Source organism: Netta rufina (genome assembly GCF_964035555.1).
Source record: "Netta rufina genome assembly, chromosome: 1".
NCBI lineage: Eukaryota > Metazoa > Chordata > Aves > Anseriformes > Anatidae > Netta > Netta rufina.
In genome coordinates, this window is record NC_140123.1 from 45303731 (window position 1) to 45447909 (window position 144179).

Below are 144179 nucleotides of genomic sequence, written 5' to 3' on the forward strand. Positions count from 1 at the left end.
TTCAGAGTGTTGGTATAATATGTAGTAGTAGTCAAATAATTCTTTGTAGTAGTATCAAATAATTATTGAATTTATTAATAAAGGCATGTTATTTTGAAGTTGCATATGAAATTTTAGAATGGCAGAATGGAATTTATGGAGACTCCAAGGTTAACATCCCTCATCTTGAAATAAACAGATGATATTGCATATTTATTTAATAGCCCTTTCATCACTTTAGTGGTGACACTGTAAAACAAAAAGGCTGGAGGAGACGTCACAGTGCAAAAATAATTATAATTAGGAATTGAGGGATAGTAAATAAATCATCTTCAATATTGTTTTCTTCTTTTTTTCTTTCATTTTGGGTATATTTTCACACACTGGTTCCAAGATTCATTTGCATTCCAACTGTTCTTATTAAAGCAGCACCATTTATTCTACAATATATACAAAAGTTTCTATTTTTAAAATTCTATTTCAAACCATGAGCTTGGCATACAAAGTCAAATCCCAGGAGTGAGTCCTTTCTTTTTCCTTTAAAAAATAATATATATATATATATATGAACAGTTTTAGGTTACATGAGGGGAAAAACAGAAGTTGGTACTTTCATCCACTTCCTCCCTTTTTCTTTCCAACTGTAAAACTGCATCTGCATAAATGAAAATGAAAATGAAAATGAAAATGAAAATGAAAAAAGAAGATGATGAAAATGAATGCTTCCTTTTTTTTTTTTTTCCCTATAATTTTAGACATCTTAAATATTTTTAAATATATCTATGAACATAGAGAATATTCAGTCCATCCACCATAAACATTTCACTGGGTAGACTTCATGCACATATGCAACATGACACTGACCTGATGCATCACAATGGTGCCAGTTATACCACGATAGTCTATCTTGTGAAAGATCATCACACTAAAAAGAAGTTTTACCTTCCAACAGATTGCTTTTTTTTTTTTTTTTTTTTTTTCTTTTTTCAGCAGTAAGGTATGTAGCAACATAAATACAGTTCTACTGAATGTAAACTTCATTTTAAGAAACTAACCAGCCAACCACCACCACCAAAACCCCACACAGGTTTAGTGTGGGGTTTTGAAATATGACTTCATTGCAAGTGGAGTTCCACTCACAGTTAAAAACTTGTATTATTTTCAAGTATTTAAGTAAATGTTAACCCTTTTTACAGTATGAAATAATTTCACTACAAATATACTACATTAATTTTCTTGGAAGATAGCAATTTAATCAGGCATATAATCTTCCACACAATCATCAAAGGAGGAACAGATGAGCAGAAGTTGTCATTGTTTGTGCTATGAGAAGTAAGAGAGATTCCCTGAGTGCTCATACAGATTCATCCATCTCTGATAGTTGCTACAATTATTCCACCTTTGTAGACAGATAAATCCACATGCAAGAGCTAAGTTCATTAGCAACTGCAGAACAAAAATATATTTAGGTGTTCATTACTGCAATATGCAAGTACTTCAGAAATAAGAATGAACACATTTTCCAGAAAACTGTAAATCTGGGAAGTATAAATTTCTCTTAAAAATAAAAATAATAAAAATAAAGTAAAAAAAAAAAAAAAAAAAAAGGAGAAAAGAAATGGGCAACTGGAGTTCAAATAGTTTAACTGCTTGCATTTCTGAGATGCTAAGTATCTTCTATTAACATCATCTTCATCCTGAAGTTTTGGTTCTTGACAGCTCTTCAGGTTAGATCCCATCAAATGAGTTGTCCCAGATTGTTGTGAAAGCCTGTAGCAAAGTTTGAACTATAAGCTTGATTTTACACAGTTCTAATTGAATGACTTAGTAGAAGTGCATTTGTCACTATGAAGAGGATGAAAAGAGGCATTGTTTTCAGAAAGAATCTCATAAAATTGTATTTCAACATGGGTAACTGTTTTGCCTGGTACATGGGTAACCTGTTTTTGTCATACAGGTTCCTGAAAACAAAACAAAAAAACTAATTTACACTTCTTATATTTTGTTTTTATACTTTAAAGAGAAGGAAAAAGACTGAGTTCCGCTCTCAAAAATTTAATTGTAGAAAGTATGTACCAAGGCTGGAGTTTGACTGTATGACAATTTTCCACCATCAACGTGAATGTATTTACATCTATGAAATATTGTTTTCATATTTTAAAGATTTTCTTCATGAAAAAAATGGAAATCTCCTGTTTTAGTTCATATTCAGGTGATAATCTGCCTCTAATTTTATTACACTTAAAATAAACCTGAGAAATTGTCCTTGAAAGCATAAGCGTGGATGAAAATTAAATGCAAATAACAGTCTATATTGATTTATGATGTGAACAATTTTCCTGGGGTTTTAGTAATATTTTTATTCATTCATAATTAAGCATAAATTATTTTATTTTAAAAGGCTATGTGTTCCAAATCAGTTTGTCACATTTAGAAGGCAACTATAATTTTTCTGTCTTTGGCATTATATTTTTCTTAAAAAAATATTTCTTTTGCACAAGAAAGATGTAACTACAGGAAAAACCTATCTAGCAATTAATGATTACATTTATATTCACTTTGAGTTCTGTGTAGGTCACCTACTGTATGTGTTTAACAGAGGTGTCATAATTACTGTGACTTTTAAATCCAAGAGAGCAGTGCCTGGTTCAGATCGCAGACAGTCCAGGATGGCTGGGTTTTGTATGTACAATCAAAAGAAAGAAGTGATACATAATGCAACTTTTTTTTTTTTTTTTTTTTTTTTTTTTTGATAGAACACAACTGAAGGATTGGTCTGACCTACCTACAGAGTTGGTATATGCCACTATGCTGGTCACCACAGGCTACCTTCAGAATTAATGACAGAAATAGGCATTTTGTGAGAGGAACTCATTCAGTTGGATATAAGCATGTACATCAGAATGGCCATATCATGACCCATATCTACTGCGTGTGTTGAGTAGATCTCTGACAACTTTCAGTCAGAGAAATGTTCCTTTGTAGGAGCATATGTCATATGTTATGATGAAGATCACAAGAAGGTCTGGTAATCCTGGTCAGAAAGGCTCCCTCAAAATTGGCATGAACCTGAAAGTGAAAATTACAGCATTTTCTTTAACCTTGTTTAGCAGGCAGTAGTTGTGACCAGTATCCACAATGCTAGGTATGCTCCTGGGGGTGGTCCTCCAGCTGCCTGGAGCAGGCACTTCTGGAGTACATAGGGCCATGCAACCTGGCTGGTTCCCTCTTGGGACAACTGGAGGAGCACCAAGAGACATGGACAGGGCAACCTTATATAGCATGATCTGGCCTCGTGATGCAGGCAACTGCAAATGTAGTCCCCTGATGTAGCTGTCCAAGTTTGTAAGTTATGGAGGACTCTGGGTACTTTTAGCACAACTCAGGCTCAAACAAAATGAACAGACAAGATTTTTGCTAATACTACTTCTTCCATCTGTGAACTTGTGAGCAATTAGATGACCTTATTGTTCTGTAATTGATTGAATCCCAAGTATTGAAAAGACTGAATGCTCACTATTTCCCCTTGTTTTTCCTTGCTTTCCAATAAACATGGATAAAAACCGAATACTGAATGTTACGTTTGTAGGTCTGTCAATTTGAGTGGCTTAGGTTTTTGTTTGTTTTGCTTTATTTTTGTTGGTGTGCCCAACAACAAAGTTCTGCTGAGCAGTTAGTCTGTTAAATTGGATTGAAGGATATTGCTAATTTTAATTTTAACTATGTGTCATGGGCTAGTTATAAGATAGCATTGCAGTACTCACTTTAGATATAAAAAATACAAAAAGCTGTTTCAACAAACCACTTCAGAACTGTGGTACAAGGTTGAATGGCAGTAGAAATAAAAGTGATAAGCTTCTTGCACTCCACACCATGTTCATACCCCTGAATTCAGACAGCTTCTCTTACAGTGGATATAGTAACCTGCTCTTTCAGGAGCTATTTGAAAGTAAGTATGTAGTTCGAAGCCATAAGTGAGTTCTATACATCCTATGCAGTCAGTAGAGATGGAAAACATAAGTGTATCTATATTTAACACACATCCTGGGAAGGGAAGGGAAGGGAAGGGAAGGGAAGGGAAGGAAGGGAAGGGAAGGGAAGGGAAGGGAAGGGAAGGGAATGGGAAAGGGAAGGGAAGGGAAGGAAGGGAAGGAAGAGGAAGGGAAGGGAAGGGAAGGGAAGGGAAGGGAAGGGAAGGGAAGGGAAGGGAAGGGAAAGGAAGGGAAGGAAGGGAAGGGAAGGGAAGGGAAGGAAGGGGAAGGGAAGGGAAGGGAAGGGGAAGGAAGGGAAGTGGAAGGGAAGGGAAGGGAAGGGAGGAGGGGAAGGGGAATGGGGAAGGGAGGGAAGGGAAGGGAAGGAAGGGAAGAGGAAGGGAAGGGAAGGGAAGGGAAGGGAAGGGAAGGAAGGAAGGGAAGGGAAGGGAAGGGAAGGGAAGGGGAAGGGAAGGGAAGGGAAGGGAAGGGAAGGGAAGGGAAGGGGAAGGAGGGAAGGGAAGGGAAGGGAAGGGAAGGGAAGAGGGAAGGGAAGGAAGGGAAGGGAAGGGAAGGAAGGGAAGGGAAGGGAAGGGAAGGGAAGGAAGGGAAGGGAAGGGAAGGGAAGGGAAGGGAAGGGAGGGAAGGGAAGGGAAGGAAGGGAAGGGAAGGGAAGGGAAGGAGAAGGAAGGGAAGGGAAGGGAAGGGGAAGGAAGGGGAAGGAAGGGAGAGGGAAGGGAAGGGAAGGAAGGGAAGGGAAGGGAAGGGAAGGAAGGGAAGGGAAGGGAAGGGAAGGGAAGGAGGGAAGGGAAGGGAAGGGAAGGGAAGGGAAGGAAGGGAAGGAGAAGAGAGAGAAGAGAAGAGAAGAGAAGAGAAGAGAAGAGAAGAGAAGAGAAGAAGAAGAGAAGAGAAGAGAAGAGAAGAGAAGAGAAGAGAAGAGAAGAGAAGAGAAGAGAAGAAAGAAAAGAAAAGAAAAGAAAAGAAAAGAAAGAAAAGAAAAGAAAAGAAAAGAAAAGAAAAGAAAAGAAAAGAAAAGAAAAGAAAAGAAAAGAAAAGAAAGAAAAGAAAAGAAAAGAAAAGAAAAGAAAAGAAAAGAGAATGGCAGCTGTAATGTAGGCAGGATCAAGTCTACATCCTATGAAATTAATATTCAGGTGCAGCTAGGATAGAAAATATTTTTGGAGCACTTCAGATGATTTTTATTAATTCTGTACTTATTACTGGAAGTCTGAATCAGCTTTACATTATTAAGAGTGCAAAGCTGATTGTAATAGCCATGAAGCTGAGAGCCACGGAATCATTTTTCTCTCAAGGCACCCAACAATTTTTTGTTACTTTAACTCCATTCACTTTACTAACATCAAAATATCCAAGCCAATCTGTTTTTCACCAGCTTCAGAGTGAAGGCTAAAAAAATGGGAACATCATTCTCCAAAAAAACAGCCATAAATCATGAAGTGCAAGAATTATTGATGCTAACTTTAGGGAGACCACTTTGTTTCTTTCTTTTGCCTTCAAATACATATTTTTTTCCTATAGCTTGCAATAATGTTTTTTTTTCCCTACCTTACTAAGCTATATATCCTCCATTTCCTTTAGATCCTTTCATAAAGACCACAAGTCCACTGTAAAGCTGAGAATGAGTTTGCTCTCTGGTGTTCTCCTCCCCTTTGCCTTTCCCTCCTCTTTTCTTCCTATTGTATTTGCCTGACTTAAACTGTAACCTTTTGGGAGCAGTAAGTGTCTTGTTATGCCTTTGCAAAGCATGTGTGGATTATACAAACACCACAACCCTACATTCTGAGCTTAAGAATATGTTGTCGAGAGCATGTTTTTTTAATGAAGCATAAAGCATTAGATTTTAGAAATGTCATTCAGGAAATAAAGACAAAATTGCCATTGAATTTATTTGGGACTAGAACTGAAGTCTTCATGAAAAAATATTACCTTTGATTACCTATAAGAAGTGGAAATAGTTGGGGTCATAGGAGCAAAACAGGACCCAAACACTCTCTTGCCCCCTTCTCAGTCTCCTGGGATTTTGGCAGTAAGACTTGAAAGGGGAATAAGTGGCTTGTATAATCAAAGACAGCACTAAAGAAGGATTATGAAATATCCAGTCTTCTCTTTAAGAATGCACTATGATAAAGTGAAATTGAAGAAGAAAATTAGAAGGAATAAATAGAGTGGACAAAAAAACTTAGATAAATAATAATAATGCAGTTAGAAGAAAAGAATTAGACATAATTGCTGTACTACTGCATTGCTAATGAAGCTGGAATGAAACCAGGTGGAAGAGATCTATTTGTTGCCCATTGGCTCCTGCAGGCTGGAGACGGTAATTTGGAAAAACACTGAAGGCAGAAGAAAATTTAATGAAAGTGGACTGTCCTGACAAATCAGAAGTAATATTATATTATTTTTCATATAAGGAAATATAAATAATGTGATTAACTATCATTAATGTGAGTTTTACAGTGGTCATCTTATAAGAGCACGCTTCTGCATATTTAAGTGCCAGTTTTTGTTGTTGTTTTGTTTTGTGTGTATGTTTTTTTTTGTTTTGTTTTGTTATTTTGTTTTTTGTTTGTTTGTTTATTTGTTTTGGGAGGGAATACGGGGTTTTGTGTTTTTTTGGGGGAGGAGGAGGGGGGTAAGACTGTTTTCCTGGATAACAGCTATGATCAAAAATAATGATAATGAATATTCTGATAAATGTCAAAATTTTCTGGTAATGTCAAAATTATGATTTTGCTGCTTCAACATATAAACCCCACGATCATTCTGTTCATAGATCCATATGTAAAGCTTCATTAATAGCTAAGAATGTACTAAGGAATTTGACATAAAATCTTGTAGGGTAGGCTGTTTTATTTTTTTGTTATCATTCAAACTAGCTTTTTTTCCCCTCTCTCCCTCTTTTTTCCCCAACTGATCCTTCCTTTTCTTCCCCCTGCCTCTTCTCTCTTTTCTTTTTTTTTTTTTTAAAAAAAAAAGAAAGAAAGAATTAAAAAAAAAAAAGGCTTTTTCTCATGACTGCTAAGCATTCAGGTTAAAGGGGAGAAATATCATATTCACTAACTGATTTTCATTTAGTGCATCAGAAGCCTTAAGCCACTTTGTGTGCAGATTTCCAGTTTCAATTAGAATGGATTTTCAGACATCAGATGATATGAAGAATTATCTCATTTGAATCACAGGAAACCTAACCACTAAGACATTGCTGATCAGGGAAACAGTGGTCTCATCTTTCCTGTGGTGTGCCATCTCTATTAGACTTTGTAAACTGCGGCAGTTTGAAATCTTTAACCAGCCATTACTAATAAGCATATGTTAATTGTAGCAGAGATCATAAGCAGGTCAATTAGGAGGCAAAGACTGGAACAGAATGAAACATTCAGCTGGAGGGAGAATTCGGGGCAGGTGTCGGCCAGCATGCGCTGCCCTGGCAGGAGCTCTAAGCATCTTGGGTAGAGCTCATTTAACGTTTTGATTTGCTGAATTTGCATTTCAGATTTCCATTCCTAATAGACAATATAGTCAGTCTTTGTTAATGAGGACTCTGATTACATGTGCCATTATAATTGGGAATTAGCAGGCCAGCCTTGTTTTGGAGATTAAATCCAAAGTAAATTGGATTAAAGACAATGCTGCTGAAATCCCTTCCTTTTTGTTTTCTCAAGCCAAAGGTGAGGAAGACTCCGTTTGTTTTGTACATATGGCTCTTACCTTGATTAGTGTGTCTTGTGGTTTGTTTATACTTTTTGAACATAGCATCTATTAGCAGTTCCAATATTAAAAGCAAGTAAGAGATTGCTGTGTTTGCTTAAATGATCCTGACAAGGTGCCTACCTTTGTTGTTGTGCACTGAAGAACAGAGTGCCAGCAGAGAATTAAGAGCGCTCTGAAACATTATTTCTTATTATAAAGTAGATACCTTTAAGTGTTCATCTGACCAGGGAATATTCTTGTGCTAAACATTGTCTTTAACTCTTAGTATATAAGATTATCCTACTTTCATTTACAGTTGACTACATTGACTTCAGAGGAGTTACTGTGGTCTTGAAGACACTAGATTACTTTGTTATGTAGTTCTGCAGAATAGTATTTAGATACATTTTCAGTGAATTCAGAAACAGAAAAAATGGGGATTTCTCTCTTTTCTCTCAATTTCTGTCATTGACTAGATTGTCTGGAGAATACATGTAGCTTTTTGTTGCTCTCGTAGTATCCAGTTGCAGCTCTCCTTCCATTCTTGTTCACTTTAGTCAAATATAGTTCAGACTCCTTTAAAATCCCATGGCTAATTCAGTTGTATAAACCAGTTATACTCAACACATTTTTCATTAATAAATTTGAAGAGCAAACTAGTTTTCCTGCAATTGAAAATTGACATTAAATTTGTTCTGCAACTGTAGGAAGAACATTCCAGCAAATAAATGTCCATGTCATTATGCCTTACATCTTACAAGAAGAACTAGCACCTTATGTACAGGTCATCGAAAGCAGAAAGCAGAGAAACAGAAAAAGATCTACTAAAGTAAATCAAGTGAATCAACAATGTTCTTGGTGTTTCAGGAAACTTATGAATATTAACTCAAAGATTTAGGGTTTTGTAGTAGAAGACTATATTTATTTGCTGATTTCAAGAATCTCTTAAAATATCCCCCTTTCTGGCTGTTACTTCCAAGCTCCTAATTGGAGTGGGTCAGGTGTGCTCCTTGCCCTAGTAACATAATTATTTGGACATATATACTATAGGTATCAAAGTTGCATTAGTCCATGAGGAATCTTTCAGCATTATTGTTGCCTTCCTGCTACTTCTCAGTAATCAGACTGAAAAAAAAAAAAAAAAAAAAGTATGATAAAACAAAATATGAAGAACTATCTTATGTTTTTTGATAACTTTCAGCCTTACAGATGAGTGTGTCACATTAGTTATGCAAGAAAACAGATATGCTGAAGTCTGAGTATAGAAGGCATTCCTAGGCAGCTGCTTGTGAAAGAAGTTGCTTGTTGGCAAATCAAGTTTTAGGGCAAAGTGAAATAATGCAGTTTATATAGCTCCTATCTTCATGATTTGAGTTGTTTAGATTAAAAAAAGATATAAAAATGTTGTTTATCCCAGGAATAGGTGTAGTGAAACACAGAGACATGCAAATAATCAGTGGCAGACACTCTGAACATATTCATTTAGCACTTACTTCATCTTGTACATCAGGTAAGTATTCTTCTTACAATCTTGTCTGATTTTTATGCTGAGTATTACAGGTTATAAAAACAGGTTTCTTTCTCCATCATGTCTGTTTATTTGAAGGTGAAGCTGCACAAGAAAATTAATCCAAGGAAATATCACTGATCACTATGCTGTGATGGTTATGTTCAGTGCTACCATCACAGTCTTACTACCCCTGCATTGTCAGTGCCAGTCTCCCACCATGTGTTTCGAATACTAAGTTCTACTCTCTTGGTATTACCATGAAAATAGATTTAGCTATTACATTGATGACAGGTAAAAGATTGGAGAAATTAAAGCCATTTGTTTATGTTTGGCCATGCATATCATATGCACAAGTTCATGTTTGAATGTGACTGTGTGTGCACATGTTTCCATGTCTAGAAACAAACATACAGTGAAAAGAGTCAGGATTTTTAAAGAAAGATTTGAAATACGAGGTGAAGAGATGTGTAATATTCACAACAGCTTCCCTGGCATTTGTAACACATCACTTCTTGGAAATAAAAATGTTAGCATTGTGGCAAAAGGAGCCTATGAAGCAGTTCTTGAAAATGAGTGAGTATATAGGACAAGTATGTGAAAAACAAAGGAATTTTGATTGTGACAGGACAAAAAAAAAAAAAAAAAAAAAAAAAAAAAAAAAAGCTTTGCATATAGTAGAAAGCTAAGACTGCAGCAAAACCTACGGCAAGAGCTAAGTATGTATTAATTATTATTGCACAGCAACTTAAAAAAGGCTTGTGTAATTAACCTCAAAGTCTCCCTCAACTGATTTTCTTCCTCCAGGCAGGAGCTTTGTCAGGAAGTTCAGCAAATGGTAGATGATTCAACATCATTTTTACAATGGAAGAGCCTTTGAACCTTAACCATAAGAGGCCTACTGTCACAAGATTGTTATTATTTAAGATCCCTGTTATCTTCTGTCTTTTGTTTCCAAGGGCCTTTTTAGCTAAATAGTACTCAAAAATGTCGGGTAACACGGGTCTTACCCCAAATTATTTGCAAGTTAAGGTAGAAATGTTCCTCAAAGCATGACATTAATCATTCTGCTGTGAAAAGGACCTTCATTATTATCCATGTAAGTCCTAATGTGTTTTAATGTGAGCACTTTCTAACATTTATGTGAGATACAGCTCTTTGACAAAGATCTCAACATTTAAATGTTACATTTAATTAATTATGGACAAATCTTAAAACAGACAGATACTTGGAAAGCTAGACGTTAGAACATAAGGCTTGCTTTTGTGCTGTTCCAGCTTCCGAGACACACTCTGCTGTACCAGCAGATTCTTCTTCAGAGCTTCTTATATTTTTTATTGCTTGGGTTAGATGTGCATGGATGTGATAAGAATATATGACCTGGTGCTAGGCTCTAAGGTCTACAAGCAAATAGGAAAAATAAATAAGGAAAGGTGAACTAAGGGAAACAGACCAAATAAACAAGGGAGACTAGGAGAAAGTAACAAGAAGGTTGATATAACAGATGGCTTGGAATGCCAGTGTGTACAAGGAAACTTACTAGAGCACTTTTCCTTTTTGGTGTTACGACCTGTCCTGGTTTTGGCTGGGACAGAGTTAATCCTGCCATAAGACAAGAGGGCAGGGTAGCAGAGAAAGAAATCTGGAGATGCTGTTATACTTCACAGTTCTCCTGGGTTCTGCATTGACACTAGAGACTTCCAGGGGTGAATGTGATCCAGTTCCTTTTAAAAAATCTGAAATGTCAATACTGGTAAGACAATGTCCCACAGTGATTTTGTTTCTGCTTGGAGAGTGAGAGAGCTGCACTCAGGATTTCCTCCTCTCAGGGCATTGCATTGACCCATGAAATCTGATTAGTAGGACAAGTGGCCTTGCTGGGATGACTGGTAGAAAGCTGAATGTCTGGTCATGATTGAGATGCTTGGAAGTCCTAAAAATGGGAACATCTGCCTGTTTGCCTGTCTCATAGTACTAAAACTAATAAGAAGGATCTTGGAATTCATAATTAGAAGAATAAAGCGTCTTCCTTTCTGGGCACTCTACTGTGCACTGTATATTGCTGTAGTATTTAAAGAAGACACATTTGTTTTTAATGTGTTTGTTATTTATTTCACCAAGAGAGAGTTTGGTCATGGTGACCAAGCCCTTTCTGAGCAAACTGCCAAAAGGCTCTTGATATTCTGGAATCAGTGGGACCAGTTGAGGCCTGAAGCATGCAGTACACTGCTGGTGTTACTGCTGCTGCTGCCATCCCTATCAGGGATGAAGTCAAGCTGACAAAAGCATGAATATTACTGGGTAAGATCTCTTTTTTTTTTTTCAGAGTACCCGAGGCTGTAGATAATTTGGAGAGAGGAGGAACAAAAGAATTAAAAAGGAGGTTATCAGTACAGAAAATTGAACCTCAGTCAGATTCAATCAACCAAGCAATAGGTTTCCTTACCTCTTTTGATACAGATTGGCTACCCTAGTCCATGAGTCTCTTGAGGCCCCATAATTTAAATTTGTAGCTTAGTCTGGAAGGAAATATGCGTCCAATGACCAAGATTTTCAGAAGGGAATTTGGATTTGCAGTCCCATCACTCTGGATAAACTCTGTTGGATTTCCAGGTTGCTCTTTGACACCATTAGTCCCATCAATATGTCACTTCACTGGAAGTTGGCTCAACAGGTTTGACAGCTTCTTCAGTTCCGGAGTGGTGGATTGACATAACTCTATATTATGATGCTGGGAGATGTGAGTAATATGAGATATTTGTTGGTACGTGGATAATTGTTTGTATACTGTTTCACACAGGGAAAACATATGCTTCTGATCTCAGGGGATTGTCTTGCATTTGTACAATGCCCCGACCTCTACTTTTTCCCTTAGACCAATTCATCTAAACATAAAAATCACTGTAAGGACAGTTAATTAGATATTCATACAGACTATGTGATTTTTTTATTTTTTTTTTTTTATTTTTTTGTGTGTAAACTAAGTCAAGTTTCCACAGATTGCAATGCTAGACTGATATGGTTGTTATTATGCCTTTATACATACACTTGCGTTTTTGCCTTATAAGTCTCTTTAGCAATAGTTTATCACTTTGCTCTGGTGGGTAAATGTATTTCTTTCCCATACGATTGTATTTAATTCCTTTCACCCGCTTAAACTATATGGTCCTTGGTCCATGATAGGTATTTGTACAGAGCAAATGATGCATCCAAATACACATCACATATAAACCTATATATTCATGTTGATATTCATATACCTCAAAGAATGATCTTGGTATTTATGTTTACACTCAGAATATTGAAATAAACGTTTTAATGTTTCAATATTCCCTTTTATCCCACTGTCACTCCCCTCAACAATAAAATAAAAGATTTCTCAGCAAACACCTGCAGGCGGGGACTGACAAGCTGCAGCACCAAAGGGCTTTCCAGAGCTGCCTCCTGTTACTGAAACTCACTCACAGAGTTACAGGCTGAGTGCTGCTAGCACTTACTTTGGGTCTTTGCTGTTATTATCCTGCAGGAGAGCCCAGAAATCCCAGGCTGAAACACTGGGCACAGGTAACTGAGGTTGCTGGATCAGGATCCAAATCTTCCCATACAGAGCAGATTTCATGTGTTACCTGTCTAGATAACTCAGCTTGCCAGATCATTTGCAAAGAAATTTAGACACAACAATGATGTTTTGGACCTGCTGGACAAAAAAGTAAAACAAGGAAAAGCTTGGAGAACATCAGCATAGTAAGAACTAGGCACATTGCCCCACACTTTCTGCTAAGTCTCATGTGAAAAGAGCAGACACATTTCTGCATGGACACACAATATATTGCACTCTATTCGAAGCTGATGTCAGGTTTCTTATTTAAGTGTTTTCATCAAAAAACATGGAGCTGGCACTAGCATCTGAGGGATAAATGCCATTTTTTTCCACATGAAAATGAAAGAATAGCTTTAACTGAGAAAAATAGTTTCAGAACGTGTGTGTGTGTGAGTGTGTAGGGGGTAGCAGAGGCTATGACATAGCATATGAAGTCAATAGTGTAGTTGTTATTATTTATACATGAGTAAAGATTACAAATGCAGGCAATAGCTCAGATCTCTCACCCCCTGGATCTGTGAAACCTGTCACTCAGTCTCCTGCGGTGTGTCTTCCTGTCTCCGAGCCATTGGACCACCTGCTGCCATGACTCTCATCTATTGCATCGCCCGAAGGCCTCGATGATAACAGCATTGATTCCAATGTACATCTAATTACTTCTCATAATCTATTCATTTCACAATAGTGTAGTGAAACATCTGTCACATCATAAACTCTTTAGTATCCTTATCAAACCACCAAAACATACTCTGCTGCCAATTGGCAGCTACCTTGCTTTCTCCTCTTATTAATACGATGCAAACATATCTATGTTTTTTTGGTTGCTTTAGATGAATTTCCCAGATGACCAGTGAAAAAGAATTGGGCAAACTGCAATTGTAATGTCTATTCACTACTTAGTGAGGTACCGTTATTGATGTCATACAAATATCAGTGAAAATTGCTTTGTTTCTTCTAGAGATAAAGGCTCTAAATAGGGTCTTTAACATTTATAGCACGGTAATAGATGTCTCCCTTCCTTGGCTCAGTGTGACTGATTCATTTGCTAAAATAAGCATCTCAGGGATTATTACATTTGAGTGGTATATTGCATGGGAAAGGCTTTTACCTTTATAGTTTTTACTTTACCTGTGGGTAAATAATGCCCACTCTTTCTCTTTTTTTGTGTAAGAAATCAAGAGCAAGGAGACCCATTAGCACATATTTTTATTATCAAACTATAGAGAATCTATCTATCCCAATAGGATCATGAATATACAGTCATATCTAATAAAGAGGGCTGATTAGTCCACTGGAAGAACTTCAGATATTCAGGCAACAACATGGAAAATAAACTCTGAATAGTTAGGTGTTGGTTTACCATTACATACTAATTTATGGTGAGCAACACATCCTGAATGAAAGGAGTGATATATTAATTGCACACTCACTTTCAGTGTTTGCACAAACTGAGTTTTGTTCTTGTTGTTTTAAATCTGCAATGGAAATGAGTTTAGTGTTGATTTGATAGCTTTAGAAATGGGAGCCATTTGTTCATCTGCAGAACAGATACATGATGAGCAGCCGTTTTGGGATCTTCTTCACAACATGCTTCAGCCTGGCTTTTGGAGGACCCACTTTTCCGTGGCCTTGGAATAGCCAGTGAGGAAGCTAATTTGGATTCTCTGATGAGGCTGTAGTATGATGCCAGTCACTGTAGTTATTTTTATTATCTGAACATCTGGCAGTAAAAAACTGGATTGCAATCACCAATTCAGGCCACATTTTGTTCCTGACCTTGCTGAGAATCACATGGGTGACCTAATGGTAAAAGAGTCCATATCTCATTACCAACCCCCAAGACAGCCAGTCCTCTTTTATCCATTTGTCAATATATAATGCAGCCCAATATATAATGCAACCTGAATATTTATTAGCTTCTATTTTCATCTCTTTTGTATTTTCTGGTTTGGAATAGGTATCATTTCTACCTTTTTCCTTAAATATATGTTTTTACATTTAAAATACACTGACTACTCCAGCACAGTGGGACACATACAGAGATTTTTGTGTTATTGGAATATCTTTCAGTATGAATACAGCCAATACGTAAGTTACTTAAAAGTTAATTTTTGACCTGTTCAGTCCTTTGTGCTACTTTGTAGCATTTGTGAGCATTCTTCTTCATTTGTAGAGAATGAAGGAAAGGAAAGGAAAGTTTTGATATAAAGAAAAAACTTCCATAAAATCTCAGAGCTCACAGAACAGCTCAATACTGTGTGAAGACTGATCTCCTGACACTTCATTCTTGGAACTTCATTCCAAATACCAAAACTTGCTTTATTTTTTTTTTTTTAATTTTATTTTATGAATTATCATAAATCATGAATCATGAGTTATCATAATTCAATTCCTTTCCATTTCACTTACATGAAGCTACTATACATTTTGCTACTTTGCTTTTAGCAAAGTGAAGTCTTACCTGGCCAAAAGAGGGAGTTATGTATCCAGCGTTGTAGAGTTCATCCACTGAGACTGATGATATCTTTGGATTAACTTGTTCTATGTGTCTCCTTCACGGGTCATATATGGCCTTGATGTTTATGCTTCTCCCACTGTACCATGGGCCAAGCCTGCCATGTGGACTGATCATAGGTCAGCCCAAGAAGTCTGTATCACCACTTTCTCAGTTATATTACAACCATGTCAGGGAACTTCCCTGGCTGATTTGGTACCTAGGCATTTACATGACAGAGTATCAATACCATGATATAAAAACAAACAAACAAACAAACAAACAAAAACAGAAAGCAATGATAGATCATATTTTTCCATAAGCATATTATTCTCCTGGAATTTTCATAGATCCATGGCAAGATAATACTAGTTATACCAACAACAGAAAGAATAAAATGTGATTGATTTAAGGTTTTGAAATTTTAAAGAGTAATTTGAAGAATGTAGAGTTTGTTTTTGTTTTTGTTTTTGTTTTTGTTTTTGTTTTTTGAGATTTTCTTCATAGGATTGATAGCTAAATCTGATTTTTTTTTCTTTTGAAATGAAAACTGACTTTCTTATGTAGTCACATGGTTCTAGGACTTAAGGAATTTTAAAAGTATCATAGAATAGCAGTCAAATCATGAAAGACATAATGTCAGGTTTATCACAAATATTTTTCCTGTGACGTCACCTAAGATATGGATTACAGTTAACATTCAAAGACTGTAGTGCCAAAGTAGTACATATTATCACTAACAATTACTGGAAATTTGAAATAGGAAGTCTAAAAATGATCTATTTATTCAAAAATTTAAAAATTTGAAATGTACAAGGAGATAAGAATAACATCTATAGGCAAGAGTCTACAACCAGTGTTGCACTTAAGAAACAGACCAAAACTAAGTGGATAAAAGATATTTTCTTTGATGGTTGTATTGAAAGGATTTTTGGTGAGAAAACAAACAAATGAACAACAAGCCAATACTCTGGACTGAAACAATGTAAAATTTTCTAGTTTTAATTAAGAAAAAAAATTGTAAATTATTTGGGAGTAAACTAAAATGACTTTTCTCAGCATAAAACAAACAAACAAAAACAGATTTTTTTTTGGATATTCAGCAGTACTGGAGAGAAAATACATATTTATATATGTTTGTTTGTCTTAAACTGAAGGTCAGTTCTTAGGCAAAGTGAAAATTTTCAAGAGCAAGCATTTGTTTCCAAAGTCTCAAAACAGTATTTTCAGACATTATCCAAACGTGATCCCTATTTCTTTTCTGAAACCATAAACTTGACCCAGATTTTTTAAGACTTCAATTTCTTCCCTAAGGGACTTTTTCAATAATTTGTCTATCAAACGTAAGTAGATAAATACATGAATAGAATTGTCTCTGTGTTATTTCAGTATAAATCTTTGGATTAAGGAAATATAGAGACAAGATATCAGAACAGCAGTAAGTCAGAAACTCCATCTTAGAGCAGAATCTACCATCTTAGAGTCAGAGGTTGGACTCGATGATCTTGAGGTCTCTTCCAACCTAGAAATTCTGTGATTCTGTAATACCATGGCAGGTTGACTTTGGCCACTGTCACACACCCAGCCAGTTGTTCTCTTGCTCCACCTCCTCAACAGGATGGGTCAAGATAGAGACACTAATGAGTCATCCCCATATGCAACACAGGCTTGACTTGGGGAAAACTGATCATGGTTCAAATTGGTGTGGGTCGTCCCCATGGACTGCAGTCATTCAAGAACTGCTCCAGAGGGGGCTTTTCACAGGCTGCCATCATTCCAGATAAACCTGCTCCAGTGTGGGCTTTTCTACAGGTTGCAGTTCCTTGAAGAAATATACATCTGCTCTGCCATGGGGTCCTCTAGGTACTGCAGTGTTGATGTCTGCTCCAGCACGGTCTCCATGGGTTTGCAGGGAAATTTCTGCTTTGGCAGCTCGACCACCTCCACCCCCTCCTTCTTCGCTGACTTTGATGTTGCACTACTTCTCACTTTTATTCTCTCCTCCTCTGCCTGTTTGGCTTTTTCTGCCTATTAAATCCACTTTTACTGAGGTGCTGTCATCTTGGCTGCTGGGCCCGTCTGGGCCCTGTGGTGGGGTCATTGGAGCTGTCGGGAACTGGCTGTGTCCGGCATGGGGCAGCCCCGGCCTCTCCTCACAGAGGAGTCCCCACTGTCAGCAGCTGGGCACCTGCACCTAGTACAAAAAGGATGCTGCTTCTGAGTGCTAAGTATTTTATATCCTTTTATTTTGGATAAAAGTTTCACAGAATTTAACATTGTTTATATGACTACAGACTTACTATAGTAAGAGCACTTACAACTATTAAAAAAAATAAAATTCACTACAGGTTGAATCTTTTTCTAAATCAGTGAAGATGGACAGAAAAAAGGGATAGTTTTTATAGTTTTTGTTTGTTTGTTTGTTTGTTTTCCAAATATTTCCAGCACACACTAAGTGCATACAGAATGGGATTTTATGCAGCCAGATTATCTGCTGATTTAAAGCAATAGAGCTAAGAGTCCTCTGTTAAAGCCATATAAGCTATGTTGATCTACCACAGCTAAGGAGCTGAGTCACTCAGTGAACAAAAATACCTACGTCTCTTTGAGAAACCTTATTGGTATGACACCATTGACAATAAAGTTTGTAAATGAAATCTCTGGAAATTACAAGGGATGAAGGCTGGGAGACAAGAAACTGAAATAAGCATTCAATGATTTTCAGTTGTTTGGGATATAAGTACTCAGAATCAACTCCTTAATACCAATAGTCATAATTCATCACATGTCAATAGGTATCTTGTATCTGTCTATGCTCTTATTAATTAGCTGCCACACCTGTGTTCCTGGTCATGTATTGTCACAGCTGTCCTACCGCTTGAACTATACAAATTTGGTCCATGGGGGAACCCCAGACATCAAGGAAAAAAGAGCCTGTCTGCAGCAGAATGCCTTCATATCCTCTGCTGCAGGGAATTTTTGTGTGGGAAGTGTTGTCCTGGTTATTTGTGATCACCTCTATTTGGTGATTTCAAGGGAATGATACAATAATTCCCCTCTCCAGACTACTGGTCTCAGTCTAGCTCTTCTGCCTCTCCTTGTCTGCTCCACTAGTTAATTTTTTTCCTGACACAAAAGGCATGTATAAGTGGCTTACACTTTTATGCCCTTTTAACACAACTTCATTAGTGGTGCTCTTTATACCTGTCATGTTTCTTTGGTGTTAAGTAGGAAAGAAACTTTATTCAAAGATAGAAGAAAGGAAGGAAGATCTTGGCAGATGTAGTAAAAAGGGATCTCAGACTCCATATTCTGGATCTAGTAGATCCAGATCTAGTATGGATATAGTAGATCTAGTATGGATCTAGTAGAAATAACCATTTTATTTTTTATTTTATTTTTTATTTTATTTTATTTTATTTTTCTAATGCACCCCCCAAAAAAAAAAAAAAAACAAAACAAAACAAAACAAAAAAAACTTAGGTTCAAACTAGAGTGAATCATAAAATCATAGAATGGTTTGTGTTGGAAAGGACCTTCAAAATCACCTATTTCCAACCTCCCTGCCATGGGCACGGACACCACCCACTAAATCAGGTTGCTCAAAGCCCCATCCAGCCTGACCTTGAACAGGGATGGGGCATCCACAGCTTCTCTGGGCAGCCTGTTCCAGTGCCTCACCACCTTCTGAGTGAAGAATTTCTTCCTCATACCTAATCTAAACCCACCCGCTTGTTTTCTAAAACCATTACCCCTTGTGCTATCACTGCACTCTCTGACAAAGAGTCTCCCTAGCTTTCCTGTAGGACCCCTTTAGGTCCTGGAAGGCCACTATAAGGTGGCCTGTAGCCTTCTCTGGGACAAACAACCGCAAGTCCCTCAGCCTGTCTTCACAGGAGAGGTGCTCCAGACCTTTGATCATTTTTGTGGCCCTCCTCTGGACTCATTCTAATACTTCCATGTCCTTCTTCTGCTGAGGGCCCCAGAGCTGAATGCAGTGCTCCAGGTAGGGTCTCATGAGAGCAGAGCAGAGGGGGAATCACCTCCCTCGCCCTGCTGGCCACGGCTGCAGGGCTCTGCCGGCTCATGTTGAGTTTCATGGATAGAAATAAGCCCCTTCAGAGATCAGTCCAACTTGTTGCACCAAATTACCCTCTGAACTGTGTTAGCATTATTTTCTAAAAACTAGACTGGGTGCCTATGGTCACTTAAATCAGGCTTATCAGGTAAGTGCAGAACTTTAAGTTGGAAGAATCTGTTCCCGTGTAGATTTAATTCAAGTGGTTTGTTAAGTTTCCTCACTTTCTCTCTCTCTCTCTTTCTTTCTTCCTTTCTTTCTTTTTCTTTCTTTCTTTCTTTCTTTCTTTCTTTCTTTCTTTCTTTCTTTCTTTCTTTCTTTCTTTCTTTCTTTCTTTCTTTCTTTCTTTTTTGTTCATTCATTTGTTCATTTGTTTGTTTTTATTTTTTCATTTGTTTGTCACATTTTTGGCCCAGTTGTCTTTTTAGTTGCAGTGGTTTTTAGCCTTAATCACACTAACTAAAATGAAATAGTTTCAAATTAGACTGCAGTCTTGGCAGGGCTTTACTGCTGCTATATGTTTCTGTGGTGATTAGGGAAATGGAATATGAATATGGAAAAATCCTTTACAATCACAAAAACTTGACACTACTAAAGTTTTCTTATGAAGTTGAATTCAAGAAGGCAAGAGTCATATGCTGGTATGACACTGAAATTATTATCAATTCGGTTTACTTAAAATGTCAGAAGATTTTGTCAAAACCTGTGGTTTCCTTGCCTTCTGACACAGTACAAAGAAAGGATAACAATCGAGAAAATATTCTGATGCCAGTAACTATGTGTATATATATGTTGATTTTATATATATAAATAATATATATATATATATTATGTTGATTCTTAGACAAGTTTTTTTTTTATGGTCACATTTAAAATACCAGATGGTGTGTTAATGCTGCCTTTAGGTGTTTAGCTTGAGGCTTCAGTGACCTATATAGTCAGAATTAGTTGCTCTGAGGCATCTCCTGGAAGAATTTAGTTCTTTTCCAAGCAAGAAACCTAGGTTGCTAATTTAGCACCCTAAACATGATGTGGTTTGTTGTGAATATCCCTCAAGCCCTTCTTTTCTTAATACTGTATAGATTCAATCTTTGGCAGAAGCATCTCTATGATACTTTAAGATATTTAGACCTTTCCAGCCTGCATAAAACCCTGCAGAAGTATTAGTCCTGCATAATCCAGGAGGATTATGTGTTCCATCTGAGGTTTATGCTCCTTGTGTATTATTAATAAATTGTATATGCTGCACAGTAGTAGATCAGCCTTGACAGGACTGGGGACTTGTTCAGCTGAGTGCAGTTGGAGACTACAAGTTGAATGCCCAAGCATTTAAATCTATTTGCATGAAGAAAACAATCTCCAAAATTCAGCAAAAGCCCCTCAACCTTCAATACTCTTCATAAATATTCACTGCTGCTGTGTCTCACAAGGACCCATGCTTGGGTCCTGTGTAGGGTATGCCTTTACAGTTTTTGCAAGCAGGTTTGAACTCACTTTCTTCCAAACTTATACTCCAGGCCTAGGACAGTTAGGAACCAGCAGAAATACACTTTAGCGTACCTGTGCAACCAAATGAATAACCTTGGACTTTCAGTTAGTGGTGGGAGTGCTGCTTTTACTAAGAATAAAGCTTTCCAAAAAAATAAATAAATAAAAATAAAAATCTAGTACAAATCTCTTCATTTCTAGCAGCTTAGTTCAAATGACAGCTGATATATGAAAATTAGTTAAATAGATTAGCATAATGCCTTTTAAGAAATATATTCAGCACTTTTCATTGACTTGTGCTAAAGCTCTTTCCTTGGATGTTTTGAAGCAGTCACTAAGTAGTACACTTAGTAGTGAGATTTTCCGTGAGGGTATCTTATATTATATGGTTTCCAGCACAAATGTTAAATTGTAATGATAGTGGAAGGCTAGAAAATAGTGAAAATCAGATTTTGTCAAGGTTTATGGACTTTTCAAAGACAACCTGATATAACCTCTTGTAATTCCCCTTTAGCTTTTCTGATTAATGCTTTTAGTTGCTTTTTTTTTTTTTTTTTTTTCCTGTGGGAGAATCTAAGCTAATGCCATGAAGCATTTGTGTGTTCAGGGATAGAATCCTCTATTACAGTTGAGTCCAGAAAAGATCACAAAACCACAAAATTACACAATTACTGAGGTAAGAAGGAACTTCTGGAGATCTTCTACTCCAAACCACCTTGTCAAGATAGAATTGCTAGAGCAGATTCTCCAGGAGCATGTTTTGGTTTTCAATATCTCAAAGGAAGGAGACTCCACAACCTTGCTCAAGCTGTCCCAGTGTTTGACCTCCCTCACAGTAAGAAAGTCTTAAGTCTAAATAAAAGTTTATGATTTTTTTTTTGTGCCTATTGCCTCTTGTCCTGTCACTGCACACTGCTGAAACAATTCTGGCTCCATCTTTATCCCTCCTCACCGCATCCCTCCAAGCCTTCCGTTGTCCAGGCTGAACAGTCCCAGCTCTCTCAGCCTCACTCACCATGTCAGAAACTTTGGTCCTTTGGTCACCTTCCTGGAGCATAACTGGATTCAGTATGTCTGGGGGAGCCCAGAACTAGACCCAACACTGGTGAGATGTGTCTCACCAGTACTGAGTAAAGGTGAAGAAACATCTCCCTCACCCTGTTGGCTACATCCTACCTAATACAGCCAGCGAGGCTGTTGGTCCTCTTTCCTGCAAGATCACATTGCTGGCTCATAGTCAATGTACTGTCTACCTGAACACCTTTTTACAGCCCTTCTCTGCAAAGCTGCTTTCCAGCCAATTACCTCCTTGACTGTACTGGAGCACATGCAGACTCTCGAAGACTGCTCCCAAAAGCATGCAATGTTCTTCACCTGCTCACTGTCTGCATGCTGAGATGCACTTTCTCACACACTCCCTGAACTCTCCAGCTTGTCAGCACTCATGGTCAGCAAACTATGGATCTGATGACTGGTAGGCTGTCCCTGTGGAGATATTTGTGCAGTATGTTAATTTAGGTAGTAAAAGGTTTTAGTGTTTCATGCACACATTCAATAATGCTTACACTTTATCCAAATAAAGGTCTTACATTAGCATACACTTCTGAAACTATCAAAGCTTCACAGAGTTTTAGACTAAACTTTTGTGACCTATTATTTTCAAAGATGCTTAACAGCACTGAGTTAACAGGAAAATATCATCCTGATGTTTAAAATCATTTTTCTCTTCAGTTATATTTTTTCTGCAATAGATTATATTCACTGTGCAATACAAATCAGATTTTCAAAGGGATAAGCAGCTATGCATCCTAACAAATTTGTTAGAGTAGAATTTCACTTCCAAAGGGTAACAAAGAAATGAGTTCAAAATATATACATGTGCATGTGCTTCTGACCTAGCATTCATATTTTAATAAGCATATTTGAATTAATTCAAGGTTATATGTGCTTTAGTGTTGGAAACATACATAGTACTTTGCAGGCTACTTCCCTCCCTTTGTAATACACACACTTTGTAATACCACAGAGGGGAATTACTAGCTTGGTGCTAACAATTCCTTTCAGAGAATTGCACTGTCTTGTGTGCCACAGTGGAAAATACATCAAGATAATTCCCTCATCACTGCCTACCCACCCACCCGCTCCCTGTAGTCTGAGATGAACTGTCTAGTCACATATTCTAATGCTGCTTCTGGAAAAATGTTTGATTCTTTTTTTTCTTCTCAGAGCAGAGCTCTTCTGGAGCCTGTATTTATTCTGACATTTCTTTTTTTGGTGCATACACATCACCTGTAAGAGGTTCTTTGTATATTGTCATTACTGATATCATAAGAAATTCTAGAAGTAAAGAGTATTTAAAGTGGATTCATGTGTGAGAGATTTTGTAGGTTTTTTTTTTAGAAGTTCCTTGCTACTTTCTACTTAACTCAGCATTGTAATGATTTAAGAAAAACATACTCACATGTAGGGTGTGTGCTGTGGGATAGGAACCAAGAAAAAAAAATAACCAACAAATGAAAATCTTTTGTTCTTAATGACAGAATATAATGGAAATCTAATCTCCTACTGTATATTATCATCAGGCAAATTAGTTACACATATAATAAGGTTTTGCTGTATAAATTATAAATGAAATAAACAATTCTGTCACCATGGAGTGCAATGAATACACTACATGTTATATGTAAATATATTAGTCATTTGCCTTTTGTTTATGTGTCACAGGAATCCATTTCCTTCCTGGTGTATTTCCTATTCCCTATGGGTTCTTACTAAAGTCATCTCAGCCCTTCATGTACAAGCCTTTTAAAGCAGAATTACTTTTTTTTTTTTTTTTTTTCGTTTTTCAGTCCAGTTTTAATAATGGCTGCTTTTGTGCCAGTTTCATTTAGTGTTTCAAACTGTAATTTTATTTGAGAGAGGGAGAAAGAAATAATAAGGAAAGCAGAAAGGGTCTACATGATATATCAGTACAATACAAAAAACATATTGAAACCATTTTTTTATTTTCGTTTTTTTCTTCAAAAATTAAAATATGTCCCATAAAGCAGTTATGCATATTTTTTCTCTCACCAAACCTTTCCTTCTTTAATGAGATAATTTGTTTTTAAGGAATGCATTGTTCAGTCTTTCTTTCCATTGGGTGACATTTTTATTTTCCATGCAGTACAGTATATGCAAGAATTATATAAATTTGGCTTTTTTCACAGGGTACCTACCATACAGGAGCCTGGAAGCCCTTTGAAACCAACATGAGAGAAGCAGTTAGTTTCAGTGAATTATGGCTTTAACATACGGATTCCAATCAATAATCCAGAATTTTATATTCAATCACATTCAGTTCATACTCATCAAGGATTATCTTTTGTGCTCCCATAGGCTTTTCCTGCCCTCCACAGGGATACAGAGTTGAATTGAATATACCTCATTATTTTGGGGATGGCTGTGGACCCTAATGGAAAAGGCAACACTTAGCACATAAGCAGACTAAAGTTTCATGCTCAAGACCAACTAAAAAGGGTATTTGTCACTGCTATTTTCATTTCTCCCAGTGTCAGCCAACCCTTTCTGCAGGGTGAATGATTGTACCTTGACATTGTTTACAAGACCAATTATATCTTTATTTTGAGAGCTATTCCAAAGGCTATTAGAAGAGGTTTTTTTCCCCTCCTGTTGTATTTTTATAGGGAGCAGAGGCAAGCAAAGATGTTTCTTTTACAGTTTACTTGCAGCTCTATCTCCATGGAGGCCGTTTTCTCTCTCACTCTTTTTTTTTTTTTTTTTTTTTTAACTGGAGCAGACAGTGGTTAGCAATGGAATACAAAAAGGCAATTCTACTGCCTCATAAGCCACAAAGTGGACTATGGAATTAACGTCTGAGATGTTATTTCTAATTTATTTATCTGCTCTCTCTCTGTACTACAAGTACTCTCGAAAGCACTTATGTATTTGAAGTCTGGTAGAGATACCAGTTAATGGGAAATGGTTTGCTGTGAGAAGTGATCTACTTGAGTGCATAGAAGAGGCCTCTTTCTATCAAATATTTCACGGGTAATGTTTTACTGTTTCTTAGATGGCATGCCATAGAGTGTAATAAATTTTAGTTTGTTTATATTCTTTGTCTGTATTTGCACTTTGGTGATTATATTTGAATTCATGCAAGATCCTTGTTTTCAAAAAAGAACTTTAGCATAATCTTCTCATTAATCCTGTCCTGTTTGTCTGTTATTAATAGGCCACTGTACAATGTATTCTGCTGCAAAACTCCACCAGGCATGACTAATTCAGATAATTAATTTGCTAGAACATTAACACCATCAAATGAGCCTGCTAAACCGGTAAATTTAAAGTAAATTAAACTTAATTTGCAGGTTATTGCAATTAAGTCTGCCTTGTCTTTCTGAGGGATTTCAACATCCTCAGTATTTAAGAGGCAATCATAATGCATGCAAGTGGGCGGGCTTTTTGGCTAATTAACACGAGTCTAATCTGCTTTTCAATTAGGGTGGATGTTTATAATGTGCTGGTGACAGTGTTGCAATTCAGTACAGCATAACAGGAGTGCATGGCATAATTATAGCTGAAAAGAAAAGCTCATGCAGGGCCTGTTTAGGGGTTAATGAGACATTGGCAGCTTCCAGCTGAGGAGATTGAGCCAGTTTAGTGCAGCTTCAAGAGGAAACCACCCATAGGGGTTTCCTTTGAAGTGTCAAAAGGTCCCCTTGTTCTGGGTGGCTTATGTTTCATTTGTCTGAGTGGCATATCAAAAATTGATGAGCTGCCAGCAGCAGTCCTCATGACATTAATTCACCAATTGTGTTTCTAATAGTTTCATCCTTAAATACATTTGGATGATGATAATGCTAAGAAAAATCAAGGTTCTGAAAACAATGAGAAGGTCTGTGCAGTTCCAAGAAGTGTATACAGACTACGCAAATGCATCAGCTGCAAATGTTAATGATGCAGATGACCTACACTGCTCGTTATGAGCAGAAAGAAGACAAAGATATACTGTGCATCCCTTTGTTGAACAGCATTCGAGCTGTGGCAGAGTTGTGGTATTTGTTGTTACTTAGGTTCTTGAAAAGCTTAAAATGGGTCAAATTCATCCCTGAAGTAACTTCACTGGCTTCAGAGTAGCTGTACCAGAAATGGATTGGGTATGTTGTCCTAACAGTAACAGAAAGAAACACCAGAGCTATAAAGAGTACTGGGCATCTCAAATACCAATAGGTGATTTCTTCAGTCCACTAAAGTGTATGTGCATTACAGTCCCATACACAGGTAACAGGGGTTCTCAAACTTTTGTGAAAAATTGAATGTTCATGGACAGAGTGTACTGTGTGCCCACACCAATGATAATGTGAATTTCAGGGAATACTAATTACATGGAAAAATAAAGTTATTAATATACTGAAAGACACTTAAAACCCTAAAAAAAAGAGAAGGGGCCAGCAGCATAAAACTGACTACGTAGATCAGTCAGAGAATTCCTGATTTATAGGATTTTCTATGGCATTAACAACCACAACATGTGAGCGTAGGGTACTGGAGGATAATGCTTTAGTTGCTGTTTGAGATGCAATGTTCAGTACACCGTGAATCAAGTGCCATGCTCCTTTTCTTTTTAAACCTGGGAGTGGTAAAATATAGAACTTCATTTTTTTCATGTATTGAACATACACACACACACACACACACAAAACAAAAAACAACACTGTTTTAGCACTCCAAAACTTTTACTTGAACCTTTTGCAACTTTTAAAAATTTTTGCATGGAGATTGATGCTCACAAGGCAAATTCAGCCCACGTCACCTGAGGAAATTAGATCTGCATCTACCCTGTTTAATTTTAGGCAATATGAGATAGCTAAGGTGGAAGCACAGTTGCCATAAACTCCCACAGGACTATTGTAGAGGCTATTCAACTCACCAAAGATGATATCATGAGCTGGAAATGCCCTCTCTCCCTTGACCATAAAAAAGAAGTTTAAGTTGATTAGGTATCTAAATTAAAGTACCTGCATTTAGGCAGGCAGCATATTAAAGCTGTGTGATCTCTTTTTGGGTGTCCTCTGTGGAAGGTCAAGATTCATTGGTATCTCTTCGGACTAAATGGGATGCATGAGTGCTTGTGTTAGTGTATGAGAGATTTTTGATTAATGCAGAGAGGAAAGATCTTCCTTTTTTTAACCTTTGATAATTCAAAATGTTGAACAAGCTGAGGAGTAAATGAATAGTGCCTCCACAGGCAGGTGATGTTGTATATTAATTAGGCACCATACCATATACCTATGGATTTTGCATAGGTCAGTAAGACTAAATTCTTGTTGATTTTTGTTGTTTTGCTTCTCTGCCTGGACTTCTGACCATGACTTATGCTGTCATCAGTAAATGAGGCTTGGCTTACTAAGATAAAAATACTACTACTGGTGGCAGAAGTGGCCTCTAAATGACTAAAACACTCTTATCTGAGAAGCACTTTAACAACTCAGCACATGAACATACAGTTCAAGAGTACCTGACAGATTTTTATGCTTAAGTTCTGTGATTGATGGATCAAATGAGAAAGCAGGAAGTACGTTTGTTGGGAAGGCAAACTGTCTTGTTTTAGAGAAACTTTCTGTCAATCTTCCCTGACCACCAAATGCAAGATGACACAGGTATAGTTGATCCTGCTGTTGTTATTCACCAGCAGAGAAAGGAGTGCAGGTCCATCAAGGAGTATGGAAGGATTCCTGTACAAACATTAACACAAAAAAAGATTTAAATGTCTTACACTGCAATATTTTAACTTTTATTGCTGAAGGAAAATAGCTGAATAAATGTGTGGATTAAATTATGTAGACGTTATTGGCAACAAAAGCATAGAATGGTATTGACTTTAATATGTCATTTACTAACTCCTTTTTCCCAGACTGATTTCACATTACCAGCTGTAACAATAGAATGAAAGACTAATAAGCAAATAGCTAAAGTACATAAATGGGTATATCTTTCTATACCTGCATGCAGGTGTAAGATCGATGTTTATTCGTTTGTCCAGACATCAGAGTACTTTCAACCATTTACAAACAAACATCATGAGAAATATGAGTGTAAAACCAAAAAGGAAGAACAGGAGCTAAACTGGATGTTGATGACAGAGGGACAATCCCTTTCAGATCAATTAATAAAGACCATATAAAAAGTGGATTGTCACCTGTTCTTCACTTACAAGAGATACAAAAAAAAAAAGAAAGGGAACATCACACTTGGGTACAATATGAAGTCTGTAATACCTGCAGTCTGCAGATCACTCAGGTCTGAAGGAGAAGGGACATTTCTAATAGAAACTTTCATTAGGAATTCTTAACCAACTACCCTTAGAAACATCACAGTATTTGCAACTGCTGCTGAACTCAGGACATTTCTAAACACAGAATTTTGAAAGGCCATGGCATCTGGGTGCAAATTTGACGCAAGCACACTGGCAAGTAATGATTAATGCAGTATCTGCCAATTAATTAAGTAACAGTGGTAACATTTTCATCCTTTTTTTTTAACAGCATAACAATAGCATTTAAGGGACTATGAAGCAGCCAAAGTTTTAAATAGCGTGTGGGATACAACATAGCATGTTCACAGAAGGAAAGATGCATTAGAAAGATTAAAGCACATTATTTCTCTTCCAGTTCTCTACCTGCCTCTCCTCTGGGATCAGAGCACTGATGGTGCTGGGTCTTGTGTTGATTCTCAGTTTGTTCTCAGTGGGAGTCTTCCAGCACTCTTATTTTATAATCTAGGCAAAGGAGTAGAAACTCTGAAAAGCTTCAAAACCCTAATACCAGTCAAAGACATTATGTTTTTTTGTTTGTTTGTTTGGTGTTCTGTTTTTAGCTGTCTGGGTTTTTCAGAGATTTTGGCTCTTGGAAAATATCAATTATACAAGAATTAACATTTTAAGATTATGTCTTTCAAAGAGAGGATGATACCTGTCTTGCTAAACTTGATGTAATGATCCATTTATAAAGTAACCAGTGTACTTCATACCACCTAGGTTCAAAAGTTTATTAGTTCTTTTGCTTTCTTTTGGGGTACAGAGACATTTGGTCAAAACTTTGACATGAGCGTAGAATTGCTAAGAAACAATATATAAACATCAGATGATATTATTTGTTAAGCATAATAAACATGCTTGAAAGTAACAGTATACATAAAACTTTATTAGTGACATGACAGTAGGGCAAGATCTTTAGAGAAAGACCTTTAGAGAAAATATTGTTGCACATGAAATCCTTTTCATGGTGTCTCAGGATAGCATATACCTGCAGTAAGATTAACTTAAGTTAGAGGTGGTAAAAAGATGAAGTGGTCCTGAAGGATAGTTTGCAGGAGTGTCCAGGATAAAACTAGTTAGTAAAACAATGTAGGATGATAAACTAGTCGGTAATCAAAAGACCAGGACTATCCCCATGACTAGATACTTTTTAAAGAAGTTTGGATCCAAAGGCTCAATAGATACCTTTACAGTGGAGGATATGTAAACATTTAAATCAGTTAGAGGGACAACAAAATTAGTAAGAATGTCTCTGCACAGTGCCATAATATTCACAAGTCATAACAAAGATCTGGTTAAGTGTTGGAGTATATTGTTGTGAAATCAGGGAGTATCATAGTAAAATAACTGCCATATCAGAATATCAGCTGTAGCTGGGCAGGAAAACAGATGATTAAGCCTTTGAAAATGCCAGATGGAACCTCACAGAGCTCTGTAGTTACGTGCTGATTAGAGAAAACAAGCTCTGTAAGGGAAAACCATGGTTGTTACTCTCTTACGTAACTTGCATTTTATGCAATATTATAAGGGTAATATCAAATGATTTAAGGGGTAGATATCTTTGCAAAGAAGAGGTAAAAGAAGCTCTACCAAAATGTTTCTGATGCGCTATGTATTCAGTAACTGATTTTTTAAAAAAACTCACTACTTTTTTCAGATCCTCTTTCTCCAAGCCATTCTATAAAATCTCTCATGCTGGTTCCACATTTTACGCTTGGGAGAATTCAGAAACTGAGTGGTCTTCCATCTGTATTTCTTAAGACGTCCCATCTAGGAAGTGTTTCAAGAGTGTGCCAGTTAGATTGTTTTTGACAGGAATTGTAAGTGGAAATAGAAAAAGCTGGTGTTTTCTATTATCCACAAGAAGAATTGCTGTTCTTAGGGTAAAGATTCAGCATATTTGCCTTAAAAGTTAAACTTCACTGTGCTTAGGATATCTGTTCCTGTGTCCATCAACAAGCTCAAATCTGGCTGTTTTATTCTTCTAAAAATATACAAACTCAATCATTCTATTAGTTCAGGAGTCATTAGTTTATGTAATTGTTAGATGTGAAGGAGAGGTAGATAGTGACCATAAGAACTAGGCAGGTGAGAGAGTTCCTTGTTACCTCAGATATTATCAAAGCATTGGATGGTAACAAATGAGGAAGACCCTGCAGACCCAAAATCAGCTCAGTGTATTTTTTAGAACAAATTATTCCTCAAGTAGTTCATGTAATTTAAAAGAGATTAACCATGTCTTTTCTGAAACTGAAGAAGGTTGAGTTGATAATACTAATAATACTAAGTACTCCCAGTGAAACCTTCCCCTGAGGTTATACAGCATTTCTAGAGCTTTGTAATTTCAGAAATCATCCCCTGGTGTTACAGTAAGACTAAGTAGTATGTAACTGATTGATCCATATACCCTGAATTTACAGGTACAATGCAAAGCATTACAAATGTAAAAGCTGATACTATGGCTAATTTCTTTGATGATTCTCACTTCTCTATTATTGTTACTTGTATTCCAGTCCTTCTTAGAGGTACCAGTCAGTATAAAAAATAGTTGAGCCATGTAGTATACATAACTGTAAAATGCAAAGCCTCTTCCTTTCACTCATCTGCATTTGAAGGGTGCTGTTCTAGCCCAGTTTAAGTCAGTTAATGAACTGCCAGTAATTTCAATAGGTGCCAGATTTCCTTCTAATATTGAGTTTATAAAACATCTATACCTAAACATGGATATAGGCTCCCTTCCTGCATACGTAGCTGCTACTTAGGCTTGAAGTACTCTAAATGCACTGAGATCTGCATGTGCTCAATCTGTTACATGAAATCATATCCCCCAACTATAAACATCTAAAACAGGGTCATTGCTCCTGGAAAATATATGACAAATGCAGGAGGAATGCTTCCTCTTTCTAATTGAGAGTGGTACCATGCTTTTAAAGAATGCTCAGACTCTCCTGTCTTTGTGATTCCTATTGTTGCTATTATTCTGCTATTATTCTGACAGAGAAGTGTTGGACTAGATGACCTTAGAGGACTTTTTCAACCTAAATGATTCTATGATTCTGTAAGTGGACTTGACTTCCACATGTGAGGGGGAACCTCACAGCTCCCAGTATTTGTAAACTATAAATAAAAGGAAGATTGTCAATTCATTTCCATTTATTCAAGTGGATATAATTTTCATATAGCTTAAACTGTCCCAGACCTGTGACTATATTGATACAAAGGTATCAATATATCAGAGGAACTTCCAAATAATCTGTTTTCTTATTCAATTTCAAATATCAACTTTCATATTAAATACTTTTCACCTTTTTTTATTTTTTAAATTATTTAAAAATAGGTATTTCTTTTTTTTTCAAAAAGGAGATAAAATATTACAGGAAGGAGAAAACTTGGACCTTGGAGTCACTGCAGGGTAGGTGTTTGTGTGCAAATTGCTTTCGAGGAGGTTTTTTTTTTTCCTAGCAGTAAATTGATGGGGACTGATATTCTTGTTGAAGAATGTGCACAGATTCAAGCCCTCAGTTACATGATTAATCTAATTGTAGGCTGAAGAGGGGCATTTTGTAATGCTCCCATTGGAGTTCTGTACAAAATAATTTTCTTAAAAAGCAATTGATGTCTTCTGGAAAACTTTGAAAAATGTTCTAGTTAAAAACACTTTGTCTGTGTGTCAAGTAGGTTCTGTTTTTTCTTCTATCATTTTTATCATTAGGGACATGACAATATTACAGCTGCATGAGAATATACTTGCTTGTTAAGAATTTATCTATCTTTCACCCTAAATCATTTCATGGCATCATAGTAATTCCCATAGCAACCAGTTATGATGTCACAAGTGGAAAATTTGATTTTTTTAGGAAAGTTAGTCTGACAGCATACATTAATGCATAAAATTAATAAATAAGTAAATAAAAAAAAATATCTTTCTATTATCATGCACAGAAGGTGGTGTAAAGAAACAGTCACTTAGGTAACAAACACAAGTTTGGTGCTCTCTGCTATTTCCTGCAAGTCAGGTAGCAATGCATTTGTTATTTGTACAATAGGTAAAACAACATTTTTTCCTCATCCAATTGTTGTGGGAATGTATGATGTTAAATACTGAGGCAAATTACATTAGTACATTTGATGGTGCTGGTATAATTAGAATTATAAGATATAATTAGAAATATTCGAAAATTAAAAATTGCCTTGTGCAAGTCATCAGTTGGTCTGTCAATACAGTTTACTTAAAAATGTACAAGAATTTGTAATCTAGGAGTATACTTTAGTCTGGTTAACCTCAACTGTATTATGAGTAGAAAACACTTGCACAGATTATGTACATTTATGCAATGTTAAAAAGACCATTTACTGATACCTGCTAAAATTAGAAACATAATCATACTTTACTCCCTGTAGTTGACAGCCCCCTCTGGCAGTGAAGAGGCAATCCACGGGTACCATTTCTTCACCATAGACATAGCAATGAACTCATCTTAGACACCTCAGGTATCTGCATTTCAACAGAATGAATTCATGTCTGAGTATTTTTGCATAAGGATGCTCACGTGCTGCATGAGAATAGACCCAAATTTGATTAGAACAGTAGGCTTCAAGTTTGGTCCTACATTCTGTGAAATATTTCATGCTTTATTTGAGCTAGTTATACTTTTTATTAGTAGTAGTACTAGTAGTAGAAGTAGTAATAGTAACATATGTCCTTATCAAGGTACAAATAGATTCAGTTACCCTTAAATTGAATTACAAGTCCTTTAGTTGCAGTGGGAACTGGAATACACATATATTAATATACTTAATGTATGTAGGTACAGAAAAGTACATAGATAAATGAAAAATACAGAGATGTTTGTACCCCCATGTGTGCTAGCATATATAGGCTATAATATTTAAAATTATCTCTTAGAATTTGTAATGATTATTAACTTAGGAACTAATTCATTTTGTTGATACTAGTTATGTCTTTGAAATCACATACGAATATATCCCAGAGCATGCTTTTAAATGAAAACCTATACTGTGAAATACAGTCTAAAGATGCACTTATCTTAATATCTCTTAATAAAATGCACAACATTATGGATTTTAATTTTGAGCACGTTTTCTCCATGTAAGTATTTTTTAATGATGTATAAGGAGTCAGTTAACCTTTCCTAGCCCCAAAAGCCAGGAGTCACATAGACCTAAAAGTAACAGGTCTCTTTCACATGATGAGATGTCAGTTTTCTTTCACAAGTGTTGTCACTTCTTGACCTGCTCAGTCTTTTACAGTTAAAAAAGAGTGAAATATGTAGATCAACTCATAGAATCAAAGAAAAGCTTTGGAAGGGAAGGGGTATCTAGTTTGATCTACCACTCAAAAAAATAAAAATAAAAACAAAGAACAGTAGGGGTGGTACCACAACAAGCTTAAAGAAAGTTTATCAGAGTCTTTCTTCAAAAAAAAAAAAAAAAAAAAGGAAGAAAAAAAAGGGGAAAAAAAAGCTATATATATAGAAGTCTCTTAATTGATAAATATCAATCAAGCTGTCTTATTTGTATCAGTCTTCATCAACAGACAGAAGTCTGCTGTTCAGAAGTCTCTGCTGTTCAGTTTTGAGTCAACAGTTACAGTAATTTTGTTTGCTTCTGATGAGAAAGACGTATAAAGGGTGAAAAAATCAGATGCATTGCATTAGGAATTAGAGCTTTTGGTTTATATTTTAAGGCTACAAGACAACTGATTACCTGTATAGATGAATGGTGCTGGAGACTGTCCATAGCCACTCTTGTTCTGGAGTCTGGCATTCATTCCTTAGTTGGCGTTTTTTCTGAACTTCTTCCGACATGATGCTGTCCACTTCTCAGGCTGGATATCTGACACATGATATTTGATTCAGCCATTTCGAGCCCTGTTAGCAGAAACAATCCTTAGGTGGTAGCAGCAGAATTTCTCATATACACTAACACTTATGAAAATGCTCTTTACTCATAAATATTAATTGCTAGAGATGGGAATAGCCAAGCTCTCAATCCTCAAGATTTCTAGTTCTGTTAACTTCAAATGTTCATGTGATCACTACTCTCACCTTTCTTTCTTCCCTTTCCACCTCCTACTGTCCTCAAACCATGACCCCAACAGCATGTTCCAAATTTCCTCTTACCTTGTGCTTCCTTAACACTACAATGCCTTCATTACAAGTTTATGCCTTTCTCAAATCCCTCAGAAGTGGGTTACACCTACTTCCAAGATGCCAGGTTCTCTGTAACTGACCCCTGTGTGCTTTTCCATCTGTGCCTTCCTGACTACTCTGAACACCATTGTAACCTCTAGCTCTGAGCTCCTCTGAGCTCCTGTTCTCCTGCTGGCTTGCAGACCTGTGAGATCTCCCTGTCTTCATTGGTGGACAAAAGCAGGTTAGGCACTGACTCTAGGCTTTCGGACAAACTGGCATCAGATTGGCTTATTGTCTGAATACTTAAGACTAGTGTCTCCTTGGAGAATATCTGTCTTGAAGAAAGCTGCTGGGGTAATCTAAAACAGACAGGAAGCAAACTAAAACTAAGTAGTGGCAGAGGTCCTGTCCTTAAACTTGCTCTCCAGTCCTCTTCTGCACAGACATAATCCCTGTATCCTATTGTCTGCATTTGACACCCAGCTCCAGTTTAACACAGGTTGCCAAGCCCCCACCCTCCATCTAGTAAGGTGTGCTGGAGGACAAGTTGGCCCCCTCCTGCAGAAACCAAGGCATGGAGGGGCAGGAGAAGGAGAAAAGAGAGTGCATGCCATGATATTATCCTGACATATGGTCAGGGCACAGCAGGAACGAACACCAGCTGGGAGCTGGAGAGCACTCACAGCATGGTGGTGTTGGATCTGCACGCCAGTCTGAATCAGTGATATGTCTTATTCTACATACCCATAAACACATGCATGTATTTGAGTGTGTGTACAAATATGTATATATAATGTGTAATGCATACATATATATCTGTACTACATATATATACTGTGTATATACAGATATATATACACACATATATATGTACCATATGCATATCTCAGTTGTCCACAAGCTACCAGAGAGATAAATAGCAAAACGTTAACAGAGTAGATTCAAGTTGCTTGAATCTATATTGTAGATTCAATAATCACCTAAAAGTGATTATTTTTGCAAAAACTGTGAATATGGCCGGTGATATTTAAGTAGTGTATATATTCCCAAAGATGACATAGATGCATTCAGGTCCCCCTCAGACAGGCTATCCTTTGTGCATGCTAAATGTTTTAGTCCTTTAATAAAAAGATGGTATTGTTCTAAACTTTTGTATATATCTAATTTAATCTAATTGAAACAATCTACTAAGTTATGATGCAGGGAAAGCTTCTAAAAAGCTAGTTTTCAGTACAGTTTTATATTTGCCCTTTTATACTTTCTTTCCTCTCTCTCTCTCTCTGCAATAAATAAATAAAATAATATATTAACATTTCCTTTGGAAACTAAGGATAAGCTTGGAAACAAGAACAAGAAAGAGGCTGGATAAAAATTACATTTCTGCTATAGTGAAAACTCCCAGAATCAGGGAAATTGTAAATCCAATTAAGAAACAGATGAATGTTTTATCACTGAAACCTTACAACAAAAATACATTTCAGCTGGGATCAGTAAATTGGTACAACTGTACAGAAAAGAAGTGGTATGATTTAAAACTGAAATTCGGCAAATTAGAGATTCTGAATGTCTTACATAACTCTATTATGAAGAAGTCTTCATTTCTGCTAAAAACCTTTGAGTAGTAATACCTTGTTAACACTGTTCACTGTTAGCAGATCCTCTTTTAATGGTTTAAATAAATATTACATAAATTACAAAGGCATTCTTCTGCTTTTGGTAATCAGAATTTGAAATTAATGTTGGCTGTAAAGAGTGGCTTTATACATGACTGTTTGTAAGGAGAAAAATATGGATTCAGAAAGCTGTAGAATTTATAGCACTCATCTGATAACTGTGGGCATAATTCCATAATGAATTAAAGCATGTGCCTAGCTTTATGTCCATGGCCAGCCCCACTGTTCCCAGCTGGTGTGGCCACATGTTTAAACTCATCAATTTATGGGTGAACCAGAGCCCAAGAAGCATGTCAGACATGAGCCCCATTATCTAATGGGATAAACTGAGTATCAAAAGCTTTATAAGCATTTTCATAAATCTGTACAACACGTCCTCTTTCTGAACACTTATGTTTACAGCAATAATCATCAAAATGCAAGCTAGAAAGAAAGTGTGGGGAAAAAATAACATGTACCTTTATATTAGCCAGAACTCATTTACTACAACACAATGCACAGATTTTTTTTTTTTTTCTAGGCCAAATAAATATGTCCTCAGGCATATAATCTGTCCACTTAATAATTCAGTTACTGTACATATGGAGTCCCATTTTCTGTGACCAAATGGAACAGGTTCCTGTTAAAATTAATATTCTTTTCTATCTCTTTGAATTAGCAGACTGACTCTGCATTCTCTATCTGGCAATATTTCCACTGTCAAAACTAGGAGCTAAGCTTAAGAACTACCAGCTACATACAACTTATGAGACTGTAGTCAGGTGGCTGGGGAGGACTGGTATTTTAAGGTAACTAAATGTCTCAGATTAGCAAGACCTCACTCAAAGAAAAACTTGAGGTCAAAATTTCAGCCCAAAAATCCCACTGCCACCTAAACTTTCAGATTCCTTACTTTTTTACTGATCATTTTCCCTGTCTTCTTGGAGACTCTTTATCCTGTGACAGCTACCATGTTCAAACAAAGGTTCACATGTTCAGCCAAATTCAAAATAAATAAAAAATTCAAAGTGAATTAAAAATTGAAACAGTTCCTATCAGTTATGACCCAAGCAGGGAGCCAGATATCTAAATCCAGTGGACACGCTCAGAATATATTGTCAGTAGACCTAAACAATTATTCTCTCATTCTTGTTCTTTTTTTGTTTTTTTAAAAACTGAAGCTTGTTGAGGAAGCTAACAGAGAAGTTGGCAGTTCCCACACAGCTTTCCTTTCTCTGATATGTCCCCTCCCAATTATTCTGGAAATACATTTCTGTCTTAGAATCATGGAATCATCTCTGTTGGAAAAGGCCTTCAAGATCATCGAGTCCAACCATCAACCTGATCTATCAAGTCCCATCACTAAACCATGTTCCTTAGTGCCACGTCCATATGTATCTGAAATACATCCAGGGATGGTGACTCCACTGCTTCCCTGGGCAGTCTGTTCCAGTGCTTGAGCACATTCTCCATAAAATAAAATCAAGCTAATGTCCAATTTAAAGCTCCCCCGGTGCAGCTTGTGACTTGAGATTCGACTTCTAATTCTAGGATGCAGTCATTTATCTGAAATTTCCAAATCTCAAGGAAAGACATTTGGAAGAAGAAGAGGAAATGATGCCCATCTAACTAGAGAGACTGCAGGTTTGAGCAGTCCTGATGCTGCAGTCCAGAGAAGCAGAGGGAACAGTTTCCTGTGAGTTCTGTTAGCCTGATGTGAGTGGTTTTCTGGGCACTAGCACCTACGAATGCAAATGCTATTAAAGTGAGGAATAGCTCAACGTCAGGGCTTTCCTTCCTCAGTAACTGCTCTAGTAGCTGAGCTGTCATTTGGAGGGCATGGCTGCTACTGCTCACTTGTCTTCTGGCTGAGCTCTCAATTAAATGATTCTTGAAGTGTGCTTGGAGCTGAATTAAGTGTGATCAGTACATGTTCTGAGTCCTCTGAGATCACCTTAAGGGTTTATATCTGTAGGAAGTGGCAGGGTTCCTAAGCTGCAAAGCAGGGCAAAAGGATCAGGACATGTATTTTAATTGATGTGTTGATATGTTTGGGAGCTAAGCAGCAGAAATTGAGGTTCTTATGTAAATCGGATGTATCAGTTTATCTGTGTAGATAAGTTAGGCACAGTCTTTTGGATATTTTTTTGCATTGAGGCACTTCAAACTCACTTTTGGAATGTAAGCAACATTGTTGACCCAGTTTTAAATCCTGGCAATTGCTGGATAGTTTTGCCTGAGCTCTGACAAACCAGCACATAGGAGAACACCCAGGAGGTGTTTTAAACCAGCAGGAATCAAAGCTCTGCACCAGCACCAGCAGTCTCAAACAAAAGGAACTGGTCGTACAAAACCTTGCCAGCATTCAAACTAGTCATTCCTTGCTCATATAGTTTTCATGCAATTACATTGTTATTGTGACTACACATTCACATACGAGAAATGAAAGCAGTTGGTATTAAGGATTTCACATTTTTCTCAGTCACCAGAATTACAGTAACAGCATTTTAAAAAGCCTAAAAAATTAGCAAAACCTAAGGGTCAAACCTTTGATCTTATTTCTGCAGGCATGTTAGTTTCTATTGGAAGTGCAACCCCTCAACCAATTTATTGTAGTCTGTACTACAGATCTGTAAAAGGCATCCTTGTGTGGGAAAACTTACTATTTTGATGTTTGAGATGTGTGGGACTGGACATGGCAGGTGTCCAGATTATGTCAAATCTCCTGATATCAGCTGGCTCTGTGGAGCTTTTAGATTTTCTTCTGTTCTGGTTGTATGATGCTTTCTTGCCCCCTCTGCAATTGCATATGGGCAAGAGCTTCTACTAAAAGACTGTTCCCTTATTCAAAATCGGGACAATTCTGTATTTCCTGCCCTTTTATCCATGTATATTTTATGAAAATTCACAAAATATTCAATAGCTCTTACAATCATTCTTTGTTATCTCTGCTGGGTTGGGAAAGTGATTGAACATTGGGGTACATTATAAACATGTAGGGAAAAGGGTTTGAGACCCCTTTAGAGGGCACTTTGCTTTTTATTCTGCCTGCAAGGTACACCTATGCATCTTTGGTTAGAAATGTTAAAAAGAAAAAGCAGATGAAAGCAACAGACTTTTTTGTCAAGCTGTGACAGAAATCAAATGCAAATAGAGCTCAGTTCAAGACTGTTTGTTAAGTGTCACGTCAGTGAGTATTAAATGCAGCACATGTCGTTTTACAATGAGCATACTGTATATGAATTTTATTGATTTTTTTTCAAAGAGGATACATCGAATAATGTACTCTTCCTTCCCAGTGCCAGCTTACAAGTGTGTCTTCATACTTGTGTATGCACATTCATTAGACTCCTAAATGCTGCCTTACTTAGCACATCTTGTTTTGTGGAGGCTGGGATTCAAGCTGCAGAAAGACCTACAGGAATGACTCTCTCCCTCTGAGGAAAGTAGGACAGAGTCATTTAGACTTCCCGGCATGAAAGTTGTCAATGAACAGCCTCTCAAAATGATTCACAATTAATGTGAATTAATTCACATTAATTACACTAGAATCTCAACTGATTTCCATTCCACCAAGAAGTGAGTTTGGGGCTTCATTTTGCTGTTAAGAATGCTGTTAAGAATGTACACAAAATGTTAAGAATATTGACAAAGCCTTGTCCTGGGATAAAAATGCATATAAAAACAATTAGAAGGGAGTCCCATGCTCATCTACATGCAGTAGAAGACAGACATTAACAATTCAGCCATGGGTTTGCTACTTCATGGGAGATGCTATATATATGTCTGTCCACCCACATACAGTTGCATCAGTATTTGCAATGTCTTTGCTTTTGTGTGTTTTGTGTGTTTTTTGTATCTTTTCATTCTTGGTGTAGGATCTCTGACTCTGCAGCCATCTTCTTACAACAATGATCATCAGTATGCTTAGAGAAACACATTAAAACCTGTGGCAGCTAGACAACTGGATGGTCTTATAAGTTCTATATTGTAATGGTTAATCGTAGACATTTAAATGCCAGGCTAGGGCATGTTAAAATTGGCCATATACCTAAGGTATTTAATCCATTTAGTATTATTGGTTTCTTACTGCAGGTTATAATAACAGGACATGGAGTCCTTTGGAAGCTGCAAAGCAGACAGTGCATTTGGAGTCCAGGCTCTTGTCTCCTGACATGTCTTACTTCTGGAAACACATGAAACAAAATAGACACCAGAAATTTGGACAATGCCCTGAAATGCTGGGCAACAAAAGACTCATGCTGAGAAAACTCTTCCTCACACATTGAGTACTCTAGATTTCTTCTGGTAATTTGACATTTTTCTACCTTTGTCCCCCACACAGATGTTACACCTTCTTATTAATACATTTAATCACTGTTTATTATCTTAAAGAAAGGAACTGGAAATAGCTTTGTGTTTATTTATAGTCTCAAGGTTTGTATATTTTTTGTTTATGAAAAAAGTGGGTTACTGAAGCATCATCTGAGTGATACCCCAAAAAAAAAAAAAAAAAAGTTTCTGTGCTATCCTCTTGAAACCACAACTAGTGTTAGGTTACCCCAGCTGAGGTCTGATAAGGGTGCAGAAGTTAAGGATTCAGCTCCTGGAGTCATATGATGGTTCCAAGTCTGATTATTTATCCATTAATTATCCATCTATCCAATCTATATCTTAGAGGAAATTGATAGTCCATTATACAGGAGCTCCTTCTACTTTGTAGATATTTCCTCCCTTCCATGAATGAAGGTGAATGGCAGTTTTGTCTCTAATGTAATAGAAAACATGGGATGGTAGCTATTTAAGGGCCACTATTTCTGGGAGCTGGCAAGGGAATACTAGATAGGCTATACAATGCATACATGTACATTTTGGAAAGAAAAGAGTCCCCCCCCCAAAAAAAAGAGAGAGAGAGAGAGAGAGAAAGAGAAAATAACTGTCATGTTCAAATATTTATTTCATTTTATCATAAAATTAAAGTGGAAATCAGTTTTGGAAACTAAATTTTAAGTCAGTCAGATACATTTTTAATGCCAGATGACGTGATTTGAAACACATGCCTATGTCATTTAAACACAGCTTTCATTCACGTTTCATGTTTTGAGGAAACAAAACTAAAAATCATGCCTAGAATGCTGAAAAAAAGTTTTTGTGTGTGAAATGCAACAACCATCTCTACTCAAATAATGAGCAGTATTTCATATAAATGCATTTTTCTTCTTCCTCCTACTGAAACTCCCCTCAGAGGATTTTTTTTATCCCCTCTGCATCTTCTCAGTCTTTTGCAGTCTTGTCTCTTCAGTGTTTCTCTTTACATTTCTTCCAAAACATTTTCCCCATATTTGCCTTCTTTAGGGAATGCTGTTATATTTCTGTTCTTTTGCTTTTTTACCTCTTTTATGATTTTCTTCTAGCTCCTTTCTTACCTATCCCAAAGCTTAATTCTTGCAATCTGACATGCTCACTCTCTGAAATCTTTCTTGGATTGTTTGCCTTACCCTTTCTTGTAGTTCTTCCCCATAGACCAAGCTCATTCTTATGTGTTCTCAGTAATGTGCTCTGACTGTAATGAATGAAAAGGAGTGCTTGGGAATCTACGTAAAGAAAATGCATGTACTGTATAATAACTAGATTTTTTTTTTAATTGCAGGTCAAAAGCAACATTTAGGATAGTGGTAGAAGGCAGAAGCCCCATGTCACAGCTCAGTAGAACCTGTAACTTATTTAATGATATTGAACTGAATCACTTTAAAGTTTATGAGTAAGGGCAAGGAGTCTACATGTGTGTTCTTGTTGTGTCCAGATATTTTGGGGACTTCATACAGATATTTGTTCTCAAATGCTAAATAGAGAGCCCAAGACAAAAAGATAACAGTTTATTTTATCCACAAACTTCCACCAGGAATAGAAGTACTCTTACTGATTTTTAAAGTTAATATAGTTCAAGTAATAATCATTTAATCTGCAAGGAAAATTATTTTTTTAACCAGTGTTTTTGTGTTCACTTCTTGATAAGAACTATATTAAACCAGTCAATTGTTTATCCTGACTTATACTAGTATATATCGAAAAGACATTTTACCCTGCAAATATTTTACAGTAAAAATCCCATTTAAAAGAGAGAATTACTCTAATAGACACTGTAGTCTTCCTTAGAGAGTGATTAGACAATATTTCCATTGTGCATATAGGGCTGCATCAATTGTTTAAACATACAGCAACAAAAAAATGACAATGAATCTTGTCTAACAAGTGTTAGAGCACTTGGGGAAATGAACCTGCCAACCAAAGCTGACATTTCAAGTCCAGGGAATAAAATAATAATAATAATAATAATAATAATAATAATAATAATAATAATAATAATAATAATAATAATAATAATAATAATAATAATAATAATAATAATAAATCAGTTTCCCACACTTAATTATTGTATGGCTTTTGCTATGGTATGATGATGTCCAAGACTTCTGCATGAAACTGGCAGATCTTCCACAGAGCAATATCAATCCCAAACTGTTGAGGTCCAGATTCAAGCATATAAATTTGGACATCTGTATGTAGTTCTCAGTGTGCAAGCCAGGTTTTCACTCCATCATAGTCAGCTGATCTACAGCTGCTATTCAAGAAAGGTAAAGATCTCTTATACGTCTTATCTGATAGCTGTCAGACCAACAGGGCATCTAGAACTCCTTCAGGTGTCTCCAGTGGCACTAGACAGAATCAGTGTAGTCTGGGAAGTTTTTTTGTTAAGACACCTACCTCCAGTCTCTCTAGAAACTACTGTATCTAACTTTGATCTGAGCACATATAAAGCAATATAAATAATAAATATAAAGCAATTTTTATTTTTTCTCTAAAGAATAGCTATCTAAGCAAACCTAGCAAGCAAAAGTGGGAGACAGGAATAGCTACTCTGTCCTCGGCAGAGGAGGAGTAGAGGGGAAATTGTAGAGATCCAAGTGATGTAACTCGTTGAGTTTCACAGTGGCAGTGCTTGGCAGAAGGAACTTACTGCAGAGACTTTTCTGCCAGACCTTATCTATTTCTCCTGTGGTGGCTGACAACATTACACAAGATTGATAGGAATTTGCAGCCAGAAGGTCACTTTTTTTTTTTTTTTCCAAGTCTAGTGCTACTTCTGTTGAAAACCATAGGAGTCTTGCCATTACTCTCCACAGCTTTGAACAGGTTCTGGGAGATTACCCAAAAATTTCTGTGTGTCTAGTAAAATGTCTTTGCTCAGATAAAACAAATAATGGTCTGATCCCCTTCCTGCAGACAAGTTTAGAGGCAGAGGAGAACCAGTCAAAGTACATGACTCATGCAACACACCATGTGTCCTGCTCAATTTGTGGACTTCCTATGTCTGCAGTCCTTACTCATAATGTCCTTACTCATACACAAACTCAAAAACTTACTCATACTCAAAGTCCTTACTCATACACAATATGCTGCTCAGTCCAAGTGTCCCCTCTAATCACTTCAGGTTAGAAGAGATTAGAGATACTTTTGGTCACACATGGGGAGGATTTCCCTATCTTGCCTGAATGTCAAAAACTAATGGCTGCTTTCATTGTGGCAGGATAGAAAGATGGTATTGGTAAATCTGGTGTAATCCTCTTGAATGTTCTCCTAAAAATGCCAGAGGACCACAAATATATACAGCTGATTTATTTTATTTTATTTTATTTTATTTTATTTTATTTTATTTTATTTTATTTTATTTTATTTTATTTTATTTTATTTTATTTTATTTTATTTTATTTTTATGACTACATGAAGTCTCCTTTCTATTTCTGCCTCTAGAGACTCCCTGTCATGAATATCTTTTAAAATGATTTTGTTGAGCAGTACAGGTATGGCTTTTCACTTTGAGCTTGACTAAAAGCATTATGACTACTTGTATAGTCATTAGAGAAAGCAAGGACTCAGACTAAAAGCTAGGGTGGGGCTTTCTTGGGATTAGAGAGAGAATTCAAGTATCATGATTTTTCATGATCTTTCAGTTGCTAAAATTGAAGTCAATCCCTTAACAATGCATAATGGTAAGGGAATGATTAAATTTACATTGGCCATCTGAATGGGCACTAAATAAAGACTTTTCCAATAACCTTTGAGGTAAGCTGAAGCAAAACATGAGCTGCATGAGCTACCTAGAGCTACGTGGTGTCACCACAGCTCTAACCCATCCCTTCCTGGATGATTCAGCAACATAACATGTTGTGTGAGCATTCTTTCATGTTTTAAACATCTGAATGTTGTAAGTTTAACAATCCAAATTCCCATCAACATTGATCATGTTAGGTACTCAGAGGTTCTGAACTTTCTAAAAATGTGGTCAGTGAAGACATGGGACATTCTAACACCTCAAAGAGTAAGCTAGGATGGAGCAGCGGAATTGCTTTATATTACTGAAACTGTGTATGTGCAGCAATCTTCTGCTGAATACAGCCTTAATTGAAGTAAAGCCTGCCATAATCAAGTCTACATGTTACAGAATCACAGCTCAAGGTCACCACAGTGTGTCTGCTATATATTTATATAGATTTGTATTCATACAACATACCTTGCTTGCAGAAAAAGAATATACATAATACAGCAACACAATTGCAACACTAAGGGAAGAAAGAACTTGCTAGGAAACATGACGTTTATACAGCATGGGCCTAGGCCTAGTGGGAAAAAAATATATAAAATAAAAAATAAATAAATAAATAAAAATTGCACTTTCTTATACTAATGGAAAAAGTCAAAAGTCTTAGATACAGCTGTTGTTCAATATGCAGTTACAGATACAATCAGCAATTTTAACAAGCTAATATTGAGTCACTTTGTGTTATCTTACAATCAGTCAAAGCCTTGCTCACAAAATCATACATTCATAGAATGGCCTGGGTTGAAAAGGACCTTAAAGATCACCTAGTTTCAACCTCCCTGCTCTGGGCAGGGTTTGCCAACTACTAGAGCAGGCTGCCCAGAGCCGCATCCAGACTGGTCTTCAGTGCCTCCAGGGATGGGGCATCCACAACCTCACTTGGCAACCTGTTCCAGTGCTTCACCGCTCTCTGAGTGAAATACTTTCTCCTAATTTCTACCTTAAACCTCCCCTGTCTTAGTTTAAAACAATTCCCCCTGGTCCTATCACTATCAACACATATAAACGGGTGTTCCCCCTCCACCGTTTATATGCTCTCTTCAAGTACTGGAAGGTTGCATCAAACAACCTTATCAATTGTCTTCAAATAAAGAGCTACCAGTTGTGAATGAAGTTTGGTTTATTCAGGCCTAGTGCTCTTGTTTCACTTTTTAAAACGTTTTATCATTACACCAGTATTTTATGATTTCAAAGGAAAAAATTAACTAGTGTATTTAGAGCAGAAATCGTCTTCAAGATATGTAGGCAGCTCTTGCTCTTAGCTTAAGCCTGCAGCCAAAAATCAGTTCCAACAGAACTTACATTGTATATATGCTGTCAAGGAAGCTGGTAGTCTAAAGAGTAAAAATCATTATGGCTTCTTAAAACAACTATATAGCATTTAAATTAGTTTATTATCTAAAGATCTACTTTCCTTCTGTTCTGTAGAGAGTAGCAGTTCCATTTGATGAGGTTCTGAAAAATCCCATGTTTTCAATGGGATCAGACTCTAAGAGCTCTATGGGCAGCTTGTATTTGGACATTTTCTGGGTGTAAAACCTTAATCTCAACAGTAAGATGGGTAAGGTTTATCTTTTAAGGGGATGATTTACTGACATGTCATCAGTGGAAGCCAGCAGAAACAATGTGATTTCAGGATGCTCTTTTCTAGGGTGAAAAAACTTTCCTAGATATTTTTGGCAAAGCCATACAGTATTTCACTTTTACAAAGGACATAATTTTCATTGTTGATATAAAATGTCCTTCCCTTAATTTTATGATCTTAAAACAAAACAATATATTTATATATATATATAATATATATATATATATATATAACTATATATATATATACAGTTATATATATATATAACTGCACATATATTTAGGGCTGGGTTTTCAAGAGATTCCCCAAACTTCTCTTTGAGGACAATATAAATAATAGGAATTTTTGACTATTGAATACATATAATTTCTTCACCATCCAGCCTGCCTAGAAAACAATTACTGTTACTATAATTTTGATTTTGGTATAGAAATAATGTAGTCCCCAGACAGGAAAAACTAACTTTTAAGCTGGACCAGATTCCACCATCCTGATTCATTTTTATTAGTTCCTCTGTAAATTGTTTTATTCACATGACTGTTGCTATGCAGTATGAAAAAGTCACCAGAAAGCCCATTAAAAGGATTTACTCAGATTTAAAATGTGTGGTTAATTTCCATTCACAGTTTTATTTTAATTTTATTTGCATATTAGCAAGTCATTTTTAAATGATGGCATTCTACCCATCAAATAATTTCCAAAAACCACAGTCAGATTCACATGCCCACAATACTTCATACTTCAGCATAATAATGTCTGAAACATTCCGCTTTTTAAGCTTCTTACCCAAGAAATGAGAATCTGAAGAAAAGCTATTCTTCTGAACATTGCTATCACCTGGATATGATGCAGTCATCTACAAGGAAAAATATTTTCTGAGAAATCAAATAACATTAAGACTAAAAGGAATAAAGCCATTAAAATTAGGACCAATTAAGATTTACGTGAGTGACATAAGGATTCAAGGAAAATAGCCTATTAGGGTGTTTTTTGTTGTTGTTGTTTTGTTTTGTTGTTTTGTTTTGTTGTTTTTTTGTTTGTTTGTTGTTTGTTTGTTTTTTTTTTTCCAAATACATTCTATTTGAAACACTATATTGTCAAAATCAAACAGGGTAATGGCAGTATGATGTACTATTCCATTTCAAATGCTTTTGGGCTCTTGCCTGAAAATCATGACCACACTGTTAAATTCCTGGGAATTGCCTGGGACATAGCAATTTATATTATGGCATTTTTATATTTGTATAAAATTTCCTAAGTATTCTAAATTTCCTAAATTATCCTGATGCATTCTAATAAATAATAACAAAGCAAAATAGAAAAATACTGCAAATACAATTCTGCTTTTAAAAACATTAATCTGCATTTATATATAAAAAAAAGAAATCACTGTGATCTGGAAAAAAAAAAAAACAAATATGGACTATTAGTCACTACAGTCACAAAATCCTTTCCTTTTAAACCAAAACTGCTTGAAACTATACCTTTTGTTTCTAAGCCATCTCTGTTCTATGTATTAAATTACCCATATATGAAAAAGTCATTTTGTAAATGTATGTTCTTATAAATAACCAGTGGAACTAAAAATGTTATGATTGATTTGAAATAATTGATTACAGTGTGACAGTGTCTTTCCCTTAATTATAAAATACAATTACATTTTTGTGCTTTCATACCTGAACATTACAAAAGCTGAGAGAACTATTTCTGTTCTACTTCTGATTAGATCAGCAATGCCACTTCTTCAGGTCTTATCAGATTGGTTTTGATAATAATTACTTGGGAAGTGTTTGATCTCAATGATGAATACTTGATTAGTTTTTCATGAAATCAGTCAACCACACCACTCAACACTACTCATGTGAGACCTTGTTGATTTAGCTGTTCGAAAGAATGCATTCTTTTTCACTGCAGTTATGGGATGTCAGTCTTTGGGGAAAAGAGGGTGGAAAAAGGGCAAGTTTATGGGTAATGATATTGCAGCAGCAGATATTTAAGGTTTGCTAATTCTCTTCTCAATTATGTTCATTCCCTGTCTTGTCACACTGCCTGCTACATGGCTACAGAATCAATCTTAGCAGTGGAATACATTTTTCCTGTTTCAAAAAAAGGTTTCATGACACCATTGTCATCTTTGAAACCCTTGGAGGGTTTTGCCCTGATGAATAATATTTCATATGTGGAATGTTTATGTGATTTTCACGGAGTGATAACCCCGCTACCACCTAACTTTGATGCATTGAGATTGCTGCTTTTCCCTACTAAAAGTGCTTTTACACACCACCTCCTACAAATTGACTTAAGAGTTAGAAATAGAAGATTCAACAAAACTTCAACTCTCCATGGAAAAAAAAAAAAAAAAAAGGTCTTAGAGAGAAATTTATACATTGGGCACAATCTGCTTTAATTATTTAAAAAGGAGCTTTTGCTGAATAAGACTTCTAGGCATTTTTTTTCCTTCATCTTTTTTTCTTTTGCTTTATGCAGTTAGAATCAGTTATTCTAAACTGAACATATATCCATATTTTAAAATGACTGCATTTTTTAACCAAGCTTTGTTTTAAGGATTGGTCTGCAGACCTGTACTCAGTGAAGTCAATAGCATTGTCTGCATAAGTAAAATCTGCTCACATAACGAGACACTCAATGGATTAGTCTCCAAGCTATGGGGAGAAAAATCCTATAGCTCAAGTACTTATGATTAAGTATCTGTGCAAGAAGAGATTTTCAGGACAATATCCTTGCTTGTCAGTCATAAAATAGCAAGGCAGAGCCTTTTATCAAAAGAGGAGTTAATGCTGTGCTAATTAAGGGAGAAGAAGAAAATTTCCAGGGAGGAGATATTTTACCTAATGCTTTTCTTTTTAAAGTTACTAATAGAATTATGACAGTTTTAACAGTCAGAAAATACAATGCATTCCAAATATTTCCTTTGTTAATTATAAGATCTCTGGAAATCATCTAGATCTTTAAAACATAATGTTTCACTAATAAGCTTAGATCTCCTTCTTTTTTGTTTGTTTATTTGTTTGTTTATATTCTATATATCAACTGTGTTTGTTTTGATTTTTTTTTTTGAGGGTGGCAATACAATTCTCTTTGAAGACCCAATTTAAGCAGGCTCTTCTCTTGGATAATCAGACTGTTTAAAAAGAAAATAAGGTTCCAGGACTGTAATTATTTTGGTTCTTTTGTCATCATATTAATGTTGTGTTGTAAGAAACACTCAGCTGATCATTTTATAGTTCTGATACAAGTCTAAAAAGAAAGGGCGAGTGATCGGGCTGCTGAGTGGAAAAATGGAACACCTCTTTAAATGCTGAGAAGCAGTTTGAATGCAGTTACCTCCAAATATTACATGAATTCAGCAATTTTTACTTAACTGTTGTGCACTGTCGAAGTACCTGTCATCCTAAGACATTATCTTTATGTAATAGTTGGCCAGCATTTCTGAAAAACTCAGTTCACTGTTAGAAGCTGAAATGAGTGGAAAGGTTTACAGGCTTACAATTTGCATCCCCCATTGAAAACAAAGGAAACTACTAGGTGCCAGCTCCTTTGAAAATTCGTCTTCTTTGTTATGACTCTAAGGAAAAACCACATCTGAGGTTTTCAAAGTAACCTAGAGGATTAAGGTGCCCAATGCCCATTGAATGGCTACAGGAGGGGGAACATCATTGAGAAGCCTGTCTCAGAACTTTCAAAATTCATAACACATAAAAACTGATCAAATATCCACAATTGAGAAAATGCCTACACCTGGAAGACATCAGAACTAAAAAGTATCTATCTCACGGACCTTGAACTCCAGATAAAACAGAACATCCATGAGCAAAAGAAGGAATATAGAAAAGCAGATAGTCATCGTATTTTCACTGATGTCAACTAATTTCAAATTTTGATCTGCAGGCTATTGTTAAAAGCATATGCACCAATTACCCATAGATGCTACTAATACTCCTGTTGCCTTTAAATCATCATAAATATCAAAAAAATGGGGAAAATGAGATAAAACCCTGCAACGGCATAGTGATTGCTTCCACACTGATCTCCTTATTGGTAAGATCCTTACTGACTTCTCATTTAATTCTTTTCTCATTATTCCTTTCAAAAGGAAGCATGCATTCTGGACAACAATAAAAAAATCTATAGAGTAGTACCATTTCTGTCATTTGCAGCTAATGAATGCTTTTTAGTATTGACTAGCAACTAGTCTAATAATGACGATGACTCCACTGATTTAGAGCAATAAATCCAAAGACTTGGCAGGCCTCTATTAGTATAATAAGCTCAAACATTCATTCAGGAACATTAAGAAAATGGGCAGCAGACACTTGAATATTAGAGATTCACATGTTTCTTTCCTTTCAGTAACACCATCTGGCTGAAAAAAAACATGATTCCACAGTGTTTAATGTGTAAATTTAAGTGACAGCTAAGGTAACTGTGAGGATTTTTTCCTTTGCTGTTGCTAAGAGAGTGGGTCAATTATGATGAATATTATAACTGTAGGGCTATGAGAGCCTACACTAACAGCATCTATTAGGAAAGACTGTGTGTGTGTGGGGGGGAGGCAACTAAATGCCGGTGTTCAACATCTACTGTGGAAAACTGATATTACTAGTGTTTCCAGATATTATCAGAATCAGATGTTTGATACTTCTCATAACAAACAAACCTCTCAGTGTTTTATCACTAGATAACAGGCTTAAAAGACTTCAGATAAACAACAGGGATGTGCTTGTCTTCATCAGTGATACAGAAGTAAGGATAATGGCTTTCCTAGTCTGTTTTCTGCACATTTATTTTTTCTCTATTAATGAGGATATAATATATTTTTATTATTTTTTGTCATTATTACATGTAGATGAAATAAAGAAAACAGATGTATTACATTGGTTTCATTAGATCACCATGCATATAGGGTTCCAAAAAATAAATTCTGAATAAAATAAGAAATAATCTTGACAGATAAAGTCAAACAAAAAAAATAGTCAGGAATATTATGAGAGAAATCTGCCCAGTTGGTACCTCAGTCCAAGTTGTAAATCCTTCTCAGAAGCAAAGTTACTAACTAACCTTCAAAGTGGTCCTCTTGTACACATGCGTGTGTTTTTTTTTGTTTGTTTGTTTTTGTTTGTTTGTTTTACTTTTTTTTTTTTTTTTTTCTATAGGCTTGTATTAAACTGCAGAAAAATATTTTCAGCTTGAGGGAAGACAAAAGCACTGTCATGCCTTGAAGCTTGTGAGAGCTAAGATGGTCAATGCTGGCAGAGCTGATGAGATCCACCAAACAAGGCAAAGGGCTTGCCTCCCCTATCCCTATGGTCGTGTGCCATAAAATCCAGGGAACATCCAGTACTGAACTGCAACAAACTATGTGGGTGAAATAGCTTCCTGATGAAGCTATTGACCAAGACTTCACTGTTGCATTTATTTTGTACAGCTTGTATTTGCAACTGATTTTCAGCAAATAGAGGCTCATTCAAAGCTGCATGGAAACAACAGAGGCTTGCAGCTCAAGCACTGCAGTGTCTGTGTGGCAGATGCTTCCACAAAGCAGTATTTTCCTTCAGGTATTGTAGATAGCAGCTGTAGACCATAACTGTACAAGGAACAGGAAAATGTGGCTAATGCCAGAGTTCCCATGACAGTTTGCATACAAATTTGTGGCTGGAGGTGGATTCATTAATAAAGTCAATACAGAGTTTATGTCAGCTCTACCAAAGCAGATAGCCATAGGAGAATCTAACTTAGTAATTCATCTAATATATTTAATTTGCTGATTTATTTAGTAATAATGAATAGATTTATTGTGTTTGAAAATAGAAAGTTCTCTGTAGTGTGAAACATTCTGCTGGAAGAGATTTGGAAGCATATTGCAAGGACAATGGCAAGGACAGAGAAGCAGCTGGAAGTTCACAGGTCACTATATCACAACAATAAAAGTAAAGATCTCTTATTGCTATTTATTAGTTTATTATTATTTCTGTTATCTTGCTGCTGTACTTGGTCCTGGAGAGATGCTTATTACACTCAGTGTAATGAATTTCAATCATATTTTCTCCTGAATCTTCTCAGTGGACCTGTGAGGAGGGATGACAGAGCTGGGTGTAAGGAACTAATGGTTTCTCATCCCCTCACTCTCCTCACTTCACTAAAACTCCCTCACTGCTGCTTTAGTTTAGTAAAGTATCAAGGTAAGTGGATGCTTGTGGACTGAGGTAACAGTAAGTAAAGGAATATTCAATGGATAGCATTCAATTCCTCTAAAACTAATTTAAGTGGCAAAACAGTGTAAGAAAAGCCAATTAAGGGTTCAGTCCACCTACAGGGAATGGAATTTTTCTCCACTGGCTGTAGGGAGCTTCAGATATGGATGTCCCCAGTGTCCATTAAGTGAGATACATTTCACTCCAAGCACCCAGTAGAAACTGATGGCATGAAGCAGGAATACTCCTGTGCATCTTATGTGAGGCAACTAGTAAAACAGGCTCTAAGTTCAGCACAGCAGCTGCACCTTCAGCATGTTCAGCATAACAACTTCAGGATTATGGTTTAAGTTCCAGGGTTTGGTTACAGTCTTAATGCTGCATATTAGAAAGTGCCTAAGTGGGGTTTGTATTTCCTTTTTGATGTGAAGCTGGAAATTACTTCAGCCAGCAGTGTTACTGGCACACTGTCAGAGGACTGCAGATGGCACAGTGTTACTGTGTCTTGAGCAGGGAAATCAAAAAGCCTTGAAATAATAAGCCATTGAACAGAAGCTGTTTCTGTGCCACTTGCTATTGCACATACAGATGATTCAAGTGTAAGAGACATCAGGTTCCACACATCTGGTCTTCACAAGAGGACTACAACTCCAGAATGACACTAGCATGCTACAACTAAAAAATGAACCAGAAACAGAAGCTTTATGATTCATAGCCACATTTCCAGTTCCAAAGCAATTTTTAGCATTTTGATCATAGTCTGCACCCACAAAAAAAAAGGCAGTCTGGTTTTCTGTTATTTGTAAGGATGAAAACAAGAGCACAGTGAAAATGTAAGAAATCTCATTAAAAGAAAAGAAAAAAAAAAAAAGGAATTTTGAGTCTTGACAAGGAATTATGTGGAGTCCAATGCCAAACTGAAAGCTAAACAGGAGATCAGTTTGGATTTAAAGAAAATGCTTGTCCCATTTGGAAAAAATTATGTGTTTATCAAACTGAGTTTTGATTCACAGGATACAAACAAAGACAGTTATGAATTCATTCTGGCATATGCATGCTATATTTCTGGGAGGAGAGGGTGACTTATACACTGTCTGTGACAAGGGAAGTCATCCTAGTTCTGTTGATCAAAGCCCTCCTTAGAAGTGGGGCTGCAAAGGTTTCTTCAACCAAAGAAAAGAGGCTTTTAAGAAAAAGGGTGATGCAAAGAAGGAACAAAATCCTGAAGTAAATGAGATAATTACCACCTGGTCGTAGTGTTTTACACTTTGTAGGAAACTTAGTGGAGAGACAGTAAGCAGATTGCATAGGTAGACACCATCACAGACACACAAGCCTGCTGCAGAAAGCAGCTGTACAAAGAGAAGCAAAGCACTGTGGAATTACACGTAATAAGCCCTCATGCAAACAAGGTGTTACAAATACAGCTGCAAACAGGGTATTTCAAAACAAAAACTATGGGTCATATCATAAGACAGCAAAATCCTTTGAAGCAGTAACTCTGGAAAAAGGTTTAGATATCAAAGTAAGAGAATCCGTTTTCAATGCCACTCTTTACCAAAAGGGCAACTGTTGTTTGTATAAACAAGCTCTCAAACAGCAGTTGGAGAGCTTAAATGACTTCTGCTTGCACTTACTTGGCAGCATTGTTATTGATATTGAAATCCTTTGTACATCTCAAAAAGAATTTTAGGGGAATTAAAAAGGTTTAGAAAGGAGCAACAAGAGTGCTGTAAAGCACACAATGTAATAAAAGAGTTATGGAGCTAAAGCTATTTAAAAATGCTCCATCTACTGTGATCTCAGCCAGTGAGAACCTGTATGAAGAACAGAATTCTGATAATGAGGGTTCTGCCCATTAACCAAGGACTAATAAAATCCTGGGGAAAAAAAAATAAATCAGATTCAGAATACAAATTTTCAGTACTGAGGAAACTAACCACTGGAACAACTCATAAAAGTTGGTGGTAGCATTTATGATTTTTTTCATTGCCATCAATTTTTAATTCATATGGGCTTTGGTTTTTGGGAGATTTTTTGTCTAATTTAAACTGGAATATTTTAAAGGAACTCTATAGTGCACATTAAACAGGAGACCAGGTGGGATTATCACAATGGTCTCTCCTTGCATACAAATCCATAAGTTTATGAAATGAACAAAGAGCAACACAAACAATGAGCTCTAACAGTAGTATAAATATCAGTTTGGGGACAATGCAATGCTTTTGAGAATGGGAGTGTTAATGCATTGTGGCTATGGCATTTTCACCCTGTATGTGTGCATTATGAGAAAATGTATTGGGTTCACGTGGCAAGGTTTTGGTTGCAGGGGGCTGCAGGGGTGGCCTCCGTGAGCAGAGCCCAGCAGCTGCTCCATGTCAGATCAGAGCCAGCTCTGGCCAGCTCCAAAAGGGACCAACTGCATATGTGACTTTGCTGTGAGTGACGTTGGTTGGGCCTCCAGGAGAGCAGATTTCAGAAAGGGGAAAAAACCTGCTGTGCAACAACAGTGGGGACAGAGAACAGTGAGAACCAGCCCTGCAGACACCACGGCTGGTGCAGAAGGAGGGCAGGAGGCACTCCAGGCATACAGCAGCAGTTCCCCTGCAGCCTGTGCAGAGGCCCCTGGTGGAGCAGGCTGTCCCCGTGCAGCCCATGGGTCCCACATGGAGCAGATCTCAATGCTGCAGCCCATGGACGAGCCCCGAGTGGAGCAGGTGGATGTGGCCTGGAGGAGGCTGTGGCCCATGGAGAGCCCCCACAGGAGCACTCCATTCCTAACAGACGGACCCCATGGTACGGAGCCATGTGGGAACAGTTCTTGAAGAGCTGCTGCCTGTAGGAAGCCCCTGCAGGCTCAGTTTGGAAAGGACAGCATCCTGTGGGAGGGACCCCATGTGGAGCAGGGGCAGAGAGTGACCGTAAAGGACTGACAGAGACGAAATGTTAGGAGCCATAGCCCCCATTCCCCTGCACCATTTGGGGGAGGACATAGAAGAGGGTGGATGGGGGAAGAAGTTTTTAGTTTGGTCTTAGTTCTCACTGCTCTAGTCTGATACTGATAGGCAATAAATTTTGTTAATGTCCCTATGCTGAGTATGTTTTGCCCATCATGAAAATTTTTGGGTGATCTCCCTATCCTTATCTCACCCCTTGAGCCCTTTCCATCATATTTTTTCCCCTTTTTTCTTTGAGGAAGGGGAGCAAGAGTGGTTGTGATGGAGCTCAGATACTCATTGGGATAAAATCACCACAGAACACTCAATAAAGTCAAAGAAATGCAAGTCCAACATAGAGTCAGGAGATTGCCAAGATCAGTATGTTCAATAAGAGTAGATAAAATGTTGTGTTTGCTGGTAGCCCATACAGCAGCATGACAAATCGCGCCATTTTTAGGTTTTAAGTCTTGCACCAAAATTTGAATGTTACAATCTGTCAATATGGAAAGAAGTGGTATTAAAATTATAGCCATTTCTAGAAACCAACCATTTAATGGAATACTATTTGGAAGATGTTTTTTTAAAGGCATTACTTGCATCTATGACTATCAGCCCAGATAAAAGTTAGTTCCTTCGCAAAGAGACTGTGATAGTATTATCCCAAAGAAAGGTATGAAGAAAGTTATGCTACGTGTCACACTGAAAAGGTAAGGAATTGTTTGTGTCCCTCTATTGTTTTGCTGACGTTCATATGCATCATCAGAAAATCGATTAACATCATCAGAAAATCGATCAACATTGCTAACTCTGGTGGAACAAGACACATTTGTGTATGTTGATGAGACACCTGTTCCCTCCTGAAACTCTGCAGATGTGCATGTATGACTGTCTGCACTATTTCTTAGTGCTTAGATGCACTAAGAAATAGTGCAGACAGTCATACATGCACATCCAGAGCTGCAATAGACCGTGTGCTCATCCAACCACTTTGACAGTGATTCCTTTCTTGATTTACAGTGGCACATCTGTCATGGGAATTATGTCATAAGCATCCATGTACCCCAAGTTCCCTAACAAACACCCTACATAATAATTAGATAGCAATCAGCCATCACATTTTTTTTCCCCTAACCTGTTTATGTTAAGCCATAAAACCAAGAGCAAGTTTAAGTGATTTCTAGTAGATTACCTCAAGGACAATAAATGGCATAGAAGTCATCATAACATTTGATATACTTTCATCCTGATCAGTTGTATTATCTGTGACTGGGCATTAAAGTAATTTTATTCAAGGTTTGAAAAAAAAGGAAGATGTTTAAGTACTCCTTAAGGTGAAAATCTAACACCTATAACACCTATAAGCAAGAGCTCACAGTAAGACTGTATTTATTCTAAGCTTCTGTTAGAGTTCTGCATTTATCCTCCTGTTAAGATTTTTTTTTTTTTAATTATTATTTATCCTCCTGTTCTTATTGCTGTTTCTGGTCTGGGCCTGTCAGATGCTGAGCTCTGATGGCACTTAGACCTCCAGTGTGAGTCAGTCTCTGGCAGGGCCAGCTCCTTGATTCTGTCATACTGTGTGAAGGGACCACCTGCTCTTCCAAACTGTGCGGTTGCCTATGGGGATTAGGCAAGTATGCACCAAAAGTATTTCCACTTGTGACCTGAGTCAAATTTAGATATCAGCGTTGAAAAACAATTGCAAAGAACTGCAGTGCCACTCAGCTCCATTAAATATTAACTATCTTACAGAAGTTCTAGCAAGTGTTTAGAAGAATTGTTTGTCCCTTTTTGGCTAGTCTATTTGAATTAGATTTGTTCTTTCTTTCTCTCTTCCACCCCCCCCCCCTCTTTTTCTGGTTAATAGGTCTAACCATTTAGTTGTGTCTTCCAAGAGCCTGAGGATAGACTTTACCATCTGCTGTATAACTCTGTATATCTGTTTTTCTGTAGCCTATTACCTGATCAGTAGCACAGATTTATTTATTTATTTATTTATTTATTTATTTATTTATTTATTTATTTATACATTCACTCCTCTCATTTCACAAGATGCAGGGAGAAAGTGTTCTTACCAGCTGAGGTTATTTAGGGACAGGTTAAGAAGAGGCAATCATTTTTTCCTGTGCTATAAAGTCTGGTGGTCCTTACTAGTGACACCTATGTAGAATATAAATTTGCATATTAATGTATAGCTGAATTTGATGCTTCTGGAGAATTTCAGACCTGCCTCTCTCAGGTTTTGTTTCATGCTTTGGGTGTGTTTTTCATTTAGTTTTGGAATTCGATTTATTTGGTGCTACCATGAGGCTTCCATTAGCCATTTCACAAGCAGTACCTACATATTTTCTGAATTCTAATGCATGGGGAAAGGAGAACAAGGAAGGCAGAAAGTCAGTTCAAGGACGGAGTGGAAAATTAATGTGATCTAATTGGCTGAGCCATATAGGATCTTCTGGAAGCTCTCTAGGTCCACACACTCCAACTCCTACACTCCTTCATCCAAGAGCTGGAAATACTGCCAAGGGATGCCCAAAACATACATTTCTATGCCTGGACTGTGAACCTGGATGTGTCACTTTGCCTGTTTGTGCCTGCATTCCCTCCCTCTTGTTTTTATAAACTGTAAGTTCTTTAAGGCAGTCTCTTACCCCAGTTTTTCAAAGCACTTTGTAAAGCAGGAGCCTCTGGGATTACTGTAATGCAAATAAATAACACTAAACCTATAACAGGTATTATGTGAAATGAGCAGAGATTTTGTATATGAGCCATTAGATGTGTGAGATAAGCTGAATTCATTAAATTTGAAAATATAAACAAGTAAGGTGTGCATAACCTCTCAGTCTACTATATCATACTGAGTGTGCATAGACATATATATGCTTATCCTATTATATAAAATGGATTTAAAATGCATTATATTAAATAAAGTGTGTCCTCCAGTACCATGCACATTATAGGCACTCAGCAAATAATAACTGCAATTGAAATGACATAAAAATTAAAATGGACTGTATTCATTACTTCTTAACCACAGTCTTTGATGGAGCTAGCAAAAAAAAGGGCAAAAGTATGTCAGCCTAGCCTTCCTGAAGTATGCATAACTGGAGTCCATCTAGACATATCTGAAAAGCTTTGAAGTACCTAACATAGCAGTTGCACCAGCACAGCCTTGAGTTCAGCTGGCAGAAAACTTCCTACAATCCCAGGCCCAGCAACTGAGCCTCATATTGCCTCAACTACAATATTGTTACTATAGCAAACCTTTAAACAAGTTCGTTTAAAGGTAGCATACATACACTGCCTGTTGGCAGTGCAGCTGGGCCTGTTCATTACTGTGCAAACAATGTCCAAATATGATCCTCAATGCTTTTTTTCTCAGAAAAAAAAAAAAAAAAGAACATTCAGTCATTCAGTCTTGTGACTTAACATTATATACTACTGCAGTATTGCAGCTGTGTCTGGTTTTGTTGCCTCTGCTATTTCTACTTCATGGGCAAAATGAACAAAACCAGATTTTGGCCCAGTATGCTACACAGAACCTTTTATTTAGTTCTGCATATTTTGCCTTGGCACCTGTATTGCCCCTGCCCTTGAGTATTTGTCCCCTTTTGCCTTCCTACCAGCCATGACAACAGGATGCACAATGAAAACTTGTGTTTACAAATCTTGCATGCAAATGATTACGGAACAGCCATGATATGCAGTAATTTAAATTTGTTGACAGAGTTGCTAAGGAACAAACCTTTTGATTCTGTGAAACCTTTTTTGATACAGCTCCATGCTCTGACAGTTGAAGTTATTGAACAAGAGTGAGGACTCCTTAAAAGAGGAATTTCTGACATTTGCCTGTTTTCAGCCACTGTAACATAACATTGAATATTCCTTCAGTGTCAGTTTTATTCAGTAGTGGAATGTCTGATTCCATATATATTTAAGCTATCCTATATTTTAAAAAAAAAAAAAATTAAAAAAAATTGCTTCAGCACTTCACTACTGCCTTCTCCCACTCACATGCACAATTGTTTTGCAAAAATTGTGATCTTTCGTTCTCCCCTGCCAAATACCTTGTAAGTTTCTATACTTTTTCCAATCTGTTTTTTAAACATCCTTTCTCCAGGGCATTTTCACAAAGGACCTCATAGTGTGCTACTCAGATATCAACTGTAAAATACACCATTATTTTGACACTCCAGTATTTTTGAGACAGCTGATACTTTAAGAACATATATTCACACTGTAGATACTTAACCATTAAATAGTGAAGCAGCCCTGGGAAAAACAAGACTCAGATTAATCCCAAGCCAGATTACCTATATCATTTAGCTGACAAAATTTGAAGCATTGTCATGTAAAGTCTTGTCAGGAAAGGAGAGGATGATTTAGCCCTCAGGTTGTCTCAAACACATTTGGAGACATCTAACCTTCACTTGATTCCTTAGGCAGCCTAGAGCAATTATAGTCCTAATTTAAGCACCTCAGTTAGGTGTTTAAAGTTAGGCAGAATTAAACCTTGCCTAATTGATCGTAACCTTAGTTTTTCTTAGCAGGCTCAGCAGTTGTATTTGCAACCTGCCTACATCAACACTACCTTTTGTGCACATCTGTCACTCTGTAGCATTCAATGTGCAATAGGGAAAAGGCAAATCAGCAATTTTGTGGGGATGTTTGTTTGATGATCAGCAAATTCAATATTCTGTGGTGATGGGGCATAGGCAAAGACAATTATGGGACAGAGGTAGAAATGAGATGCACAAGGGAAAAATATGATGGATTACCCGTTTAAAGGGTTGCTTTCTATTGCAGAATAACAGAACAGTTGAGGTTGGAAGGGACCTCCACAGATCATCAGACGCAAACTCCCTTCTCAAGCAGGGTCACCTAGAGCATGTTGTGCAGGATGGCATCCAGGCAGCTTTTGAGTATCTCCAGAGAAGGAGACTCCACAACTTCTCTGGGCAACCTGTCCTAGTGCTCTGTCATCTAAAGAAGTTCTTCCTCATGACAATGAACCCTCCTGTTGTTCAATTTATACCCATTACCTCTTGTTTATCACTGGCCACCAATGAGGAGAGTTTGGCCCCATCCTCTTTACACCGTCCCCTCAGGTATTTGTATAGGTTGATAAGTTCCCCTCTTAGTCTTCTCTGTTCTCAACTAAACAGGCCCAGCTCACTTAGTCTTTCCTCAAATCCCTTAATTGCCTTTGTGGCTCTACCCTCTCCAGTAGCTCCATGTCCCTCTTGTACTGGGAAGCCTAGAACTGGACACAGCACTCCAGATGTGGCCTCACTGGGGCTGAGTAGAGGGGGAGGATCACCTCCCTTTACCTGCTGTCCACACTGCTCTTGATGCAGGCTTGTGGCCTTCTTGGCCACAAGGGAACAGTGCTGGCTCATGATCAGCCTGCTGTCCACCACAACCCCCAGGTCCCTCTCCACAGAGCTGCTCTGCAGCAGGTCAGCCCCAGCCTGTGCTGGTGTCTGGGGTTGTTCCTCCCCAAGTCCACAACACTGCACTTGCCCTTGTTGAACTTCATAAGGTTCCTCTCAGCCCAACTCTCCAGGTCTCTCTGAATGGTCACACAGCCACAGTTCTAGGATCAATGTATGACTTCATGGACAATTTGCATTTTTCTGGTGTGAAAAGCAGAAGAACGTAATGTCATGTGTCTGCCAAAGTGCTATTTTTAATCAAACACAATGGCTGCAGTCAGAAACTGAGGATGCAAAGGCAGAAGGAAGACTCTGGGAGGAGATGTATCAGTCTATCACAGTCAAAAAGAAAAACAGCAAAAATAAAGTGGTATAAAAAAGAACCAGTCACTTTCAGATTTACTCAGAAGCACTAAAGATTATCTCTGCCTACCATATTCTTTTCACATTTTATTCATAAGGAGCGAACATTTTTTTTTCCTTGTGAAAAAAAACACATCTCCTGAAATTGTGCAAAAGTGTTTTGAAAAGGATTTTTAAAAATGTGAAATAAATGTAAAAATAATGAGTCATACTCTTTAATGGCCATTGTAGAATGTGCATTAGAAGGCAACCAGAGCACTCTCAGCATGCACTAATAGCTTGCTAATGCACAGTCTTCAGTGCCTTATTGCTATAGTCGACATTTACCACAACGAATACTTTGCAGCAAGAAATATTTTGGGCTCCATTATGCTTTCACAACCTTGAGCTGCACTGGGAAGGGCTGGAAGTAGAGTGCTGTGAGCACTGCAGGCTGAAAGCCTGGAGAAATAGCTCACACCTTTGCCATTTGTTGGAATACAGGTGGAAAACACCTTCATATACTGGAAGGAGGAGAGCCATTTCATCCAACCCCGCTCTGTGCTCACCCACTGGGAGGCAATAGTGCAGATCAGCTTCGAGCAGGGCCTTGATGTGAATGCCTGGCAGGTTTCTCACCCTGGGACCACTGCAAGGTCTTCAAGCTCCTGCCCCTGTGCATTGAACGCCACGAACCACATTGTGACTGCTTGCATTTTAAAGCTCCCTGTTGCCCCAGACTTTCATAACAGCAGTCTGTTTCCTCTCCTCCCCTCGCTCCTCTGTCATGTGTGTGCATTTGTTGGTGAACATATCTGCCAGGGATGGTGCAGCTGTGACTGTAGCTATCAAAAAATGCTCTGTTAGCTGGGAATGCCAGCAGTGACTTTTGCAGCTCAGAGCCTGAGCCAGGAGCAACCTCATAACCATTATGGTTTGGATCGACTAATTTTATTTTATTTTTTTTTGCCATTGTTTGGTTTCTGTTCTTTCTTATCACTGACAAGCTTGATAGGGGACTGCTCTGTGCCCTGAACAGCACTGTCACTCCCACACAACACCCCTGTCAATACAATGACACGTTGAAAACCTCAGGCAGTCTGTATGCCAGTGGTAAGGGTGCTCCTTTGAGGGTGAGGATGGTATTATAAAACCCTGTTGGCACAGAAAGGGATGGAGCTCTAATCCCACTCCACTTGGGTGAGACCTCTTGGAGACATGACTCATGCCAGATGAAGAGGAGAGTTTTCATGACAGCATCTAAGAGTCTGAACCTGAGCAACCATTCCCACAGAAAATACTAATTTAATTTATTCTACATGTGGCAGCTCTTTATGAGAGACCAGGACTCCATTTTGTGCCCAGCTCTTCAGATGAGGGTTGTATTTTTATTTACAGGCCACTGCTGGTTTATCTGCTACATGCTTGGCATTGTGCCACTGGTGGGTAAAGACGCTCCACTTCATCTCTCTGTAAGTGGGTTTGGCTTTGCCTTCTCATAGTGGCACTTGCATGAGGTGCTGCAAAAAAGCATCAGTATCAACCCAAGTCATGATAAAAAAAATATTAATTCTTGACTTACCTCTCTCTCCAGAAACACTTTTTTTTTTTTTTTTTTTTTTTCCTGGATGATATATAGCATGTCTTGTTCCTCAGAAGCAAGACATGTTGTAAATATCATAAATGATAGTTCAAATATAACACATCATTTATGTCAATGTCACTGTAAACACCAATTTCACTAATGCAGTATGCTGTCTAATTGACTCAAAAATATATAAGAATGGTTAATTCAACATTTTGGTCAAGTTTGGAAAGTAAAAACTTTGGTCTTTTTTCGTTCCATTTCCAAAGATCTCTGACATCTCCCGTGCTGTATGAATGGGATCTTGTTACCTCCAGCAAGTCCCAGAGTCCGTCATCACCACACAGCTACTGCTCTGCCCTGGGGTTCAGACCAGGAACTACAGAAGACAAAACAAAGTGTGGAGTTGATTATAATAATGCCCAGAGATATTATTACCAAGATATATCATTTCTGTTGGACTAAACCCTTGGCTTGTAAATTCTTCATGTGAACAGTCCTCAGAAAATAAACCTCTTTTCTCTCTTGAGTTTTTGAGAGAAATCAGCCACTGCTCATGAGGGATGGGACTACATTGGACTAGTAGACTGGCACTGTTCAAAAGGATCTTGCTCATGGCAAGTGAAGGTTCCTCATTACTAAGTTTTTCAGTGGAAGGAAAGCTAAGTTCCAGAAAAAAGCAAAATGTATTAAAATGAATCTCTCAATTTTCTCTGCTGCTTTATTGTTGTTTTAAATAGACCATCAGTAAGTTTTGCTTCATACAGGAACTGGATAAACCGTTCCTACCAAATAACGCAATGCAATGAATTGTATTGAGCTGTTTAAGTCCTAGCAGTCAGAAAACCAATACATTTCATGGCTGACTATGTTTTGTTTTCCTTTAATGCAGACAATTTAATGTACAGACTGAATCAGTGAATTTTCCAGTGAAAATGACAAGGCAGTCAACATGAAACATAGCATTATTAGCAGTCGTCTTTTCTGGTTTTGTGTGCATGTTGAGTGATCTGGGATGAAAAACTAACAAGCACTTGTCAAATCTGAGACATCAGGTTTTTTGACAGAGGGCCCACTGGACATTCCTATCAAGAGAGCCTTTATGAGTAAACCGTGGAAATCTCTCTCAGACAAAAAGGAAACAGAGCTCATCAGATTCTGCAGACCCTTGACTTCGAGGGCATGCTGTCTCCAATGAAAGGCTTTTGATCACAATGCTTTTTTATTCAGATTTGACTTCACATTATGGCTAATCAATACCTTGCAACATTCTAAGTCCCCAGTTAGATGCACATCTCACAGTCAGGCAGGGAGACCTACTAATTGAGAAAAAGTCAGAGACCCAGGTACCATCGCCCTCAGGCCATAGTCTTGCCTCAGCTCAATCCTTTTTCCTATCCCTGCCTCTCTTATCATAGTACCCTAGAAATGGTGGAAATAAAATTTAGAGACATGACAGGCACAGAAAAGCAGGATCAATTCCTGTCACTTGCCACCAGTGTTTACTGCCTTCCCAGGTCTTCAGAGGGTGTTTTTCTTTCATAGCTTAGGGGAACTTAACCTTTTATAAATAGGAAGATGGTACCTTCATGAATTTTAAATTGTTTGATTTTTCTAGGCCTAAGATTATCTCGACTTTCCCAAAATGACTCCATCTTCAAAATCTCATTTGTTTATATACAGTCAGAAATAGAAACTGGAAGGTTTTTTGTTTGTTTATATATATATATACATATATATATATATGTATGTATTTATATATTTTTTCCATGTGCCTATTTCAAAGATTGCCCTTCTCTCCCTTCTGAATCATTTTTTTACCAGCCAGCAAGTGCAAGCAAATGATACAAATTCCCTTTTGTAGAAATAAAAGACAAGTTAACTGCAAAAATAGGACATGTGATGTAATCATGCAGGGCAACTGAAAAAGATTTTGGCAGCAGTAGGATTTCAGTGTGGTCTGTGCCCCATAATACCTGACTGAGGAGCTGTGCTCAGTGGAGCATGATGAGTGAAGTGCTCGATCCTGTGACAACAGATATAAAAAATGATGTTCTTGGGTTCTCTTGTCTCCTGCCTCCATTTGATGATTTCCTGCCAGTTCCTACCACAGCCAAAAAAAAATAAAAAATAAAAAGAGGGCACATAAACTGTTGTAAACTCTGGTAAATCTGGTAAATCGACCACTGGAGGGAGTCACAGATTAGGGAGCTGCTGGAGCTACCAGATGCTGCTGGGTAAACTGGCTTTGCCTTGGGAACCACATTATGTCTGTCCTGCGTGAAATGGGTATTCCAAGATGTCTCTCTGTAAACATTAGTATGTGGACATTGATGTGATAGAGATTGATGTGATAGAAAGACTAGGTGTAGGTTGAGAACAGGTAGCAAGGCTGGTAGAGGGGTGAGAAAAGAAAACACTAACAAAAAAAAAAAAAAAAGTAAAGAGAAACAGAAAATGAGGTGAAGAAGACAAAGACCAAAGAAAAGAACCAACAAAAAGGAGAAATACTTCATTTTCACTCTGTTTTTCATTTTTCCCTATAACTTCAGTCAGAAGGTCCTGCTCATTGCTTCCTATTCTTCATGACATTCTCCACTTATATACATAAGCTGTTTTTCCTAGAACAAATGTCTTAGAAGGTCGGCTTGGACAGCTGCTTTGCAAATAAAACAGTGTAAAAAAGTATACACTCCCAGTAACTAACAAGCAATGTGCTGTGTATATGAATTTAACTGGAAGTTCAATCAAGTATAGGCATTATAAAACATGGCTTAAAACTTGGTTAAATGGAAATATCTCAGTAAATATTCATACATATAGGTACATCCCTGAAATAACCCTCTTTACATAAACCTCTTTCTTGTTTTCTTGAGTTCACATTCTCATTTCTTTTTGGATGTTAAAATATTGCTTCCTTGTTTTTTATATCTTTTGGGGAGAATAGGGAGAAATAAGTTGCCTATGAGGATTAACAGTTATTCAAAATCATTAAAAATATCACAAAAAGCACTTAAAAATAAATGAAAGAAAAAAACAACAAAACAGTTTCAGGTTGAAAGAAAAGGTCTGCTGCTTTTAAAAATTAAGATTTTTTTTGTTTGTTTTTGCATACACTGAAGATTTTACATAAAAATGAAAATTTTTACATGTATTTGTCTTTCCAAAAAGCTCAGACTGTAAACATGAGTAACTCAGATTTAAGATGTTCTAAATTTCCAATGGAGCATTCAGGACCTGGAGACATGAATTCAGTAACAATGGTCATACTTAGGGCTCCGTGTCCTAATGAGAGCACAAATCCCAAGGAATTTCCTGGAATCCCTTGAGGATGAAGGTAGCTTTTTGATAAATCTGTTTTCCAAACCACTCTATTCCTAGAAAACAAGGAAAAAGGGCCTAGTGCAAAATGGTAAGAAAATGTGGTAGTGTGAATAGTGGCGGTGGTGAAATGGTTCCTTGTGGCAGATCAGGCAAGTATTTTCAAGCATGTGTGTCTGCTTCTACTTAAAGTTTAAGTGTGCAGCTACTTACCCACAACTGAAAATTTGCCTTTTGTGGTTTCCCAAAGGCCAAGATGTGATGACTTTAAGAGGCAGGATTGTCCTCTAACTTAATTACCTAGATAAGGTTGCCTTTTACATTGTTAAGATAGTTTTGCCTCCTGTTTTTGTCATCAACCTTTAATGCCAGCCCCTAAGCAGAAACACCAGCAGCTAACATAACACAGGCGAAAGTACTGCAAGAGGACTCAGGTATGCTTAGGAGCACTGAATCCAAACACTGCCAACCTGATTTACAGTCCTCTCTCAGAAAAAAAATATATATATATATATAAATAAATAAAATAAAATAAAAGCATATATAGCAATGGTGGGGACCAAAACAGTCTGGGACAGCCAGCAACTTTATGAAAAGCCTCCAAGGAATTCTTCCTGCAAAGGGGTTTATTAAATCTCTGCACCTTCCCAGGCACCTTCACAAAAAGAAGGTTCTAGAAAAGTACTTAAAGTACTTAAAGTATGCTAGTATGCTGAGGTTTTCTTTTATATGGCTTTATTTTTCTGTTTAATCCAGGCTTGTCAGACACTCTGTTAGCAACAGGAATTGAAACAATTAAATATAAAATGCTCACAAAGCCACGTTACTGTAGGACTGGCATACTTTTAGCTACAAGCCACCCATTTTCCCCCAAAGAATGAAAGCACACATAGCCTTTACTCAAAGACAAGCCGCAGAATGCATTTTCTCTAATTCCCTCTATTATTTTGCTGTTAGCTGGGGAGAACTGTTTGGCAGGGTGTTAAGTGTCTGAAAGTACAGGGGAAAGCTTATTGTTTCACAGGCTGAAATCTGGCCAAATAGTACTTCTCTTTTCCTCATTGCTCCCACTTTTTGTTGACTGCCTGATGTGTGCTATTTTATACCTGTATCTTCTCTGTATGATCACATTAATTACATTCCATTCTTTCCACTTTGATATCTCATTAAAATCTTATAAATGATCATGCAGTGACCTTGAAGGACATGCATAATACATGAAAGTAAACCTGCAGTAAAATGTATTCTTTCACTCCTGACTGGCTACATCCCACATTTCTTTTCCTATCCCCAATGACCCCAATATGGGGAGTTATGCTAGCTGAGCCAAGGTATGCAGTAGTGTGCAAATCCACTAACTCCATTAGCTTTCCCTACTGATGACAGCTGCAATATGTTAATGGCTTATGTTTGGATGTGATGGCCCTGCTACTACTTAGGGCACTATGCTAATTACCATAAGATGGTGACAACAGGTGCAAGTGTCACATCATATCAGCATCATGCGAATGAGAAAAATAGCTAGCAGCACCAAAAGCAACTCAAGAAAATGTAAACTTTAGTCAGCAGCCTGTGATTCTCTGAAGAACTATTCTTTAATGCTTATGATTAAAGGATTTACAGACGGATATTGTTGCTTTTTCTGCAAGTGCAGTAATTTTGAATTCATAGGGATGTCTTCATAAGCTATTTAAAGTTATGTTTCAACAACATGCACTTATGTGGCAGTTCAAGTAAAATGCAGAAGGCCTGCCTGTATTTATGAAGATTTCCTTACTGAATAAAAGTTTTACTAAACCACATCTGCTGCAGTGAATACATATTGGAACAGACATGATTTCCAGCTGAATGAAATCACTACATCTCTTTGGCCTTGTGCTCTTAACATAGCTCTGCTCTATTGTCAGATTTGCTTATGCATATATATACTTGTCCTCTTTCCTCTTTGTCAGGGTTTGGTACCTTACTTTTCTCGATAGCAAGCAATTTACTAAAGCCCTGTAGTAGCCCTCCAGCAGGCTGAGCCAGCAAGACTGTTATCATCTTGCCCTTAACATAGTCCTACTATCTTAAGAGAAGTTTAATGCAATGCATATGGACATACCTGAATCCTTTGTTAGAAACAACAACAAAAAATACCTTAGGAGACAGCTTTATGTGAAGTAATGAATAGTTATTCTATTTTGCTGACTATTTGGGGAGTAAAAACGTTTTTCATGATAGTTTTTCTTATTATTATTACAAATGTTTGGTACTACATGAACCTACTGAAAGCTAAGATAAATCCTGAAAACAGAGCTCTGTTTTGATTTTTTTTTTTTTTTTTTTTGATGATGGTCTTCAATTCTGAAAAGAAAATAGGGATGAGATCACTCAATAACTTGTTTCCTATTGACACTCCATGATCTTAACTGATTTGAAGGCAGGTACAATTATGGTGACTGATTTTGATCTCTGGAATAACCACAGCTACAGAGTATGCAAGTGATTTGACTACATTGTGAGTAGTCAGTACAGTCAGTACAGTACAGTAGTCAGGAGCAACTTTTTAATTCACTAATCAAAATACTCTCACAATACTCAGACATAACCCTAATATTGACATTTAATCCAGGTGATCAGCTTGCTGTATTTCCATTGAAATGCTTTCATACTATTATTTTTAACTTATCAGCACTAATTGATAAGTAAAAATTAGAGACAGGTCAATAGAGAACTAGTAGTTACATATGAATTTCCAAAGACAGTCCTTAGAAATGGAGCAGTAAATGTAAAAGCAAAGGATTTATCCTCTACTTTTCCAAACAGAAGCTTCCCACTTGCTGTTTCAGTGATGTGAAAAGGAAGTTGTACTAAATGCAAGTGCGTCTTGACCATAAACAGGGAAGATCAATATTCAGTTCACCTGTCTGCATAAGTCTAGCCTGCATCATACAGAGTTACAAGTGCAGCTTTATCCAACTTGCATTACCTCTTCTCTTGACTGCACCACCATATTTTACGTGATAGCTTTACACTGACTGCACACTGGAGTGCTTTGATTGCATTATTCCTCCTTGTTGTTGAAATCTCTCATTTGGGAATGCAAATGTAAGTTTCTTATCTTACACTACAAAGTCCTATCCTTTGCCTGTATATGCATGACAGAAGAGTTATATATGTTAAGATGTAATGTTCAGAATGTAACAGAATAAAGACCAGAGCTTCAGGCAAACACCCACATACTCTACAGGTAACTGTACTCTAGTACAATAAATTATAGGGAATTTTCAGTGAAAAACTTGCATTTGCAATGCGATTTTACCTACACCTGAATTGCCAGAGACTGTCAAGGGATTCACACCCCTAATAAACATTTCTGCAGCTAAAATAAAACACAGCAGGGACCAAAAAAACATTGAAGCTGAAAAGTGAATATGTAAAGGGTGGCTGCCTCCTGACAAAAAACAGCTTGTCAGATACCCATGCCACCATGTGTGACCTAAAAGTCTGATTGCTGTATGCTGTATGCTGTATTCACTTTCTTATTGATATTTAATGAATTTATTTTTTGCATTTTCTGTTTTTCTTCGCTTTGCAAATAGGTAGCCATGGTGCTGCGTTGCTCCTCAATGGTGACATTGGACATGGTTAGGGAAGCTTCAAAGATTAGCCTCTTTGTGCAAGCAATTATTAACTAAGTGGTGCTACTGCAAGCAATGTGACTTCTGGGGCAAGAAAGATTTCCTGGGGCTGTTCTCAAAGTATTATTCTTCATATCTTTTATTTCATACACGTGTTATCAGGAGCCTGATTTGAAAACATAAGATAAATACTGCAAGGCCTTAATTCTTACATGAGTTCATGGACAAATTCTATGTACTCAGAGCATTGTAAAAGCATAAACATCTAAACATTTACCACAAATCTAAAGATGCTGAAGACAACACCCCACCCTCCCGCCCACCTCTCCCAAAGCAGTCATGCTGGAACGAAGCTCCTATCCCATATTCCTCCATCTGGCCAGTCATAGTCACTACAGGGACTAAAGGCCAACATTCACTGGACTTAATCACACAAGAAGCAAACCTGAAACCAAAGAGGCAACTTATTACCATTTGTAGATGTTTGTAACAGTAAATGAACATACTATTTCCTGATCAATCACATTCATTCCTTTAAACTGGGTAACTTCAACTATCATTTTTAGTAACTTTCCATTTCATTTGCTGCATGCTGCAAATATGAAATCAGTGAGGAAGTGAAATATTTTGTGTAACCTCATAGCCAATATCTCTTCTTGCTCTTCTGATTATCCTAACTTCTACAATATTTTAAAATTGTAAATAACAATTTCACTACTCCCAAAAACAGACATTTAAAAATGTTGTTATTGCCACTCTGTTTAAGCACATTGTCTCTGTTACATTCCCCCTGTATAGACTTAGCCTGAGTGAATTGTAACTGCAGCATGTCCAACTGTTTCTTAAATAATTCCCATTTTTTTGCACCAGGTTTCCCACATAGTCATGAGATCTTGCATCATTTCCATCAAGATGTTTCCATAAACAGTTGTTTATGTTACCACAAGCTATTTCTTCTAGTTAAAGCAAAGATGTAAGTAATTCATATAGTGACATATAATGCAAACATATTAATCTTCCAGAAAAACATCCCTACTTTATATAGTTACCTCCATCAAAATGTAGAATTTATATTTTTTTACAGAACTTCCACTGAGCCAAAACTCATTTTATTGCTTCCTCTTCATTTCCTTTTTGTATCATGAATTTGATACAAATCAGCCATACCTAAATCAGCCCTGCTCTATTTATCAAGATGGGCTAATTTCCTAGCTCTGGGTGCCAAGAGCCTCTGATCATGAGGTTCAGTCAATAAACTGACTTCAGTAAGTAAGCAATTATGCATTGCCTCTGGAAACATGCTTCCCACCTTACAGGTTTTGCATACTTGTTATCCCAGTAAGTATCTGTGAAATTAAAATCCCCCGTGATCAAAGTTTCAGGTTTTTTTATAAGTATCTCTTAGCTGTAAACATGTTGTTTGTTGTAGTTATTCTAAAACACAATTTACAAGGTAAAGTGTCTACAGTCACCACAGTAACTTGTTCCTTTTAATCAAGCAGCTATCTACCAGAAAACTGAAACACTGTTTTGCATATACACAGTTAAAATATACAAGCCATAAACAATAACACTTCCTCTCAGTTCATCTTTTATTAAATATAGCAAAATTAAAATTACAAAATTTTTGCCCTAATCTACAAAAAGTCAAGAAAGACCAAGGAATTCTCCCTCATGTCATTTACTTAAATGCCAAAAAAAATATTATCTCCAAAGACTTTATGTTAGGGATAAAGCAAGTACTGTTTTAAAATAACAATATTAATTTGGTGTAATTTATGAAATATCCAATATAAAAAAAAAAAAAAATGAGCAGTCACTTAAGTATATATGTATTTCAAGATGATGTTTGAAAAAGGAGGTTTAAACTTTTGCATACCTGCGGTCTAATAGGATATTTAAATCTCCCAAATACCTAACAGTATATATACATATATATATATATATTTTTTTTTTTTGCTGAAACATTTCTTTCTCTCTTTCTATTTATTTATTTATTTATTTTGTTACCTTGAACACAAAATTAGGACACTGAAATTGCAGATAGTTATTTATAGTAGAGGAATATATATCAGAATATTTGAAATTTCTACCTGAATAAGTGTTGGCTGGTCCCTCTTTCTGAATGTTTGTCACCTACTCTATGCCACACTGAGGCTTCAGGAAGCTACAAAGCAGGCCTAGATGTTAATTGAATAGACAGGTAAAATCATTATTTGCATTTTCCTCTAATCTTTTTTCTTCCACACTGTCCCTGCTACTTTCTTGATTGCTGTGGAAAACACCATCATCCTACTTATTGCTCAAGCCCATAAACAAGTCTTCAGCTTGGATCTCTGCATAGGTACTGTCATCCAAAATAATATAATTGAGACTTTATTTTTGAACAGCAGATGATAAGGTCTTTTCTGCTCATTTTCACAGTGAAGTCTTTTAACACCTCATATCTCAACTAGTCCTATTTTTTTAATCTCCGATTTCAACAAACATAACCTTTCTCCACTCATATTCTTGGCACAGATAACATACCTAACTGGCATTTTAACCACATTTGACTTATCCCTTAGGATCATTATTCTAGTTACATGAGCTATAGAGCTTCTTTTCACCAAGAATATCCGTCACATGGAGTACCAGATACTGAGGCAAATTCTCAGATTAATTTTACCAGCTTCCCATGTTACTGCTTAGAAGATCCCCCAGTCCTGCAAAACTGACTTTTCCATCTCTTCTAAATCCCTCCCTGAAGTTCTCTCTGGCTACAAACATCCCTTGGGAGCGATGCAATTATTCAATTAGCATGCCACACTTGTGTTCTCTTTTTTCTTTTCTTTTCTTTTCTTTTCTTTTCTTTTCTTTTCTTTTCTTTTCTTTTCTTTTCTTTTCTTTTCTTTTCTTTTCTTTTCTTTTCTTTTCTTTTCTTTTCTTTTTTTTTTTTTTTTTTTTTTTTCATTTTCCTGTACCCTCCACATACCCTGTGTATATCTGTCATTGGGCCTTGTCTTAAGCTGGGACTGTAAGCTGTTTGGAACAGAGATCACGCCTTTGTTTATGTTCAGCCAGCCACAAGGCACAGGGCACTGTGTGCCACTAGCAAGCAACAACTCAGCAATGGACCACCAGGGAAACACTTCAGTTTACCTAAACATATATGCAGATGCCTCCATATGAGATTCATCCACACTCCTTTTATAATCACTGAAACCTAATCCACACCATCAGGGGTCAGTTCAGTTGCTTAAGTAGTTGTCTGGCAACATTATGGATGCTCTATTGTATTTAATGCATTTCAGATTTATGCAGCAGGATGGCAGATATGGCACAGTACCTATGGGAAACTCATGTCCCCTGGACATGGCAGCTAGTGGCTGGGCAGGGTACTCTAGGAAGTCTCATATGGCATTATACACTCATGTTGAAGCAACTCTCTTGAGCCCACAGTGAACACGAGAGTAGCCAAAACATCTAGGTGACAAAAAATGCATTTAAGTGTCTGAATCAGGAGCTAAATCTCACCTTTGTTAAGTACTGCTGTTTAAGTGTATTTTCATCTGGCCTCTTCATTTGCTGTTTTGTTGAAAAAGGAGCTGGAAATAGTGGTTCGTCTTTTCTGGTAATCAAAACCCAGCAGCCTTTCCTCAGGTTCAGTTTTACTGTGAATTCAAACATCTATTTTACTACAAGTATCTCTCCTACATATGCAACAGCCATTCCTTTCATGGTTGGAAGTCCTCAAAAGATAACAGTTTATCAATCCTCTACTCACCTGCTGGAGATAGTTCTGTAATGGTTTACTGATCTGGGGGAAAGACTGCCAGTTGCTGTGCTTCATTTCCTCCACTGCTCATTGTAGAAGATAGCTTTTTCAGACAACATGCCTTGCAGTTCACAAACCTGCATTATCACTACTACTGAAATGATCAAAAAGACTTTGCACTTGTGTCACTGAAGTTATTTTCAGGAAAATTGGAAACAAAGAAAAAGGGAGATGAAAGCTTCTGTGAGAGTATCTTTGAAAAGCATTTAATTTAAATAAACCTGTCCATTTTTCTTGCCAAAGGAAAAAAGTCCAGACACTTTAAAGCCAAAACCTTTGAACCACAGTCTCTGAAGATCATTCAGATAAAGCTGTTGAAGTCGTGATGCAATAATGGGAAGAACTCAAGAAAGGGTTGATTTTGCCATCCTAAAAACCTTCTTTTGTCTCTGTGGCCAACTAGTCTTCCTTGAACCAGTTTCCTTGTTTTGTATCTTATGATATGAAAATTATATCAAGACCTGGCTTGTTAAAGGCTTCTTTGTTGGATTTTTCTTCATTGTAGAACCACTAGAGATAATGATGCCAAAACAGGCAGATTTGCAAATGGAGAGAAGGGAAAATAGTTTAGCCCAATAAGGACAGAAAGGAACTAGAGACATTTTGGTGTTAGTAAGAAGGGGAACAAAGCAGAACTGACAGGGAAGGCCATGTAACCAATTACCAGTAATTACTGCATTAAATTAAATGTCCAGTCTGCCTCTTAGGAAATCAATTACTATAAATGGCAGAAAATAAAAAGTGAGATCAAGATGTGAAGTCAAAATCCCTACTAAAGACTCAGTTTAAGGGCTGACTTCAGAAAAAGGGAAAACTTTGGGACCTAAATCTGTGAGTAGCCTGGTACTAAGCTAGATTTGTAGGAAGCAGTTCATTTCCTCCATAAAACAAAACTAGGGAGAGGAAACAATTTCACTTTTTTTTTTTTTTTTTTTTTTTTTTTTTTTCCCAGAATCTGTGGCCCCTGAAGAGGCAAGCAACATGTTTCCAGCATTGGCTGGTCAGTTTTGCACCATGGTAAGTTTGAAATCCCTTTGTCACATTAACAGTACACTAGGTGCCATACTAAAAGAAGAATGCATCTACTGCATTATGTAGCTACGTGCTATCCTGTAGCAACCAGCAGAGATACTATTAAGCAGCAGTGATTAATCTCTTCACAGCAAGATTCCCCACAGTGTGAGCTAAGCTAGAGGCTGAAGAAATATGGAGATTTTTTTTCCACATTACTTTGCTGTGCACCACAATAAGGTTTCTTTTAAGGTCTTTCAGCTCCCATTAAACGTGTTTCTTGGGACTTCAAAAAGCTTGAATAAATCAAGTTTGTTCTGTGAATATTTTAACCTTCCATCAACCTTCCAGTTTTTATTTTTTCCTTTCTCTTAACCTCAGTAAATTTTCAAGAGAAAATATTGGAAATATACCATTTGCATTTTCTTCTTCTAATTCACCTTTTTCTTTGATTTAACATAAAGTGATCTTAGCAAAACTAGTTTAGTGTCTTGGCCCTTGGATGCAATATGTATCTCATACACCCTGTGTTATGTGGAAACAGCAATGCAATAACTGTCTGCATGTACTGACAATACTGACTCTTTCAAGAAGATGATCTCACTCAAGGAGCTGTGTATTTCATTTCTGTATTAGTTTCAGTGAAGACACATACTGTATCTTGACTGGTTTCATTTTTTTGCCTCTGATATTGACATTAACAATTTTCCTTCATGTACCAAGGGAGTTTTCTGGCTGTGCTGAAACAGGCATTTTAAAACTCTACTCCATATTCTGTACTCATTGAGATATTGAAAATATGAATTAACGCCACTGAAATCAAAAGATGTTTACAAGTATAAAACTGACATGAATCAGCTCAGGAACAAACTCTTGTCTGTAAGCTCAAGTCATATGTTTGGTTCAGAAGTAATACTTAGCCAGAAGTAATATTTAAACTGCATCAAGATTAAGGAACTGATTTTGACATTTTTATACTCATGTCTTTTATGTACTGAGCATTCCAGGGTGAATACATAACTGCAGAGAGCCAGTGCACTGAACACACTACCTTTTAAATTCTGTTTTCTTGTGAAACTTGTTTTGCCCCGATGTCACAACCCAAAGCCATTACTATAGAGTCCATATCATAATTCAATTCACTACCTCCAGTGTTAAAATGAAACAAAACTAACGCACGAGCAAAAACAAACAAACAAACAAAACAAACAGTAAGTTCAATAGCTAAAGGCTACATCCTAGCCTGTGCGTTGCTTTGGAGTATCTGAGAAAAGATCTTGGCCTGTAATTTAGTGCCATCCATGGCAATGTGAAATTATTTCATCTTTGACCTTTTCATCACATACATGTGTCAGTTATGCACTTCATAATGATGATTACATCCTCTATAATAAAACAACTTCCAAAACCATATTGATTGGGGATCTTTGAAGTGTAACAAGTGTGTTTGCAGTTATGCAGTAAACACAGATGGGTACCATGGATTTGTGTAACTTGGTTTCTTTCCTGATGGAACCACAGATGAAGCAGTGCATGAAGTAATATAGACCCTTTTGTAATGTGGGCGTAAGGTCCTACAACAGCTCTCCCCTTATGTTTGCATGATGTATGCCTAGGACTTGCAGCCAGTGTGAACTTCATCACCAGGAAACCCCAGACAGTGTAGGTCTGTGATTCAAAAACCGTGACACAGCACAGCAAACTGAGCCCCAGTCCTTCTCTCCGTGCATTGCACTGATCAGTAAGGTAGACACATACTTTCTGTCCTCTTTCATATGGTGATGAAGGGCAGTTGAGGGGCTCTTCTGTGCTGCTGCTCCATATACATCTGAGTCTGGAAATGACAAGAAGAAAAGCTGAACAATGTCTTTGGAAGGAATGAGACAAGTTTGAAGTAAAAAGGTTGATTTGACAAGTACAAATCTAATACCTGAAACTATCATACCACTTTGGCACTGAAAAAGCAGGGAAGAAATGCAGGGAGAAAGATCAACTACTGCATCTCAGCAGTTTATCTGGAGGACTCCCTTTCAGTTTGATGTAGTTCACTCAACCTTATTTTGCCAGCAACAGGACAACACCAGATTTCAAATTACACAACATTTTAAAGTATCCATAAATAGATTCTTTAAAAAAGTGTTGCATGAATCAAGCACCACTTCCCCAACCATTGACTGCAACTGAACCATATCCATTCTTTACCTCAACAACATTCTTTTCTGTCTTGATACTTGAAATAATTGCAGATGTCTTCAGCTCTGTGACCCTCAGCCATATTTTCCTGATAGACTCCACTAACGACCAAACAAACTCTTTCTACCTGTTGGGTTCTACTTATCATATGTCACTGAGTCTAGAAAGAATCTTTAAAAACTTCCTCACTATAAACATATAAAAAATCAAAATACATGTATATCTACATACAAGTGCTCGGCACATTTATGACTGAGACAGTTCCCAAAATGAAGACAGTCTTAAACATATATAAAAGCTATATTTTTAATGACGATTAGCACTTACATTTTCTCCCAAAGTACATTACAGTCTTGGTAAATGCTAAGAAGTGCTACTGTTTGACTGAGGGAGGTGTATACACCTTGAAAAATATTGGAGTATTGTCATTTCTTCCAGAATTGAAAATACTGGATTTACATTTCATTGTAATCCATTCATTGGTTTATAGACCTCCAGTTCTCCAGGGAGCACCACAGATTCAGATGATCTCCCTGAATGCTAGATTTTGTATTTGAATCTCTGATTTACTGAAATATGTATTAAGAAACTTCATGTAGCTAGACAGTTCCCTATTGACTACACTTCTGAGGAGGCTCAGGAGCACAAGTTATTCCAGCAAGGATATGGAATAAATTATGCTCATTAATTTGCCTCTAGACCAGCCTTTCTCCACACAGTGGTATAATGCATTCGTCTGGTCAAGCAGACCCCATTTCAGTGAGTGTTTTATGCAGAGTATATATCTTGCAAGAGAACAGAACAGATCAAATATTTGGCATAGAGACTTACTTTCACAGTCCCTCAAGAAAACAGTACTTATTTCAATTTGTGGAGGCTTGCACTGTAAACTGGAAGATTTGGTTCTTATTTATCTGTGTGACATTCATTGAATTAGCCATCACTTTGAATAAACTTTTCAAGGGAGTTTGAGGATAAACCCCACATTATCCCATATAGGATCGGTATTCAAATCTGAAGAGGTGATCTCTGATGGGTAAACCACAAAGACTTTGACATTTTTATTAAGGTTGACACAAATTGACAGCTATGGGTAAAAGTCGGAATCCTAAAGCATGTTCTTCATTTACCAATTTTTTGTGCCTTTTTCACAGTAATATTTTAATCTTTTTATCTCAGTGATTTGCTACCTGAATTTCCCCAGTGAAGTAATGGGCCAATATCAGGGGCAGTAAATGTCCCAGATATCCCGCTCTGGAAATTCAAAGTGTTTCTGAAATCTTGTTATGTTTAAGAAACAGAAGGCTCCAACACTACAGATATACATTTTATTGTGCATATTTGAAAATCATGGAGAACTTTTAGATGTAATTCATCTTTCAAGAACAGAAAATAAAATAAGGAGGCTTCCTGGACTTTTCACAAACTTCAACTCTACATCTGGAGATTCACAGTTTATTTTGATAAAAAGTCACTTGCCCCTTTGCTAGTGACCATAGACCTTAACAGAAAGAGACATCCTGATTCCTGTGGATAAGTGAAATAGTCATGTGTTCAAGCAATATGTCACATGATGAGAAAATTAGTTCAGTTCAGTTCACTTTTCTCCTGGCAACGTGCTCAGCCTCCAAAGTTTAACCCTTTAGCAATGCAAAGTTGCTTGCCTGAGTATCCGGACTGTCTCCCACACAACGTCAAAATACTGCAAACAAAGCTATTACTACAGCATTTCTGGCAGCACCTAATCCACAAAACACTTGAAATGTGGTGCAAAATCTTGTTCATTTGGCATGAGACTAGCTGCCCTCTCTCAGGCCTTCTCTAACCATATGTTCACATCACTCCTGCTGACATTGGTGGGAATTGCTATGAACCCAGAGGAGAAGCCTATTAAAAACAAGTCTTGTTGTATAGGTTATAATATACATGTATGCTTCAGTTAGAAAAAGAAGAACTTAGCTTTATTCTCTACATAAGTCATAGGAAACTACTTGAATAGAACGGGAGTAAGAAAAATCTCTTACCTGGCTGATATCTACCTCTTGGAAATGAATGTTATAGCTGATCTAGCAGTATTTCTGTAAAGTGTTGAATTTAGAAGAAAAATCATCAGAATCACAGAATGGTTAAGGTACCTTTGGAGGCCATCTGGCACAACACCCCTGCTCAAGCAGGGAAATGCCTAGAACAGGTTAGCCAGGACCATGTCTAGATGGCTTTTGAAGATGTCCAAGGAGGAAGACTCCACAACCTCTCTGGGCAACTTATTCTAGTGCTCCATCAGTTGCACAGTAAAGTGCTTCCTGATGTTCAAAGGGAACCTCTTGTGTTCTGCTTTGTGCCCACTACCTCTTGACCTGGCACTGGGTACCACCGCAAAGAACCTGACTCTGTCCTCTATGCACCCTCCCTTCAGGTATTTATAAACATTGATAAGATCTCCCCTGAGCCTCTTATCCAGGCTGAACAGTCCCAGCTCTCTCAGCTTCTCCTCACAGGTGCTCCAATCCCTTCATCAGCTTGGTGGCCCTCTGTTGGACTCTTTTCAATATGTCCATGTTAAAACTTTAGAAACATTTTTAAAAAATAAACTAGGTAAAACTTACCTGCTGTTAATTCTATAATACCTTGGCAGAGAGCTAACTCCAGAAAAACTCAGAATATTTAAAATCTGAAAGAAACATGAAGTGCTACCTATTACAATAATTTGAATGGGGAAGTTCACAACATCCAGAGCACTTGACTCATATTTTCTGGAGATTATATTTAAGTCTACATTTGCTGTGTACCTGGAGACATCACCTTCACAGGTGGGAATGTCAAATGTTTTAACGATAAAAACTTCTATTTACTCTATGGGTAGAAATTGCTGTGCAATTTAAATCAGTTTCTCGTAGTAAATCAAAAACAGTTAAATGGTCCCTATATATTGACACTGTTTTAACAAAATAGCTGTTTATGCAAGCAAATGGATCTTTAGGTACCTTTAGGATATTCTATAAATTAAATTTAAGTGTATGGAACCCTTTGATTTATCAGACCTGGAATGTAGGTGTCTCTTAGCCACCTACATGTCTGACTAGACTTCAGCCATTATACTTAATATCTTATACTTTATATGTGTACATCAGCCAGGTTAGATAAAATACTTTCTAGTATTTAGATCTGAAAATAATAGGTGAAACATGCCTTTTCATTTTGGTTCCTTCATTGGGAACAATATAAAGTGCAATATAAAAATAACTTCACATTGTTTTGTACTGCAAAGAAAGCAAAATGAAATATAGACGAAGTGCAGATTTTTTCATCAATGTTGTTCATTTCTACTCAGCCTAAACAACTTATTTTTCCATATGTTGTGGAATATAAGTGTGTAATGTACGTCCACATTGCTAACAAAAATCAATTTAGTTTAAAGCACTATGAAGTTAATTAGACAATAACATCATTTTGTGACTAATGAATTAGGAAGTGTGTGTCAGCCTACTATATATATACAATTTTATGAAATTGTAGACTTTTTTTTTCTGACAATTCTTGCATATAATGGTCTCAGGATCAACAGTACAACTGAAAACTTCAGGTAATTGAATAATGATGTAAGAAGTCATTCTTTTCTAAATGGACTAGAGTGGGGGTCTGGACAGGGTAATTACAGATTAAAAGAGAAGGAGGAAACACTACAACCATTACATAGCAGGGGGCATAAAACTTTCTTGAGCTGTTTTCTCTTTACATTTGGAAAATGTTGATATTTCTGTTCTTCCCCAGTGAAAAAAATGCCATATCTCTTTTTAATTTATAATGGTTATTAACTTTCAGGATTAAAAACTGTACCTTGACTATGGTTCTGTACTTTGGATTTGTCTGACCTCAGGTTCTTTCAGCTTTCTTTTTGATCAGCTGGAAAGACAAGGTTCCTTGATCTGTCTGCCACTTGTAAAGTGAATTTATATCTGTCTGTCAATGTACACAGAGCCCATTTTTGTGGATGGTTTTACAGATATGTTCTGGAAGAGAGAAGAAGGATTCAGTTTTCAGTGTTGGAAATGCTTGCATCCCTTAGGACAGGTTATGCTTGCTCCTTTTCTCTCTCTGCCCAGGTATCATGCTGCTTTCTTATGACTTCTCAGCCCTCACCTTGTTGCTCAGTCAGCCATCGCTGTATTATCTTGACTCACAACTGTAATCCAACACTCTTTCAATCTCATTCTCTTTCCAGATATAATTCCAGCTCCCCAGTCCTAATTATTCAGGCATTACTACACTATGTTTTTATCCAAACCACTCTGGACTGAAACTTTTCCTCCACTGAGCTTCTTTCTCCAGTCCCATTGTCCAGCCAAACTCTATTTTGACAACACGTCTTTGTCAGGTTTCTGCAGTCTCCTGTTGGCGTTAGCACATTTTTATAATTTCCTGATTTCCTTGTCTTGCAAGCACCACATCTCCCTACTTGAGGGAAGATCACGTCACCCTCTTTCAATATTCGATATTGAAATACTCAATATTCAATACACTGACTATAGATGCAGCCTACATAAGACTATACTCCTAAATTATAAACTAGTAAAGTGTAATGAACCATGCTCTGAGAATATATAACATAATAGTTTTTTGTTTATTATTTACCGAGACTTTTTATAACACTGAACTATCCCTGAGTTGTGATAATTGCTAATAATTTTAAATAATATATTACTTGACAACTTCTATATTCAAAATATATTTTTGTTATGCTATAATTTAATAAAGAACTTCCGTTTGCAAATGTTTTTTATCAAGGTATACAGTTTCTCCCACTAAGGGATTAGTATCTGCAGTAAATGTTCAACGGCAAAATTGCTGGGACTACAGAAGTGGCATTTAGCTGGAAGAAATGAAATGTTAAGTATGCAAATGGATCATGGATGATGATTTGTTCTGAGCCTTGCATGAAACATGTCTATAAGGAATACTGTACAGACTCGTGGATGACCCAGAATGTAAAATTTTTTCATTTGTAAGTTAAAATGTCACGAAAGCATCACAGTAGTTAAACTAGACAGTCAAACTAGCATATTAAGGAAATCACAAAACTGATCAAAAATGCTTTTTCTTTACTTTTTTTTTTTTTTTTTTTTTTGGGGGGGGGGGAGGAATAGCAATCTGTAGCTATGAAAATAAACACTTTTTTTTTTTTTTTTTTTTTTTTTTTTTAACAGTAAGCCAAAAGTCTTGTAAAGCTTGTAAAGTGCTTAAAAGCATGGAAGGAATTGGAGTGGTAGAAGTGAAGGTGTGACCTTCCCTCTTTTTAAAGTTTTGTAGATTTACAGTCTGATTCCTTCAGAACAAGTATCAGGGAAAGAAAAAGCACTGTTAACTCCTACACCAACATTAATTTAAAAATAGTTGTACAGCATTTCCTGGTGCTAGATACTTATCTAACTCCTGATTATTTGAATTGTTCATTACCTAATATATACTAATGAACACTGATATAAACACAAACACAAAACACTGTTCTGAAATTTTCAGTACCAAATATTTCTGTTTACAGATAGACATAATTCATGTTTTATTTGCTCTTGAAAATGCTTATATAACATCATATGCAGAGTTCTGTAATCACAACAAAGACTATTTGGTTTTTTAATGTTACAGCTCAGATCAGTAGATACAGCCAAGAATGGGTCCTGTGAAACAAGACAGTTGAATTTATCTGAATATTTTTGAAGTTACTGATAGTTTTCTGGGCCCTGTTCTCTTGCCTGTCTCCCTTGTATTTTGATGGGCACAGACCAATCTGAAAATCAAGAGAAATATTCAGCTGATGCTAAACATTTTAGGGAAGGAAACTGGATGTCAGTAGGAGAATGAAAAGGGCAGTTGATGTGGAATCACTATGGCTGCTAAAGGACCACCATAGTCAGAGGTAACAACTGAAAATCACATGAATGGGCCCCAGTATGCCTTACTGTCTGGAATGAATCAAAATTATTAAAATCAATTCCATCCACAATCCTCTTGATAGCCATAACAAATTCACCTTTTAATACGTAACTCTTTGTGATAAAATAAAAATCTTCTTTTCAAAGAGAAAATCACTTCAAACTTCAGAAAGATTATGTAAATCAACTGTTTATTCTGCTATCTTATTTTGAACAGGTGATTCTATATCAGACAGGCAATCATTTGTCTGTTCTACCTGTATAGATATCAATATACAATGCAATGCTCAGTAAATATCACAGTTCTCAAAATGAAGACTACAAAGCTACTGATCAAATATTATTGACAGTAAGAGTAATCCTGGTTTTCTGTCTCTACACGATAGTAGAGTGGTGAACACTGGCATCACTGTGTAGGCTAAGGACAGGCATGCCACAAAGACAACCAATCTCTCATCTGAAGAAACATGTAGTTTCCTCAGGTTCTAGATGAAAAACTTTGCTAGGCTGATTAACATCCTGGATATCTATGCATAAAGAATGCTTTAATTCTCTACTGTGATCACACCAGCACCTACTTTCACCTAGATTAAAGACATAAATAAAAAAGCCAATTTTGTTAAAATAAATAATTTGACATTGTGAGTTTCAGAAACAACTCTACAGAAGTGGTATATTCCAGTACAAACTGCTGTAAAAGCTTTAAAGGTATATTGGAATACATATTTTCATATTTTAACCTGTTGTTTCTTTTGAAACAGAAGGCAGGATAGAATTAGATGGAGGGTCCTGATCATTCCATCCCCTCAGGTGAATTTCATATGTTGAGGACGAACACTGAGGTCTGCTGGGAAAGATGCAGTTTGTCTTTTCTTGGGAATAAACAGGGCAATGGATTCAGGGCTATTACTGATACTTCAGATTGGATAGATATTTCCATCAATCAGAAACTTGCAGTATCATCCTACAAATAAATTTGTACTTGACTAAAAACTGTTATTTTCTGTAAATACGATACTGTCGGAAGTGCACCTTTGAAACAGCTAACATCAAGATTTTGTCTCAATAATTACCAGCAAATGGTGTTAAATCATTTTGGAGTAACCACATTTTTATAATTTCCTTATGAAAATGTTTTCTTTACCACTGTAAGGAAATTGAAGTGAATTTTTGAATGTTTGTGGATGCATTACATGACAATTTCTCTGCAGGCACAAGCACACTGAAATGAGAGTGTTGCTGCATGGCATGGACCACGGTGCTGCCAAACTTTCTCCTCTTTTCCCCATTCCACTGTTTTGGTTTCTTATGTTCTTATTTACATATGTGCTGTCCACAAATTTGCTTAACCCATCTTGTTCTGTCCCATTAGTACCCCAGATAACTGAGGGGACTATAGAATCTATTCACATGAGTCTATGTTGCTGCAAACATGCCAAATGATGAATCAGAAGCAAACTTAACCATGCTTCCCTACTTACTATCCGTGAAGTTTGATGACAAGTATCATATGTATCAGATCTGCATTTCTGATGGTTTCTTTCATTTCATGAAAGGACTTTCTCCCTTGCCAAGTGTAAGAGCCAGCCTATTAGAAACCTTCCTGGAAAGGAGTCATGATAACTTTGTATGAGGGATTCATGTGGATTAATCTGCTTATATGAGAAAACACAGGTCAGTACACTGTGTGCTCCAGCAGTTTGTGTTAACCATAGTAATATATGCTAGTTAAATTGTGCAAGTATTTAATGAAAACAATAAGAATTAACAATGTACTTGCAAAAAGTTACTGGCCTGTAATTCTAAAATGTATTTATTTATATATTTGCATTCTTACTAACCTTGCCAGAATACTTTAAGATCCAGAACTCTTTCAGTCTTTGTATTTATCTTAAGCCTAATAGAGTTAACAGTCTGTTGAAATAACCCCAAATACCCAGGAGGAGAAACTGCAGAAAGGGTGGGCAGGTCACAAACATCCTATGCAGTATGCCAAAGCTATCTTAATTATTATTATTATTATGCGCTGTTTCTATTAGTAACATACAATGCCTGTATCACAGTGTGGTCCCAATGGCAGCTTCTGCGTAAGCAGCTAGAATCTCATATCCTGCTACCTATGGCTACCTTGCACTTTTCTTGGTTCAGAGTCGTGAAGCCCTTCACATAACTCAGCCTCTAAATCAGCAGAGTGTATACGCATAGGCTTAACATTAAACATACCTTGAGACCTGTTTAGATCCTCTGGTCAATTAAGAAATGCATATAACTCATTTTTTAAGTCAATCACATGCTCAAGTGCTTCACCACACTGTGATCTAGGAATCTAGAGTTGAAGAGGATGTGTTTAAATAAGTTCTTCAAAGGAAGAGGATGGAAATAATATGGCAGACTGTTCCATGTGCAATGCAGCTATTCTGCCCTTCTGGTGACAATCCTTACTTCTTTCCCATAAACCTTGTGGACCATTTCACTCTTTCAGTTCCTTAGAGAACTTCAGGTCCCTTTCCCTGCTTGCAGTCTGCACCCTCACCACATCCCTCTCTCCCAGACATCTAACACTATCTCCAGCTGTTCCCTGTGCTCTGGTCCAGGAGGGAGGCACTGCAGGGCTGGACAAGCTGGCTGGGGTGATGGCTTTGCTGACTGGCTGGCCTGTGTGTGCACTGACTGGCCAAACAGCAGCCTAGCTGAACACATCACCCCTGAATTCATATTGATGCTTTTCTTTCAGAGGGCTTTAATTTGATTCTTCCCCCTGCATAGATCACATTCCTTCTTATAGTTACCTATGAACATGTCACTACTGCTTATTAAATGTCTATCTCTGAACCAATAAATTACACAGAAGCAGTAGGAAAAAGGTAAAAGACTTACTAGGACTGGAAGACTACTAGGGCATAAGACTGTTAGAATGCCATATATACTGAAACACATCAGTTTAAAAGATCACTTATAGAAACTATATATTTCTTAGGTACTTCAATGAAAAATACAGGTTTATTGTTCATTTGATGTCACAACAGTGATCTTGAATAAAACACAGTAGTTATACAGCAGATAAACACCATTCCACTGAAAACCATCTAGAAAAGTTGCCTAGGAAACTTAGTGAGATGAACTCACCCTGATTCTCTATAGGACTCCTGACTCAGTTTTAGTACACTGAAATTAATCACTGAAATTAACCACTGACACCTGCCTACTACATCCGTAGGTGCATCAATCTTGATTGTTTGCCCCTCACTTGGTATTATGTGAAGACTGACTCCTAGAACATTGTTATATCATTTGCATTGGCAATGACTTAGCTCTTGTTACAAAAATCAGGTGTAAAACATACCCCAAATATTCTGAAACATACTTTTAACTATAAGTAAATAATATATGTATATATAAATATCCTGTCTCAAGTAATAATGTATCTTCAGGAGTTTCCTGGAGGATATGTTAACACTGAAATAGGTGTAACAGGAAAGGATTACTATGAAGAAAAAATAAAAAATAATAAAAAAAAAATAATAAAAAAAAAACTGTGTAAATAGTTGCTAAGGCTGAATCTATTATGCTTGTTCAGAAAGAGATGAACAAGTCTAAAACTTTTATCTTGATAGATCTTATATATTATGTTTTATAACCATCTATAGAAGTTTTAATAATTCCAGAGAAAGGAAAGAAAAATTTGCTGTGAAATCTGTCATACAGACTATCCAAAGTAATAAAGCAGTGCACTTTATATTGTACTTTGGGGCTGATACTGTCAACAGTGCAGCAATTGAATTGACCAGGAATTTGTTTGTGCTGGTACTGAGGTAGCATGTGTGCTACAGTAGGTAAGTTCATAACAACTGAGAAAGAAATGGGCAAGATCTGTCTGTCCCACAGGATATAGCAAATGAATTTTGAAATTTAAGGAATCAAAATCCACCTCTTCTCAGTTCAGTATCATCATCAGTCAACACCAGGTAAGATGGCTACTTTTGCTCTGTAAAACTGAATAATTACCAAAGGCTTAGCAGCATGCCTTCTTCTTTACTTGTTTTGTGTTACTTTCCTCCACCATGGAGCTTTTGGCTTCTCTCTTCCAGTTCAAGCCCCATTACACCATTCTCTTTTCCTGGCTCACCATGAACATGCATATTACCCATTATTTTCCATGAACTATATAGAATCTCTCACATCTCTTCACTGAAAATTCATCCTTTCATTTTTGATGTCTTCCCAGGCACCTAGCTCTAGCTTAACTGAATCCCAGACCAACAAACCCAGATGATTTTTTACAACTTTTAATTAATATCTCAAATCTTCCCCCTTTCCTGCCTTTACTTCTGTTTCTGCCAAATTTTTGCTATTCTTCCAAAAAAGAACAGCAACACAAGTCATGACCTTCCTTCCTCACCTCGGCAAGCATCTCTATTTTCCCTCTCCTTTTACAAATCCTGCACTATTTTCTGTCACAGATATTGACATTTCTCCTTTGCTCTCTCCTCCAAACCTTGTCCATGTGCCCCAGTGAACCTGTTCTATTCCATCTCCACACATCCTTTGTTGCTTCACACAGCCTCTCTCTTACTCTTAACCTCACACTCTATTTTGACTTTCCTCTCACAGTACAATATGCTTTAGATGCTTCAGTCAGAAAATTTCACTTTTGACCTTTATTTCTTCTTCAAGTACAGCCTTAACTCTTATCCATTTCATTTTAAATTCATCAAATAGCTTGTTTACAATAAAGAATCTGTAATTCTCCCCCTCCATTTCCAGCCTATATAGCCTCCAGGACAGCCTTGTGCCCCCTGCTCTCTGCTGAAACTGTTCTTTGCCAGAAAATCTAAAACCCTCTAGCAATTCTTGATCCCATCCTCTTTGACACATCCACCATCTTTTATGTAGATACCTTTCCTTTTCTTTACACAAGATTGTGTGCTCCTTTTTCATCACATTGTCTTCTACCAGCCTTCCTTTCTATTCATACTTTTGTCCAATCCTTCAGTAATCCATCACAAATTTCTTCCCCATGCAGGAAGGAGTTACAAAATGGCTCTTCTCTTCCTTTTTATTTATATTACTCATAAAAGAAAATGAACAGCGGATTCTCAAAGACCTACCTTCTCTAAACCGAACCATCTTTTTCATTGCACAAGAAAGTCTGCTTTGTGAATTTCTACTTGCTTGTGGATTTGTAACTTCTCAAGTTAAAGAGGGCTAAGCAAGTCCTTTATCTTCTGACAAAAATACTCTACTAACCTTTTCTGGATCACTGGTTAACATTTTCATCTTCCTTCCTGTATCTCAGGCATATTATAAAATATAAGACCATTTAAAAAAAAAAAAAAAAAGATATATATTGTACACCCATACCATCCAGACTGTACTAGACTGTATAAGATTTCTAAGACTTTTGGCAAAGATGATTTCAAGATAACTGTTTCTGTGTTCTCTTACTCACACGTACATGCACAGAGCAAGTCCTACATCACATTCTATCTAGGTTATTGCAACTCTGTTTTCTCCACCATTAATAAATACTGTTTGTGTTATACTTGAATTGCTATTGCAAAGATTACCTCCTATCTCATTGCTTACATATTTCCTATCAGTATTCCTCCATCTATGCCCATCTACTTGTAAGTATACATGGTTTCTTGTTTTATGGTTAAATTGTATGCTCTTTAGGGCATGGTCTACCTGTCTCTTCTGTGTTTGCACATTGCTTAATACAATGATGTCCTGGTTCGTGACTCCTAGGTGGACAAGTAAATAATAATGATAATATCTCCACTCTTCCTTCTACAGAGCTCACCCACTGAGCTGACGGCCTAAATGAAACCCAGGGTGATTAATAATGCATCCTTTTACTGACTCTTACACGTTATTATTCTTGTCACCTGTCAGGATCCACTTTGAAGGAAATCTGTTGTTTTCTCATGAAAAAGAGAGTGAAAAAGAGGCAATTTCTTTTGCCCACATCTTCAGAAAAAAAAAAAAAAAGATAATAATAATAATTAAAAATAGATGAATAATAGTGGCAATCATGAAAGAATTAAACCTTCCTTCTGGAAGATAGTCCCAGAAGGTGCCAGAGTTTTGAGGGGTTGTCACAACAATCCCTGGACATTGTATTTGTAATACAACTTTCAGCCCTATTCCAGTACTAATTAGTGTTTTTTATTGTATGGACATTTGTCCACTGAAAACTAGACTGCAAGACCATCAACCCATTTCACATAGGCCAGTGAACCGTAAGTAGATGATAATGAATTTTGGTTCCTACCAACCTGGACCAGATTTGAAGCAATGACCTAGAGGTGAGAAACTCTACATCTCATTACTATTCCCTGGAGTAAAACAGTTCTCAAATCATGGGATGAAAAGAAGTAGGGAAAAACCATGCCTTCCTGGTGTGAGTTAAAGGTCTCCATGAACTTTGAATTTCAAAGCTTTGTTTCAATCATTAATTTAATTCAACTTAAGTACACTCTGAAGTCTTTAATTTATACAACCAAGAAACTCAATAGTCAAAATAAATAGATATTAAAACAATTTCAAAAAGAACTGAAAGGTAGTTCCTTCTTGTTCCCATTCACCCATCCCCCTACTATTTTCTTTTGTCACAACAAGCCCAATAAGGGGGATAAGATTAAATATGATTGCCTACTATTCTGTCTAGCTGACAGCTCACCTACAGTGCTCTCAAAAATAAATGTTATGGCTGTTTTTGTATAAGCTTCAAACATGTATTTGGCCTTTTAATATTTTATTTGGTTTTATTGATTTTTGCTTTAATACTTTAAAGTTTTGTAGCTGAAAAAATTGTCAGCATAGTGAACTACACAAATAGACCAGTTTACATATGGATGCTTGTAAGATCCTGAGCCTGATCTTCTTGAGCAGTAGGCTGATGGAAAAGTTATGGATAGATTGTAAAGAAAAAATGCGTATTTCAGCTTTTGCTAAATGGGTCTTGTGAAAATCAGATGTCAAAAGATTGCAAACGGGTACCATAGAAATAAAAGCTAAAGAATAAACATAATGCAATCAAATTCATTCTCACTAAACTTTAGACCTTCTGTTGTAATTCTTTATATAAAAAATTCTTTTTTATTTTTTCTTGACCATTAATACTGATAATTATATCTGTATTTCTCTAAGAATATTATGAGTTGTCATTTCTGCATAGTAGCAGATTGAATTTATTCACCTTACGGATATATTATTATCACAGATAATAACTGCAGCATGATAATTATCATTAATTATTCATTTGGATTAAGAGGCAAATAGGCTTGCATTCAAGGGTCTTCCAGAGCAGTGTTCATTGTTCCAGGGCCCTGTGTGCCAGTGTGACTAATTCATACTCTTTTCAGTGCCACTGTTGACATCTGACCGGTCCCATATGTATTTATTTCAAAATATTATAAAAGGAATAAGTGCATCATTTCAGGACATAACCACTAAAATAGACATATGGTTCTTTTCTGCCCTCTCAGTGAGAATATGCAATTTTCTATTAGAAGATGTGCTCACAGAGTATCATTTCAGTAGATCTGTGTGTATGCCCTATCTTTGCATTCCTGTGTCATCCTGTTTAAGCTTATATAAGCCAATATATTTACATAATAGCTTTTAGCACAAATAATAATGTGTGAAGCTGTACACTTTTCTGTTCACTGAACATAGTATTTAGTCAAACTGATTTTAATCCATTCTGAAGCAGAACTAGGTTTAATGTACAAACATCTTCTCAGTGCAAGGTTAGAAAAAGCCAAGAGAAAGGAAAAGAAATAGATAGAAAGAGAGTACAGCTGATGAAAAAGGGACAATAAATAATATAAATGCTAATTCCTTTATGCAGCTTTCAGCCCATGCTTATTAGCAAGCCTCTCTCTCTCTTTCATTCCCTCTCTAATCTTTGCTTCATATCTAAAAAAATGTCTTGAAGGTAGTAACACGATCATCTGAGGACCAACATGACAGCTCCAATATGCACAGAGTGATAAATGTCAGTCTGGCTTTTATAGCTCTGAGGCTGCACTTATATATGCCCTCTGTGACTTACCATCTTTGCTTCCACAGATGATTCCTTTTTATTGTTAATATGTCAGCATGGGTCCAGTGCTATTGAATATGAATTGTTCTGTAATAGTCTGGAACACTTCTTCTCTAACTTTAGTTTTACCTTGTTTCACTATTTCTATGCTTAATTTTAAGGTCACATCTCTAATGTTCTGGAACAAAGGCAGCGGATTCCATTTGGGGCATCATACATTTTATAGGTTATAAAGACAGGACAAGGAAAGAAAAAAGCACATAGAGACAACAAAATGAAATATTTGTTATCAAAGCTGTTAAAATACATTATGGGAATAGCAGGGGCTGCAGATTTCAAGATAAAGACAGTTAAAAAGGATATTATTGTAGTAATTTTCATAATCCCTTCTTGCACACAAATGCACCGACAATCCTGCATTGTTGGCAGGGAGGCATGGGTACTTGGGTCAAAAGAGATGGTGGGACATGACAGAAACAAACAACATATTTGCAGTTATTCCCATCAAAATATGCACCTAGGAAGAAAGAGGAAAGACAACAGAGCTTCACAGCCTGCCTGTATTATGTCCTCTTAATACTGACACATTCACTCTAAAGCTGGCTACAAACACGGGCAAAGTCATCAACTGATACTTTAAAAAAAAAAAAAAAAAGAGGGAGGAGCTTGAAATGGAAGCAGAGTTAGAGCAGGATTAAGTGAGAATTGAGATAGGATGGTTGGAGTGAAAGACTCTCTACTAACCAGAGACAGGGAAAGTAGTGCTTGTTCGGACTGGAAAGAGCAATGCAGGCTGGCAACATAGAATGAATGGCAACATGAATGGTCTACAGAAATTCAGTATTTACCCTTTGCATTGTGGAAGCATTAGGGACCAGCAACTGACCACACTGGAAATAGTACAAAGGAAAGGAGACATTTCTTGAACCTTTCACAAGACAAATAATTTGACACTGTCCCACACAAGATCCTCTAAATCTCCTTGTCTCTAAATTGGAGAGACATGGATTCACTGGATGGACCATGGAGTTAGATAAGAAATTGGCTGGATGGTTACACTCAAAGAGTTGTGGTCAGTGCTCAGTGCACAGGCAGAGACCAGTGATGAGTGGTGTTCCTCAGGGGTCTGTATTGGGACCACTATTATTTAACATCATTGTCGGATTCATGGACACTGGGATTGAATGCATCTTCAAGAATTTTGTGAACAACACCAAGCTGAGTGGTGTGGTCAACACACTAGAAGGAAGGGATGCCATCTAGATGGACTTTGACAAACTTGAGGAGTGAGCTTGTGAAAACCTCTTGAAGTTCAACAAGACAAAGTGCAGGATCCTGCATCTGTGTTGGGGTAATCACAAGCATGAATACAGACTGGGTGGAGAATGGATTGAGAGCAGCCCTGATGCAAAAGAGTCAGGGTGTTGATGGATGAAAAGTATGAGATGATCAAGGAACTGGAGCATCCTGCCTATGAGGAGAGGCTGAGAGAGATGGGGCTTTTAAGCTTGGAGAAGAGGTGGCTTGGGTGATCTTATCAATGTGCATGAATATCTGAAGGGAGGGTGCAGGATGTAGATGTAGATGTATACACGTAAGTGCCAGGCTCTTTGCAATAGTGCCCTGTGCCAGGACAGGAGGCAGTGGGCACAAAGCAGAAAACAAGAGGTTCCCTCTGAACATCAGGAAGTACTTTATTGTGTGGATGATGGAGCACTAAAATAGGTTGCCCAGAGAGGCTGTGAATTTTCCCTCCTTGGAGGTCTTCAAAACCCACCTGGACATGGTCCTGGACAATCTGTTCTAGGTGTTTCCCTGCTTGAGCAGAGCGTTGGGCCATATGGCCTCCAGAGGTCCCTTCCAACCTAAACCGTTCTGGGATTCCATGAAAAGAATGCTGAGACAGGGGAAGGTCCAGCTGGGTGTTAGGAAAAGGTTCTTCACCCAGAGAGTGGTTGGACACTGGGACAGTCTCCCTAGGGAATTGGTCATGGCACCAAGCTGCTGGAGTTCAAGTGTTTGGATGATGCTCTCAGACATATGGTTTTGGTCAGACATTTAGGTAGTACTGTGTGGAGCCAAGAATTGGACTCAAAAATCCTCGTGGGTTCTTCCAACTCAGGATATTCTACATTTTACTTCAGGAATATTGCATAATGTGACATAACATTAGTACCTCAGGGCATAACTGGTATGTGGCATGGGCAGACAAAATTGCATTCATCAAGCCAAGGGAAGCGAAGGTCCATGCATTTAGCATAGCTGTGTTATTCATATTTTGTTTCCAAACATTTCTTCATTCAGATGGTAGAGAAACGAGGAAGAGCTTTTTATTTGGTGATAAGTGTTTGGTGGTGTTTGTTTGGTTTTTGTGTGTGTGTGTGTGTGTGTGTGTGTGGTAGGGGGAGGAGCAACAGTAAGGCTCCTAGGCTGGACAACAAAAACAGCATGAAAGTATTTAAAATTAATTATACAGTGCAGTACTATACAGAAAGAAATAATAATAATAATTAATAAAAAAATAAAAACAGCAGCACAATGTTGGCAAAAAGAAAAAAAAAATGGTGATGAAGCCTCCAGGAATCTTTTAAAAGATAGAAATAACATCAGACCCAATTTTAGCTTTGTTCAGTATCAATTGTGAAATTTGATATTGAATCCCAACTAGAGAATGTTTATCTTGGAGCTTCCTGCTCTGTACAGACCTTTTAAGTCACAATCTTATGAACTCTTAAGAGGAATAATTATACTTTGTTAAGCAACTTTATTCTTATTTTTAGAGTATATCAATGGATGTGAAAACCTCACTCCCATACTGTTACATTATGTTTTCTGTTATGGTCCACTGTTAACAAAACAGCTGAATCCCTGTAGTTCTGCACTTTTCAATATTCATGCAAATTTATGCATATTTGCTTCAGAAGGGTCTATTTAGTCAGAAAGGTGGCTTGCTATTTATCTTTGTGTTAACATCAGTGGCTATCCAAGATGAAGGCAAACCAGCAGTGATTGCAATGGAAGGTGCAAAACTCATTGTCAGCATGAGTTCATGATATAGATATGGGAACAGAAACTTTTCAGTTGTTAAATCTAATGTCATTCAGATGCTAGATCTAATGTATACTAAGAAAAAAAAGCAGTCTGAAATATCTTCCAAATGTGTCAGAATCTGTTTTCAAATGCCCACCATCTAGTCCTCATTGAAGGCTGTCCCTACTGGAGAGCTTTTTTTAATTTTTATTACCACAGTTTACTTGTTTTTAAACTTCTTTTGAAAAGAGAGAAAATTGTCTTTCTTACTCTACCTTCCTCACAAGGAACTTTAGAAAACAAAATATTTTATAAATTAAAAAAAAAAAAAAATCAAGCTAATTATTAAAACAAAACAAACAAACAAACAAAAAACAGAGACACTACCACCAACAAAAACAATTTCAAAAGAACGAGCAATTAAACTGGAGTTTTTAATGGAAGCAGTTCATATTCTTAATTAGCAAGTTCTAAAATAAATTTTATATAAACAATTATTTTGTCATCTGTTAGAACGTCAGAGCATTTTACTCTGGGTTTATGAGAAGTCTAGTACTACTATGTAACCCTCCTCAAAACAAAAGTGATTTTATTTTAAAGGTTGGCATAAGTGTCATAATTACATACAGTATTTGTATGAGAAAGCAGAGTAGATCAAAGAGGGTGACAGAGAAGAAACAAACAGCCACAGCAACAGAGATTTCATACTTAGAAAAGGAGCCAAAATAAATTATATTTGATCTAACACTTTTATAATTTCATCAGGAATAATCTCTAGATTCTGTGCATTACTTCTAATCCTCCTCAGGTACTGAGCTTTCTGAAAAAGTCACTTTTTCTTTGTGATGCTGTCATGCTTCTGCTCTGCTACTGCAGTGTTGAACATGTTGCAGGCAAATGCACTCTTGATCTCTCTGTGGATAATTTTAGTTATATCTAAGATGGCAGGACATGAATGAGCTAGAATAGATGAATAACAAACTGGGTGTGACTGGACATAATTGAATCTGGAATTTTCCACATCATCAAGCACAGAACAAAGAAAAGTAGCCCAAAGCTGACTATATCCCAAAGTTACAAGTACTGACATTTTGAGAGACAATGTACACAAGACTACATTATCATGTTATTATATTTCCCCCCTGCATTTTCTGATCAAGTCCATTAGAAGAGGCTGCTAGAGTGGTGTGCTTTTTTTGTTATTATTTTTTTTCCAATTTATTTATGGAAAGATATTTTTACAGGCTAACCCAGTTAAGCTTGACAGCTTGTTTACAATAGGACCCAGAAGACACATTACTCTATGCACAACAATATGAATATACATTTGAGATGCACACTTACGCTCATAACATTTGTTAAACATCTGAATTGCACAGTGATCAGGTATCCAGAATTATCTATTTGACTATTTAAATATTATGAAAGTAGAGGGATTGTTTAGCTTGCTAAAATGAGAATGACATATTATCATAATTAGCATGTGTTTTAGGAAAATTGCATATCATAGCTACTTTCTTAAAAGGTGATAATGATCTGATAGAAGAGGTTTAAATTTCATCAGAAAAATATTTTATCTCTATTTATGTTATATTTTTGATTTGGACATCCAGACTGCCTCAAACTGAAATTAAGATTAATGGTATTTTCCTTAAATGAGTCTACGTCTATTTTATCCATTAGCGTGAACAAACAAGAATAGATTTATAGATCACAAAAGTTGTTACTGAGAACCTGAAAACCATTTTGTACTCACTTAGGGGATAGGGAGGAAGGAAGAGGGCTGCACTGGACCTAGTCCAGTTTGGTCCTCAAATGTGGAAATCCAGGTTTCCTTCCATCCCAAAGAAATCTGTTGTGTCAGCCCATGACTGCTTTAAGATATCGACCTAGCCACAAGGAGGTCACTCCAAAAGATCTCCCTTGTGCTTAACAAAAGGGCTGACAGAGCAATTAATGCTATCTTTCAGTAAAATTATGCTCCTCATTCTATGTGACAAATAAGACTGACAGTCTCCTCTCCATCTAGAAGCTCGGTAAAGATCTGAGAGTAGAATTTCATATTTCTTTCTACCAAATTAAATTATCTTTTTAAAAAAAAAAAAAAAATGTACAGACATTGTCAGTAACTTGTTTTGAATTACTCCATTTAAAATCTGCACTGTGCTGTTATAGGTGAATTATTAATCTGCTGCCATGCTCAGGGTATTAACACCAGGAAGCCCTAACACACACACAGTTGCAGCTCCAAAATGCATTAGTCTTCAGTCCTGTTTGCCGTTGTATTAGGATACAGTAGCTGTGGAATATCTTAAAATTTGTCCTGTATTTAAAAAGGAACTGTCCATTACCAGAGCACAGAGCTATGCTAGAAGTTCATTTTTCTCCAACTGTGCAGCATAAAACTTTAATTGTGAAACAGTTTTTTAAATTCCTGTGGCACAACCTGACAGGGGGAGGTTTAGGTTGGAAATTAGGAGACATTTCTTTTCAGAAAGAGTAGTCAAGCGTTGGAACAGGTTGCCCAGGGAAGTGATAGAGTCACTGTCCCAAGGGATGTTCAAGAAAAGTTTGGACCTGGTGCTTAGGGACATGGTTTAATGGGTGACATTTGTAGTAGGCGGATGGTTGGACCAGATGATCTTGAAGGTCTTTTCCAACCTTAATGATTCTATGATTCCATGATTTACAGATAACTTCAGAACCTACCCCTATCTTCCCAAAACGACATTTGCATTACAGATGCATTACAGATGCATTACCTATGTTAGCCAATATAGGCTTCTACCTAGACTTCATCATATTTTCTAATGAAATCTCAGTTCCCATGCCTTTTCAGAAGACATTGTCTTCTCCACAAACTACTGGATAGTGCTTCTGCTATTCCTGTTATTTTTTAGTTCATTTTTTTCCTCATGGAGGACTGATATTAATATAAAAGAAGTAGAATGACTCCAAGGGATAACTGGTTTGTGGGTCAAGCGCACAGTGCAAAGCTTCTCTAGCTACCTTGTCACATTTTGCAGTACCCTGTTTTTTTGTGTTAATTTTCTGCTAACATTTATGGAATTAAGCTATCTTAGCAAAAAATATTTTAAAGAATCAATTTGCACATTCATTGCCTGAATATTAATAGATGAGGAATTTTACTGTAACACAGCTTTGAAATTCAGGGCTTTACACACTCATACTGTTGGAAGGAGGTGAGGGTTGAAAAAAATAATATGTGCCTTATACTAGAATCACAGTTCTAGTTTTGATTAAGAATAAAAATAAAAAAATAAAAAAAAGATCGCTCAGGTACATAGCCAGCTGGCTTGATGTGTATGGGAAGTATTTATAGGTAGTCATGAGCTGCACAACACTGTTGAGAGGCTTCACAAGGTCTCATCCGTCTCCACAAGACCCTACTGCTCCATGTACCCATGTTTGTCAGCATCCCAGAGTAGCAGCTATGAGTCTTGTGGTATGTAGAGGAATGGATAGCAGGTTACAACATTGCATTGCCACAGCTGTCATGCTTTCTGTCTAAAACTGTGCCTATTCAGAGATAGCTCAGATATCTCTGCAAAACGCTGAGCTGTGCAGACAATGCATACCTCAAGCCACCAGATTTGCATAGGATAGTGCACGGGCTTTTGTTAGCCACATGTATGGCTGTCTCTTAACAATCAGGACCCGAGGACACATTGGCTACCTTGTGTTATCAGAACATTCTTGGTGATCAATTCACAGTGTTTTAAAAGTTCATTAAAAAAAAAAAATCATTGAATAATTAAGGAAATAGTGATCTCTTTGTGGCTATTTCATGAGCTGAAAGAAAGGTTAAATTCATGGGATAAATTATTCATTGTGAGTTATTCACTCAGCTTTAATAGTTTGTAATTCTATAAAGAGCTTTGCTTAAGAAATGCACTATATAAATCAATCAATAGCATTAATAATATGCAGGAAGGATTTTCTCCTTTGTGATCTGCTTTTCAATAAATTGTACCCCCTTGACACATCACCTACCATCATATGACCATTCTTCTAGCCTCTGCTGCCCCAGCCTGTCTGTCACTGGACCACAGCTGTGACATTCAGACATCAGACTTCCTTTGCCTTCACACCACTGCATTTTAAGGTCCATCAGTGCTGGTGGACCTTGACCCTCTCCTTTATCTGTTTTTGTTAAGAATTCAAGCAAACACAATTATACATGTGCCCACACATACATGTTTTGTTATGACATACTTTAGTTGCATCACCAGTATATTGGATACTGACCGTCATCACCCAGACTTCAAGCACATCAGATACCTTCTTCACAGCTGTGTTAGAGATGTTGAATCGCCTGTCATCTAAAGCCCAGAGCCTGCAACTGCATGCTTACATCCTGCCTGCTCTGTTTTGGGGAATGATGCTTAGAGGAGATACAGCTAAGTCTGAATATAGGTGCAGCAACAAGTGATTCAGGGAACAGCAGCTACATGAGAAAGCACCTGAGTGCTGTGCAGGTGTGCAGCCTGTGCTGAAGGAGATGCTGTGCCAGCCTTTGATAACCTACGTGGTTCCCATTCATCTCGATTAAAGCTAGTATGAATGTGTACACACGTGCTGAACCACAGTGCCTTTAGGCACAGACTTAGCTCTGCTTCTGTGGGCAGCCTTTTTAACTCTTCTCTGCCATGTTCCAGAGCTTGTTAATGCACAGTGGCCTGACACTCCAGTTCCTGGAATTAACCTTACAGGTAGAGTGAGGGGAGTTACTGTATAGGATTAGAACTCCTGTCCCTGATGGTGGTCCCAAATGGGATGAACTGATTGGAAAGCAATATCAACAATACTTTTGTGTCTCATTGTCAACTCCCCTCATACTGCCTTTTGGTCTAGTCAGTGTGAGCTGACATGCAATATGATTCTAAGTTTGACTACATATGAATGTTTTTTCTCTGCTTCATACGCATATGGCTAGTGAGCTATGTTAACATATTTATATTTTGCTAGTTATTTCTTCTTCAACCTTAACTGTCTAATTTAACTTATTGATTCCTGAGTAGGATAAAACCACTAACGCATCAATAAAATCCCCCCCTCCCCTCCAATTGCAAAAATGGTCATAATTCATATTAAGTACAGATCTACATTGGATTAAGTCAGAGTTGAAATCTCACAAGTATAGATTTTACCAAAATATTTATTTGACTGTAGGTGGGCTAAAAAACTCATTTTGGGGGAACATTTCAACCTTTTTATTTCTATTTCTAAACAGTCCCAGAATGTGCAAAGACAATTGATAAATACATAACTCATTTTCTCTGTCTCACTATTTCAGTTTGAATTCTTTCTTCCTTACTGTGTATGATTCAACCTGTACCCAAAAATTCAGATGGAAACATTTAAATATTTCCCTTGATGCTTCTAATAAATCTTCTGCACGGATAGGTACCTCTTGCATTTTCAAGCCTCTTTGCTAATAGTCATTCTTTTGTTGACTAATATACTCAAACTGATGATTTTCAGTGGATTGTACTCTCATTTTTTGAGCTTCCCAGTTCCATCTGTGCTAGTTCTGAAGAGAATCTCTTCAACTGAACTGTTTGGGATTTCTATTTTGTGCATACACAGCACTGCAAAATGTCCAAGCTCTGAATAAAACCCAGATGTCAGCCACCTCAGTTTGGACATCCAGACTGTTGAATGAGTGATTTAAATACCTCAGAAGAATACAAATTAGATGAATTCATTGACCTATAGGGATGCAACAGAACTTAAAGGAATTGCTCACATAACGAACATTGTTCATCCCATACAGTAAATGAGGCAGGTATCCTGTGAAAAAGGATAGGTTACAGATCATCTTACTAAAGACTGTACCATAATGTGTCTCCACCAGATGGACAGATGTAGATTTCACATTCATAAGCAACCCTAACTGTGTTTCTCTTCTAAGCTCTTCAGTCTTAATCTTAATATTGTCCTTGGGCTGTAAAATTTGTATGTAAATACAGAAGTGATCTTTTTTAAAGAAAAAATATTATTATAATTTTAAATTAGCATTGTGTTCAGTCCTCTAGCAAACAAATATATTAAATGATCCTTTTTTCACTCTCTCAGTTACCTATCAAACATGCAGATAGAATATGCACTACATTAAAAAAAAAAAAAAAAAAGAAGTATATACAGAAGGATTAGTCAGGTCAATGTATTACTTTGGTAATGGTAATGGTGAGGAAAGAAATCTGACCCCACATAGTCAGAGTTTAACCTTTTAGGTATTCCTCTTGTTGAAATTTAGAAATGCTACCCTGGAGAGTGGTTCAGTGCATATTTGTGCTTTTCCTGTATACTTTTAATACTCCACAAAATAAAAGTGCTAACCCATGTCTGGTATTTTATCGTACTCCTAAACTGTTATAAATATGACAGATGCCCTCTTTTTCTAACTATAGAAGTTTTTTTTCCAGCTCAATCACAAAGCATTTCCATTAAAAGCTGAAGACCCCATCTCTAACCCTGGCAATACCTTCTCCACATGATTAATTATTTTACACATTCTGTAGTCCATTAGGGAAGTGTCTGATGGCCTCAGGACACAGATATCTAGCCTTTATATGCTTTATTTTGCCAACCTCATTTTCTTTTCTATCTTTTTTACAGTGAAATAGAAAACACCATATTACTTTGGTTTTCCACTGACATATTTGTTTGGCCTACATCTAATGAAGATTTTTCATAAAAGTCATTAACTTGCACTTTCAATAAAATCTTAAATATATAAGTCATTTAAGCTATTAAATGTCTAGAAATAGTTATGAACACTACATATAAAAAGAATTTTTATAAAAACTCTAATATATTTTCTAAAGATAAATATTTTACTAAATCTCAGGCTTGTCCAGAAAAATACCAAAGATTAATGAAGGCAATAGAAAAATGTGTATTTTTTATTGGAAGACAGGATCAAGTATTACATTTAGTAATGGTAGTGTAAATGAGAAAATAAAAGGTGTCAATATTGAGATCAGAAGCATCACAATGGAGAACAGCAATATGCTTCCAATTTATGCTGTTGATGTTCAATGGTCTGTTGTCTTCTAGTAATTTTAGTGGGGAAAAAAAGTACATATGTGGATTTTATCTGTTGTGATAATAACCAATTCTGACCTGCAAAATATTTTCTTCACTTATTTATTTATTTGTTTGTTTGTTTTCATTTCAGGTACGGGATAACAAGGTTGCAGTTAAGCTGGTAGAGAAACATGGGGCAAATTCTCAGATATTTCCTATACAATTCAGTATGCTACCACATGTCATAACTGAAGAATATAAATGTAATCCCAGCTGCTGTGAAAATGTTTTAACAAAAACCCTGCCAAAATTCCCTCTGCTTTCAAAATAACCCAGATTCCACCCTAGACACTAGCTTGAAGATAGATATGTCAGAAAATCTTACATAATTGGTTTTCTTGCTTCAGAAGAGTACATAACTTTCCTGCCTCCAACATTCTGAAAATTGGACTGCTGTTTAAATTAGGTGATTTTGTTTATGATGCTAGGCAGCAGTAAAGTATACTTTAAAAATGATTTACTGAGTTTTGATTTTCGGATTTTCATATTCCTTTTTTTTTCCATCTGTTTTAAAACACCTCATCCATCTGGATTATTGCAATGGACAGTGAATAAACAAACAAACATAAAAACAAACACATTTCTGTAAAATTTAATATGGATATTTCAGCCAATGTAAAAAATATATTTTGGCCTTTTTAGCTAAACTATACTTGTCAGAGGTCATGGTTATCAAACCTCAGAGCTCAGGTTTTCATTTCCAGTTTTAGGTGTTAAGATCTCAGGTAAATAGGCCACATATGAAGACTGGATATGAAGGTCTTAAGCTTTCTCCAGATGAAGTTTCAGTGACTATACACCTCATTTTGGATTCTCATCTGGGTGCCTAAATGTAGGTGAAATGAACACACCTTTAAGCCGTGTTCACTTATTTTCTTAATATTATCTTCCAGGAGTTAATTTGATTAAATCCCTTTTAGGACAGATGAAGAACCTGCTTGCTGGAAAAACCTTGTAGGCCACAGTTAAAATTCCCTGTATAAACTCTTCTACATCTCACCCCTGCTGCATACCTTAACTGAAATTTCTTGTGCTGCTGTAGGGCAGGATCATGTCTGATCAACATTTAAAAAAAAAAAAAAAATCAGTCTCACAACTTCATCCTCTGACATTTTAAAACGTCTTCTGCAATCAAATTCCTAATGTTTTGACCAGTTTGTTTTCAACGAGTTGTGTAGCATTGAAATAGGCTACCCAGGGAAGTGGCTGAGTCACCATTACTGAAGGTCTTGAAGAAACATGTAGATGCAACACCTAGTAGCATGGTTTCGTGGTGGACTTGTCAGTACTAGGTTAAATTTTGGACCAGATGATCTCAGAGGTCTACAGTTGGTCAGTTGAAATACACCAGAGTAGACAATGTATTCTTTCCTTAATTCTGGAAATTTCCTGTAAATCTCATTTATATCTACCACACAAAGTAACACTGTCTCAGGATTTACTTGTATCAAAACTTCTGTTTCTGTTTTTATACCTACAAGAAAACTAGTCTGAACAGAAGTTTGACTTTTTTTTCCACCAAATTAGGATGAAAAGACAAAGTAATGACTTCCCCTATTGAATTAATATTTTTTAATAATGTTATGTGACCCATGCTATGTGGCACTGAAACAGGCTCCCCAGGGAAGAGGCCATGGCACTGAGACTGCTAGAGTTCAAGAAGCATTTGGACAATGCCCTCAGACATATGGTCTGTTTTTTAAGCAGTCCTGTGTGGAGCCAGGAGTTGGATTTGATGATCTTTGTGGGTCCCTTCCAACTCAAGATATTCTATGATTTTGTGATCATATTTTTTGTCTAAACAGTGTAAAAAAAAAAAAAATTAAACACATCTTAATGTAAAATTTAAACTTTTGACCTTAAAATAAAACAAAAAGGTTGAAATAATTCATTACAGTATGATTCAGAAATCTTAAGGTAGACATCTGAAGTAGCACAGATGCATCACATCCTAGATTTGCGCAGTCCTCTCCACAAGGTATAGCTGGCAAGTTGCCATTCAGATGCATGACATGGTGCCAGGTCTCCATCTATAGCTCCCATCCCAGACCATAATCTGGAGTTCACCTTTGCCAGCTGTGTCTGGTCCACTCCTAGCAGCACAGGCAACATGGGAGCCTTTTCCAGCCTGTGTCTGTGCCTTGTGAGTCAGACAATTCACTGCAGAATTTTATTGCAGTGGGAACAATCAACAATCATGCATATGACACAGAGACTTTGGCTACCAACACTGGTCATTGAAATTATTGGGGAGATGATGGTGGATCAGAGAAAAGACTATCTGATGTTCTCAGAGCAGGGATTCAGACAGTGATATACAAAGGCCAGACTGCTTACGCTCACCATTGTCTTTGCAATTCTTTTAGGGGAAATTTGTCTCTGCATCCCACTCTCTACCCTTTCTCTTCTCTTCTTATTCCTGCTGTCTCTGTCATATTATATCAATGACACAAAAAGCTTCTTGACTGTATGCAAATCAGAGCACAGAATTTGCACTTAGGTAAGTTAAAGCAGTAGATGTGATTCAAGTGTCTTTCTTAGGTAAATTGATCTTCCACAGACACAGTTTGTTCTAGGAAGGTGAACAGCACACCAGATTAAAACAAAACAAAACAAAACAAAACAAAACAAAAAAAACTTGAAAGGGAAAGGACTTTTTCTTTTTTGTTGCTTGTTTGTTTCCCTTTTTTCTTTTTTTTTTCCTTTTTTTTTTTTTTTTTTCTGAAATCTGTCTTATTATAGCATCTGCAACCACCACTGACTTCAGCACAGGCTGTACACTTTACAACACTGAAAACTGAGACATTATAGTTCTTTCCAGTCTGGACCCAGCCAAGAAGCTAAATAAGTTCCTGACTAGCTCAGAGACACTTCTGGCTCTTTACTATATCATGGTAATATTACATCTGGAGCCGTTAATTAATACATTTTAAAGACATATTTAGTCTTAGTTATAGCAGATGTGGCACTGTTAATGCTCTACCATTCCACCCTAGGTTCTCTTCACTCTTTGAACATTACCTTTTCATTTTAACAAGATTTTCTCTTCCATTGGATTTTTTTTTCAAATATCTGTTAGTTTGGAGGGGGAGGGAGGTAATGGGGGAAGAGGTGTTTGTTTGTTTTGGTTTTGTTTTTTTCCATTACAAGCAGGTGTATAAGTGATTGGTTTATACAAAATTTCAGAGGGATTCTTTTTCAGATCATAGACCTATAGGGAATATGTAACTAATTTAAAATGCTTCACAGATTTACACTGAAAGATATTCCATAAAAGAATGACACTACAAGTTACATCAAACAAGCAAACATTTGTTATGGGGACAGTAAAATTTACTTTTCACAAAAGGAGCCTACAGTAATAATGCATTCAATTCTATTTCCCAGAATGCTTCTTAAGTATGTTAATAAAGTCTTTATTGTGTCTGCTTATAAAAGTCGCCACCATTTCCCATTAGAAAGTCTCTGTTTATTCATCAAACATTTACTGACAGTGACTGCTGGGAGCAGGCTCAGATTTCCACTCCATTACACGTTTGTGGCATAAAACACATTAATTATAGATATATTACAATATTCAACTCATTGAGGAAAAATTAGATGATCAAGGCTCATTTTCCTTGACAATAAGCAAGTTAATGAAAATACTAATTACCTGATGATGAAGTGGAGCCTTCAGGATTGAACGCTTAGCATCTGTAGAAGAGCTCTGTGAATCTAGCACAGAATATTAAAGCCAGAAGCACTGAAAGTCTGAAGGGTGGTTCACGAGGTCATCATATGCCCTTTAATCACAGGACAGAGAGTAGTTAGTTCATGATATAAACTTTTATATGCAGCTTTTATATATGTCATGAAAAGCCACACAAGCACAGTGTTATTTTAAAAATATATATTTTTTTTAATTAATAGATACATTGTCTAGCTCAACTTTTTGTAAAGGAACTATGAGACCTAACCATGATGAACTGCAGTATACAGAGCTAGGAGAACACTAGAATGGAGAAGAATAAGGAACAGTCACAATACTTCCTTCATTTTCTCTGATTTCAGATAGTTGTAATCAAAATTAATGGCATATGAAGCTAAACCATTTCAAATTCAGGAGATTCATCCATTTATCTATTTATTTATTTATTTTTATTACAGCCACTTACGTTTTTGTTCCAGTGCAGTTCTTTTTTTTACCACTTCCAACTTAGACTGTAAATTGGAATCACCGATTATGTCATCCTCTGGTTTCTTTCCAAGATCAATTTTCTTTCTCATCTGCTTTTGACATTTCACCAATACATCTATGTAACTTCTGAGGCTGGGGAGCTCCCTTGACTCTGGACTGCATACCCCAAAACATTCTGAAACACTGTTCTCACTGCCTGATAAAGACAAAAGTATCTTTTCTGTTTATTCAGATTTTCCCCCCATCATTGTGTTTGATAGTATCTTGTTAGCAATTAAACATGCAAACATATTTCCTCATATATTGGGATTTTCCCAAACTGCTAAATAATAAATAATAATATTTCTAAAGTATTTTATCTTCTGAATATAGTGTTTAACTAAATTTTTCCATTCACAGATTTTCTATAGGAATCAGTACTGTATCACCTGGTAAACTAATATAAATACTTTCTATTTGCCCCAGGACCCTGTTGTAAGTTGTGGGTAACAAGATCTCCAGTGTGACTTATTCTGCTGACACCTACTTTCTACCATATTCTGCTTGTGAAAAGATAAGCTATGAAAAGTTGACAACCTCATTTCTAGGAGCAGGATAGTGGGAAGTTTGAAGAGCACAAATGAGTATATTAGTGAAAATCTACACTGTGTGACAAAGGTTTCATGGAAATACCATACAAGTTCTGATTTTTTATTTTCAAGGCCCTTACATTTGGGCACTCAAAACGCAGTTTATCATGTTAAACTTCATATTGCAACAATTGCCACTTCTTTGTAGCTTGATGTTGTCTGTAGCATCATACTAAAGGAGCCAATCAATATCACTTCCCATATAACAAGAAAATATCTATGTAAAAATAATCCAACATCTTTCCAAAACATTTCAAACTATCATCTGAAATCATTTTGAATAAATTTCTTTAAAGCGTTCCATTCCTCCTGTTCCTTGAAGTGTGTGTTTTTGTATCATCTTGTCAGAAATCACTGGCAATGGACTGAAAAAGTAGAATGAGCTTTTAACCTGATAAAACACAGAAAGGCATGCAACTCAGACTTCTCTTGTTATTGATCCTTAGCATATCTCTATATGTGGAATTGAAGCTTTTATTTTATATCCCTGAGTTTTTGCTGAAATGGGATGCAAACAGCACAAATACTATGAGCACTTTGAAAACAGCTAGAAAAAAAGAAAAAAAAAAAAAAAAAAAAGGCACCCACAAGCATTTCCACTCTTCAGGAGGCACATAAGATTTAGCAGAAGCTTTCCTCAGAAGTGTCATCTAAGATTAGTCATATTTCTTTATTTTGCTGGCTGGCTAATCCCACTTTATGTACTAAAGAGGGACATGGAGAATATTTTGACTGAAAACATGAAAACTGTACTTATGTTAGCAGTCTCCACATCTTCTCCACCACAGACAGCAACTATAGGTCTTTTATACGATTTTCTGAGAAACTTTGTGATCTTAATATTCCACAAGTTTATTAAAAATATTTAAAATGGCTGCTTTACTTCAGACTGGACATTCCTCTGATTTGCCCCTGACAATTGCCAGTAGTGAATGCTCAGGAAAAACAGCAGCAAGGGTGCACTTCCATACACTTCCTCTGTCAGCTTTCAGAGATCTGTAGAGTGAATAGTATTCATCATCTGATATTTCTCCATGCAGTTTATATTCGTTTTGCTATAATTTAGAATTACAACACAAACACAAAATAAGACTATCATCTAATCTATTTTTGCAGTCCAAGATTTTTTGAGTCTTCCATTATTAAAGATAATTTCTTAGCAAATTTACTAGCTAGAATCGAAAAGGGGGCATGAGATCCATGTTACAGTTATAACTTCCAGCATTGTCACTGCTCATAGAGTGTACAGGAAGAACTAGGTACCTAAAAACATGTAGAAAAAACAAAATACTGAGCAAAGGGCTACCTAAGTCATTGTGTGAGAAATGACATGGAGAAGGATGTACTTCTTAGCTTCTCTACTAAGTGCCTATACTCAGATTGAAAGGGAAACACACATTCAAATGGCATATATAATCCTGAACGCACCTCTCAGTATAGGTTTCTAGTTAGAGTTATATTTTTATTCTGATGGCAGAAGAAGAAGGAGAGATATTGACTCTTTTCGTAGTTTATAAAGTAATGCATACTTTGGAAACAAGATATGATGATTCCTGTCCTTTATCTGTTTGACTGAAATCCCATAAACATATGGGAAGATGCATTGGCCAAATACTATAAGCAAAACAGATAGCTATGAAACCTGTTGGGGTTCATGAATGAGATAGATGTACAGTGTTATCAAGATTTGAGTGGTTCTTCTCATCTCCTATGAAAGAATAGAGATGACATATGTTGCACATTGCTAAGGAATAACCCCCTTAAGGCCAACTGGCCACCTTCACAATGCACAGCATTTGGTCCTGCAGTTATCTATGTTCTATGGCAATGGAGGCCTTGTGACCCTGGAACATGATAATTATACTCTTAGTTGTTTTTTTGTTTGTTTGTTTGTTTTCAGCTCCGATGGTCCAAAATAATGTGTCTCAGCCCAGAAAGGTGGTGTTTTCATAGCATAATACGGAAGAATTTGTTGTATACTTTGAGATGCCTGAGGATGCAAAGCCAACTGCACTAGTGTTGGAAGACTGTCTAGGACAGAGGGAACTAAATCAGTGTAGAGTCATATCTATGTTGTCAGCTGTGCTGAACTATCTCCAGAATGACATTTGGGGTTTCTTTTCACTAGGCCTAACTGGTCATTCTAAAAAAGATGTCTGGAGCAAACTGATATGGTACTGAGTTATTTGACAGCATGGAAATATAACTACCAAAATCATTCCTGCCATATTCTCTTTCTGGTTTGACCTGTTCTCACTTTGTTTTCATGTTCTTCACTGATAGATCAAAAAGCACCTCTTCAACACATCTGTGCTCTGACAGCAATGTAAACTGAAATTGCAAGTAGACAAGTATCTAGTCCTTTAGCTCCTTCACTGAAGGCCATGCTTAGATACACTATTGGTTTTTTTTGTTGTTGTTGTTTTGTTTCTTTTACATTCTTTCACATTTAATTGATTTTTCCAACACATGTCATTCTTTGTAAACAATGCTATAACTTTATTCATTCACCTTACTGTTTCACAGAGGAACACATGTCTAACAGGAATCATATATTGTTAAAAGACTTAGTCTGTGCAAAAGAGAAATATCAAACTGTATTATATGCAATTCCAAGTTTTGATGTAGAGAGTACAGACACATTTTACATATATGCACACACAGAGTTTGGGATGCAAAAAGCCTTCATACAAGCCCTGTAATCTAAATCTAGGAGCTGGTGTTGCTGTAGACAATAGTTCAGATGTAATTATGGGAAAAAATATTTAGAGTTTCATCTTTATACCCATCTTTTGTGTGCTAATATGGATCTACCTAAGCAACATGAAAGCTTCAGCAGAATTTCAGAGAAAAAAAATAGATTTTTGTCATGTAAAATTACGTAAGATACTTTCAAAAGAAGTTCTGCAAGGCAGTTCCCAGCAGTTTTATAGACTCTATAAAATTGACCATATTTTACTCGGTTCAACAGTCAGAATTCTCATTTGACATCAACAGGAATTTTGTATAATTCCCTATCAGTGGGTCAAGTCACTGTAATGTGATATTTCTGCCTCCATTTCAGGAGCAAAAAGTTTAATCACAATAGAAAAATAGTCAAAATGATGGGTAAAGTAAAAAAAGAGATCTATTTGTGTGTGTGTATCTTAAACACAGTAGCACACATTTTGAAAACAGTTTGTCACAGGGATGCCACAGGAGAGCATCCTCAGGCAAGATGAAGAAGAAACAAGCAACTACACATTACCAGTACAGAACATGTACTGTACAAGCAGAACAAACTCAAACTTTGTTTAAATTGTGGTTCAACATCAGTCACTATTACACTCTGAGGTTTCAGAACCAGTGCAAAATTCAAACTTTTCAACTGAAGGGTGAAACTCTGTCCCTTTCCAAGGCATATTTATTTCTCATTTTTCTCATATTTAACTAATCTCAGCTGTCTGTCTCAGGTCCTGCAAGTGAAAAGATACAGGTAGGTGCCCTGCGCTGAGTTTAGACTTACTTGTAGTAGTCCTCCACAGTTTCTGTTCAATTCGTAGTCACAGGTTTCCTAGTCATATCTTGAAAATGAGGAGATGCCACTTCACACTGTCACTCTGTCATAGTCAGGACACCAGAAGCATTCTCTGGTCTGGAAATATGAGAAAAGCCATAAAAAGAACACTTACACTAGTCACCCCAACATGGGACTCAGTTGCCTGAACACACACTTCTAGTCATATTTGAAATAACCCAAACTCTCCCTCCTAGTTTCAACCTACTGTTCCAGGATGGACGGAGTTTTCAGATGGTCTTATATCATATTGGCAATCCTATGGAGTTGTACAAATCCAATGGCATCTCTGATGGCACTAAAGACTTCTGTTTAAAAATCTCACCTAAATTCCTGATTACTCTCTAAAATTAGACAAAAAGAATGCCAGCCATGTTACATAGCCTCTCCACAGCTCATTGTGCATTTTTATCCAGATTTCAGGTGTATTTATGTATTTACATGGGAGGATGGGATACCAGAACGATTTTTCTAAACAGCTAAGCAGCTTAGTTGCCCATTTTCCATTGAGATCAAGAGAACTTGGGCACCTAACACATTAAGTAGTTTTAAATATTTTATCTGCATCTCTCAATAATTTATATTTTTAGAAATCGTACCTCTTGCAGTAAAAATCTACTGGTATTAACAGCTTAAGCCTATTCACATTTCCCAGTTAAAAGAACCCAACAAACTAACATCAGAAATTATTCAGATTTCTTCTTTTACACACCAGCTTCAGTTCCTTTTGTATTTGACTCCAACCTTCAAAATTCTGGGCAAAAGCCCATTTGGTTTTGTAGGGTTCAACAGCCCTTATAAATTTCATCTGTCAGTGAAAACAAACTCCGTTTGTGTTAGTTACTTGCAATACCATTCAGTCAAAAATGCTCTCGTTCCTGGGGGCTGTGAAATGATCCTGAACACAACTCAGGATCCTGTGAGCATTCATTACCACAGTGGTGATTACCCATCTTTTGTGTTTTGGATAAGGGACCTGATTCCTCAGAAAACATATGTATATATTTATATTAACCTTTCTATATTTTATTGGATTTGGTTACAGCTTTCGATTCCATGTAAATCAGAATTAACTACAAAGAAGACAATGGACTAATGCTAAAAAAAAAAAATAATAATAAGGGCATAAAGTGACGGTGCAAGGAATCAGATCCTAGTACATATTTCCAAGCAAGTGCTAGAAATGTTCAGATGGCCATTGTCATGTGAATATATTGTTGTATTTCCCTGACTGCTTCAAACCACATACATGACAACTTTCTGCAATGCTTGTTGAGATATTTAACACATTCATAACAGATCCACAATCAGAGAATATGCTAATGATGCCAAACCCTGAATGTTATCAAGGGAAAATCAGGGATGCTACATGACACTCCTTACATCATTCTACTTCATGTAGTTTGTCTTGAATCAAAAACTCAGAGTAAAAACTGGAATGACTCTTCTGTAACACTGCCTCAAAACACAAGCCATTCCTCCTTTATAGACTTTTAAAATTCTTATCTGTGATTCAAATAGGAGACATTTTCCCACTGCTAACACGTTAGATATTTCTGAGAGGGGCACATTTTTCTTCCCTAGTTTAATCTCTAACACTTTCAAAGTCTTCAGAGGCTTAGTGCCTAGCTCTAGATATTTGTTAATGTGATTTTTCTGACCTGAACATTTTTCTATAATTTTATCCCTCCAGCATGGCATGTTACATTTAAGTTAAAAAGACTGTAGGGATACAAAGAAGGAATTATTTTCCTAGAGTCTGAAGTTAAATTCTAACGTTTACAAAGAACAAGTTGAAAAGAAACCTTTAATGTCTTAATTCATAAAGATGTTAATTTTGACAGCTAAAATATAATACTTACAAAAGAATGAAAGGAAGGAAAGAAAACAGTCTTCTTTACCTCTAAAATGCTTTCTTCTTTGTATGTAGCAGGTGCCCCAAGACAAGTTATACTGCCTGCTTTAATTTGTCTTTAATATCAGATGTGCCTTATTGATTTCTTCTGTGTATGTTTTCATTCTGAATAATTCAGAGACACATTTTTTTCCCATTATGGTCAATAGCCAGAGAAAATTCTGAAGATAATCAATTGAGCTCTGCCTGACGATTACTAGTGTTGATATCCCCTGAAGTGAGGGAGTCGGAAAGGCCAGGGATAATATGACACAACAGTCAATCAGTGCAATCAGTAGAAGTATCAACACTGTCTGTATGGTGAGAGCCAGACCCACTCCAAGGATCCAAACAGCTCCTAAAAGTTCAGATGCTTGGCTTCTTGTCATATGTTACACCAGATGGACTATGTAAGACTAGATTCAAAAAGCCTCCCTGACTTCTCATACCCCCTTTCTCAAACTGATAGGATCATAAAACAGCTGTGTTGTATGACTTACATAATATACAAAATGCTTTATTTTACTTTTATCTCTTTTTAAGTTCTGATCACAAATGCCTTCACAGAAATTAGAAGGATGAACATTTGGCCAAAATAAGACTTGTAAAAACAGAAAGATTATTTTAATTTAGACCTAATACTCTCTTTAGTTAGAGACCACATATGACCACCCTTGTAATTCCAATCACACCCTTCCACATAATCATAGTACCTCACATTGAATTTATAGTGGAAAAATGTATTTTTCATTGTAGAAATCTCATGAAGTCACTAATAGTAGCTGACAAATTGTAGTCCTAAATAGTGTATAACTACTGACTTGAGGCTTAATGCAACTTCAGCTGAGTCAAAGCAAGACTCTGATTGACAGTAAGCACACATATATATGTATGCATAACTGTGCACCTCTGCTCCAGTGAATAGATCCAGTGAGTCTCTGAAGAAAAGCAACTGCCACGCAGGCCAGTGAGCTATAGCTATGCAGCTCACCACTTCTACTACCTAAATTCATAAAATGGCAACATATGGAATTAAGCACTAAATAGTTTAGAACTAAATAGCTTAATGGTAATCCAATGTGTACAAAGTAAAGGAGTAAATTGGCAGCACTAGCTCAGTTTCCCATGGATAACTTATTTATAAATCTCTCTGTGATTTATTATTAATCTCCTTATGCAATAATCACTCATGCATATAAACATGGCTAAGCTTAAAAATTATATTCTGATTCATGTTTCTTTACAAAAGAAATGTTTTGACTATGAAACTCAAATCATCACTATTTTAAAGGTTTTGAAGACATTAAAGTGAAAAATTATGGAAAATATAATTTTTGATAGTTTCAGGTTTCTTTAATATTTCACTTTTCATCAAGGTATGATGGGAGAAATAAGATGAGAGTCTTACTCTCAGTTAAACATATCACAACTAATCTGAAGCCTTTAAAAAAATACAATTAGTTTAATTAAAATTAACACAGTTTACTTTTAAATCACAGACCTGGACCATAAAAAATACTTGTTAATTTTTTTTCTCAAAAGTAAAGGTACTTCCTCATAAATATTAATGTGCTTTCTATGTTACAAACATATGTGATATGCTCCAATTATTTTCATAAAAGTAGGTCACTATGCATTTTACTCCTGTTTTCCATATTCCCATGATCATGAAACACACTATGATTCTTGTTCCACAGTCCAGGAAAACACAACCATAAAAGCAGTTGATGTCTAGAGCCAAAACAGTGCACACAGTTGGGATGAAGTTTGTGTACTGTAAATGATCCACTCTACTGCAGCACTATATGAAGCAATAAACATATGCTGCAATTGATTAACACAGAAGTGAAGCTGAGGTACTTAATCAGTTGCAAAAGCCACTTATTATGAGTCTATTATAAAGCAATAGGGATTTTACTGTTATTCAATGAGCTGAAATATGGAACAGGAGGAAATAAAAAGGATAATGTTACGCTTTTCTGTAGAAAATGGCCGAGTGCCTTTTAGCAGCCTTTTCAGCAAGTAGGAAGTGAATGCTTCAGAAATCAAATAAAACTAACTGAAGGCACAGCACAGCTTGCATCCAGGCAGTTCACCTTTTCCCTCCCCAAAATGGGGTGGTATGCTGATTTCTGGGCAGAGTCTTCTGCCCATGACCCCAAGCTATGCCCAAATATTTGTAAAGAAAAGGCAGGTCAGCACCAGCCAAGTCCACATCAAGTCCAGGACCACAACAGGGACTAACAGGTATTGGTCCTCAGGCCTACACCTTGGGACTGTTGAGTTTATGAGGCCTAGCAAATAGGAATAAAAATGTACCTCTGGCAAATCCAGAAACTGGAGAGTAGAGAAGAGAAATTCAATGCAGTTGAACATTACATGTTTTAAGATGTGTTTCTTGTGAAGACAAAATAGGTTTTCAGACTCCAAGGCCAAGATTTCTAGCTTCAGATCAAAAGACTGACATTTTGGTTAAGCTACCTCTACAGCCAGTGAAGGATGATGGATACTTGTGGGGAGTGATTCACCTCATTTATCTAGACATCTCAAACTGGGATGAATTGCCTTGTCATGGCAATATGCTTGTTACAGCATATTTTCTCTGTGGTTTTGTACTACTGTCCCTAACAGTAAGCAAATGCCCAAGATCAGTATAGTTTTCATTTCTTCTTTTCCACTAAAACTTTTATCACATTCAGCAATGTTTAATTTCCTCCATGAAATAATGTAGCTGGATAAGAGTCTATGTCAAGCCTTTGTGGAAGACCATCATGTCTGTCCTTTCTACACCACTCTCCCCTTTTCTGTCTGCAATATTCCTATTCAGCTGCTGGTCTGCACCTTTTTTCTTTGTTCTCCCCCACACAACTGCAAAAACAGTGCGGAAAAAAAAAAAAAAAAAAAAAAAAAAAAGTGTTGCAATAGAAAGTATTATCTCAGTGATACTTCCTGCCCCTGAGAAGCAATAGCAGAAGCAAAACAAATACAAGATCTTCTGAAGCGCAAGTTGTGGAAGCCATCAAAATGCTGGTGTGCAGCTGTCAAACCTTTCATATGCACAAGTAATGCTCCAAGTAACACCTCTGTATGACTTAAAAACTTTCCTTGCAGCAGTTTAAGATGCATAATTCTCTCTCTAACCCCACTCAGTACTAGATTTTTTGTTTGAAAATGAAAAATGACTAGACTGCCATTTCCAGACAATATCAACAACCTCTGGAATCCTTTTTTACTCTAGAGATTTTTGTCAATACAAAGCAGAGCCATGTTTGTTTAAGGAATTAGTTAAATTTTACCAGTTCTCATTTGATTGTAATCCAGATGTTACATAAAAGAACATAACATTTAATTTTTTACATAGCAATTGTTCTTTATTTCAAAGAGAAGGAAAAAAATTTAGAACTCCTTGGCTCTAAGCCTTTGTCAGAAAGGGCAACCCAAGAGAATCATTAACTGTGGGGTAATCTCTTTGCTCATGGATGTAATATTAATGTAGTTTCTGTAGTCTACCTATTAAATGAATTGGAATGAAGGATTTTATCAGATGAAGCTTCTGTGAATAAAACAAATCTTATATAAAATTCACTAATTAAGTATATTACCACCAATAATGTTGCAGTGAGCATATCAGTAGAAGCTGACTTCCAGGATTGATATATTTCATTGAGGATTTGATACTAGCAGATTTGAATTAGAAGTGCTAAATTTCTTTTCTCCTTCCTGTGAAGCTGATTTCTTTATAAAACCTTACATAAAATATGTAGAAATACATTATGGTAAGCAACACCAGACTTTAATTACCAATATAATTTACTGAAAACTTAGTGTGTTACCAAACTTCTGTTACTACTCTGCAAGCTCCCACATTTTTCTTATGTTAATATTTCCTTTTATTAATACCAAAGGAGACTAAGTAAAAACAGTAATTTCACAGACATTTGTACTCATCTAAAATCATTTTAAAGTGACATTTATGAATAAAGTGTTACTACAATTTTAGTAATATGGTTCATAATCAGTGTCATTACTTCCTCCTATATACAGATCTAAAAAAAAAAAAAAAAAAAGTGAAGCACATTCATAGAAAGTTTATTTTTGTAGAGCTGTTTAAAATGATCTATTAAGTTGTCTATAAAAGGACATGTCATCCTCAGATCCTCAGATACATGGACTTCTATTTCATAAGTCAAGATATTACTGTAGGTACGAGTTCAAGCTTCATTACAGGGCAAGTTTAACAACATTTCAGATAAACTCCATTCACCTTAAGGTCTCATATGACATATAAACTTCATGCATATTGCAGATTTCCCTCCTCCTCTTCAGTGCATACAAACAAAAGTGTACAATTTTTTCACCATCAATTTGAACATAAAGGCCCCTTTCCAAACACCTCCTCCACCCTGTCCATTTGTTAACATATCCACATATAAGGATATAGATAATTTTTAAGCTCAATAATCTTTATCTTGCCTCCTGCATCATTTCTCTTCACATATCGTCACATGCAAACTTTTTTTGCAGTGCTCTGGGCCAGATTCCTTCTCCCCAAGTAAATGTGCCCATTGTCAACCAAGCAGATAGCACCTAGGATTTCATCAGCTACTTTTTTTTTTTTTTTAACTTCTCTCTGTGCTGCACATTCCTTGGAACAGGGTTTTCCCTCAAGAGTTTGAACTGGAGCTTGCATATAGTGCACACGAATGGATAAATATCTGAGGTGACTAGTAAACCATGTTTAAGCTGCTTATAGGGCAGAGCTGCGGGGGCAGCAGTACCTCTTGTAGGGTAGAAACAATCTGGGGCGGGACTAGGAGTAACTACACACCAAGATCTGCCAGCTGTTTGGGACTTTTCTTTTAATGGTAGCATACTGAAAAAAAAAATATATAAAAAATATATTAAAAAAATAAAATTAAATTAAATTTAAATAAATAAAACATGATAATGATAATGATCATTAAAAACAAACAAAAAAATATCTGTTCCCTTTATGGTAGAATTCAGAGTGAGAGCAATGCTGTCATCCAGGATTGCCTCTCATCTATGACCATATTCTTTGTTTGTTTCCTAATGATGTTTGAAAGGATGTTTGAAAAGGATGTTGTATGGTAGTAGGAACAATGAAGCAGTATCCTAAATAACAGTGATTGGTCATATTTAGACTGCTTACTTTATGTACCTCTTTGAGACAAATTTCATCCTACAACTAGAATCATTGCTTTTACCACTAATTGTGATAGCAATTTTCTCTAAAATGTTTGCCATAAGGCTTCAAATGAAAGCAAATCCACAGACTCTATAGTCACATTTCAGATGCCCAAACATAGGTGCTAACTATTGTTAACTGAAATTCTCAAGAGTATCCAAGATGTCCATGTAGGGATGACAGATAATTCTAACTTTGTGCACTTGTGAAGTTTTGTATTACTAGAATAAGTTTTGGTCTCCCTTTTAGCTTGCTTAGCAAAACCAAACCAAACCAAACCAAACCAAACCAAACCAAACCAAACCAAACCAAAAAAAATTGGCTTGATTCAAACTGCAGCTGTTGCTTTGGTTTCACCAAGTATCTGACAAAGGAGAGACTTTCCAATTCATGCTGTATTTTTATTGGTTATACCATAGTGAAGAGGCAACTCAACTTAGGAAATATCCATACTTTCAGGTACTTTTTCATATTCTTTTTGTTTTTTCCATTCAAGGACAATCAATTTATTGAACCTTTCTTTAGGTCTTAAGGTTCCTCAATATTATATCATTCTTGTTCTCTGCTGGACTCTTGCCCTTTGTCTATACCTTTCTTTAGGTTTGGAGCCCCAGATTAGTCAAAGAGATTCCCTGAGCCTCCAACTGCAATGCAAAACAGTAATCTCCCTGATTTATACATGACAGTCCTGTTAACACATCTGAGAATCAGTTGCCTTTTTTTTTCCTCAAGAGCTGGTATATTTGGGGCCAAATATATTTTCAATATATCAAGATCATTTTGACTTCTGGCCTAATATAATTAGATCTTGTCTCCCTTCTCACTTACAAACGTCCTTAGTTCAGTGTCATGAACAAAATGTACAAATGCAGTTTCACTTCCATCATCCAAATAATTTATCTAAATCCTGCTCAACACAGGCTTCTGCAGGATCTCTTTTGAAATGTTCTCACAATGCAATTCATAATTGCTTTTAAGCAAAGTTTTCCACCTCTGACACAGTGTACCAATGGTTTCATTCAGCTGTTTCTCTGATTTGCTTATGAAAGTACATAGGAGTACTTATTATGGAGTGTACAGATTGATCCAAAATTAAATTGTCACATAATTATAACCTATCTTTACATCATCTACTGATTCTTTTTTTTCATTTTTCATTTTAAAATGAAGTTAAATTGGGTTGCTATTGAATATAGACTGAGTTTTCTATATTTCCCTTACTTTTTGCCCCACTTTAACTGTAAATGAGCACCTCTACTTTACCATTCTAGTTCAAATCAAGAGCATGATTCTAAAGCAAATGTCATGTTGGATCTCACGCTTTTTGGTTCACACTGTGGAGCAGTCTCAAAGGCTTCCTGAGTTCCTTCTAGATTAAACTAAACTGGAATACACTGATCAAAAGCCCACTGCAGGTGTTCCATGGGACCAAACAGAAGCCAATTTGAAGAATTCCCAACCAACCAACCAAACAAACAAACAAACAAACAAACAAAAACATATTGAAAAAAATGTTTTGAAGACCCTACTTCCATGCCAGCTCTGCCTCTACATAATAATACTATGCTGCACTACTTGCTGATGTACACAGCCTATATGCCCTTCTTCCAATCTCACATTAATTCACCAAAGTGACAGCTCAGAAATTGCTTCAGCAAGTGTCCTCTGAATTTGAGGATGAATTTTGTCAGGGTCTACTGACAAATTATGTTAACTTTTTAAAAATAGGTTTTTTTGATTATGGGAAAACAAGCAAACAAACACACACACACACACACACACACAAAACAAAACAAAACACCACAACATACTTTCTCTGCACCTTATGTTATTTACTTCCCTTTTTTCTTTGGTAGTGAACTGATACTTTTCATTGCTTTCTCTCTATTCCCTCCTAATGTATTTATAGAGACTTGCTTGGTTGCCTTTCATTGCTAGTTTTAAGTCATTTTACATTTTAGCCTTTCCAGGTTCTGTTATGTTTCATACACATCCTGATTCAGCTGTCCTTGTTTTCACTTTTAATATAGGTCCCTTTTTTATTCTTTAGTCCTTAAAGAGTTTCTGATTCAGCCACATTGTCTCTCTATATGCTTCCAAGCTCTTCTTCACATCAGAATACTTTGCATTGTGCCTTTAATATAGTCTCCTTCAATAACTGCCAAGTCTCCTGAATTCCTTTATGCTTTATATTATCTTCCCAAGGGACCCTACTTACCAGTTCCCTCAGCTGTTGAAGAGTGTGTTTTTGAAGTCCATTATGCCTACTCGGCTGTTCTCACTCCTCCTACCTGTTTTCAGAATGATGAACTTGTGATCCCTTTCACCCAAAGTTATATTGCACCACCAGATTTTCATGAACTCTTCCCTGTTAATCAGGCTCTTAAAATATCCATTCTTTCCACACAGCTTGATCTGCCACACCATATCCTGATGTCAGCAACATATTTATTTGGACAAGATAATGTAATGATTAGCAGACTCCAGTACAAAGATGAGTGTGATGATAAAATACATACAACCCAAACCAATCTATTTTATTCATCTTTGGTAGCTCTTTGGCTGTTTTACAGTGGTCAGTGTGCCTCAGTGAAAATTCATAATATCTGGAAGCAGTTCAAAGAACAAGGATGATCAGAGTGCAAGAAAACAGGGAACAAAAGAAAAGGTTGACATAATCAGGTTGTTCAGTCTACACAAGTCCTGACAGGAGGTGGGATTACATTTTATGCATTTATTATTTTTTAAGGGGGGGTGATTATTGGTTTTGGTTTTGTTTTAAAGTGAGATTATGTGAAAAATAACAAGCCAACTATTTTTCATCTCTGTAGGGTTTAGTGGAAAAAGGAATGGGTTTAGGCTTTTACCATGTGGTTTGAGTTAGTCATTAGGCATTTTCTAACCAGGAGGTTAATAAACAATAAGATCTATGGCCCAGTAGAGAATGGATTTAAGAACTAGGTAAGAACAATTTAACAATTTATGTGCAGTTATCTGTCAGGATACTATACCCACTGTAACTCATTAAGGTGTCCCACCGACAACCAGATCACTTTGACAGCCACACAGAATAGCAGCAGCATAAAATTTCATAGGTGTCTTAACAACTTTTCAAAACAAGGGCTAAAAGGAAGCACACTATAAACAGTAAAACAAAACAAAACAAAACAAAAAAGAGTTTCTGACAACCTTGGTACCTTTTAAACAGCAAGCAAGTAATGAGTTCCATTTTTTTTTCCACCACTTTTATTTATTCTAATATTTGGCAGTATAGTACTGTACTACCCAACCATTGAGCTTCTTCTCCAGAGACAAAAACTCTTGACAGACTCTTGACACAAGAATTCTTGTCACTGCTACATAATATAATGTATATAAACATTGCATGCTATTTTCAAGGACTAAGAGTGAGACTGTGTGTTCAAGCCTGCAGAGCAGAGGTGTATGAACCTCTCTACTCACCATTTTCGTGGCAGGAAACTTCATGACAGTCCTTGATATTTCCATCAACTTCTCTACTGTAGGTGAGCTGAAGTCCTAGAATATCATGCAGACTAGAGCAATTTTAAGACACATGGCCATTTTTTTCTCCTCTAGGCTATTTGCAAAGAAACAACCATCCTTCTGCTACGCAGACTAGCTGCCACGAAAGTTACAGAGTATCCAGACAATATAGAAATGACCTTCAGACACTTAAAAGTTTCCTGCTATGCTGTATTGCAAAGGAGTTGTCATGAAGGGCTTTCCCATAGCCAAATGTGGAGTATAATGACTTGACTTCATGGTGTCTCCCTTAGACAGGTTGCTAGTGCTAGGGCCTTTGATGGTGATGTTGTTTCACAGAAAGCAAGGCAGGGTCATGAGGCCAAAAGTCTCTGACTCTGGTAGGTCTTCCAAGGCCAGGAGAGCTGGCTGCATTTGGAGGGGAGTAGATGTGGCACCCTGTACAAATGGAATGCATTAGCCACACTCCCCAAGAGCTCCAGGAGGCAGAGTGCTTGCCTGAGGCACAATCCCTCCTGGAGCTCTTTCTGAGGTGATGTGTCTCTGCACTATCCCCAATGTGGCGCCGTGCCTTCAAGGCACAATTGAGTCCTTAGTGTTTTGTCCAAACTATTGCTTCAGAGCTTGAATTGATGATATGAACAAAGATAGCATAGCTCTTAACCAAAGTTAATCATCAAATATTTATGTACATTAAATACTACAGTTATTCATAGTCAGAGATAAAAATACTGCATTTTAGACAAGGCTGCCATTTACTGTATGTTTTTTAGTCTACATTAAATTCCCAGATCTTCACTACTTATCGCAAAATACCTTCCTATGGATTTTCTTATATTAGAAATACTGTGCAGAGTTACACATCCATGCTTGGCCTGATAGCCAAGCTCATCTACTCAGGCCACCTCATCCTTTCCACTTTCTGTCCACCACAGAGAGAAATTCCCTTACAATTACTATGTTTCAGTTGTTCATATGGTGTGGAGATTTTTTTCCTGTTTGTTAAAAAAAAAAAAAAAAAAAAAACGACTTCATATGACATTTTGTTTTAGGTGAATCATCTAAAGATCTGATTTAATGCACTCATAACTCAGGAGTTATGGTTTCCAGGGTGGCCATTTGGACTCTGCTAAAATGAATTTACTTCTGCCAAACATAAAGGTCGGAGAACAACAGCATGGAACCATGACCTCTACTTTTTGTATATATGTGCTTAGCACAGTTATGCAACATTTTTTCCTTGGGTTTCACTTATTTTGTCTGCTTAGGTCATGGTCACTCAAGGAATAAGTCTAACCTAACAACAACCCCCAAAAGAGGGAGAAGGTCTCATTCATCCTTTCCTGTTCCTACCGCTCTTCTCCCTTGGTAACAACTAAGTGGTCCTGCTCTTGTTTTTCCTAGATAAGGAACTTGTCAGACTGGTGACCTATCAGAAGCTACCTACTTCTTGTTGTTCTGTTATTGATAGAATAATTTTAAGAGAGGTTAATAAGATCAGTCAGCCCACCAAAGATCCAGAGAGCATCTGCAGTGGCATAAGATGAGCAGAAGAGGAAAGCAGGACAGGACTTTGTAGCAGCAAGGAACTTAGCTCATAACACACTATGAACACCCCACTGAAACTACGGTCTAAGTAAAAACTCAAATCAAAGATGTTTCCAACAACAGGTAATCTGAAAAGAGTGCTGGACCTGACAAGAAATCTCCTTGGATTTAATGTTCTGTACCTTGTTAATAAGTAATAACTTAGTTATTGACTGATTATGTTTGCACTATAAAGACCAATGCATAAGAAAACACTAGATAACCCTAAGACAATATGATCACAGGAACACAGTGCTGAACTCAGACTAATTAGTCCTGCAGAGCAGGTAGGCTTCTTGTTCAAAGTGCCATAGTGATCTGATATATGTATATGGTTTCCAGGACCAAAGTTTGCATTTATTCTGCATGGTACTGCATTACTCAGAAATAAAAGTTGTGGTTTGTGGTAGTCAAATAAATTTGATGGCCTAGTTCATGTATGCCTCAAGAAATGTCAGTGTTTTGGGGGGGATTTTCTGATATTAGTATCAAGATCTACTTGCATAATGTTGTCTCAAAAAATATCAGTGAAACAGTATTCTAAAAAAATAAAATCCTTCCTAATACATCTAACATTCATACTGATTATGCTTCAAGTACAGAAAAAAAAATATTTCAAACATTCTCTTACTTAATATTGTCTTTGCTTCACGGTCACAAATGGTGCTGAGTATAACCTTATGGTTGCGCGCCTACCAGAGGAGAAACCCAGGTCAACAAACACTCTAAAATATTTTTGGTGTGGTGGGAGATCCGGGGTTATCATATACCTACTATTTTGGGTGATCGAATATTGAAAATAGCATCTTAAATTTATGAGATACCAGCTAAAAAGTTGTAAGGTATTTAGTAAAACCTTAACATACATTTCTCCTTACATGTTTGAAGAAGCTGCAGAGTTCCTTCATCACCCTTCATTTTCAAATGCTGCTTTATCCTCTTCCAAATTTCATGCCTAGTCAATGCAGGTTCTGCTTTTATTTGTAGTCAAGGCTTAAGGTAAAAAGGTGAACCACTGAAAAGCAGATTCTCTATTATAATTAATTAAAGGTGATGACGAAGGGAAACAAAAGATACTTGATGCTAAGCTGCCTTTTGTGTAACAAACTTATAAGGGCAAGCTCCATATCCTATGGATCCCTTCTTCTGCCTTTTCACTGCAATATTGTCATATAAAGGAGGTAAAGTAGAACAGAGCTAAAGACTCCTTTTTTCTTTGTTTAAAACCTGTTTTACAATACATTGATAGTTCTTAGAGCCCCAATGGAATAGAATAAGGACAAAAAATAAGTGTCAGTACGTCACATCAAGAACCATAAGTAGAAAGTTAAAGAACCAGCACAATAAATACACAATTTTTCAGGGGTGTGAGAAGGGACAGGTGAAACTGAGTTTCAATGGTCACAGGTAAAGAATCTGGAACTGGCACCAACATCATCCTGGATGTATTATATCTTCTTAACCAGCTCAGTCATCCAAAGAGATCTGGCCAATGGCCCTACTCTCATGCTGGGAGCATCAGATTTGTTTGGCAAAATCCTCTTAAATAGGAATGTTCAGAATAGTGGATGTTTATCATTTTTTGTCTGCAGGCACTCTTTTCAAATGCTTATTTTGAGGATTTTCTCTGTATCTGAATTATTTCATAGCTCAGTGTAGAAACTTCTAAATGCCACTGACATTAACAAGTGTTACAAAAATGATAATCTCAGTTGGACACCACAGATTGAGAACATGCCAGCTTGTTTGAGCTGCACAGACTGTCAGGGATAAGAAATGGGGAGTGCACAAAGCCAAGTGTCATTTCTGTAAGAAGAACTCTCATGTTTGAGGAAAAATCTATCAGAAATGGGAGTCAAGACAGATCCTAAAACATGCAAATCATTCCACAAATGACTGATTTGAAAACAAAAGTAAAACAAAGACTTGGGAAGGTTTTGGGGGACCAAGATAATCTTTTCAGGAAAAAAAAATATATATATATATATATATATATACATATTACATATTAAAAAATCATAAAATTGACTGGAGAACTAAACTGGGCAGAACAGAAGAAACAAGAAAGTTTATTTACTTTGATGCTAAATAGGAGATCATGTGTTTCCAAGTGTTGGAAAAAAAAACTTTGTATAGCTACTAGAAAAGGAAACTGGAAGTGGTGTTCTTATAAAAGACAATTCTGAGCAGTGACCTGAAGCATATTAGAATTAAATGCACAACTTTGATTGTACCCATTGAGGACTGACTGCACTCAAATCTGGCTATGAAAGTTTTCAATTATTTTTATTAGACACTTCAAGGACTGAAGCTAGTCACAGGCTTTTGCTCACTATTCTAAGCAGGGTCTGCAGCAGAAATAGCTTCATATTCTAATTTCATCACCTACATTCAAAAAGCTGAGTGCATCTGCGAGTTCCAGTAAGTCTTTTCCCTTTTCCCTTTTTTTTATTTTTATGTTTGTTTGTTGTTCATAAAAACATGGCAAATTCAGTGTTAAAGAGAGTAAAACTGGAAACAGTACTAACAGTCATGGCTGAGCACTGACTTTGCCTGACTTCGCAGGGTGGCATAGGTACAGAAATGGCTCTTCAGTCCACATGCCATATTACAGTTTCACAAGTGAAAAAATCAAGCAGTGACCAAGAAGTGCATGTACTGGAAAAAAAGGAGAGCTGATTTTCCTCAGAGCGTGCATACTGTGACCTCATTTATAATGAGAATAGTGCTATTTGAATAATACAAATGACACATTGGAACGGAGAAGAATAGTAGATGCAGTAAAGATTCTCAAAGAGATTTGGAGACCTAAGTGTATCTTACTTATTTAGGACCTTCGCTTAAAGCCTGATTGATCCAGAAATTTCTTCGTATTTCCACTGTCAGTAGAGGTTACCACACCGAGAACAACACAATCAGCCACCCATTTCTGTTATGCTTCATAAGGGGAATGCTTATATACATCTCCAGTTCTTTTGCTGGTTTTCATGATCAAGCTCCATTACCAGCCCAACCTTTCTTTATGATAGCAGTTCATTTCCCAACTACCTGGCAAGTTCAGCATTTAACCTAACATGATAATTTTAAATAAATAAATAAATAAATAAATAAATAAATAAGGAGGAAAGAGAAGTGAGGTATTTGATACTATTTGTTAGGCAACTCTGGAGGTCATGTTCTTCAGAAGTATCCTCCCATGTCCTACTTTAGGGACCATCCACACAGGTTCATTACATAAACCAAATCCAAAAGCAAATGGTAAATGGGCCCAATCTACACCGATACATAATATGAGAGCTAAGGTTGCCTATTGCTTTTTTTGCCAGAGTCTTCTGAAACAGTATTTACAGATATGGGGAAAGGTCATGTCAAACTCAGTAGGCTTCTGGAACTTATGAAGAAGCTAATCAGCATTTACTGAATGCCCTCCATGGTGTAAATGAAAGCTGTGCACATGCTGTTTACTAAAATTGCAGGATGTTTTTCTATCAACTTGCCTTTCCTTTACGTTATGCTCTGTGATTTATATTGCTAGCTCTGCTGGGCTGTGAATATTACCATGGAGGGATATCTGAAACATGCAATTCATAATTGAAGTTGTGGATGCATGCTACTGTATCTAGGAAGCACTCTTTCCTTCTTCGATTGCTGCATGTGCAGTATCAGTTAAGAGATGATCTAAACATTTTTGAGGAAGCTGTTCTAAGTTATTACATTAGAATGTCTTTTGCAATCCATGAGAAGATTCTGAATAGATCAAAACCAAAATGGAGTTTTGAATATAGTTATACCTATTTCGGATGATAGGGTTATGCTTTTTGTAAATAAAATATTTTGGCTTTATCAAAGTAATTATTTGTAATAGGATTATTTGAAGTAAATGAATAAAAAATATTTTAGGTTTTGTATGACAGGAAATAATTTGAAATTTCAGCACATTGCACATGTTTATGATGAGCACATTCTGGAATGTGAAAACTACTATGAAATGGAAAATTCATCTTCCAATTAATTCTACTTTTTTTTTTTTTTTTTTTTTTAAAGTACTAAAGGCTGCAGTTGTATTTTTTTCCAGTGGTATTTTGATGCTTGATCCCAAATACTCATTAACTGTAATTTTTTTCATAAACATTCCTTTCTATTTTCATGCTGTCTTCTCTGTATATTTTTCTCCTAAAATACCATTTTGACTTTTCTAGTTATTTGACAAAATATATGTTAAAGGAGATATTTTAAATTAAGAAAAAAGGTAACTTGGCAGGTCAAGTCAACGATAACAAGTGCTGCTGGATATTTAACAGCAGAGAACCCCTAAGTGAAGGTAACAAAAAAAGGACAGTGCTGTTTGCAGTTGCAGCTATTGGTAATAATTTTCAATGACTGAGGACAGCTGCTGGCAAGTCCCAACAAAGAGGTGCCTGGATAGTCACAAATTGGTCTGAATTGTCAATAATTATATAAATATCTGCAAAGTAAGCATTGGGTCCCAATGCTGAGAAGCCTCTTTGGCCTTGATTATGATCAAATGTACAGCCTTCCACAATATTAGGCAGTAGCTTGTGTTATGTCCTCAAGAGATAAAGATGCCATCACAGAGTACTAAAACATATCCACTTCTCCCCCTCCTATAGCTAGCTCTTCAGTCTTGCAATTCTCACAGCGTATGATGGCCTCTTGAAACCTTGCCAGGCAAGGGAATTAAGTGAGTAACTTTTCCTTTTTCATCACTTATTTTAATATCCCTTCCCCTAGTCTTACATCAGATGAACTGGTGCTCTTTGGTATAATGAAAATATAATAGGAGTGTGTGATTAGATAAATGAGATTTTTCACTTTAGTTGATGAGACATTGTGTCTTGGTGTCTTGCTGCTCTTTATTGTATATATCTATTATACACTCAGAGTGGCAAAGAAGACTCCTTCCCAAATGAAATGAGAAAAATGACCAACTTGGAAAAAAATAAAAAAATAATTTTTTTTTCAGATTGTCCTCAAAGAAACAGTTTTAAACATTTTTACACACTGTCACAAATAATTTTTTGGTTGGGTTGCATGCAACAAGAACAGCCATTTTACGACATTTGTGATACATAATATTTGTGTTGTGCAGACTGAAAAACAAATATTTTTTTTGCTTCCAAATGCTAAAAACCTTGTCTCACCTGTAAGAAGTAATTAGGATACCCCTTAAATGTAGATTTTTATTTCACTATTCCTCTGCATTGAAAAAAAAAAAAAATCAATTTTGTGATGTAATTGCATTTAGAGGGAGAAAGAGAACAAAAGAGTCAGATTACTAATATACAGGAAATGTATGTATGTGTGTTCCTTCTTACCATAAATACTGTCATTTTATTTATTGCAATTAATCAATGCATAGGAAGCCTACCAGGAATCATTATAGCACTACACAGTAAAGACAAACCAGCAGCAAAAGGAAAAATTAAAAAAAAAAAATCAAATGTCAGATGAAATACTTAGCTAAACAACACAGAAATAACCATCCTACTCGGAAATAAATCAATTTCCAGTTAGTCAGAGAATGAAAAAAAAAAAAAAAAAAAAAAAAACATAAAACAAACAAACAAACAAACAAGAGAGCGACACACAAAATCAAGAGGACTGAATGCAAAAAGCAAGCAAAGAGGGATTCCTTCAAACAAAAGGCTATGAAGACATATATAAACACAAATATGCCATCACTTCAATATTCATGAAGTAGCACACACCTGTAACCAAAGGAAATAAAAACTGAATTGCTTAGGTTCATTTCTTTTTAACCTGAGAGTTTTCTTAAAAGTTTTGTTTTCTATAGTTCAGTATAAGCAAATTATGCACTAAATTAAAATAATCAAAAATGCACGTAAAAATAATGTGCTAAAAAACAAAGAATCATGAGAAAAACATGTTTCTTCTAAAACTGCTTTTTTTTCAAAAATGTATTTATTTACAAGTCAAATAAAACCTTGCTTATTTTCAAGATGTTCACATAGTTTCCTTATTTTTTGCTGTTCCTCAAAACAAACAAACAAAAAAAAAAAAAACGTGGGTCATAATGTTGTATAACTAATATACTATTCATCCCTGTATTAGTAGAATAGGTCAAAAGGGGTGTTCCAACCATTTGTGCTATTTGACTGCTAATCTGTCCGACTGCTTCATTTTGGACCACTTCAACCATCTCCCCCAAAATATTTCTTTCTCTAGATGGTTTTAACATTCACAGTGCTGGGTGTGTAAAGTTAACAAAGCTGGGTATGTGAGCTTAGTACAAGAATGTCCAGCTGATGAGAGGGATGAAGTTACATATTAGACATGTATTTAAGTAATTTTCTAGAATGGTTGCTTTCCTGAATCTCTACCTGAAGGAATTTATTATAGGTGAGATGCCTCTCAGCCTGTCTGAGACATTTTGTATTTTGGCATTTATGCATTTGTTAATTGTCTAGATTTTATGTAATGGAGAGCACCAGACATTTATAGAGCTCAATTCATCATTTGACCTCTTTAGACATCTACTTTCAGGTGTGGTTAATCACTCTCTTGAAGCTTTTTTTTTTTTTTTTTTTTTTTGGTTGCCTATAAAAGCAATTAGTTCAGATAGAAACATACAGTTCTAATCCCAGCCTAACCAAGTAAAGTTATAAATGATTCCTTTTCCCTTGGCCTTCATCAGTCCCAAAATATCTTAATAGAAATGAGCTGCTGCTGCCTTAGACCCAAACCAAATAATGTGAATATATTTTGCCCATTACATGTCTACAATGTAATAAACCAGCATATCTTTTCTTTTGGGTATAATCCCATTACAGCAAATGAAAGCAAGGTAGTTTGTTCTACTCAAAAACTCACAATTAAAACATAGCTTCATACACCTATTTATTTTTAAAAATCATATTGATCCATCTCATATGTCAGGATGACAATACCTCTAATATTTAATCCAATGGATGTGGACTCAGTACCAGGTGTACCAGGAGGATGATGGTAATGAGAGTTACAGAAAGCTGTTGTACACAGATAAATGATCTGCAACAGAACTGAACTTGCACATGGCTTCCATTGTGGTTGATAATAAATGAGAAGCATAGAAATGGTTCTGGAGGATTCTAGACAAAAAAGCAGCAGTCAGGTGTTCTGAATATTGAGATCCACTAGCAAATGCATTTGTGTCAAGAATAATATAAAGAAAAAAAAAAGAAGAAGAAAAAAAAAAGCGAGAGAGAAAGACCTGAATATATAGGTCAGGGAGCTTATATTTTCTTGAGACTGTGGAAAACAACAGTAGTCACTAATTTCTCCCTGTATCTCCATCTCTCTTTACAGTATTTAGATTGCCTATGCAGCTAATCACTTACACATACACGTAAGTACATATTCAAACCTATCTTTGTATTCTACTCTGAAGAACTTGCTTTTCTCTTAAAAGTGGTATAAAGACAGGACATTATGCCAGACTGGACATTACCATGGCAGTATGCAAAGTTCTTCCTAAATTCTACTGCTCAACTGCCTTTATACCATCTGTAGTTTCATTTTCTGTGATTACGAACTATGGAACTTGGGTTTGGCTCTCAAAACTAAGATCTTCATTAACAATGGCTGTGATTCTTCTTACATCTTAAATTAAATAACACGTTGTTAATTTCAGTCTTTTTCATTAATAGTAGTCCTCAAGTAGTCTTTGACAGGGAGAATTCTGAATAAATAAATAAATAAATAAATAAATAAATAAATAAATAAATAAATAAATAAATCTGAGTTGGTGGAGGTAATCACAGTCTCTTTTCTGCCAGCGTTCCTCTTTTCTCCGAACAAGTGACTTTAAAGAGTATCTAGAAGCAGTGACTATCCAGTACATGCTCTTTGCTGTCAGAAGCATATCAAAACCTTTGTGTCCTGGAAATTTCTTTTTATTAAGAATGCCCTGTCAAACAACAGTTGTTGATATTTCTGCCCATATAAAAATAAGTTTTGGTGCAAAAAAAAATTTTTCAGTCTTTCAGGGTTGAATCCAGAGTACCAGGAGCTCTGACAAGGCTATAGCAACTAAGGCCTGATAGTGCTATTAAGCACAGTAACAGAAGAAAGGGAAATTCCATGCAGCCCCCAAGATATACTTTTAATAGACTTGCTGTAGTAAATAATAAAGATATTATTATTATTATTATTATTATTATTTATGACTATTTTGTTTGAAGATGCTTAGGTAGTGCAATAGATTGTATCTGTCTAGTATGTACATAAATATACAATGCTTAAGCGTTCCAGCATGATCCTGGCTGAATTCTAACTTGAGCACATTCTAACTGTCCTGCAATCTCAGCTCCATGTTCTGATGGATCTATTAGCAATTTTGCTCACTGTTTCCAAGTTGTTATACCCTAGTTTCCAATGCATTCTTCTGCAAGGCAGAAGACCATGGAGGTTGTTACTGATACTGCATTTCTGCAATTTAGCAATTGTTCTCCTGTTTTTTGTCAATAAACAAGAAAATTTGAACTGTAGCATTTTGATACTAGTGTTCTTTTTGATGTGCTTCCTGGATTACATCAGTTTTGAACAGTCTCTGTGCAAAGTCAGCTATGAAAACTAAGCATTCAGAAAATATTTTTTTCTAAATGTAAGTCATATTCTAATTTTAAGTCACATTCTTTATTTTATTCTTCATTTTTAACAAGGATAACTTTTTAAAGTTCTGCCTTGTGTCTATCAACACTTTGGAATGGCAGTAGGAAAGGGAGGCCCCCAGGAGAACCTGATTTGTGAGACCAGTTCAGATTGTCACTTTTTCGTTTGGACTCTCCTGAGTATGATACAACCCATCTAGTAGATAAAGCAGGTAACCATGTTATATGTTAATCCTGGTCTTAATGCTCCTGCTCAGTGGTGAAAAAACAGATTCTAGGTGAACCCAGCCTGCAGTGTCACCCCAAGATGATCCTCTACTCCATAAGTCTATATTAAGTGAGTGCATGGATTCACACCTTTCCTTCTGAAATTCGTTCGAAGGGCACAATTAAGGTGTACCTACCTGTGAATTCATATCCTCAGACTGGGAGGATTGTGGAATACCTGGTCTTCTTCTTTATTAAGAGCTATATGTTAAAACAACAACAACAACAACAAAAGTTGTGGCCAATTGAAATTCTGATATAGAAGTACCATATGTAGTATATATAGTATACCTAAGGGAAAGAAATTCAGATATACATTTGCCCCTTGTTATTTCTAACTGGCAACCATTGATGTCACATAAATCAGTGTGAAGTCTCTCATAAATCCCTATATAGGTGTCTAATTCTCTTGTTTGGCCACATCCCATGAAAAAATGGGTCATCCTATCTTGCCTGCTGACAACCAAGCACCCTGACTGAACATCTGCCCTAGTGATACTGCAGAAGATTGGTAGCTCTTCTTTTGACAATTCTATCTCTGATGGGGAGACCTTTCACATATTGAAAGAATATCTCAGGTAGGATGACTGCCAGCAGTTGAAACAGAAACATAGCAACTCCGCTACAAATGCCTATTCTGGTCTTTGTGGACAGTGGTGAAATATGTAGCAGAAGTGCTGAAATGGCATGGAAAGACAAACTGGACTGTTTTTGCCATTTTCTCTCATCTTCTCTAAAGATTGTTGCAGGTCAGTTGTCTTCTGATCCTTCGATATTGTCATGTGCAGTAACTTATGTGATATTTCTCTGATTCTGTTGATTGTTCTCGTGTCTGCACACATTGTTGGATTTTTTCTTCTGCCACTGAGTTTTGTTTTACAAAAGTCATTTCAGCTGTTAAATATCTCTTCTCTATCCAGCTTGCTCTTTTCTTCTTTTGGTATCAAGTACACTGACTTTCCACACGTGAATGACAATGTTTTAAAAATTCTTAACATTTACTTCATCCATTTCCTCATAAGAAGTGCCTTAAAACAGAGTAAAGCCTCAGGCTTATAAACACAAGAACATAAGGACAGTCATGCTGCCTCATATGAAAGGCACATCTAGCCCAGTATCCTGTCTAATGGCCAATGCAAGTCGATAGAAAAAGCTCAGGGAAGAACATAGAGCAAAACCATAAGACACAGTAGTGACTTTGCAGTATACTCTATATACAACAGTAACCTGTGAGACAAGGACTTCCTGAGTAAGAATGGGTATTTCTAGTAGTTTAAAGCTTTTCATGAATTTCTCCATCATCATACGTTTGCTTTGGCCTCACACGTACATGAAATGTCTGGCATTCATAAAGCACTTCAGAGTCACTCTTTTAAAATGAACAGTAGCACATCACAGGGTGAGGACCAGGCTTTGCATTGCCAGATAGGAGACCTGTCTTTGCTTGATTAGAAGAGAAAGGCTTAGGGACAAAAGAGGAATGAGGACAATAGTAAAATAGTTAAAAGCAAATTTCTTTCAAGACCTTCCCCATGTGTTCCAAGAATCTTCTTACTTTTAATTAAAATGTGACCTAGTAGCAACCCCAAGAACTTCCCAGTTTATGACTTAATTAGAACATGAATATCAGAAGCCAGGTAGAAGTGGAGCGCCAGCAAATAATGTGTCAGCTGCCCCGTCAGAGTAAGCCGTCTACTTCAGTCTGCTTCCATGCTTCTGACCCACACCAAGGAAGCAGCTTCCTTGTTGGTTTCTCATTTCTTCACCACTTCTCTCTTTTCTTAACATGGCTAAATTTGGAATTGTTTAAAATGTTTTCTATATTTTTATTTTCAGTAAGACAGGTAGTGTGGAAAGCTGCTGACGTGTTTAAAAACTAAAAAGGTCATTAACAGCAGAAAAATGCAGAGGCTGTAGGGAGAATTTCTGTATCTCTTGCTATTGTATCTTGCTATGTATCTCTTCCTATTCACTTCTCAGTGTTAATCATGATCCCTTTCAGCCAGAGCATATGCTAGTTTTCTGTAGCCTAATAGTTTTCTTTTCTAGTACCCTCTCTTTTCCTTTGTGCTTTCAATAGATTTGATGATCAAGGCCTAGCTATTTCTTTCAGGTTGTTGAACTTTAGTGAATAAGAACAAAAAATGAATAAAGCCAACATGTTTTTCATAACTGATAGCCAACAGAAAACTTCCTCTGGCTGAAAAGTTCAAAGACAGTGTTTTCAGAAGCAAAGAATCGAAGCTATCCTATCATGGCTTTCTAGATAAATATTTTGTACTACTAGGACAGGAAATGTAGTTGTGAGTGAGTATGTAGCCAAAGTCCTCTGTTAAGGATGATTTTCATTGTCTTTGTGTGCAAGTGAGCCTGGAATGGATGTGGTTGGATAGAGGGAAAATAGGAAAGGAGAGAGAGAAGAAGGGAAAAAGGAGATAAATAAAAGGAAATGGTAAAGGGTTAACAGTAAGAAGGAAGGAGAGAGACACAGAGACAGAAACCAAGAACAGAAAGAAGAAAAGACAAAAATGAAAAAGTGGGTAGTTCATGTCTACTATATCTTCTTGCAAAAAAAAATAAATATAGTCCCTTCCTTTTCCTTAACCATTTCTTTCAGATTCTTTATGAGGCAAAAAAATAAAATAAAATAAAATAAAAATCAGTTATTCATCTTTCCAGGTACAAATTTACCTCTAGATCATATTCAATTTCACATTGAAAATATTTGTCTAGTTGCTTCTTTTAATTTTTTGATATGTTATGTAATCAATTCAATGTTTGTTTTGCTTTTCTTTCTCTCACAACGTAACAACAGAGGTTCTCAGCATCCAACACGTGTTTTCTTGAGTACCTATAGGTATTCCATGTCCTGAATCAGCAAGTTCACAGACTTAATGTAATGTAATGATTCACAATCATCCCATACAGCAAAACCCAGAAAGTCCCTAAATAATGCACTGTTGAATCAGAGCCATTCATCTCAATGAGGTGTACCAAACTTCAAATAATTTGCATCAATTTACATCATTTTCTATTTGTCATCATAGAAACATGACCATTTAAAATAAATCAATAAATAAGAAGAGAGAAAGTGAGAGAGAAAGAAAAAAGAAAGTGAGAAAGAAAGTGCGAAAGTGAGAGAGGAGAGAAAGGAGAAAGAGAAAGAGAAAGAGAAAGAGAGAGAGAGAGAGAGAGAGAGAAAGAGAAAGAGAAAGAGAAAGAGAAAGAGAAAGAGAAAGAGAAAGAGAAAGAGAAAGAGAAAGAGAAAGAGAAAGAGAAAGAGAAAGAGAAAGAGAAAGAGAAAGAGAAAGAGACAATGCAAAATGTCTTTGAGTTTTACTCAAAAGGACAAATCTGCAAGGAATTTTATTTAATGTCACAGCACCTCTCCAAAAGATATGCTTTCGTAGCAGAATCTGCAGTCCTGAGTCCTTATAAAACGTATAGGAAAGACATGCCGAGGGAAGAAGTGCTGCTAGAAATGTTGAGGTTAAGGATATACCTTAAGCTTTCACCTTACTCTGCAACTTATTTTGGATTACAGGAGATGTCATCTTCCATTTGATATTCACAGTTCTAAAACCCCGAGTTACAACAACATTTAACTTCCTAGTAGAAGAGGTTTCCTGTTCTAGCTTTTGGATAATAAAGGACCCAAGTAATACACATGTAGTTTTCTTTGCCACATTGAACTACAGTCTCCCACCTCCCAGTGGAGCGCTCCCTTCTCCCCAGCTAGAGCTTTCTGGGATAATTAAGTAATCACTAAGACAGACAGAAAGTGAGAAGTACTTGATAGTTACCTTCCCTTACTGAGAAAGAAGAAGCTGGGTTCCAGTTCGTGAACCAGTGTATGTATTTAATACTAAGTAATCATTACAGCAGTGACTGGAATCCAGATCTCTCTTTTTCCCAGTTGACCGCCTTAAGTACCAGACTCTCCGTTTTCTGAAAAGCTTGTTCTTTAGCTAGCTTAATGAATATTTAATCACTCCCTGTGAAGTGGAACATCACATCTCACAAGGAGAGACTGTGAGCAGCCAACCCCAGAAAATCTACTAGCCTCATGCTTAGAACATTTTGGTGAAAGATGCAGTTTTAAAACCCTAAAAAAAAAAAAAAAAAAAAAAAAAAAAATCCAAAATTTCTACCTTAAATGAAAACAAGTTCACAGACTTAACTTAAGGCATATGCTCTATTCTACTTTTATGCAACAAAACCTGAATATCTTGGCAACCCCTATGCATCTATGGGGCCACAAAAACCTGCAAGGTATATCAGGAATTAAACCTATTCATATGATATTGCATACACAATAAATGTGTTGGCTAGAATAACTTAAAATCCAAACATTTCATAGGCATGTACTACATAGCAGATCAAGATTTACGTAATTATCAGACTGTCCAGAAGCAGATTTTAGACTCCTGTATAATTTTAATAATGAAACACTGGCTGCTTGAGCACAGTCTCAAGGATGTATATCATCTCCTAATTCCTTTTTAGAAGTTGGGAAAATTAAGAACATTAATTAGGCAGTCACAAACTGCCTAAATTGGGTGCTTAGGCTTCCTAATTGATTACTGGAGAGAGCAAGGCACTAAAGAGCAGTTCAGAGAGTTTACCTGCTGAGAGCGGACTCACTTAAAGATAGCTGTTATGAAACATTAGCCACAGAATATTGCTATCTCACTGTCTCTCTCTGAAGTTTAGGCATTGGCGTTAGGAGCTTAATCCAGTTGACAGTACACAGGCATTTAAAGCTGCATAAGATATTTTAGGGTAGCCCTCCATCTGCCCTCTAGCTGCCATTGTTGCCAGAGGAATAAAGGTTGCACTTAGATCCTCTGTCGTGTCCATCAGCTCCTCAAACAGATAAACCTGGGGTATTTGAAACAGCGCTCGAGGCTTCGGTATAGACAACCAAATCAAACCTTGAGTACAAGATTCAACACCACACTGCAGCAACATAAATTTAGAAGTCTGTATGTATGTGTCTATCTAGTTGTCTAAGTGAATGGGGATCATAGCTATGATTTCTACATGAAATGTGGGTGTTCCTTTGGATCTTCTTTTGGATCAACCTTGCATTTTTTTCGTATGCAAAAATATCTAAGACAGCACTTGAAGCCAAAAATAGGAGAAATGAATCCAACCTTTAGCCAATATAGACAGCAGGTCTAGAGAGCTGAGTGCAAATGCACTGCATTTAGTTGGGCGTAATCTGAAAGAGCAGGTTGACAGTGAGGACTGCAGTTACAATGGAATGACTTCTCACAACACAAGATTAGTGGGACCAGAGGGAAGGAAGCTCTATGGAACTGTGACTCAATGCAGGCCAAAGAAAATGTGTGTTCTCTGCTAGAAGGAAGAAAACTGAGAATGTGAATAGTTTTGTTTTGGTTTGTTTTTTTTTTTTTTTTTTTCTTTTTAGGTGCATCTATTTTATTTTAGGCAATTCTTCAGTAAAATTCATAAATGATACCAAGCGAAAAGACCAGGCTCTAAGGATTTCCCAAATACCAACCTATATATGCTAACATTTCTTTGCACTCCCAGTGACCAATAACTAAAGAGCATCACACTATTGTCCATCTCTAACAGGGGAGAACATAAGTCCTTTACTCCCCACTGACCTAATGGTGTCATAAACAGTATATTCATTGGGATGAGGTTCAAGTCTTTTCAAGTCACAACAAATCCTGAACCCCAACCTTGAACAAGTAACCTAATGATTAGTCTTTGTTAGAGAAAAGAGCACAATCAACTCCAACTGTCTTAATGAGCGTATCTGACACCTGTAAACCAGTAAGACCCACTTGTTTAGGTGGTCTGGCATCAACACACTGTTGGTTTTGGAGATGGAGATCTATCAGTTTATGCTTATAAATCATAATTTAGTTGCCCAATTTCCCAATGAAATCCAGAGGGTGAGTAGGAATAAGGAACTGAAATATTCTGTGGGTCTTCCAGGATGAAGTGTCAGCTAGACAGAAGGTTAAGTAATTAAATTTTAGACTTGGGTCCCACAGGTAGGATTCAGCTCATTTACCTTTAGTTCTACTGCACAGATGTCCATGAGTAGGACAGTCATTCCAGATTTCTTTTATAGCTGTCAAAGAAAAAACAGACTCTTCAGGGTCATGTCTTTGTAAAATCAACGTCTAGAGTAGGTCTGCTAGAGACTCCTTTTCCTCAGTATATCATCTATTGCCATTTCCATTAACACAGGATGTCAGGCCTGGCCTCAACTGCAATTCAGAAAGGCAAAGTATATAGGTCCTGTTTTGCATCTGCCAGTCCAACACATCATATAGATATGTTGGTTACCCTACAGCCTCTCCAGTGGCAGTTGCTGTCTCTGTAAGAAATGTAACCAAGCTCTTTTAGTCTCCTAACCCACTGAGCAGAAAAACCTATCACTACTCTGTCCAAGACTTCCACATTGCCACCTGTAAAACACATTTGAAAGTCTGGAACAGCACCATTTTTACCAGTATCACCTAGCATGTGTTCCACCTAAGGATGGACTATTCCTATAAAAAATAAGGCCATATCTATTTCATCACAAACTGTTTTATAGTTTAACATCTAAAATCTAGTTCTTCAGTCATTTTGAAATATAAGCATCTTTAAAAGGTCTTTTAAAAGGAAACAAAATCATCTGTATACTCATTAAGTATTAATACTGAAATGTAAACCATATAAACACATAGTTTTACCTTAAGCCAACAATGTTGTACCTTTTTCATTTTTGTGTTAAATATACAACATTATTATGGATAAACAACTACTATAAATATTTTAAAACAAAGTGGTTATAAAATAATATTTTAAGTATATTATTTTCTCGTGCTTTTAAAACAGGTACAGGAATAAAAATGCATGTAATACATAAAAGTAATACATTAAGGAACTTCACCAATAAATGGATCAAAGTTAAAGTTTATACGTTGCAGTGATATTTCTTTCTTGTTTAATAAGAATGTTTGTTCATTACACGGTCAAAGTAAGATAAAAGATATCCCCCTCCTTGTTTTTACGACCATGGTATTTATAAACAATGTGATGAAGAGCAACATGTTCTCATTCTGAAACTTATCTCCCTTTTAAAGTGTTTGTTTCTGAAGACATTGTCATTGTCTGTGTTGTTAAAGCTCCTAATGTGTTATCAATACATACTAAATATTTTCTATAAATAGTGCAGTTGAACCAATAATCATAATTCTTCTGTGCAACAGCAAGCTCTTAGGAGTTAATAAATGCTCACCTATAGCTTCTACCCACTCTGATATTTCTGTTGCTCAAGAGTCTGAAAAAGTAAGTAGGACTTCCAGTGTCTACCACAGCTACTGGACTGGAAATCTTCTCTAACAGAGAAGCAAATTTTGAATTTAAACGTTTTCCACTGAAATATTTTTGGTATATTTCCTCTCCCAAATGAACCGGTTCAAGCCCCCCTACTGCTTCTGGCTCCTGAAGCCATATCAATTCACGTGTGTGTATATATATATACGTGTAAATATATATGTGTGTCTGTATGTGTAGAGTATGCTATGTGTTATACTATATACTCCTCCCTGCATTTGTTATGATCAGATGACTACTGATAACATATAAAAGTTTAGCAAGAGGGCCAGGATTAGTTCTCCCTAGTTTTAAACCTCTAAAAAATTAAAGAAATAGGCAATTCCAAGGAGTGATTCATCCTACCTGCATGAGATATTTGTCCAGGGATGGACTGAATTATGTTTTTCTCTTTTCATTGTCTCCAAATGGAACCTTAACAACTAGCTCTGATTCAATGCCCATTTTTGAACAAAAATATCAGTATACCTATGTCTGCACAAATTAAATTGGTGATATCTGTGTAGATAGTACAATATGACTTTGGAGAATAATACTGCTTGGTCACTCATTGACTGTTGCTTCCTCACTACCTCTCTGTGAGAGCTCCCTATTGTGGCTACTTATCTCAGCTATTCCTGCTTTGGTTGGAGGAGTTGCATCCAAGCCAATAAATCACCTCCAATGCCCCAGCCCAATGGCAAAGCACCATCATGATCAGGTTAAGCATACTCACATTGGCAGTGTCCACAAACTCAGTACTTGACTTGTGTTCTTAACTAGGACTCACAGTGTTCAGGTAACCTAAAGTCAAATTCTGGAGTGAGAAGGGAGAGAGGAAGGGAAGGCAGGGTTTTTTTCTTAAAAAAAAAAAAAAAAAAAAAAAAAAGGTATGAGAGATTCCCATTAAAGTAATTTTTAAGAGCAGGTGTAAGTAGCAAAACTTAAACCAAAACAAAGCTATCTTCCTACAAAATGCATTTTGCTATTGATTATGGGGGAATGGGATTCTTGCTCTTTTCATGTACCTTCTCTCTCTCCCCCTCCTTCTTCACCTCCCTTGAAAGTCACCAAAATCAAGCTGGATCTCTGAAAGGGCAATGAAAACTTCTAGTACAACAAATCTGTCCCATCAGTCTGCTGTTGCTCCTTTCAGTCGCAGTCAGGCCATATACGAATTGTCATGTTCACACATCTGTATCCAAAACTAATTCCTGAATGAACAGACTCCTGATATTTCCAAACCTTTTTTGAGACATGCCTGAAAGACAGGTAGACCTAGGTCACAAAGGATGAGTTGAGGACGTATAGCTCTCCAAGGCTGGTTAATCTGCCCAGGCCTGCTGTCTGTGGTGAAGCCAGATAAAAGGATGGGCACCTCCAGAGAGCTATTCAGGTCAACTACCACAGTCAGCTGTCTTCAAATGAAATAGATCACCATTCAGAAATGCCTACCTCTCTATTTATGGACAATACCGGAAGTCAACTATTAGCTTAGACTGGACAATTTGTCTCCTTAAAGCTAGGAGAGATAAATGTATAGCTCATTGACCATTTTCTTTGGTCACAAGGTTCACTCTGCAATGACTGATAAATATAGAGCTGCTACTCAGAACAGCAGATGTACTTATGAAGTCACATTTAGGCCATTAATTACAGCATGTACATTGGGGTCTCATACCTCAAGGTGACTTAGTACCGGTGGTAACCACATTTATTATGATGGTAAGAAGCACTGATTCAGTCACATACAAAGCACTGTACAGATTAGTGCCAGATGTAAGGTACGAAACACAGAAAAGAGAAAAAGAGTGAAACGTGTATAGATGAAATGAGTTCTTGTGATGACAGCAAATTCAATGTTTCCTCTGTTAAGAAGTGAGGGGTGGGGTATGAGGATGAAATGGGGTAAATGGTGAAGGGTAGGTGAAGGGACTCAAGGTCAGATAGGTGAGAGGGATGCTGTATTTATGTCATATCCAGAGAGTAACACATGAAGGTTTTCCTTGGGATCAGTGGGCATTCCAAACCCATGTGCTGCCTTCAACTGGATTTAAAGGAACACTGCAGCTTGGTGGTGGTGATTATTGTCCACTAGAGATTGTGTGGGGACCACCACATTCATTCCTCTTCAAATTGTAAAATGAACTAAAATTGAGGTCCTCCAGGTGAAAAGATAGTCTTTTTATCCACCAGGCTAAAGAAGTCATTCTTTTTTTTTTTCCGATAAGCAACTGTGAAAGGCAAGATTGTGCAATGACTAGAAGTACACTGTAAATATCAGGGTTACCAAAAGTCACAGAGAAACCTTTCAAATAATCTGAAGTAGTGGTAGAAAGAGTGATACAGTGAATTTGTGTTGACACAAAAATCATTAACCCTACACCTTCACTTTCATTTGCATTAAAGGAGCGGCTGACTATTTTTATGGTGTTCATTGTTTTTATCACACTGAAATTTTTTGGCAGGTTGACAAGTTTACTGTCTGTGAGTACACACATGCATATGTGTGCATGCATGTGTTTAAGCAAATATATTGGGAAATGCATTTAATACTTTAAGGTCGCTATGTTACAAAATAGTGCAAGAGTTATTCAAATATTTTAAATATGCACTACAAAAGACCACTCAGGGTTGCTTTATTATGTGAATCCAGATTATGCCACTTTAGCAGCTAAAGACTATTTCTTCAGGCAGTCCTACCTAAGCTGTAAGACTCTGAGGGAATGAGCGAAATGTTCAGAATCTGACCCAACCTGTTATTTCCACAAAACACTGTGAACTGTTATTTGCAATTTTCAGTCTTGTGCAGGAACTGTTGTCACTCCTGTCTTCTATACATTCTGTGACTAGTCCTATCCTTTATAGGTGAGTCCTTGTAAAGATAAAGCTCATTGGAATGTCTGACACCATTAGCCACATAAACCAGCAACTATTCACATCTTTTTTCAATGGCAGTGATTTGAAATCCTATACTGGGCAGGAAATTTTGACTGGAAAACTAGGAAAGGCTATTTAATACAGAAATAAGTAAGCAGAAAGCAAGTAACCGTGAATCATAACGGTGGTTATGGGAAAAAAAAAATGAAAAAGCAAAGATAAAATTAAACAGCAATAATGATTTATAGTAAGATAGTCTGAGACATGACAGAAGTCTCAGTACACCAAAAGGAAAATCTTGTTTGCTCAAATTATTTGTTTCTTCTGTCTAATGAATGTAATTCTAATATACAAGTGATAACACTGGCATTTCTTTGAAATGTTGATTCAGTTTAATTATGAAAATCACCAAGGTATTTTCTGGCTGCTGCATCACTCCCTGTACTAAGATTAATCACATCAACATCATTCATTTAATCTTCAAAGAGGAAGCAGTTGTCCACAAAAGCCTTCAAATAGCTTCATTAGTGCAATTTTTCAGACTCAAACACTTAGCTGGCAGCATATGATTGAGAGTAAGGAAGGTCATTATATTCATCTGTTTCCTAATCTGATTTTTTTTTTTTTTTTTAAGATTTCACATTTTCCTGTGGATGTGCATAAGCTTTCTTGCCCTTTGTTTTGGCCAAGCAAACCATGTGCTCTTCAAAAACAATGAAGAGTAGTTGGTGGCAATCATCCTTCAATCAGTTTGCAATAAGATGAATCTGAACCAGAATACATTGCTCTCCTCAGCCTGGCACTGATTTAACATACAGCTTGTTTTTATCAGCAATCACTAACACAAAAGATCTTAAGATATGTTTACTTAAACATGCAAACAGGGTTAAAAAGGTGAGACACAGAGCAATGTGCCTAATGTTTTCTTCATCAGACTGAGACCTATTAACAATGTTTTAGAGAATAAAAATTAGCCCAACTTCTCCATATTATTAATATTTAATTGCATGCTAAGAGCATCATCCTCTTCAGTCTCCCATGGATGCTGAAAAGACCTTCCCTGTTACTGCTTCATATTACTGTAAAACTTCTCTAACACTACCCTATGCATTTTCAAAAAATCATGATACCCAATGTCCAATTAGCTGCTGTTGTGGCACAGTCTCTGAGCAGTTTTAATTTTTCAGAAGTGTAGTATTGCAATCCAACATATCACACAGAGCACAGCAGCTCACCATCACGATGACAACATGGTCAGGCACAATTATCCTATCTGCACAGCACTAAAAGAAGCCACTGATCAAAATGTACTTAGTTCTATTACTAAGAACCAAAACTGCCAGCTTAGTTTTGAAGCTCTTAAAAACAAAGACTTTATTAAAGTTTCTGCTAACACATTTGCCCGCAGCTGTCAGTGACTTGTGCAAAAAAAAAAAAAAAAAAAAAAAAAACAGTCAGAAAAGTGGCAGCTTTGAGATGTGAGGCAGCAAATGCTAATTTAGTAAAAAAATATTTGAAGGAATTAAATTTTTCCTAACTTTTCATTTTAGGTGAGGAGAAATATAGATTTTATATTCAACAAAAAAGACTTGGGAAAAACAGTTTTCAAAAATGGATCTTAATGCAGTAAAGTGATGTATTGCCATGATTGCAAACACACCAGTCATTTAGAAGCTCCCTGAAAGGATGGACAGGTGAATTTGAACCATGACTGCATTTCTTCTATTAATTACTGGACTTAGTTTAAAGATGAGTATGAGATAGCTCCATAGCTACAAGGCTACTTCAGCTGTCACTGTCTCTTATTCAACTACTTACATTCCTTTCCCTGGCATATAAACAGTGCTCACACTCCATCCTTAGTTCAGAGTGCTAAAATCAATTGTTATACATAAGAAGAGCATAAATATAGACTGTACAGTCCTCAGTTCAACCATTCAAACCATAAGCAAGGTTTTGATGCTGAGGGGTCTCCTACACAAGCAAGGAATTTATTTGTGCTTGTAATTTAAAAAGTATAATTACTATTCTCAAAAAACAGTCGTTGTCTAACACCCCTCTTACACATTTCTGTAGAAAAGGCTTCCTACGCTCCTATTTGGGCTGAAAAGCTTAAGTTATAAAGTTTTATACAGGTATGACATTCTATTCATGGCAGATAAAATGAAATCGTATCACAGGGTGAATTTACGTATAGGTTTCAGTCCTTGAGCCAATCTACAAAATGCAGTGGACTGTTTTTCTCCTTGTGAGCTCCTTGGCTATGGAAGTCATACAAGGGGATGCCTCATTCCCGACAAGAGCCTGAACAATAGTTGTGGAAATCATTTAATTTAGGGCAGAGGTCATGGGATAATGGATCAACATGGCAGTAAAGTCAGGGCAGATGGAATAGTGAGTGCTGCTGAAGTGACACAGGAGCCACAAAAGTTTGTCTGCATTGGTCACCTCAGTATTTTAAACTGTGTTGATATCTCATCCTTGTCCAAGGTGTTAGGGACTCCAAGTGCATTCACTGCTACTCCAATATACATGTATGTATCAGAACTTTCCTTGCAGAACTCGAGGGCTTCTGTGGAGGATTTTTTTTAAGGAAAATTGAAGCTAGAAGTTGGGGTGCCTGCTCTTTATTAAATCTTCCCATAAGTTGCTTTCAGAGTCTATCACTGGCTCTTGGCAGGTAATTTCAGCATGTGAACAACTAGGAACAACTAGGCTGATCCTGCAATTTGTCCCACTTCACTGGAACAGATAGAAATTTTTATGAAAGTAAGCTTATTTCTGCTGCTATCTTCCCTCTGCAGGACATGGGGAAAAAGTAACAATTCTACTGTGCACTTTTAAACAAGTTTTTAAAATAAAACAACAGCTGTATCTCCCTGGGATCATTCCATCCATGGAAGCATCTACCATCACAGTTCAGTGCTATAATCAGTATGTTTCTAATATCTTATCCTTAACAGGTTATACTCCTTCAGCAACTTTTCCTTCCAAAAGTCCTTTGCTTTTTATTCAGATGGTGTTATCCTACAGAACCCCAAGGCTTCTGGGTCTCAGTCAGGCCTTAAAAGAAGGAAAACTCTTCAGACAGGTCTTGCTGTGATAAATGTGGGTGTTATGTGCAACTGTTCTTTTACTGCTCTCCTCACATCTCAGTTTTCCTAATTACACTCTAGTTTTCTGAAAACTATGAATTATATAATGAGTCAAACCAAGATGTATGCTGCAAGTTCCACTTCAGTTATTAGGCAGAGATATGAAAATAAAGCTCATCACAGGGGAAAGAAATTTCAATTAGCCTGCCTCACACCATCCATTTACAATGTATTCATTTATTTTGCTTGCTTTTAATTTTAACATTAAATGAACTGTTGTTAAACTAGGAACAGACCCCTGAGTGAGTGACAATATGCAGTGGAAATGAAGAATCATGTTAGGATTTAAATCTAAAAAGTAAGTTAACTGCTCTTATATAATCTGAAAAGGAATAATCTGCAAAGGTGACCAAGAATACAAATATATTTAGATCACAGCTAAAAACAAATCAGGATTCACCCCTCCAAGGGTCATGCTCTGCCTTTTCTTGTATTAACAATACACAAGGTTTCAATCAAAATTGGTACCAAGTGAAAAGCCTTCTTCACAGAGCATGAAGAAGTAGAGATTCACCTTTCTGACCACCTTCTTTCCTGTCTTCTATATATCCTCATAAAATATTTACTCTGCTTCTGAATGACCACTCTGATTATCCTTAGACTCCTTTTCAGATTCCCTGATGATGTCATGGAAATGTTAAACCCATTATGCTAAGCTAGGACCTCCATCTACGGTGACCTCTTGGCACTAGCTTCTGAGGACAGCATGATACTTTTACATAAAAGTTAGTCTTCCTTCAGGTCATCAATAGATGGGCTCATAAGATATCAGCACTTCAGTCAACACCAATAAAATTTAAGCCAGACCATATATATGTCTATATAAAGTACGACTCTGATTTGTATTTGCAACAAAGCGATTAAAATGCCTATGAAAATGTACAATCATCTTCCATCGAAAAAGAAGCATTTCTATTATTTCATGGGTCTACCCCATAGGTAATACACGACATTCCTTTTCATTAAGCTATTAGGGAAGTGATTAGTGACTAGCACCCTGCTCTAATTATCTTTAATGTAGTGTTTCAAATTGATCATGC